The sequence below is a fragment of the Ascidiella aspersa genome, chromosome 3, assembly GCF_963924565.1.
Source record: "Ascidiella aspersa chromosome 3, kaAscAspe10.2, whole genome shotgun sequence".
Lineage (NCBI taxonomy): Eukaryota > Metazoa > Chordata > Ascidiacea > Phlebobranchia > Ascidiidae > Ascidiella > Ascidiella aspersa.
In genome coordinates, this window is record NC_139449.1 from 9949550 (window position 1) to 10093728 (window position 144179).

General features: G+C 36.6%; 4 protein-coding genes and 1 long non-coding RNA gene across 5 annotated transcripts; 2 read left to right on the forward strand and 3 right to left on the reverse strand.

Moving 5' to 3' along the window:
- Positions 1-13813: 13813 nt before the first annotated feature.
- On the forward strand, positions 13814-39248 carry LOC146159128 (uncharacterized). The gene is made up of 21 exons (XM_083384875.1): positions 13814-13959; positions 17094-17174; positions 17375-17450; positions 17561-17623; positions 18278-20481; positions 21119-21215; positions 21388-21419; positions 21553-21626; positions 21737-21831; positions 23112-23228; positions 23769-24966; positions 26995-27145; positions 28046-28152; positions 29003-29112; positions 29613-29705; positions 31434-31511; positions 32506-32595; positions 33726-33853; positions 34831-34900; positions 36298-36458; positions 38928-39248. Exons 1-21 carry the CDS (start codon positions 13861-13863, stop codon positions 38967-38969), a joined length of 5166 nt encoding a protein of 1721 aa, XP_083241001.1. The 5' UTR covers positions 13814-13860; the 3' UTR covers positions 38970-39248.
- Positions 39249-40265: 1017 nt separating this feature from the next.
- LOC146159129 (WASH complex subunit 3-like) lies at positions 40266-43513 on the reverse strand. Its single transcript, XM_083385551.1, has 5 exons — positions 43399-43513; positions 42509-42673; positions 42029-42231; positions 41264-41359; positions 40266-40474 (listed from the first exon to the last, which is right to left on the reverse strand). The coding sequence occupies exons 1-5, from the start codon at positions 43432-43434 to the stop codon at positions 40375-40377; spliced, it is 600 nt and encodes a 199-aa protein (XP_083241677.1). The 5' UTR covers positions 43435-43513; the 3' UTR covers positions 40266-40374.
- Positions 43514-44215: 702 nt separating this feature from the next.
- LOC146159130 (uncharacterized) lies at positions 44216-67848 on the forward strand. Its single transcript, XM_083384390.1, has 18 exons — positions 44216-44434; positions 45212-45305; positions 46043-46140; positions 46214-46323; positions 47105-47344; positions 49563-49879; positions 50431-50589; positions 52104-52200; positions 54115-54324; positions 55371-55529; positions 57063-57372; positions 58083-58259; positions 59314-60117; positions 60773-61001; positions 63512-63790; positions 64847-65206; positions 66535-66626; positions 67327-67848. Exons 1-18 carry the CDS (start codon positions 44358-44360, stop codon positions 67424-67426), a joined length of 3912 nt encoding a protein of 1303 aa, XP_083240516.1. The 5' UTR covers positions 44216-44357; the 3' UTR covers positions 67427-67848.
- An 11765-nt stretch (positions 67849-79613) lies between these two features.
- Positions 79614-89437, reverse strand: LOC146159131 (uncharacterized). Its single transcript, XM_083384876.1, has 6 exons — positions 89227-89437; positions 87497-87732; positions 85220-85449; positions 84553-84646; positions 84139-84244; positions 79614-79813 (listed from the first exon to the last, which is right to left on the reverse strand). The coding sequence occupies exons 1-6, from the start codon at positions 89327-89329 to the stop codon at positions 79614-79616; spliced, it is 969 nt and encodes a 322-aa protein (XP_083241002.1). The 5' UTR covers positions 89330-89437.
- Positions 89438-95174: 5737 nt separating this feature from the next.
- On the reverse strand, positions 95175-96365 carry LOC146159132 (uncharacterized). The gene is made up of 3 exons (XR_014494632.1): positions 96264-96365; positions 95543-95632; positions 95175-95228 (listed from the first exon to the last, which is right to left on the reverse strand). It is a non-coding gene; the product is annotated as an uncharacterized LOC146159132 (long non-coding RNA).
- Positions 96366-144179: the final 47814 nt, after the last annotated feature.

Consider the following 144179-nt stretch of genomic DNA (forward strand, 5'->3'; position numbering starts at 1 on the left):
CTAGAAAAATTGCCTTTGGACGTTTCGCGTTCATTAATTTGCTCGAACACATAGGAAAGACGTCAAATGGTTTTGGGCGTGGATCGCTAGACTTTTGATAAAAATATCGGGCACCGGTATCAAAGTAAAACATCCATTATTATCGAACATCTCTAAATTGAACATATTTTTGCCTCAGCAAAGCCGTGCTAGATTTGGCAACCGAAACAAGTCGAGCGGGAAATGCAGTGAGAGATGACGTCACGACAGCCCGTGCTCCGGGGTCCATGAATAATTCCCGGCGGCTGTTGGGCGACACCAGCAGCGTGTATATGCGGACAGCGTTTTAAATCTAAGCGAAATCACTGAAACTGCTGCACTCTCGACAAAACCAAAACCGGGACTCGCCGAGCTCGGGCTATTTTTCCCGCAGGCGCATTAATATTTCAACCGGCTTCGTGCTTTGCGCCTGACAGCTAGACCCACTATATGGCCTTTTTCGCGTCTACCTTGATTGCTTGTTTAAAACATAGGAAGAATGGCCGCTTGACAGAGGCAGACGGGTGTCGCAGCGGCACGTTTTTGTCAGTCGACTGAACCCTTGTTATTAAACATTTATCAACAGGAGGGTGCTTGTAGCGGCCCAAACAGTGCCTGTGACAGAAACAGGCTTTTCTTCATATTTCGGGACACTGCGAAATGTAACAAATGCTGCCTAACCTTTTCGCAACACTAATCACTGTGTTGCCGAATCTTTAATCAAAAGTTAACACTGAAATCTCTGTTTCCAAAATTAACACTTGAACCTATGGAGTAGTTAATAAAATAATAATACTTTGGTTATTTTTTTGGTAATATTGAGATCTAAGCCTGTTCCGACATTTCTAGTAGGCTATCTATGTTCAAACTATAGTGATGCCCAACCGGGTTGTCGTTTCCAATTCTTAACTGTGCCGAAAGACATATAATTTACTTTATTTAGGTGAACTTTTTACTTTGTTGGTAAGCTACTAAAACAATTATGTTGTTATACGATAAGGGTGGAAAAATCAAGACATTTTTTTGCATTTTACACAGTTCATTGCCACGGGGAAAACCATTGCCCCCCGCAAACTCAATACATTAAATTGCTGCCTGAATCTGTTTAACGATAGGTTGTAAATTGTTTATGTTGTCGCCAAATATATTTTTGTTGCATTTAGCATTGCACATGTTCTATCAGTATTGTTTGCTGTCAATATTTCTTTTATTTAATTAATGATATTTCTTATTTTAGTTTTAACCTGAATTCCTTCTATACCTTATGAGTAGGGCGATTATTTTTTGACCTAAAAATGAGAAATTTTGACCTGAAAATTTGAAACTTTGACAAATTTTGACGTAAAAATATATTTTTTTGACAAAATTTTGTCCTATTAGAAATACATTGATTTAAACAACATATTGTTGTTTGCGGTACTGCATTAGTGTCTTGGCGTCGTCAATACTCTGGCTATTTTTAGAAAAATGTTGTGTCAACAGTTGAAATAGGCCTGCAACGTAAAAATAATTTTAAAAAATTAACAAAAATACATAGATATCGAAATAGGAAATGGGATAATTGCAAATCACAAGCGAAAAAAACAGCAAATACGGTTCGAAACATTTGTCCAAATCAGATATAAACAACTATAATGCAAAAACGAAGTTCTAGATGAGCCTAATGCGATAAAATATTCTGCAAGCTCCCGTTTACCAAATATTTCTCTAATGAAGACATAATACAGTTCAAATGTCGTTAAATTTTCTTGCTAATATTTTAACTAAACGATAGTTTCAAAACGCTGACTAGAGTTTTTTTTTCAATTTTGTAAACGATTTATGTGTATTTTTATCGATTTTGACTTGAGATAGTTTTGATAAATTTTGACCTAACTTGTAAATTTTGACAAAATTTGGACTTTTTTTGATATGTCGAAAAATAATCGCCCTATGAGTCAACTGACTCAATAACCATTTTGTGGTTCTTCGTTGATGCTTCTGTGTTCGCATTTTTATCGACAAATAATCAGTGATCAGTTATCAGACGTTGTCTCATTACAGCAAATCATTGATAAAGTAATACAAATAGTTTAAACGGATTTTTTCTGGTCTTAGTCCAAGCGCTTTCCATCCTGTGAAAAAAATTCGATATGTATAGGCCATTGCGTGGGAAATTCCAATAAAAACGCTGATGCGGTCGTTTTCAAGCTGTTTCCTTTAGCAATGAGTTTGGGATACAGCCTATCCGTCTTAGTGAAGCGATTTGATTTCATATATGCCGATTTTTTTATACATGAATTTTGTGACACGACTTAAAAAAATACGAAAATAAAATATCTAAATATTACAGGCTTTAGATGTAACCAGAATTTTCTACAAAAGTCATAAGATGAAGGTAATTAAATTATAATTACCTTGTAAAATAAATTCTGGTTTTTGTCCCAACTGATTGTGTGTGGTTATTTTATTTCTTTTGCTTGGTTATAACATGTTCATTGTTTACAGAATCGTTAGCCTTACGGTTGCAGCTGAAAGCTGTTATTCACCTAAATGCTAGGATTTCTGGACTTAATCTATCCAGGTGATTTAAGATCGTGGCAAGTCAGGTTCCATAGTGGATCGGTATCTGTGCGACACAAATTAACCCAATATTTCGGCCATACAACGTTGTTTGCGATACAACGTTGTAATTTTCACCGTGCATATTCGTTAGAAAAAGAATCTTATCAACCAAATGAAATCAGTTTCTGAATGTCGAAGTAAGTTTAGGCTTTATAACCCAAAAACAGTAGCTTGGTCGGGACTTCATCCATTTAACTTTACGATTGTATTTGTTATCTGGTGGGATGGTTGTACATTTTGCCCAAAAAATTTCCAGGTTTTAAATTAAACTAGACGAAGCATCGGACTAACCTCCCATAACAATCTATAGCGAAGAGACAACATCCGAAGGTCCTGAATTAAAACAAAGCGAGCACCGAAAATTGGCGCGCTGTTAACGGGTCCCTTTTAACGGTCGAAAATCGTTCTTCTGGTGGCCATAAAAACGCGGACAGGTGCCGTTTTTCCCGCTCCAATTTCGCCGCCAAGCGAAAGCCAAGCGAAAGAAAATCTTTCAGCTTCAATCTAAATCGTGGCCGGCACAGCTCCATCACTCAATTATTAATGTCGATTGGAGTGTTTTGACGACCAATCGGGATTCGTTCAAATAAAGGTGGTCGACAATTGTCCCCATTACAATCACGCGCTCAATCCGGCGGCATTGTGCGCCTATTTAAGCGCCCTTTTGCTTTTCAGGAGGTTAGAGGGGGCGGCGATGAAGAATTTATGAGCACTTTTGTGCGCCGGCGGCTAATTTCGGCCGCGCCGCTCTGGAATTACCGTTCTTTCGCGACGTCCATTCTTTCTTTGAACGGGCCCGAATTATCGTATCACGCGCAAAAAGCGTCAAAGAAAACGGGCACGCGAATGAAAATTACATGGCCACGACAACGCAGCAACCAGCACTTTCATAACGAGATAGATACGGCTTTGATGGCCTGAATAATTAATGCGCGCTCACGAGTCATTTTTTGCTTTTAATCGAGCCCGACCATTTGATATGGCCCCCATCCTTCACCCCCCCTGTAATTGGGTATAGACCCGTGCCGAATCTCGAAAAGCCAAGACCCACTCCCGTTATTATAATTATCACGCGAGGCGATTTCTCCCCGTGTAAGGCGTCACAGCATGTTTGGCGTTGTCGTGGCGATAACCGCTTTTGAAGTAAAAACAGACCATTGGGCAAAGAAGGTGCGACTTGACCAGTGTTGTAATGACTTAAGTTTAGTGCACTTAAGACACTGTTTTCAAATAACTTGACTTGACTTGAGTCATCTGCTGGGTAAAATGACCTGACTTGACTTAAGTCTTTTGGACAAATGACTTGACTTGACTTGGTTTTGGACATAAACGATGCTCTTCCCTCTGTAGAACCCCGACCTTGCACGCTGGTTTCTTCGCCAGCTGGGTATAAAAACATATCCCGCAAGAATTTTTTTTTTTGGTTCTCACGTTTAACGGACCATATATCGAATTCAATTTTTCCTGAATTTTTATGTACTGAAAACAAAACTTGCTTTAGTGATCGCCAAGGAAAGGAGCTGTTCTGTGACGCAATAATACAAGCCAGGGCCAAACGCTACGCAGTTCACAGCGAGCCATGCTCGGCCTACGATTTGGAGTTCTTTGAGAAGCTCTTCTATAGCATTTATATAACATTTAGGTGTCTCATTAGTTTTCCATATTAGGTTTATAAATAACTATTATCTTAAAAATTTATTTTAAAGTTGGTTGAAAGAGCTTTCTAATCAAACTGCATTTAGGTAGTTGTGCGTATAGAAACATCACCACGCCTGCAGTTCATTCTATACTGTAAAATTTGAAAACTTGCTTTAGTGATCGCCAAGTAAATGAGCTGTTCTGTGACGTTATAATACAACCCAGGACCAAACACTATACGCAGTTCACAGAACCATGCTCGGCCTGCGATTCGGAGTTCTTTGAGAAGCTCTTCTATAGTATTTATATAGCATTTAGGTGTCACGCTAGTATCACAACAACGTTGACAGTCGCTAAAACATGTTCCTATACTTCAGTCAAGAAAGATCATTATGCCAAACTTTGCTAGAACTCGTATCATCAAATTACTACTTTTATTCAGTTCATTTAACGGCTTTTGAAAGTTGTGAAGTGAACGCTTTTGCTTGCTATATTTATTCTTGGTTTATGCCACAGACAGGGGAAAATTTTCATGGTTAGAGCTAAGTGTGACAAGGCAGGTGATGAAGTATAATAAACATTTACTTTCGCCAACCCGACACTTGCTATAAAACCTAAAAAATTAAATTCCTGTGAAACAGAGCGTATATACCTCCGCAACAATTTTTGTTTACTTATATTTATTTTTTTGATTACTTCGTTACACAAATGCAGACATATAGTAATCGCAAATTAATCAAAGTGAGTAAATAAGTGAACTCATATACGTTTTTACCGTTGCGTATTTACCAGACGTTTGTCCAGAATCGATTTGTTTGTTGTGCTTTCTCAGATTGCTCAAACAACGGTCGGTTTTTAAGTGTAACAAGGTAAACCTTTTACTACTGTGTAAACTGTAAACAGTTATTTTGGCCAAGGACGTTATAGCTGCCAGCTAAATTTTTAAACAATATAACCTTGGAATCCAATATAAATATATCTCTATTTAAGACAAAATTGCAAACACAAAGTTTATTTTGTTTTTCCTAAAGTTTAGACGATGCCTAATTGTAAAATATTTATTCAATGGGTAAACTTAAATGCGTGGAAATATTTTGAGAAAACTCATTAGTTTTCCATATTAGGTTTATAAATAACTATTATCTTAAAAATTTATTTTAAAGTTGGTTGAAAGAGCTTTCTAATCAAACTGCATTTAGGTAGTTGTGCGTATAGAAACTTCACCGTGCCTGCAGTTCATTCTATACGGTAACATTTGAAAACTTGCTTTAGTGATCGCCAAGGAAATGAGCTGTTCTGTGACGTTATAATACAAGCCAGGGCCAAACGCTACGCAGTTCACAGAGCCATGCTCGGCCTACGATTCGGAGTTCTTTGAGAAGCTCTTCTATAGTATTTATATAACATTTAGGTGTCAAGCTAGTATCACAACAACGTTGACAGTCGCTAAAACATGTTCCTATACTTCAGTCAAGAAAGATCATTATGCCAAACTTTGCTAGAACTCGTATCATCAAATTACTACTTTTATTCAGTACTTTTAACGGCTTTTGAAAGTTGTGAAGTGAACGCTTTTGCTTGCTATATTTATTCTTGGTTTATGCCACACACAGGGGAAAATTTTCATGGTTAGAGCTAGGTGTGACAAGACAGATGATAAAGTATAATATACATTTACTTTCGCCAATCCGACACTTGCTATAAAACCTAAAACATTAAATTCCTGTGAAACAGGGCGTATATAGCTCCGCAACAGTTTTGTTTACTTCGTTACACAAATGCAGACACATAGTAATCACAAATTAATCAAAGTGAGTAAATAAGTGAACTCATATACGTTTTTACCGTTGCGTATTTACCAGACGTTTGTCCAGAATCGATTTGTTTGTTGTGCTTTCTCAGATTGCTCACACAACGGTCGGTTTTTAAGTGTAACAAGGTGAACGTTTTACTACTGTGTAAACTGTAAACAGTTATTTTGGCCAAGGACGTTATAGCTGCCAGCTAAATTTTTAAACTATATAACCTTGGAATCCAATATAAAAATATCTCTATTTAAGACAAAAATGCAAACACAAAGTTTATTTTGTTTTTTGCTGAAGTTTAGACGATGCCTAATTGTAAAATATTCATTCAATGGGTAAACTTATATGCGTGGAAATATTTTGAGAAAACTAATTAGTTTTTCATATTAGGTTTATAAATAACTATTATCTTAAAGTTGTGCTACCTAAAAAAAAAGAAACATCACCATGCATGCAGTTCATTCTACGGTCAAATTTAAATCCGTCAAAAAAGGTTATCCACTTTTGTGTCACAAATGGCGTTTTACCTTAACTTTAGAAGTAAACCGTTTTAGAATGAAAAATCACTTCCTTAGTATCAGTTAACAACAGCATGTTACCGCTAAAAATCGAATTTTGTATTATTTCGTTGGTTTTGTCTAAGGGTTAAAAAATAGCCACTTACTAAAATCTATATAAACACTAGACCCCCATCATCATTATAGTTTTAATAAAATCATAGATAGGAAGACTTAACGAACACTAAAATGTTGTTCTAATTTTGGGAGGTTGTGGTTGACTCTTCCTGAAACCCTAAGAACTGATGTTGCCCAGTTTTACTGCCGAACAACTTCTTATTAGACGGGATCTTATTTTGCCTCATATTATGTTTTATTGCGCTGAGCGGGAATATTTTTGTGCCTTTGCTAATGGATAAAGCGCTATTAGAAAATTACATATAAAAAAAAAGTAGATATATTATAAAAAGTAGAGTCGAACTCCGTTTTATCCCGTGTCTGGCTTTGACTTCTTAGCCCTGTATTTCACCAATCCTCGTATAACCAAAGTAATGTAGATATTATAATCCACAAGTGTGTCCTACAACTCACCCACCCACATAACGTAAGGTTAAATCTTCCACCTTATGCTATTTAACCTTTACGGGTTATAGAGTGCGGCCTTATCGGTTACCAACTTGCTACAAGTTGGAGCTCGTCGGGTTGCCTCAAGTAGCATAGATCCATTTTTGGTAAAGCGCATTTTCGGCTCAGTCTTTGCAATACGGACAAAGCTTGAGTGTCTCTATCGAAAAAATTGAAAAAAAAAAGTTTTTTCTAGCTTTATTGGGATAAAAGAGATTTATTACTGCGCTTCACATGCTTGATTCGGTGGTTTCTATGTTTGAATATAGCTGTGGGATCAATAACACCTCAAATGTTCAACCGTCGAATCACAGAGATACAATTACTTCTTGAGTGGTACCACCAAAGCATATAAACTCAAAGGATAATGTTTGCTCGTTAAGCATAGTCCTGTAAAGCACAATATTAGCAACTTTGACCAGTTGAAATAAACGGACATCTAATCCAGATTTTCGAAAAAAATGAAGCTATACATTTAGGTCGCACAACTTTAGGATTACTATTTATTAATCACCCCTTAGTATTTGCAGACCCATGTTCTATTTAGGTATAACACTATAAAAACAAAGGCCTGTACTCTCACATTAAAACTCATTTAAAATACTAAAAGGATCTTTGGCACAATTGTAGCGACAAATTCGTTTTTCAGGGTCTTTGAACGCAGGAATTTAGAGAAAAAAATGCACAAAAACGTAAAAAAAAACTTTTGAAAGAGAGTCTGTTTTCTAAACTATCATTGAAACTATAGCCAAGAATGAACAGCTGAAGATGTTTATCTTAAGAGAGGGTTAAGGAAGTGTGCTTAAAAGAGGAACGATTGGCTTTAAAGTGGCCGTTAGAACCAGCGTTTGCCACGTTCACCAGTTTATCAGTAAAAACCGCAGGTCTGCTGTCAAAGAAAGCTCCGGGTTTGCAAACGCCAATAAATGCGGCATGTGCCTTGGTTCGCACGCGCCGGCCAAGCGGCGTACGCAAACAGCTTAATCAGAGTTTAATCGCGAGCGCGTGCCAAATTTATCCCAGATTACACGCTAGAACGTTGTTGGCGGAAAAGAGATGACGCGGCCTATAGGGAGCTGTACAGGTTCGCTGTTTGCCAAAGCGCGTCGGGAAATCGTACCGGGAAAGCTGCCACCTGCCCTAGGTTTGTTCTCCAGACGATAAAAAAAATCAACAGAGTGCTCCTCTGTAAGTTGAATACCCGGCCCGCCAAGGCCGTGGCCCTTGCACATAGCGGCGGGCTTGAATATGTAGGCCTAATTACCATTTAACGTTGTAGGCCTTTAAATTTGTTGCTGACAAAGCATGAAAGAACGCAAGCGCATAAACCCAAAAAAGTATTTCCAATTAATGTTTGGAAGGATTGTTAAACACACTGACAAACCCATGATACACATGTCGGCAAACAGTGCCTTGCAATTAAGGATTTTAGCCACCAATTCTGTGTTACTTGTTTTGTATTGTATTTTTACCACGTGACCGTATTGAAAAAGAATAAAGAGATATTCGTAACATTGACAAAATGTCACCTAGTTTTTCATGGGATTCAACATTCTTACTAACTATTTTCATGGGATTCAACATTTCTTTTTTAAAACAAAATGGCAAATGTCTGATCGGCTTTAGGCTATACCCGAGGCACACACGAATGCTTGCCACATTTGGGCGTTGAACCACTTTCCCAAAACGTGTGCTTATATTTATAAAATTTGCTGAATATTTTACACGATTTGTGTATATTGAGTGACAAGCTTGAATTGCCCTTATACGTTGTACTTCTCTGCTGTGTGTTGATTGACAGCCAAAGCTTTACATAAACTTTAGTATTGATTTATTTTTCAAATGCCAGGGCGCAAAATAGGTGTATAAGCCAGCTTGTTTTTGGATTACATGAATCAAGAACCTAAATATCTTTTTTTCGCATTTTAAAAGTTTTTGTAACTTCGAAGTACAAAATTGAAAATAATCGAAGCGCCTTTAAAACCGTTGAATTAGAATGAAGACTCCGCGTGGCAGCACAAAATCTTGCGTTATATAACAGTGCGGCATGTACCAGTTTGAACGGGTGTTTAAAGACAAAATTTCAAAGACAAAAGCACGGGCGATAATCGAGTGTTGTAAAGACTTGACTTACGTGCGCCTTAGTTACTGTTTTTAAATGCCTTGACTTGACTGAAGTCTGCTGGAAAAATATTTTACTTGACTTAAATCATTTATAGACAAATGACTTGGGAGGAAGAGAAGTGTTTTCATGGAGAATTTTTTATAGCTCAAGTTATTTGACAAATGACTTGACTGGGACGGTCATTTCAAAATAACATGTTTACAACACTGCGAAAATCCTTGTCGATCAACGGTAACGTTCCGCTTTTTTTTAAAGTAACTCGACCGTCGCCAAATCAGTGCGGCGCCACGATCCCAACCACACAAACAACAGCAGCAGCAAAAGGCAGAAATGCGAGAACAAATACCTTGCCGCCGTTCGCCTTTTCGATACAGCGATGGGCGGAGAAAAAAGGCGAAAAGAAAGAATTACAGAAGCCACTGCATTGGCGCAAACGCGCTGGCAACGCACGATGGGTATTGTTTGCTAGATTGTTCCCAGCATCCCACCCAAAACGTCGGCGTGTCTGGTTTCGCTGCCACCCAGGCGGGTTACGTCACAAGGTCACAGGCTGTCAAGTGGTCGACGGGAAAGTGAGGCCGCGCCATGCGTGATTTCGGAGCCAATTACCCCCTGGTTCCCCGCTTGGCCCTTTGCTCATATATAGTGGCAGCGGCTAGTGATCGACTCGCGTTACAACGACGATAAAGTTTCCATTCTTATTCGCCATATAGCGTTGTACTTAGCGCGCCTGGGCGGCATCGCTGTGCAAACACCAGGCAGCAAAACGCGCAATTTTTGTATTCTTTGCCCTCGTCGCGGTCACCCAGGCCATCCCCCCTGGTCCCCACTAACCCACAGGACCCCCTGTCGTCGAGTCGAAACACTTTTCAATCTGTGCACCCCGCGCCACGCTCTAACGCACCATTTGAACGCACTTATACCTTATGACGCGCGGGCAAAAGGGTTATGGGAAGAACGGGGAAAGGCGCATTTATTTGTTCAAGCAGACGCGACACACAGTGCGGCACTGTACATTTTGCCTGGCGCAGCACGTAATAATACAAAGGACATTTGATGGGGCCGGGTATTTTTAACTTGCGACCCGGCTGCTGCAAGAACAACGAACACGTTTGAAAATGTCCGATAACATCAGAATGGAGCCGATACACGATGCCAAGTGGTAGAGTATCGGTACTTTGCCGATGCCGATACCAAATTATTCACAGTATTTGTGTCATGTTTTCGACCTGACTGTGAATTTTTTTACTTAAATGATATTTTTAGGAAACCGCATGCAACAACATAAGTTTTTAAGATTTAACATAATTTTCCAGCTAAACACTTTAGAAAACTGTACACGTTTGCAACATTCGTTGCGACCACATAAGTGAAGTCATTTTTTATCGGCAGTATGCTTTCGCCTAAATTATCGGGTATCTGTTTCGGCATAAAGCACGAAGTATCAGACGCCCATACGCCTTCTCGCATAAGCCCTGCTCGACAAAGCCTCTCGGCTTTAGACTTGTCGCGCCGCTGCTGCTTGTAATTCGACCGGGTCGCCAAGCCTCAAGCTTCGGTCGCCGGCCGCGCATTCCGCTATAGATTTTCCTCGCTTCTCCGTATTGACTTAACGTGATACCCTTCGACGACAGATCGCCTGGCTGCCATATGCCCGACGCCTAATCGGCCCGTTTCGCGATTTCGAATTAACAAATTTCCGCCGACCCTTGTTTCAATTCGATTTCGCGACCGCGCCCCTTAAGAGCCTAATTGATAAAATGCGCCGCCTTCGCCGGTTTAATCAAATCGCGATGCGTAGTTTGTTTGTTATTCATATTGCGAACAGATAAGCGGCGGAATTGTAACGGAAACAAGGTGGCAATTATGATTAACTCGGTATTTGTCAACACAAAAATCGACAGGTAATATTGAGTCGCTTGCCGTCGCTGCACTTTAACCAATGATTCGTTTTGAAATCCAAGCGGACAAATCTCCATCTGCGCTGTTTTAAGGGTGAAGATGTTTTTCATTTGTTCTTGTTTCATGTGTTATGAAATCGTGGTCCATGGTTTAGCAACAATGTAGAGCGGACAAAATTTGGGAGGATCATGCAACTTTGCCTAACGTCAAGTTACGTTAGCCCGCTTACTGAAATTCAATAATATTAACCGACACTTTTGGGGTTACAATGTATTTGTTAGATGTTGAAAGGTGTCGTATCATGTCGCATGAAATCTTGATTATATCATTCTGTTATTCTCTAAAAATATGATTTCAAAAGAAATAAAACATATAAGCCTATGCATAAAAGTATGGATTTACCTTGGAAAACATGAAAGGCATGAAGTTTTCCCGTATTGGCATGCAACACGATCAATTCATGCCAACTTGTATAAAAATATATGGGGAAGCTTGAAAATCCCTGGACTCGATGTGTAAAACCGTAAAATTAACAAAATATCAGTTTCGCTTTTTATCAAGATATATATATAGCCTATATATTGTATAAGCCTACTGTAAATTAACATTTAACTAGCCTATACCTGTCGAGATATATTAACTAAGTAGGTTAGTATTTAAAACGTGCTAAAACATTGGTCGCTGATCGGTGCAGGCTATAAAGAGAGCAGTAAGAGGCCTTGTCAAACTTTTGACGTCGCGCCTTTTCAGAAAGATGATTTATGCTAAAACCTATCGAGAGACAAATGAATGGGGCCCGTTAAAGTACCAAGAGGTCAAAACACCAAGTAGTAAAGAAATATCTGCTGCAATATGCGATTCAACAACAAACCACAACAGATAGAATAGGGTTTGTCCTATTTTTCGCGCACAAGACGATCATCTTATGCGCCTCAAGAAAACGAATTCCCCAAACGGCTACTTTACTTAGCCTATATAAAAGTCAATCATATTTTTCCTGCAACAAAAAATTGCAATTTTGGATAATGGCAAGAAAATAAAATCGAAAAAAAGGGCAACGGAAATGGCTGTCAGTCTAACTAAAATCCAAAAAGGACTGAGAGTTCACTTAAAAAGTTCATAACGTTACGGACTTATGGACAGTGGTGGGATTCAGCCGGTTCGCACCGGTTCTATAGAACCGTCCCACGAAATTGTATGAGATCAGCGAGCCGCTTGACAGCATTACTGGTTACTGTCAATGGACTTTTACATCTCTTCTGATTTTGTTGAGATCCAAGTAGCTCACTGCTCACGTGTTTTTCTTCATAATGTGCAACGGACAAGTTCTCACGTACCAGTCATCCATTGTGATTGTTTTAATAATTGTAGTAATTTTATTTTTGTGAATTTTTTATGAAAATTGATTTGTTGTGTTATACAACTAGTCATGAGAAGACGACAGCTGCTTTTTAGTGTGGCTGTTGGTAGTAATGGGACTTAGCCGGTTCGCAGTTTGCAACATTCGCTGGAACCTGGGGTTGCATCCTGTTCTTGCAAGTACTTTAATTATTTTAAAATATGACTTTTTGTCACAGAACCTGTTGAAAAATGGGACTTTGGTGATAGAACCGGCTTACAAAAAATTCAAATCCCACCACTGCTTATGGACTGTTTTTTCCAGGACATAGTTGTTGGCCCGTTTGCTGAAGGGTTTGGGATCAGCAATCGGCTCGCGTGCGACTTTTAGTGGTGAAATATTTCAGCATGGCACTTGCAAATGCGACCCGCCTTTGCTTTTGTAGTGCTGTTGTAAGGCTTCAAATGCGCAAAAGGTAACAATTTGAGTCTTTTTTGTTCTTGTAAAAATTTTTTCTAATTATTAGCGGTTGAAAGGGACGCTTACCATCCCTTGTTATTCTTTTCAGTATATCACTTGTTATATTATATTTCTTGAAATTGAGACAATTTTTAACTTGAATGTTTAAAACTGCTTATCTTTATAGGTAGGCCTATGATATTTTTAACATTGTTTTTATAGTGATCGATGTATTCCAACGAAAATCCTTAACTATGAGTATTTTGCGTTCCTCTTTTTAACGCATGGTAACACTGAATTGCTTTGGCTAATGGTCAGAAGGTGTTTGACAAAAACGGTTGCCGATTGTTCTAGTTTTTATTCATGTCGTTTGTTTCGTAGTGAAAAAAATCAACATAAAAGGCATAAGTTACGTCGCAGCACCAAGCCTCTGTGAAATATTATTCAACCGTGACTTCAGTTTTATTTGATTTTAGGGTTGATATTTTCAAATTACCTAAAAATAAATTAAACCAAATAAAATTTTGACCATTAGACCAAAAGTCGGTTGTAGAACTCTTTTATTGTATGAAATCACCTCCTAAAATAACGCCATCAAATATTTTCGTTATGGTTGAATGGGCGAAAATTCAAGACGATTACGTTGCCTACCGTTAACAACCGCTGAAGTTTAAAATTTGAGCAGATTTGTTTACATATTTCATCGCGTTGCGGTAATGTAATGTCGTTTAGCGAAAACTGATCAACGGGATCTGTTTGGCATTAACGAGGTCTGCTCCGAACACTATTTGCTGCTGTTTTTGCAATCAACGTGGTTATAGAGTAAATATTTTGAAGATTCAAGCAAATATGTCGGAATCATCGTTTGATACCAGCGCCGCTATGACTGCAGCTTCCATGACCAGTGGATTGTCGCTGGGCCAGTGCATTAAACAAAGTGCAGAAGAGGTAAGCTGTATTTTTTTAATATGTTAAAACTATTTGTTGTACTATTATATACTATTTGTTGGCGCTCTTTCACTATTGTACGTGAAAAGTTATGCAAAAAAAAAATAATAATACCGCATACCACAACGCAAATTGTTTTGGTTAGGGTGCGGGTTAGCGTTTGGGTGAGGGTGGGTCAAGTAATATTATGTTTATTATTAATAATAACTTGATCCACCCTCACCCAAACGCTAACCCTCACCCTAACCCAAACAATATGCGTTGTGGTATGCGGTATGTGAAGAAAAAATTTTTTTTATTAATTTTTACGTACAATAGTGAAAGAGCGCCTATTTGTTGACTAGACAGTTTAATTGATATTTAACACCAAAAATTGGGTAATTTAAAAAGTTCACTAAGCATACTTTTTTTTTCTAACTTTGTGTACTTAAGTTTATAATATGTGTGTATAGGGCAGAATGGTGTAACTTTTAAAAGTAAACTGTTTCACCACACTTCTATCATTTTATTTCATCATGGCCCAGTCTGCATTTCAAGCCCTGATATCAGGTGTACCGTACAGCACCAATTTTTGAGGTGTTCAATTATGTTTTTGCCCACCTGAGATTGAAAATCATACCGGGCTTTGCGAAATAGCCATGGAACAATATTGGAGTCAAGAATAAAGTACTAGTGCTATACTAAAACACCCTTCAATTCTAATAAAGAATGCTATTAACTTAGCCAAAGCCCTGCTTGTCAATGTTTTACTCATAAAATGATATTTTTGCACTATTGGTGAAAGAAGTTATTAAAAGAATGAGGTCCATTAACTGGCTAACAAAGTAAATTTTAATGGATTGAATTATATCAATAATGCAAAATTAGCTATTTAAAATCTAATTTAATAAAATACCCTACCGAACCCAAACACTAAACCAAAACGCCAAAATAATGTTGAATCACTAACCCCTATAGAACCTATGGCAAGTGTACCCACTAATTTGGTTTAACACACTAAGCATGCACCCAAAAAAAATACCGTGCTACCTCGAGATCTCTGTGAGATCTGCCATACTTTCCAGATTTATTCACTAATGCTGATTAATGTTTGACTTGGCAAAAAAAAACACAATTTTTTTTTTTAATTTACACATTAGGTCAAAAAGTGTCATAACTATTTCAAGGCCAAAGCATTTAAATACCAAATCGACACAAATCGTTTACATAGTTGACAATAACTGTAGAGAGCTTTTTATTATTGTTATTCAGTTTAAAATTTTAGTATATTTAGTTCTGAATTATATCCATCAACAATTTAACCCTTATTATATCTTCATCAGAGCTAAGCTAGCAGAATTCACTATGCATGCCTGGTTTATCGCATAAGGTTAACTGATTTCTGTTCCACCTGTTGTCAAAATACGAAATACATGGGACTTATGACGTCAAGACAGTAAAGCAGTATATTATTCATAGAACAATTCGTTTTTAAATTAATGTATTCTTAAAAGGCCAACATATTTTGATAAAAAACTATTTTTGGTTGATTGCCATACTATTTACTAATAGGTGTCTGCCTACTCCAGTAGTGCTCTCTAATATGTTAAATGCTTGAGATAGATTTATATAACAATTTGCCGGTATTAGGCCAGTTTACCTATAATATTACCTATATAGTTTACCTATAGTATGCTAATTTTTTATTTTATTTTATTTTTATGCCTGATAGCAATATTTATTTACCTATATAGTATAGACCAGCACTTCTCAACTGGTGCGCCGTGAGCAAACAGAAGAAAAATTAATATGTTTAACATATATATATATTTTACTTTCCCATTAAGCTTAGCTCATTGATTTCACACTACTTCCAACGTAGAAAACGTGATAAGACCTACAAAGTAGCAATATCTTAATTAGATAATCTATAATACCATAGTATCAAGACCACCGACATAATAACGCCCAATTTGCAGTAATCACAACAGAATAAGATCTAAAATAGTCTAGATAAGGCCAAACATGTCAAAATAAGTCCCAATTAATCTCAGTAAGACTTTAATCGACAAAATAATGCTAAGACTGGAGGGAAAGGGTATGGGATGTTTAGGGGCCACTTGTCTGGCATTGGCCGTTTATTGTCGCCATTTGGGCGCCCCTATTTTGGCCCCGCATTTTTTGCCCCTGTTTTGGCTTCAATTGGGGTAGGGTTGAAATTATCAGGGAAGTTAGTGATAGTTATGGGTGGGGTATTGGGTTAGATAAAAGGTTGTATAGGCCTTATTTTTGCCATTTAGGTCCGATTCTGATTTTGTCATTGTTACGACTAGGGTTTTTTTTAAGGTTTGGTTTGGGTGACCGCTAAGTAGTTTTAAGAGACCGAAGTGTTTCATTTAAATACCAAAATATTGCAAGTCCAAAATTTAGGAAACCGCTGGAGAAATTTTGGGGACCGTTTTGGTCCCCCAAACTGATTACGACTATTAGGTTTTAGTCCTATTTATGCCTTATTCCTAACTTATTTTGTTCCGAAGTTGATGTTGTTCCAATTTTGGTCTCAAGGCTGGAGATCCTTTAAAGATTTGCAATTATAAAGCCTATATAATGAAAATTGACACCAATTTAAAACAAATACCGCTACACCTCAAAAATTTCGCGCTCGCTCTGCTTGCAAGGTGTGCCGCCAGGTTTTCATATGTCTCTAGGTGAGCCCAAGTAAAAAAGGTTGAGAAACACTGGTATAGATCGATATTCTGATCTAACAGATATCTCAGATCAGTAATTTTAATTAATATTTTGCTTTAAAAACGAACACATTTGCTATTTTTTGAACTTACAAGTGATTTGTATTTTGATGTTATTTGCATTGCTGACTGAATTAACATATTGTTTAGTGTACAGTGTTCAGCATCATGCAAATTAAATAATGAAATATATACACACAAAAAAATTGTATTCTTTAATAGGTAGATAAACTGAATGGTATTTGCATTGTATTTTAACATAGTTTATAATATTATCAAATTTACCATATCCAATGTATAAAAAAATCGCTATCGCCTATCTGGTATCGGTTGGCATAAGCAAAAAAATTTGGAAGCATTATGGGCCTAGAAGTAATCAGTTAATCTCTAATAAATGCCATGTTTTAGTCACAGGGCAGTCAATGGTATCAGTTGCAACCAACCTTTGAAAAGGAGTGGCATACTCTTCAAGGAGAACCATCTTCACAAGTAAAATGCTGCTTGTTTAACAATTTTTTTGCTAGATTTATTTGTTATAAACAGCCAATTTGTAAGGAACTTGTCCACAACTGCATTGTCTCGTGTATTATCTCAAGATTTAACTGAATATATAAGCCAGAAAAATTATAGAAACTGGTCTTTCAGTGTCGGCATATTTTTTTTCATTGTTTTCCATTTCTTATTTCCAGGTTACCCTTTTAGAACAGATAAGTGAGGTCCCTTTGCAAGATGTTTCTATAGATGCCGATGAATCTCTGACAAATGGTAAAAACAAATCAAAATTTATATATCCTTTAAAATTGCATATGTACTTTTTTAATGTGATTTTTCTGAAATGTTTAAATTGCAAAAATATTGTTTTCTTTATTTTTTAGAATCATTAAATCCTGTGATGAAGCTTCTCCAACACCCATCTGCAGACCACAAGGATACTAGAGGTAGTAAATTTATTGTAGCTAAGTAATAAATTATTTCAACCTTTTAGTTTCTTTTTTTAAACCAGTGCTATTCACGCAGGTATGCTGTATAACTGGATCAAACAACTATGTTTTGACTATAAACCTGAGACGACAAAATCCTAGTCGTAACAAAATCTTTTTTTAGATATAAAACCAAATACCTCTAGCAAATACCCAATTATCATTTGATGAGCAATCTGTTGTATTCTGTTTATAAGAAATGAATTGTTTGGTTTTAACAAAATAAGTTAAAAAGTACTACCTTAAAACTTTCTAGTAGACTAAGAAGGCAAAGAATATTTCATTTATCCCAAAAATACAGTGATTAATATTTTAATAACTGAAATGTTAGTGGGATGCATAACCAAGTTAAATTTTAGTGAAATTACTATTTCAAAGTAATTTTTGATAAAAATTGATTAAGTAAAGTAATCAAAATTTTACATACGGTCATGAAGCATGAAGTTATCTGGCCTGCAACCGCCATGTTTTATCTAGTTAACTGAGCAATTATGAAAAAAAAATTGTTGCCAAAAATATTTATTCTGTATTAATATAGCAATTTAATCCAAGCTTGAGTTTTTTGAATATATTATTTAATGTCTATAAAGATATACTAATTTAAAAATTCAGATCAGAAGCATTCCAATGAGCACCTGTCCAATGTACTGGAGAAAGATGACTCGTTGGCACAGAGAGTTAAAACTTTGCTTGAAGACGAACTGGATGCGACCAACAGCGAGAAAAACAAACCAGACTCACAACTTTATGTGCAAATTCCAAAATCATCAGCCAAGTCCAACACCACCAGCAGCTACCTTGAAAAACAAGCAGAAATTTTCCCAGAAAGAGAATTTCCAGATGTGAATTTAAGCTCACGTGATTTTAACCAGGGCAACCAGTTTTCCCCGCTTGGCAGCTTGTACTTTAAAGAACCCCAGACCCCTTCTTATCAACAACAGGTTCCTGAAATGCTTCGAGAGAGCCTTAATGCTCCCGCGACTGACATCGATAATCTCATCAGCCGTCTGTCCAGGCCCAGTGACCCCTTTGGCAGTTTAAACACGTCGAAAAGCACAGAGTATGGCGATCTGCCCGACGCCGTTGATATTCCGCCGGACATAATAAAGCGACTCAATAACATGAGAATGATCGATCAAGGATTTCCACAGGCTAAAGAGGCCTGGTCCCCAAGCGCAGAGATAAGTGAAAGGGGTGAGAAACCAAACACAGATGCACCCCCGAATTCAAGAATTGGCGCTTTAGTTTCGCAAGAAAACGCAGCCAATAGCGGCACCGCACCGATTTCCGGCGACGTTAAGTACCACCTTGGTTCCAACCCCACGACGCCGCAGCTCCCCATCGAGATTGAGAATCTTCAACAGCTGCAGAGCTACATGGAAAAGAAAACTGGGGTGCCTTCCATTTCACCGCTGGTTGCCGGCATGGAACTGCAGCAAACCGGAAATGTGACGGGGATATCTCCCCTTGTAACTTACAGCACCCCATCTGTAACACTTCCTCAAGGCTTAAATGAGGTCGGGAGATTCGCGACAGCCACGACTTACAGTATTACACCGCCCACGCTGGCAGTTACAAGAGACGAAGCAGGCCCTAATTCTGCTGTCTCGTTGTACGGCCAGCAAACACCACAGGAAGCGGACAACTTCAAGCGAATTGAGCCGGAAGGTATGAGTCCGCCCGTTGTGAGCTCGACGGTCACCCTGCTCACACCAGCTGAAAGAAACCTTCAGGCATCCTCGGGTAAACCAAACTCAACCGCTCGCATTGGCCCCAAAGACGAGCAAGAAGAAGCAGCATGGCTTGCAAACGTGCACAACACCCCACCGCCGCCAAATCCAACAGAAGATATCCACATCGTTGAGGAAGAACAAAGCCTAGCCGATGAGTCGATTCTGGCAAGAATAAAAAACGTGCTTTCCGAATCGATGTCGCGCCAGCACTTGGGTGGAACATCCATGGGCATGCCGTCAACAGATCACGGAAGGTCGGAAGTCAGCTTTGCCAGTAGCATCGACTCGTTGGCAGTTCAGGTTAAGGCTCTCTTGCAGGAAGAGGCTCAACAGGGAAACGAGAACGACGAAGACACCCAACAGGCCAATCTCAGTGAAGTGATTGAGAATTTCGAACAGACCGATCTGTGGCGATACGTCTGTCAGTTTCTTCCCTCTGATGGAAATGGCGATGTCAGTGCAGCGCCTGCGCCTCCATCCGCAAAATCTGACAGCTCTCCGACCCTTAACGAAAGCATTTCGGACGTGACTATGAATAAAATACTGGAAAAGATTCGTGAAGAGTTCAACAAAGAAAAAGAAGCGGCTAAAAGTGCAGAGCCCCTACCAATGCCAAAGCTGTCACAAGACTACAAACCAAAGCAACCTGTGCCTAATCACTCAAAGCGCCCAATGGATTCAACTTTAGCAAATTCAAAGTGGAATCAACCTGTAGAAATTCAAAGCAAGGAGATTTCAAATCTAAATCAACGGGTTGCACCCACTACCCACGAAACAAGGCGTGATGAATATGTTCCACCAAAGGCACAGAAAGAATTCGACAGAACACCAGCACCATTGTACAGAGGGGAGCCACTTCTTGAAAGAAAAAGGCAACAGTCTGAAGAGTTTGTCAAGCCTGCGCCCATTTCTTCTGGGACAAATACTACAGTGGAACAGGAGACCCAATTCAAACAGCCCCTTCCCGTATCATCACCTTTAAAATGGGGCGGCGAAAGTATTCCTGGCATTCCCGACTTTTCGCAGAGTGTATTTTCTCCACGAGAAAGTGACACAGTGTCTTCTTCCACGCCTAGAATGCAGGTAAGTTTTAAGGATTTGTGAAATATTAAGTTACCCGATATTCTATCGTAATCCAGGATAATTCGACAAAGATATGCCATTGTGGGCCATAGAATAGTAAAATTTATTCAGTTTATCCCACATAGTAAAATAAACAAGCGGGTGCCTTAGGAAATCCTTTGAAATTCTTTTATACCCGATTTTTTTCCCGTCTAATCGGGATTATCATATAAGCAATGCAAGGATAGAAAAGTTTAGCCTGCGGTGAGGTTTGAACTCATGACCTTCAAACCGTGACCGTCGCTCTACCGACTGTGCTACACAGGATTAGTGGAAGCTGCTGGTCGAGAAACAACCATAGCATCGTTACCCACTGGATTCTGTTCGTACATACAATCGCAATCGACGGTATCCAACATTATTACATTCTAGTGGTGTATTTAATTTTTAATTGGCAACAGACAAAATTTAATAATTGGCAAAAATGAACGAGTAAAATATAAGATCATTTCAGGAAAAAAACAACACCAAATAATTAAGAACCGCAGTTCTAACAAAAGTGTCATATAAAAAATGTACTTTTGAACACGCCTTTGTATTTCTTTTTGCGTCGTTGAAAGTATTTAGATGTAAAACGTTTTCTTTTATATTTTTAAAGGTTCCTGCGTTTGACCCTGCAATGACACCGGTTGTCAAACCTAACACTGACAGTCAACCACGGGATAAGGACAAAACACCTTCAACATATGGTCGTTGTAAGTGTGATTACTATCTATTATTGGTTGGTTGTTGTTGTTGTTGTTGTTGTTGTTTCGGTTGAGCCAAGATTTTCCAGTATTCCGGGCTAGATTTTGGGGCAGATGTTGGCCAGCCAGTATTGTTGATGCTAGCTTTAATTTTTTTTAATCAGTTTTGTTTTGTTTGCAGTAAATCTTGCCTGGGAACAAGACGCATTGCAGGTTTGTTACAAACTCGTTTTTTCATTTGTAGATTTATATATTTTTTTAATACATTTGCAAGCAAATTCAAACTTTTACAATATTCAAATGCATTCTAATGAATGTTTAATTATCATATTTTAATTTATTATAGGACCAAGATGACATCAGAATCTCTTCATTTCGAACAGAAGATTCAGAGACGGCGTCAAAACATTCCACCAAAAGGTCCGTTGTTCAAAGTACAATAATTTGTTTTCTGTCCTAAGGTGGATTCGGATCATTTCCTTTTTTTATTTTTGACAAATTTGCAACCGAACAAATTTTTCAATGGTTAGATCAAGACCAGCCCCTGAAAATCCACCGGAAAAAACAAAGGCAGAGAAAGAACAAGAAAGTTTGACTCCACGGGATGTGAGAATGTCTTCACAAGGTATTAACTTAACTTATGTCTTATTTTTTAATTAAATAATTTGTTTTTAAAACTTAAACACAACGCAATGTAGAATTTAAACATCGATATACTATTAACAGATAAAATATAGCGATTGGCGTTCTGTGGCAATTATTAGTAAAACTGAAAGGCTGATAAAACTACAAAGAAATATGCTTTGTTTGTTACTAATTATTGTACAGTGTCTATTTTAAATGTTTTGTGATTTTTTTCTTGGAGATTTTCAACCAGCAACTTTGCATCCTTTGAACCAGTCATCAGCTGCTGTTTTGTGGGACAATGCCAGATCGGGATCGAAAAGTGGTCAGTTATATTAATTCTTGTTTTATAGATTAACAGCTATACATTTATGCAACTAAACCAAACTCTTACCTCATTGTTACCTCTTTGTTGTTCGTACATTTTTGGCAAATGCACATTGTATATAGAAATGAAGCTTAGTACCGAAATATCAGACTATGTTTTGATTTGCTCGTTTTTCTTAATACACGATTTTTTAAGATTTTTATGCACACTTCACCCGATCCGTTAGAAATCAGTGCATTTCTAAGCAAAAAGGTCTACGACAATCAGGGCATCCAATGGCAGAAAAGTCTAGACTTTTAGACCTTGAGGTCCTGGCAATGCACTGATTTGGACCTTTAGGTAAACTCCCGGCGAAGATAAATTAAAAATATTCATTAAAAGTTCAGAAAAGATAACAAAAAATATGAGATAAGATTAATAACACTTGACCCACCTAAACCCTAACGCTAACCCGAATCCTAACCCAAATAATGTGCGTTATTTTAATAATTCTTTAAATGCTGGGGAAAAAAGCCCAAACTCGGATGGTTTCTCGTCCATTGCATTTAAGATTATTACGTCACAAAATGAGGTATTGGGGCCTGAAGCGTTATAATTATTAAATTATCGCACATTATTTGGGTTAGGGCGCTGGTTAGCGTTTGGGTTTGGTTGGGTCAAGTATTGTTAAACTTAATCTTCTTATGCACATTTGTTAATGCAAATTAGTGCATTGTCCAAGACCTCAAAGTCTAAAAGTCGGACTTTTTGATCCTTTGAATGCACTGATTGTCGCAGACCTTTTTGCTTAGAACTGCACTGATTTCTGACGCATGGGGTGCACACTTGATAAACTTTCTAAAAAAATGTAAAAAAGAGAAAAATGTAGCTTTTCTTGTGGTTGTTATCAAGCTTCTATATATGTAGTTTATAAATGGCTCTAATCTTCATTACTTTTCGTGTTTCAATTTTAGCTTCAAGTGCATTAAGCGGTCAATATGTTTCGTCGCCTTCTGCCGGTGTTCCAACCAGGAATGTCTACAGAAGCTTAAATTCACGAAATTCAGAATCTCAGAAAAACTCATCTCTTGGTTAGTAGACTTTTTTTTATCGCATTTTATCTTTTGATTCTATAATCGTTTCTTTAAATAATACTACAAAAATGTAACGCACATCATGTAAATATTTTTTAATCTTCGATTTCGACATTAGTGTACTGTTAATTGTGAAAAGGTTTGTTTAAACTAAAGGGTTTAAATTGCTTGGTGCGAAAGTAGTTATTCAATCTTTAAAGCACGAAACGATGTTTTACAGCTAAACGGTCTTATAGTGTTTTAAACGTTATTATCAGCACACCTGCAAAATAAAATGTTTGACGCAATTATCCTTAATATTAGACGCACTTAAAAGTTAGAGTATTTTTGCTCATTTTAGGGTATTTTTAAGTGAAGTCTGATCAAAAATTACTGATTTTAAAATATTCTCTGAGATTTACGAGATTTTTTTTATTGCAATAATATTAACATATTTAGGAATTTTGTAAAATTGAGTCTGCTTTAATTTATTCACCAAGATTTTAATTTTTTGTATTGATATATTAATGAACTTTTATGTAAACACTTTTTTAACAGAAAAGCCTCCCAGTAAGTCAGGCAACAGAACAAGAGAAGAAGTTTCCAGCGAGAGAAAAACTTCCCCGCATCGGCGCCGCAAAGAAAATCGCCGTCTTTCGGGAGAAGTTTCTAGAACAAGCGAAGGGTCTTCGAGAATTCCAAGGCGGGTTCCATCGCGGTCACCTGCAAAAACCGAACGAGCAAGACAAACGTGGCCAGCGCCGAAAGCAACATCTCCTCCAAAGAAGTCAATCCTTGCCGAGCGGGTACCGGTGCGTGATTGGCTCTCGTCGCCGCAGCATAAAAGCCTTAAGAGCAACGAGCGGCGGCTGCCGACTTTTGATGAGCTAATGCGGGAAGAAAAGTCAAGCGCTCCACAACCGATCGAAGATTTTAGGATCCAAGATGAACCCACAAGAGAAATTTCGCAACACGCGAGTAAAAAATCAGCACAACAAAGCTACTTGTCCGACGATCCTGTCAAGCTATCTTCGGACACAGATATCCGTGCTGATCCCGTCAACACAGGCACCAGCAATCTTGGTCCTTCATCCATGATCTTGGAACGAGACGAAAACGACTCCTACCAACGACTGTCCTCGCTCAACCCCGCTTCGATGCGCTATGACTCCTCTTCACGGATGAGGACCCAGGCAAGCGACTTGGACATCCAGCGGCGCATCCTGAATCCGGACATACCGATGGTGGACGACCGGGAGCTGCTTCCCGCTCGTTCGACACCGAGTTCTACACTCCTTAACTCGCTTAACGATTTCCACAAGCTTCCAGAAGACACGCAGAAGCAGGTCCTTCAGAGGCTAGTCACCATGCTCCAGCAAAAAGAGGAGAAAAAAGCTCCAGCTAAAGAAGAAGACCGAAAGACGCGCATCCAGCAGGATCAGCATCAGCGAAAGACACCAAAGCGAACGAGCTTCAGTCCTAAGCGCTCGCTTTACGAAACCTCGCTTACCAGCAACCAGGCGGTATGCGACAGCGATAGCACCGAATACTGCGAGCTGCCCTCCTCACGACAAGCCTCGATGATGACGCAACAGCAGCATCGGCAAGGCGATGACGTCATCAATGACAGTGGCGCCAGCGGCTTCCGCGAAGTGCTCGGCGTGGACGAAAGCAGGGCCGAGCGCATTATGAAGCGCTTGCTGAAGAAGATCGACAAGCAGAAGCGCGAAGACAGTCGCAAGTCGTCGCAAAAGAGGTGGGGTTTATTGAATTATTATATGCAATGTTCTGGTCAAATTACAACAAAAAATATTTGAAGTTACGTTCGCGAGAAACTGCTTGCCTTTGGGTCTTAATGTTTGGAGATTTAGCTAGACGGAGTAGGAATATAAAATGTACTATTGAAGAATTCAATGAAACATATGTACACACATATGAGTGTTAACAACTGATAGTCTTTCTGAAGCTGCTTTTTGACCAACGATTACGGCTTACATGTCATAAGTACACTGAAAGCCATTTGCAGATTCACCGAATCTGTCGATCAATGATGCAAGCAGGGCAGACTAAAAAAACAACTAGCCTGCAGTGAGGTTAGAACTCACGACCTCCGGCCTAGCCGGGACCGTCGCTCTACCAAATGAGCTATGCAGGCTCAGAGAGGGCGAGTCGAGAATAGGGATGTTCAAAGTAGAATCCCAAGGTATTCTAGAATAGTAGGTTTCGAATCTAGAATAACGAATCCAGAATAGCGAATCCTAGTATATTTTTATTAAATTATTTAACCTCGATTTTGTTTGGGGAAGGGATTAATCTTAATCTACCCTATAGGGTAAACTGTAATATGTCAACTGTCCAGGTTGTTGCCAAAACTTATATTTTTGCCAATAGTGAGTACAATGCAACACTGCAGACAGAAGTCTTAAGCAATTCGGTCCTGTTGGTCTAAAGTTGACCTTAAGTAACCCTATAGCGCATTTTGTGGACGGCCAGCACGTTTTACAACTTAACGCATCTAGGGAAATTGCGAACTCCACACCAGACATTACACGTTGATCGCTCGCCCAATAACGCTTGATTGACACTTAATTATTAGACGAACGTTATCGCGAGACGCGGTAATTGGTCGCCCGAAAAAACGCTAACACTGCACTACCAGGTTACATTTAAAGCAAGCACTGTAAATTGGTCGCCGCAGCAACAGGCCAACTTACCACACGCGTTTGTACAATTAGGCGCAACAATCGGCGGTAAAACATTAAATTATATCGGTTCCAATTACCCGAAATAAACGGCAGAATTGGATTCGATATTCTACTTTGAACATCCCTAGTCGAGAAACAACCATACCCCAATGCTTGCTCAATCTGTTAGTACAAGCAACTTCAATTGAAGGGGATCCACAGCATCATATCATTTATTCAATGAAACATATGTACACACATATGAGTGTTAACAACTGAGAACTAGCCCTTCTGAAGCTGCTTTTTTAGCAACGATTATTGAAGTAGGTCCTTTATTATACGTCCACAATAACTATTCACACGGCACTGATTATTATTTTTACTATGTTTGTCCCAAACACGCTGTAACTTTACTGACCTATTGCGGGTCTACGAGCTCCTGATTGGGAACCATTAATCAATGGTTTGCTAAGTTTATCAAGAAAGCTTTCGCTTGTCCTCGCATTTTTTGTTTGACGTCTGACGTTCTAAAAAAACGTATGATATCACCCAGCCCAGTGCGGTACTTTTTTATGTTTTATGTGTCACTACTATTTTATTTTTGCTGATAGTGGCTAAACTTGTTGGTAAGGAACCAACACTTACAAACGTCCTTTTTTTAAACAATTTTACGCTGAAAATAGGTTTTTCAAATCATACATCATGTTTTTTTTTTAATTCTGTTATTTTTTCCTTAAAATGTAACGAATTATTTGTACAGCCCAGAAGAGCCTAAAATAACTCAGGAAATTCTGAACGTGTAGTATTCTTTTTTTTATTTTAACAACATGTTAAAAAAAAAATAAATCAATAAATGTGTAACGTAAAATTGTACACTTTCACCTTATCTCTTTTAAAACTTTGTTAAAATGTATATAAAAATAAATCCCATATGTTTTCTTGCAAGCCAAATAGCGATAGCATTAAAAAATCGGTTTAAATGATCTGTTTCGAAAAATTGACACTGTTAAACTTCCAATACACGCAAAAAAGTTATTTTTTAATTGTTAAATAATACGCCTTTTTTCATTTAAGAAACGTTTTTCTTTGTTTTACTTAAGAATGGTGATGGCAGCTGCATCCAGCACTCCGCAAAAACACAGACCACCACTTATCGTCCCTGAAGCCAGTTCCATTGCGTCGACCGATACCGACGCCACCAAAGTGCAGTACGTTAAAGTAAAGAAACACTCGTCGAACAGAAAGAAGAAGGTTTGTTAGATTTCGCCCCAGACGCTTTAAAAATGGGCCAAGCCGCCAAACCCTTTAACGCAGGGGTTCTTAACCTTTTTTTACCCCCTATTTTTTGCTTTGCGTGGACCACGGTAGGCAATAAATTTTCAAAAATGACGTCAACTTTACTTCGCAATGCAAATAGACTTTCAGAAGTATGCTGATGATTTAAGTAAAATGAAGTCTAAATAATTAAAATAACAATTTGGCCTTCACGGACCCCCTAAAATTATTTCACGGGCCCTAGTTAAGAACCCCTGCTTTAACATGACCACATTTTCATGCCTTTTTACAGCCATATTTTTGTAATACTCATTCTTTAAAAGTTATATGTTAGGTAAGGTGAGTGGCGCTATAAATATGCTATTTTTTGTGCACCAATGATAAACGGGACCGAGTGAGAATAAGTGTAAAAGTAAATAAAAGAAAAGAAAATAAGGTGAGGGTTGGGCTTGGTTTTTCCAATTGGCGAAACGATGGATAGGAATGACTGAACAAGTCGGTAGTCGGGGTCCAGTCCTCAACAACCTGTCTCCGCTAGGAAGGTAGGACCCGGGAAGTTTTGTAAATGTTTGTATTATTTGTCGTAACTCGTAACTTATACCGCTCCCGCAAATAAATGGTTTCCCTAGGAAAAAAGGGCTTGATTCTACTCGAACTCGGTAAGATTGCACAGGGGCTCAACTTACCGTATTCAAACAGAATCTATAAAAAAAGCCTCGTAAAAGCGCTATAAATGTGATACGTCGTAAAAAGCAAGAAAATTTACTGTTTAGGACATGTATATCAGTATGCAGCCTTCGCAAAGTTTAAAGTTTAAAATGAGATGTATGAATTCTCTAGTGTCTAAATAAAACCCTTCTCTATATCATCCGCAAGGTGGCGTACGTCGAAGAAGTATCAAGCAGCGAACCAATCGTGGTGAAAATAAAGAAGAAGCCCCGACCTGTGGTCGAACCACAACGTCGAATTGTACTCCACGACAGGTACCCAACACTTTTGTAAACTTGAATCTAATTTACCACTTATTAGAATAGTTGTTTATATTATTGATCAAATAGCTGTTCGAGTTTTTCCAAAATATACCAGCAATATGCAGAAAATGATTTTTCCAGGTTTGGAAATTCGCATTCCCCTCTTTACGCTGATAAACGTGCATCTCAAATTGATATGTATGTGATAACTTGGTTAAAAATTTCGCGCAGCCCTTTATTCAAAAGAGGTCGGACTGATGGGCGACTTTTATATTGGTTGGCGCTTTGCATGTGGGTCACTGAAAGCATCGAATAGACGTACAATATACATTATAATGTATTTGTAAATTTATATTAAATTTTAGCCAGGGCTGCGGACTCGGGACTCGACGGAATCGGTTTATTTTACTGGAGTCGGACTCGGGACTGGAGTAATACTAACCAAGTTCCGACTCCGACGCGCGTGTGTGCAGTACCAAATTCGAAATCGATGAGTCTTTCAACTATAAATTGTAAATGTCGTATAGCACACGTTGGAATATTTTTTAAACACGTTATGGGGATTGGTAATATTATTCTCCTATATGAGTGGAAAAAATACAGCCAATAGACCGGAGCCGGACACGGGATAAGGGAGGGAGTCGGACTCGGCTTTATTTTTCCGGCCGGAAACAAACCCAAGGTCGGTTTCATGTTGTATTTAACAGACTCCGCGCGATATGGCTTTAAAATTAAAATAAAATAACTTTCTTTCGAAAAAGGATTATATTCTCTTCAAACGGTCGGCCAAAGTCGCTATTAATAAAGATTTGACCTCAATCATGAACGTCGACTTTTTTCAATTTATTTTTTAATTTTGCAGATCCGTCCAAGCAAACTTTGAAAGCGACTCACCACAAGATGTCGCCACAAACTTCCCGTCGCCGACATTTTCAAAACGGCAGCCGCAAAAATCCAAATCCCTGCAAACTCGCTTTGTCGATGGTGAGTAACAGCATATCCCGTTGTGAATTGTAAATCAAAAATTATCTCGAGCTTCGACTCAACACAATATCCCGTGTGTCCCTACAACGTTAAATTGTGTGAGACGTTTGCATAACCCTTACATTCATAGCTTGCATAAGCCGCCAGAAATTTGTAGATTACGTGCAGTTAAATTAGAAAAACATTTTTGTATTAAAAGCCTATTATTTTCCTAAATATTCTTTTCTAAAAGCCTATAAACTTAATTTTATTTTTTGAAACATCTTCGGTTGGGAACTCCATAGAAAAACAGTTAAGCGTTATAGCTTTCACTTTTACGTATATATTATGGCGTTTGTAAGCTTTGTTAATATTTCTGTGTGTATGTTTAATTTGTCTAATTTTAAGTAGATAACGGTAATTCAAATTGGATAACGGTAATTCTAAATTCTAAGTGGATAACGGTAATTCTAATTTTAAGTGGATAACGGTAATTCTAGTGTTTGTAGATGGTGAAAATAAGGAAAACGATTCTCTCAACGATACAATTACCGTTGAAACCTCCGCGAAAAAGCCTGCAAACAAAAAGGCCGTGGAACGAGGTACGTTTTCTCATCATTAAACAATCGTTCCTATCTCAAATTGAACCTAAAGTACAGTGGTTCTCAACTTCTCACCTTTGTTTAAACTGCGGGAGAATAATAAGATTAAAAAACAAATTTTCGACACACTTTTTTCAAAACCAACACCCTGACATTTTCGGTTATCTAGTGGTTTATGTTCATTGTTCATGCAGGAATGGCACTGGCCTATTTATGTTAAAAATAGATTATTTGAAAATACAAGAAACTTCAACGGCACACATGACTGTCTATCCAGGCGAAAATCACTGAACTGAGCAATTAAACTTACTCAACATCCATGTCAACATAATAAAAAGGCAGACGTATTGTTTTAAATTACATTATTACATAGCATTCCAATATAATTAGAACCTAACAGTTGTGCTCACTACACCACAGCACAGCCGGTAAATACGTTACTATGGTTATATAACACAGGTTGTGCGGAGCGAAACTAATTTGGCCCGCTAGAGGCTTAACATTTGAGCCCCCGAAACGAATTCTATGACGCGTAATTTTGTAGCCCGTTAGTGCTTTACTGCAAATCCCCGAAGACTATAAGTGCACTCTTTTTTGTCAATATGTTGACTCGAATTACTAGGAACTCACGTTGATGTAAAATTGATTTTTTTAGCGTTTTTTTTTTTAAGTTTTTCTGAACTACAGATACATGAATTCCAATCATCGATAGTACTGATTAATAATTACCTTGAGAATGTTTGGCCCGTAGTTTAATCCGCATATACATGTTTGGCTCGTCGAATTAAAAGAGGTTACACACCCGTGATCTAAAGCAGTGGTTCTCAACCGCCGGTCCGCGGACCGGTCAACTTTCCTGCCGGTCCGCCAAATATATTACAATTTTATATCTCAATTTCAAAATGTCAAATGTAGAACTTCGCCAGTTACGTAATTCACAACATTGTTACGTAACATAGAGTTAATGGTCTACTTTTGACTTAATCGTACGTCACAATGCTGCAAGTTTTGTGCCTAATTGTTTAGGAGTACAAACTCGTTCAAGTCTTAAACTTTAAGACCAGTTTTATGTGGAAAACTTTAATAGAACCACGTACAACACATATGATATCAAAAAGACAGTAACAAATTGCTCATTCAATTAAAGTTTCCATGGTTTCCATTTTTGCTTTTAAGTTGCATACTTTTGTCGTAATTACATTTTGGTAGATTTTGAGTTTTAAAGGTCCACCGGTCCGCGAAATTTGTTTTAAAATTCTACCGGTCCGTAAGCTAAAAAAGGTTGAGAACCACTGATCTAAAGGATAGTGTGAACTGGGTAGTCTTGCGTGCTTTGCTGACATATTTCTTTTATGAAATATCTATTCTTGATAATGAATCTCAAAGCTAAAAAGAAGGACTAAATCAACTCCATCTCGATAAAAACGCTTCAAAAAATACATTTATCATCATCAGTTAATGTCTGACTAAAATATATCCAAACCTCACTATTAAAGGCGGAACGCAGTTCTTTATCACGATGATGTGGAGAAACTCGCCCTTTTATGGTGTACCTAAATATCATTTGGTAATGTTCTGCCACACTATGTTTAATAATCACTGATGTAGAGTGGTTGTTCACGTTAGCTGTTATGTTCACAAAATCACTATTTTATTTGTATAGGTTAAGTTATAGTTCGTTACTTTATTGCTTTGCTTTAAACTTGAAGTTTTTTTTACATTGTTTAGGTGGCGACGATAAGCAACGATTTTCAAGCTTCTTCGTCGATTTATCGCCGACAAAGAAAAAGTCGAGCGCCGAAGAAAGTAAGAACTCGCTTTCATACGATTCAATATCGCGGATTCGCCAAAAAAATACCGGTCACTTTGCAATACCATGGCCGGTAGCGCGAAATTATGACGTCATAAATTGGCTTTATAAAACAAAACACTTGAGAAAGGCGTCAAAGCGTCTTTATAATTAAACTTTTTTTTGAAAAACTAATTAGTTTTTTTTTTCAAATTATGCAGCAAGAATCAATTAAGTTTTTCCTACCTAGTTTAAGACTGCTATATGCACATAAACGAAAAAGTAGTGCGAACCAGTTAATTGACCAATAATAATCGGCTGTTGGAAAGCCAAGTCAAACCTTAAGTTAGTTTTATCAATTCCTACCAATTTGCTTAGAAAAAACGTAGATAAAGCAACTTGGAATCGCAAATCATGACTATAAAAAAAAGTTTAGTATCGGATCTGTATCGACAAAGTCTCGTTAAGAACGAGTGCCGTTGCTGCCACCCGGTGTCGACTATTTTGATCATTGGTGTCGAACCTATAACGATTTCAATTATGTAATTTTTTTTTCTTGGTCGCCATTCACTCGCAGAGTCAGTTGTCCCTTTCAATCCTACCCATATGCCGTATATAAGGTGCAGCCAACTTATGTTTGATTGCGATTGAAGTATTTTTTAGAGACTCGCGATCGACTGGTTCAGTAAAAAAAGTCTCAAGACCACTTAATAATCATTTTAAGCGCTTATTGCATTCCAAACCAGCGATGGGTTTAATTTTTTACGTTCTAAATTTGTTACGATGGAGGTTAATTTGTTGCGTGAGAGCGCTTTTTTAGGCTTGTCCAAACAACAATTGGTCATTTTAATGTTCCGCTTATGTGCGACAGCTACTGTAATGACGTAACACATATTCGACGCGATCGACGTGTTGGCTATCCCTGAACGTATATCAATGAAATATATATACATTATTTGTTCACTATTACACAAACCGCACGTGCATTTAACATACGTTATGTGTTTTCAGTCCGAGGCCCGGTCCGTAAAAGTCTGGCTTGGTACGAACCTTATCGCTACGAACCGCACTGGATGGACACGCAACAGAATAAACCCGAAGGTGAGGTTGTTTTTGAAGCAGCGAAACTTCTAGGCCTGCGGCAGCCTTAACTAAAGACAAATTGATTACTGCACTCTTATTTAATTTTCATCCTACACTAAAGGTAAATAGATCACTGCAATTTAACACAATTTTCACCCTTTACTTAAGATAAATATATTTGTGCACTCTTACTAAATTTTCACCCTTCACCAACGATAACAAGATTACTAAAGTCTTACTAAATTTTCACCCTTCACTAAAGATAATTGATTACGGTAATCTTAGTAAATTTTCACCCTTTCACTTTAGTTAACTATATGTTTTATCTGAGTAAATTTTCTCGTGTTTTACTGTAATGTTATTATAATTAAATAAACAATATCAATCGTGTACGATGTAGTGAAACATTTTAAATAATCGTACACAAGCAAAAGTAAGGAGAGGCTTTATGAAATGGTACAAATTACAGTCCCAAGTAATCCCAAATATCTGTCCGAACCCAAATGCATTACGAATGATATAGAAACCACTGACCTAAAGCGATTTTTTGGGCCCTTAGGCCACACTAGTTATGTACTCTTTTGCAAAAAAGGCGGTTTCAGAAAATATCAGTTCTAATGTAACCTAAAAGTATTTAAACCCTTGAAGTCATTTGTGGACTTTTTGATTTTTTACCTTTTGAAGGCATAAACACAGCAGAAAAATTAGATAAGATTCTCTTCTTGGCGTAACAGCATTATTTTTAATATATAAAATTGTTTTATATGGTTTACCTTTTGTGGTTCTTTTTTTGATCTTCGATGTTGAAAACAGATCACAACGGACAGTGTTGGAGCAGGCATTGATCCTAAAATACACAATAAAAATAGTAATAATATTGTTTTATCAACTGAATATCGACTCTGCTTTTTGAATGCTACTGGCATAAAAGACTCTATTTAATACATTTCTTACGTCGTCCCTGTTTTTGTAATTACACTGTGGCCTAAAATCCGTAATCCGCGACAACACGTAAACTAAGCTTAGGTTTGGTATGAACTTTTATTTGGCATTTATCAGTGGACTTTCTTGCGTCAGCAAAACAGAAAGTGGTCCGACTTTAGCATTTACTAAGCCCGCTTACTAAAAAATATTGTAATTTCTTGCAGAAAATCGGGGCCTGGTCCGACTCAACTTGCAGGAGGCGCTAGCAAGCAACCTTCCCGACTTCGTTTCAAAATCCCGGGAGAGACAAAGACGCATCGACATCAACGCAGAGGAAAGGAGACTCCAAGAGGTCGGTTACCTGGCTCATATTAATTATTTACTTTATGTTGAACTTTGCGAATATCTCTTTAGTCATTTTCAACATGGTGAGAAGGCGCTTATTCTGAGCATATATAATATATGTTACTTACTTCTGTATAGGCTTTGTTATTCTTACTACGTCTCACTACAACCTCCAACCATTATGCTCCAATTTTTTTGTGTGGGTTAAATTTTGGTTTCCGCCGAAAAACGTCGCCCTTTGTGGGTCTGGAACACTTAACAGCAACAGCAAATAAGCCGGAAAAACAATAAGAAAACTGCTGCCTTTTTTTCTGTGAAGTTTGCCCCAGTAGTATATATATACATAGAAAAAATTCTTTCTCTGTCTTGTTGAAAATGTCTCAAGATTAATTTGAAGTGTGCAAAATATGCTACCTACTTTTGTATTTGATGTAATCTAATCTTTTAGATAGCTGTGGTATAACCATTCTCTTTCTAACGCAGTGGTTCTTAACCTTTGGTAACCTGTCGAACCCCTATGTTATTCTGCAAGCGTTTATCGAACCCCAAATTTTCGCTCAGTATTCGTTTCTTCCTCGCAGCAACTGAAACTGGGCATAATCAAATTATAAACTTGCATTTACATAGATTAAATTAGCCAAACTTTCAATTTATATCGTTAAGTGACACCTTGACACATAAAAGAGATTCGAATTTAGCTTGAAATAACAGCATTTATCAGAGGACGTTCTCGCCGAACCCTTGAAACAGCTTCGAGGTTCGATCGAACCCTGGTTAAGAACCACTGGTCTAACGTTATCTCTTACATTTGTTCATGCCTTTGTGCATTTCTCTTTTTGACCTATAGCAAGTTATTAGTAAACTGTTGTATACAACGGAGAAAAAGGTTGAAGAGTGCTGATATAACCAAAAACCATATTACATAGGTGCGATCCTAATTCGCCCGCGTACACTACGTCATCAAATGTGCTTACGTCATTGCAGGTATGGGCCGAGGAACGTCAACGTGTTTTCGGGTATAAGAAGACGGACCGAAGAAGCAAAAACACAACAGGTGAGTTGGCAGCGTTTCTGAGATTCTGTTTATTTGAATGTATAGTATAACATTTTTGCTTTCTACCATTTTAGTGGTCATTTATGCAAATTAGGAAGTTATTTTTGTGTCTCAAGCACTTGCCTTAACCGAAAAAAATCATTTGGCGGTTGTTTTAAAATGGTGTATTTTGAATCAATTTCGTCAGTTGGCGGCACATCTGCCGTAACGAAGTCACTTTCTACAATTTATCTTTAAAAAAGTTTATGTAGTCACTTCATTGGGCCGCCATTGCTTTCAGAAAAGGTACGAGTCAAAAAACGTATAAAGAAAACCACAGATTAGATCAAACCTGGGCAAACGATGGTTAGCGGGCCGAGTCAGGCCTTTTTAGCATAACCCTTTACTTTTTTATCTTGATTTTAGAATATGTTATTAAGTTTATTAAACTTGTAGTACATCTTGCCTACTCATACTTACACCTATAAATCACGCTTTATGTCATGCATTTTTCATAACCTCTTTTAGGGATGCCGATACTTGTAACCTCATCCCGATACCAGTTCCCGATATTTTCATCCAATACCAAATGACGTCGTTACTATGGCCAAATAAAAACCAACGTGGCGAAACTGAATAAGTGCAAATGTTAATAATTCTCAAGAAATTAGACCGATATTTGCTTTTGCAATAGAAAGCCTGTTTATTTTTTATTTTAAAATAATATTTTCTTAAAATTTGCTTTTATAGGTTAAAAAAATCTAGGTTGAATAGCAAAACACGGCTGTTACGCACAAATTAATTTAGTATAGGATCGGCACCGAACTACCACTTGGCATCGGGTATCGGCTCCGATCCGATATTATCGGACATCCCTAACCTCTCTTTTTCACCCGGGCCTTAAAGTCAGTTTCTGTTTTTCGGCCCGCTTGTCAAAAATAATTCCCTATCTCTGCCATATATCCCAGTGCTCTTCAACCTTTTTTGGTTTGGTGGATCCTTAAAGTTGTTGTGACGAACTCATACAGCCTGTTTAGTTAAAAGGTAAACTGAGGTAAAAAGTCATGAAAAATCAATATACACATCAATGTCATTATGTCAATTAAACCGAGCGAAGCTGCCGAAGTTTTACACACTGTCCGTAAGAGTTCGATTATGGCTGCAGACTGCTTGCAAGTACTATTGCATGTCATAAAACAGCATTCAAACAAACTTAGGGAAATATCAAAGAGACTATTTAACGACTGTTTAGTCTTAAAAAAAAGGTCAAATATAAATGGTTCATTAAAAATTTGTTATGCGCCCTTGTATACCTTTTCGTACTGGTGCACCCCATTCATATTTTGGTGCACCCGTGTACACCTGTCGAAGAGCACTGATATATCCTATCTTAAACCTACATCTTCGTTTTGTCGAAGCGGTGCCGACGAAGAAACGAGTTGAGCTGAGTCGTCGTCAGATCGTCGCTGAAACCCGGGAGAAGTATCACAATCTTCCGGAGGTTCAAAGAAGAAAGAGGGACGAAGAAAGGAAGAAGGAGTACGCGTCCAACAGGATCAAGGCCCAGCTCTACAAGACGGTGATTAAAGCAATTGTTCCTATAGAATTAAACGGGAAACTGTGAGATTGGACGCTAAGTCTATAGAGCAGTGGTTCTTAACGTTTGGCAACCTGTCGAACCCCTATGTTATTCTGCAAGCGTTCGTCGAACCCCAAATTTTCGCTCAGTATTCGTTTCTTCCTCCTATCAGCTCAAACTGGGTATAGTTAAATTATAAACTTGCATTTATATAGGTTAATTGGCTAAACTTTCAATTTATATTGTTAACACCTTGGCGCATAAAAAGACATCTTGGCGCATAAAAGAGATTCGAATTTAGCTTGAAATAACAGCGTTTGGTTCCGTCAGACCCCAAGGGTTCGACCAAACCCTGGTTAAGAACCACTGCTATAAAGATACATAGACATTATGTCGGGTCGTGAATAGGGATGCTCAAAGTAGAATATCGAATCCTTGGATTCGAATCCAGATGGGATTCGAATCCAATTCTGCCGTTTATTTCGGGTAATTGGAACCGATATAATTTAATGTTTTACCGCGGATTGTTGCGCCTAATTGTACAAACGCGTGTGGTAAGTTGGCCTGTCGCTGCGGCGACCAATTTACAGAGCTTGCTTTAAATGTAACCTGGTAGTGCAGTGTCAGCGTTTTTTCGGGCGACCAATTACCGCGTCTCGCGATAACGTTCGTCTAATAATTAAGTGTCAATCAAGCATTATTGGGCGAGCGACTAACGTGTAATGTCTGGTGTGGAGTGCGCAATTTCCCTTAAGCCGATAAGTTGCAAAAGTAACATTACGTTGTAAAACGTTCTGGCCGTCCACAAAATGCGCTATAGGGTTACTTAAGGTCAACTTTAGGCCAATATTCAGCGAGGTTATGCAGTTATGCGCAGTGTAATTGTCAACAATTCGTTAAGTCAATAGTAACTTTGTATTCTTTGCAGTACATCATTTGACTGCATAACAGATCAGGTTAGTCAAAAAATAAGCCCTAATACCCAACAATGCTTGAAAAAACAGGACCGAATTGCTTAAGACTTCTGTGTGCAGTGTTGCATTGTACTCACTATTGGCAAAAATATAAGTTTTGGCAACAACCTGGACAGTTGACATATTACAGTTTACACAACTGCTTCAAATGACAGTTGTTAAGAATGTTAAACATATGGGAGATTTTTTTTATTATGATGTACACATGTTAGAAAATTGTTTGGGCGATTTATTGCTGTGATTGGGGGCCCTGTAGGGTAGATTAGATTTAATCCCTTCCCCAAACAAAACCGAGGTTAAATAATTTAATAAAAATATACTAGGATTCGCTATTCTGGATTCGTTATTCTAGATTCGAAACCTATTATTCTGGAATACCTTGGGATTCTACTTTGAACATCCCTAGTCGTGAAATCACCTTTCAAAATCGATTTCCTCACACCAATACATGTTCGAATGAACTTAATATTGATATACAACAGTTTCAGGCGCCAACTGTATCTATCATAATCAATATGAGACAGGTGGATTTAAAAAAAACGATTTCGTGACCCGCACTAATAGATATATGGTGCAAATTTTAATTTTTTCAGAGGTTTTGGTTTGGTCATAACTATTTTTCAAGTCGTAAATCTCGACATGACAAATGCAAGCACTCGTACTCGGAGAAGTACCATTGTTTTTTTATGTTGTACGAAGCTTGTATTTCAAATGAACTTTCTATAAACAATGTGTCCCTCCCAACTTTATTACATCCTGCGTGTGGCCCACGATGTAATAACATTTTTCAGTTTTTTTTTTATTACTATTTTAATAGGTGCGAACTTGCTGTATTGCGCGATCACGCATATAGTTGGTGTATTGAGCCACCGCAGGCCATGACCCTCATAAGTCAAAACCATATTTTTGCCAATTTTTACTCGTAAAAACAACTCTCTTTTGGTCGCTATGCGTTGCTTATTAGGTTTTTGTCCGTTTTTAAGGTATGCATTCTATGGCACCGTGTTAATTATAAACTCTATAAAAGTGCATGTTTTGTTAACTTGGACTATAAATACAGTTTAGTTTAAGCAATGTGCGATTAACTTTTATGTATCATGCCTCTAGAATCCTTTTGAATCGATTTCTTGCCAATTTAAACCAAATAAAGTAACGACTTTTTCGCACCTCGCGCAAATTAGACTGCATTTCTGAGGCATATTTAGTATTACGCACGAACTTCATCGTGAACAGCAGGGAAACTATTTTTGCTTGGTACAGTCGTGAAGGATTTTAAGTTGTGTAGACCTGTTCCATAACATTAATTTTTAATGAGGATTTGTCTTAAATATTTTGCCAAATACCAGGAACATTGTACCGTGTATATCGAAAGCTTTACCTATTTCAAGTGAAAAAATATTCATGGAGTAAGTTAAGTCCATTTTTTTATAATATTTTGCCTTTGATTTGTTAAAACTAAGTTTTTAAACTGTGTGTGATTCTTTTGTGTTTGCAGAAAATCCAAAACCGTGTGCTCGGAAAGCTGTTCGTGGAATAACAAGCTTTAAAGTGTTGTTTTTGATGTTGCATATTTTTGTAGCTGATTTTTAACGCGTTGCGTTACCACAAGCGTGAAATTTATACGGCGATAGAGTTTATTTTCCGTTAGATGTCTACATCAATAAAGAAACCAGTTAATCTAGGAAAATGTCTTTTTTATAAGTAGCCCTGGTTAAAACGAACTTATAGACAAATCATGGCTGCCATGATGCGTCAGCCCACATACAGTACACTTATCTAACCTACATCATTCTTATATATTCTGCAGGTAAAATACAACTTTTTGTATCAATTCCTTAGCTTTATATTCGGTCATTAAAGTTGTTGTCTGCAAAACCATTTTCTTTCTTGTTTAAGTATGATGTTGGGCAAGCTGACTAAACCAGGAAAGTTTGTCCGCAATGCTGATAGTTGCCCAATTCATAAATTAGGAATTATAACTCACTCGACACCTTAGCGTTTAAAATTAGTTGGCGTGTTCAAGCTGAGCCTATGTGTGCAGATACGAAAAGGGTTTGTTTTGTCATCTTTAAACTTGAAGGTTAGTGAAAGTTTCAAACCAAGTTGTGCGTTAAAACTCAAACTAAGTAGTACGGCATATATAGATGTTTATGTTGGGTTCACGTAGCGTAGAACATGTTCAATAAGGCTTTGTTGAAGTTCAAGTCGACTTTTATTTCCGACTTTGTATGTGAAGAATTATGGAAGTCAATAAATGAACCAAGTGTTACTGTTTAAATTCCTTGACTTGAATGTATAGTATAGAGATATCGACAATTTGCTCATTTTTCGTTAACCAAAATGTTGCACGCTATTAAACAGTATAAACACTTTTAGGCCAACCTGTTGTAATCGTTTCAACGTTATGTGTAAAACCGAATAACGACAGATTGCACAGAGCCATAGAAGGGACCACCATCATAAAAGATCGGAGAACCACTGCTCTTTACCATTTAACCGTTTCCCTCAAGCGACGAAATGCGGAAAATCGAACTAATCCATGAACCAATTTCCTCGGGTTTTGTGTCGGCCGAAGCCGGTTGCTGACCATTTTAGGATATGTAAACTCTCACAAGACACCATTACGTTTTACGGTGACGGATTCTCAATCTTTGCTCGATTTTGTCTGGTATTTCAAAGCGCCAACGTCGTAAAGTGCCTATATTCCAACATAAAAGTGTTAACTTTGTAAAGGTCGAAACAAACTTTCTTGATTCTAGAAATAGAATTAGCAAGCTGCGAGTTCTAGAAACGTGTAAAAAACTTGTAACAAGCTTCCAAAAATATAGCTGATCTCAAAAAAGTAAACCACTCCTATTTTGATAAATCGTTTAACAAAAAGTACTGACACTAATTATTGCACTGAGAATATGAAATCAATGGAAAGCGAAAACACAAGAAAATCAATCGCTGAAATCGTCGCCCGAGGACAAGCTCTGACTTTCATTGTCGGAATCCTCGTTCTCCGCTGGCGCTGCGTCTGGTACAGCCGCGTCAGGTGTGCTAAAGAGAAAACAGATTTAGCGTTCGTAGAGAAATCAATTTTCGTACGTTTTATTAATTTAACATGGGTGTGCGAGTAGAGGTTGGTCATTACAACCGTTCGTCCAATACAGGGTTGCCACATATTAAACACGCTTTTAAAAATTTAAAGACACTTTTGGTAACATTTTTAATAATACTGTATTTCACGCATAAAAGGCATTTTAAGCATTTATACTACTTCACATAAAAAAATATATATAAAAAATATTTAGGGTTTTATTGACAAACTACCTGGTTAAGCTATACAACATAATAAAACAGAATTATGTATATTTCATGACAACCTTACTCAGTAAGTAATACTTAAAAAAAGGCTAAATCTATTATCCTGATATTTCATTTAGAAGGCAAGAAAAGCCCCAGGAAGGATACTGAGAAAAAAGTTGGCGAATCATTAAAATTAAAACTTTAAGTAGTAGAAAACCAGATTCCGTGATTGACTGATTGTTAACAACAAAAACTAGATGGATAAGATGTTTTAAAAAAATTTGAATTGTTTTAGGAAAGAAGATGAAAGTAACTAACAGTTTTGTCTGGGAAAAATTAGTATGTAATATAAATTCATTTAAATTAATAAACGTGTTCATAACATGAAAAACATGTATATACAATATACATGGTTAAAATTGATTTTATAATAACACTTTGTATTTTCATATAAGCTTGCCTAAAGTTTTAACGATTTAATGTTGTTGTTTTTTTACAAGTTGTTACTTGACACATAACAAATAAAAACTTTTCACTTACTCTAGCAGAGATGGATCCAAACCTTCCAAGCGCATTTTATTTTCAATGGCAACTTTTGGAACTCCCACATTTACCATCTTGAGGAACTTTGCGTATCTGATGAATAACAAAAAAATATATGATTAAATCAGATAACTAAAAAATTATTATCATTGAACATACAAGTTTACATAAATGCTACCAGGCTTATATTAATATTGAAAAACAGCTCCTCTGGTAATTGTAATTGTCAACCAACGTTTCAGCAACCTATACCGAATTGCCTTCTTCAGAGTTTGAGGAGCTGTTTTTGATTGTGTAATATATAAGTTTATCTTTCAAAAGGTATAAATTGAGGACTGTTGGGCAAACAGTTTTCAACCAGATCTTTTAACCAGGTCTCTTTTGTAAAATGATTTACATGAAGCACCCAAATAACTCAAGGCAAGAAATAGTGCCTTAGGACACAGGCGACGAACTTTTTAAATTCCAGGGTGTTTTTTTCAACCAGAACAAAATTATTTTTCTGTCATTTCAGTCCAGATTATATATTTGTAGGTGTGAACTAACACTTTGATACTTACCTAACACTGTAATTAAGGAAAGTATTTTTGATAATGAACCTGTCTTATACTGTCTTACTGGCGGCGTTATCTTAAATAATTATAGTTTTCTCTTATGTATTCTGGCCAAATACCAGGGGTGTTCCATACCCTGCGAGAAATCCAAGGCGTTGATAAACGCTCTGCACACCCATGTTTGGCACCTATGCCTAAGGATATTTACCTTGGGTCTTGCTTCACAGTGACAACATTTTCAGCCTGTGGGATGTTAGCCGGTTCTTCCACTACAACTTCCATAGGTGTGGGTTGCACAGAAGCTGCAGTTTGCCCCGTCCCAGATGGGGTTGTGTTTGGGGCTGCTGGGGTTCCTGCTGATGAAGCTTCCTTATTGCCACCAACATTTTCAAGACCAGGAATTGAAGCCAACTGTACAAAAAATGTTTTTTTATTAAAATAGTCAGATGAATACAATTAAAAACCGTAAAGGTCTTATAAATTTTAACCTCTTAAAATAACGAACAATATTTTGTTCAGGTATTATATCTCTAAAAACAGTTTTGTTAAACATCATACATATCACTGGTCTGGAGTAAAACAAATTCAGACAATAAAGTTCCCTAATCCCTCAAAAGTTGTGTATAATATCATGGCACCACAGAATAACATATTTAAAGCTCAAAACTTCGTCCAAACACATATTCACCTTTGCTTCAAGGATGTTCATAGCAATTTCCAGTTTTTGAATTTCAAGTGACTGCTTTGCAAGTTTTTGGTCGGCAACAGCCGAGAAGTTGTTGAGAAAATTCACAGAGTGCATAACATAATGGTTGAAGAACGTGACAGATCTACGTTGGTTAAGTCCAGGGACCTAAAAAATCAAATTGGCCGTATTACAAATTAAGGCGCTGGTGTAGAATCCTATCACAACAGACATTATTTGGGTTCGGGTGCTGGTTAGCATTTGGGTTTGGGTAGGTTGGGCTATATTATTAAATAATAATACTTGACCCACCCCTACCCAAACACTTAACTGACACCACAATCAAAATATTGTGCGTTGCTATAATAATTGTTTCAACGCTTTGGAAGGATTCTAGACCAGCACCCAAATCAGTAGTTTAACTCATTGCTTGACAAAAACATAGTTCAATGGCTACTTCTAAAATCCTACCAAAAAATGTAGGACTTATTTTTTTTGATTTTCAACATGAAAGTATTGTATCATAATTAATTTTAGGTTTAATGTAACACCTGCCATAATAACATTTTTTACAACAGAAAATGATTTTTACACTATTATTGATACCTCACCACTACTTGTTTGGTATATGTTTAATAATGGTTGTGATTACTGAGAGTAGTAATATACTGCAATAGATCAAATTTCATACATATTTTATTTTTTAGGAACGAAAATATACTGTAACAATTGCAAACCAAAATAAGTTGCAGTAAAAAAACATGATCAAGAATTTATTTTATGAAGATGCCGTATATTTTCAATACCTCATTTTATTAAATCATATCCTGCAAAATGTAATGCTATAACTATTTAAAAAATAATTGTTTGAAAAACTGTAAAATTAGGCTTACCTTGCTTAAATCGATGTTTGGACCGCCGATATCCATTTTCCGCCCGCCAGGTGCAATTTAAACAGTCAGCTTTAACATAAAACGCAGCGCTTTCAAAAAAAGGGAGAGAAAGTAAAAGGCTGTTACAAAGGCAGGAAAAAGCACCTAGCGCCAACAACCCACCCACCCCCACACACACATTACCGATCGAAAAATCGGTTGAAACGTAAAAACAACTCGCGAAACATAACAGCGGTCGCGCGGCGGCCTCAGCTTATTGCTTTATTTAATACGGAAAGAAAAAAGGGATATCGTTGGGTGGCGCGGTGCGCTGCGGGTCACGTGACTCGAAAATCGGTCGCCATTGCTGTGCGACTGACTCGCGTCGATTCGCCAAGGCTGGTTTGCTTCGAAGCGGCTACCACGCGCTGGCCCGAAGACAAAGAATGAACATCGGGTAAATACGGAAAGGCGTCGGGCACAACGTGCAGGGGCCCCGGCACGGCACAGGACGACTTTAAAAGTAGGAAAATTCGGTGCCTGCTCTCGCGGTGCGTTGATTGCCTAAATGCGTCGTGAAGCGGCAGCGGCTCTCGCGTAAACTTGGTCGCGATTTCTGTGTGCTGGTGTCTGGATAGTTCGCGCCTGTACAGCAGCTTGAATCAGTTTTTGCGCCAAGCAGAATTTCTCGCGTTGTTTGAGAACCCTGGAGGGTTACTGCAAAGCGACTTGTGTGCCGTAAAGATCGCCGAATTTGTTTTCGGGCCAGCCTGCAGTAATCAGGGAAGTTTAATTTTTACCCTAAGCTAGTCAGGGAACCATATAGCCTACTAAAATGAATATAGTGAAACGCGATTGCTGTAAACCCATTACTGACTGAAATATTAACTATAATCCAAACGGACATTTAACTTTTTGCTGTTAAATTATGCCTTCATTTACAGTAATGTATTTAATTTGGTTTAGGGTTTGTAGTAACAATGAATACAAAAAAACCTGATGATGGTGAAAAAACAGCTTTTCTAAATGGCCTGCAACAGTTTTTGAATGATAAAGGGTAAGGTTTTACTTAATAAAATAATTTTGCCCATATTATAAATGTATAAAATTTATATCTATATTCTGGTAGCAAAAAAAATATACATCATCTAACTTGCTTACAGTTAAATTCATTTATTTAGTTTTGTTGTAACACAGAAATGTAAAATACTAGAATGTTTTTACTTGCAACAAAATAAACCATTAAAATAATGTTTCGCTTATTTCTTAAGCCTGTTGGAATTTTTTAATATTTGTCTTTTTAGTAAAATATAAGTATTTATAATATGAAATTTTTCTCTGTAATATATGCCTTAACTTTTTGGGTTTAACCTACACTTTACTTTTAATTTGTAGAAAAAATTTATTGGACGGCAAATAATTTTAGTTGTAACGATTTACCCTAAATATATTGATTTTCAATGAAATATTGTACATTTTGGACACATGATTAAAAAATTTGGTCTACTATAAGGGGTAAAATATTTCGTAGTGTAAATCTATTAGAGCCAAATAATGCTATGCACTAATCAAATAAAAAACAAACCAGCACAAAACAAATATTTGCGAAAGGATAATGCTTGGCAGATGTTTTGGTTCATTGGAGTAGGGTTTTTGGATTAATGAAGACTACAGAAATAAAATTTTATAGTGGAAAGTGACATTCACCACATCGGTAAAACTCCTACAGTAGTTGTGGGTATAGTGTTGTGTAGTGTGAAAAGAGCAATTTACTTTGTTCTAATGTTTTGTGCCTACTACTAACTTTTAAACTTACAATGTAACAATTTTTTAGAAAAGTTCTTTTTCCGTATCCAAGGCTTGCTGGAAAGGTCATTGATTTGCATGGATTATACAACAGAGTTACATCATCAGGTGGTTCCCAAAAGGTATGATCGCAATATTTTTGGATATGTCTGATTAAAAGAAGGCAACATTTGTGTCCGCGTTTAAAAAATTTAAATGGCATTTTTTATTATGTATAAAACTAGTATACACAACACATGTACATATTTTTTTTAAAGTAAAAGTTAAATCCTTTTGGGATTAGGTTTAAACACACTGTTGTGAAAATTTGTGTTTATAGCATTGTTATGTTAAATTGCCAGAAATTCCTGAAAAGAAGTTATGTCTTATAATAAAAGCCTTTGTCCACTGCTTTTTTTCTATGAACACAAACAACTTAACCTGAGCACAAATAACTTGACCTGCTAAAAAGCAACAAACTAAGTTAGTTAAAAAATAGTGAAAGAAAATAAATTTAAGCACACCATCAGGTTTTATTTTTCAATGAAAAAAAGTTTTAAACAGTTTTTCCTGATACAGTCGCAAGGCTCTTGCAGGGTTGGCACAAAGTCTTAAAATCTTGAAAGTTCTTTAAATTGATTTGCCTTTCGAAAACTATTTGAAATTATCCTATGCGCTGCATAAGTTTTAAGTTTAAAAACTGCCAGTTTTTCAACTTTTTGTTAGTGTGTCGGCCAACCAATTTGTACTTTTTTTTTGTCTGAATTATAATAAAAATATGTGGAGCAATTTAAAAGCTATGAATTGTCTTGTCAGGTATTTAAAATTTCACTTAAAACCATAGAAATGTAATGTACTTTGTTTTTTTTTTTGTTTTAAGGCCACTGACAAGGAACTTTGGGAAGATTTCTTACTGGAACTAAACTTTCCTGTTGTTTCTACGAGCCTTTCATATGGTTTGAGGACCATTTACCACAGGTTGAATATACATGTGGTGTTTGTTGTTGGTAACTCTCTTTGAGGTCTAGAATATAACATACCTTGTTTGCAGATATTTGGAAGAATACGAAAAAGTTCACTACTTTGGTGATGATGAAGTGTCAAAAAAGCAACGAATTGACTATTCTATTCGTCGTTCCAGACATCCAAATTATATTTCAGGTTAGAATTTTTGCGTTTTATATAACCTAATTCAAAATTTGACTAAAAGTCACATGAGAAAGATGAACTGTAGTAAAACAACTCAGACCAATGTCGGCTGTGTTGAGCTGATAAATTTAAATTGATATATTTGTCTTAACTTTTACTGTAGTATGTATTACAATGGAATTGATATTTGTGGCATTTTTGTCAGCTAAATTTATAAAAGATTGCACGGTTGCCAGCTGCTACGAAGTCGTTTTAAAATCTTTTTTTTAATTTTAAATGTATTGAAATTGACTCCCTTATAAAAGTTTTTAAATCATTCTCGTTTTTTTTGTAAATAATTTAAAAGTTTTTTTTATTTGTTTTTGCACTGCACAATGGCAGCCGAAGTTACGTGTGTTTCAAAGTGTGTTGACTATGGCATTTTTGTTTTGCTTCCAAAAATGATTATCTAAACATAAGTTATTTAATTTTAGGTCTTTAAAAAACTATAAAAATATTTGCTTTAAAAAGTCTTAGTTGAATATTACAAACCTGTGGCAACCCTCCATTGACAAACGCTCAAAACATGCCAAAAGTTTTATAAATAGAAATACATTTTATTTGTAACCCTTACTTACAATTGTTGTGTTGTAAAACCTTAAGTTGGTTTGTCCAAACATTTTATAAGATGCGTTTAGTAGTTAATTTGTTATAAGCGGAACATTAGTGTGACAGTCTCCTTAGCCGTTGCAAGTTGCAATAATTTAAATTCAAACATAAATTATCAACAAACACCATGTTTTCCGTGTTTTAGAACATGACCGAGCCAACTACGGTCTCAGTGCAACGAGACTGTCTGAGCCTCGTTTCGCAACAGACACCAGCGATTACGAGAGGATCGCATTCTCCCTGACATCCGGTCTCCCGAATGAGGTTGATTTCGCCATAAATGCTTGCACCCTCCTCTCAGGGGAATCCCGCCATGTCCTGAGGCTTTCAAGGTGCCCCCAACTGCTTGAAGCACTTCTGCTTCACGCTGGGATAGTTTCACAGGGTAAGACCTCTACGTTTTCACAAATTAGATGGCAGATGCTCTTAGTTCTTAAGCAGTGGCTCCCAATCAAGCTTTTCGATACACCCTGGGGTGTCAGTTTTAATGCTCAACATGCCCACTGACCACATATGTTTTGGATTCTTTAGGATTTTAGGTATTATACTGTTTTATGAAGCCTCCTTATTGAATATGTACAAAAAATGGTTATATCTGTTTTTAGCTTGCACTCACACTTACACACTTTCTACTAAACAATGTTATTATAACTTGACAACATTTTTGCTAAAGACCATATTATTATCAGTAGGGCGATTATAATTATTAAATTAGAATTTTGACCCATTAGAAATACATTAATTTAAACAGAGTAGTGTTTTATAAAGTACTGTATTATTGTCTTGGTGTCGTGGATCTCTTAGTCACGATTTTTGAGTTTCACCAATCGGTGGAACAGAAATCTTTTTTTTCTTCTAGTTTATACAAAACTCGCGTTGATATTCAAGGCATTTTAAAAAAGCAGACAAACAACTATAGAAATGACAAAGATAAAAAGATGCTGGCTATTTTAGAAAAGTGTTGAGTAAACTGTTAAAGAGGTAACACACACTGTGCATATTATCAAAATAGGAAATGGTTGAATTGTAAACCCTCACCAATAAAGACAACAAAAACCATTCAATACCATATTGTCCAATTATCAGAAATACCCAACTATGAAGCAAAAACAAAGCTTGAGCTCAACCTTAATACAATAATCTGGGCATGTGTGCTTATTTCTGACAACATGTGTATACCATATATTGCTCTAATGAAGATATAATACCATTAAATTGTTGTTGGGTGTTGTTTAAAACTAAACTTTAGTCAATTTTTTTAACTGAATGACAATTTCAAAAAGCTTGCTACAGTTTTGTTACATTTGTAAACAATATTTGTCCATTTTAGAGAATTGAATTTGGTCATTTTTGACAATTTCGACCTAAATTTTGACATAAGGGACTTTTTTGCCTAGTCAAAAAATAATCGCCCTAATTATTTATCAGTTTTAAAGAAATAACTCTGTAGCCAATGTTGCCTGTTTACCAGCATGCATTTAATGTACAAATAGGTTACTTTTCAAAAAGCTCACTGTAAAAACCACTGGAATAAAGTGCAATTACTAAAATAAATATCACTACATGTTTTACCGCCAATATCTGTTATTAGAATATTGTTTATTATAACGTTTCGTAAACAGTGCAAATGCGCTGTAATCCGGTAACCTTTACTAAAAGGACCATAAATAATATAGTTTGGGAACCACTGTTCTAAGCCTGTTGTGTCACTGTCCGTCACAAGACTTTTTTGCAACAATTTAGATGAACAAATCTTATTGCACAGTAATGTTGTTTTCTTCCACAATTATTATAATGGCTTCTCTTGTGTGTTTTCTTGTCTCTACCTTGTCTGGTGCAATGTTTTTTTTCTATTTATCATAAACTACACTTTGCAATAAACAAACCTGAATTAATAACACTTATTTTCGACAATTAAGTCATTTATTGCTCTTTTCCTTCAACACAATTGAAGTGTTAAGAAAATAAGGCGCTGTAGCTATGCAGTGAAGTTATTTTGTGATCAGTGTGGAATTCTTCACTTTGCTTTTATTGCCATTTTTTCTATTAAAATAACCGATTAGGTTTAAGAATAGCGGAGCTACAACTAGAGATTGACTGTTATCACTTTTTTGGACCAATGTTAATACCCGTTTTTTTATAATTTTGTCAACCGATACCTGATACCAATTACCGATTTTTTTTATATGCATTGGAAATGCTAAAAACTTAAAATAATTGAAAATAAAATCCAAATAACGCTTTAGTTTATACATCTTTATAAATTATTGAAGTATTATATTGCATGTTAACTTGGTGTAATGCTAAAACCTAAATTTTTTTGATCAAAAAATGGGTATGTTGTTTGTTATACAAGAAAAATGATATAATATTTTCATACTAAAATATCCGCCAAAGTATCGGCCTACATTTACCGATACCGATATATCAGTAGAAGCCAAATATCGGCCGATATATCGGTCTATCTCTATTTACAACCTGTGCTGTGTATTGTAAAACTACCAACTTTTATAAAAATATTTATTTTGGTTTAGGCATTTTATATTTAAACAAACAACATATATAAGCCTCGTCAAATTAGTTTTGCCACTTCTCTCACGCAGACATAAACTCCTATGCAAGCATTGCCGATTCATGGCAAGAGAAGAGCGGCCACAGCTTTCAACGCTTTTGGCAAGACACGATCGAGGCCAAAGACGTGCTGAGGGAAATGCTGTTCGACTGCTGGAAGCCAAACCAAAAAACTGACGAACAGCTGAAGACTACATCCACTTTAGATGTCCCCACAAGTTCAAACAGTCTGGATGTTGTCTTTTCCAAGCTGAAGCCAGATGATTGCTCGCACAAGGACTGGTCTTTCCTTTTTCAATCTAAGCGCAGTCTTGGTGTGCAGGATTATGAAGGCCAGCGAATTCTTCAGGTATAATGTGTGTGTTTGGTTGTTCGATGAATAACATTTAAAGCTGATTTAATTAAACAAAATCCACAACAAACAGTATTTATTTAAAATAATAAAGCATTAAGTTGCAAAACTATTAAACCGGAAAATTGTTTAGGTTTGATCAAAATTATGATTTTACCTCTGCCGATTTCACCGCTACAAATACAGCTTTTCGTAGTAGACTTAAAAAGAAAGATTGGAATGTTAATTTTTTTATTTTCTGGCTTTCATTTAACAGAAAACTTGCAGTAAAAAAAATTATACCCCATATATTGCTTAATTGTTTATTATGAAATTAAAAAAATATAAACTTTCTTTAAACAATTATTGCTATGGTTGTAAATTATGACCAGCATAAGAAATTGCTAAAGTCTTATTAAACTAAATGAATGTTGTTTAACCCCTTAAATGGATTTCAGTTGTCACATCAAATCCACAACTTACCGCTAAAAACATTTGAGCATATTTGTATTAAGCTAATTTTTCGGTTTTACCAATTTGTTTCATGTTTTATTTTGTAAAATTTTCAGATTGCCCTCGTGCTGCTAAACCTATCGTTTGAATCCTTCAATGTGTCGCTGTTGGCCAAGAACAGGCCGTTGATCAGATTTGTGTTTCTCTGCATTTACTCCAGCTACTCTTCACTGCGTCAGACCGGCCTGGACATCTTGGGAAATCTTTCATCTAATGTAAGTGCTAATAAACTCCACTCCATTTCTAACCACTCAAGCAGTGTGGTATTTTATATATATTTGCATAACATGTTTGAAAATTTAATGTGTACTAAATTTTGCTTTACTCCTGCCTAATGGCAAATCAAACCTTAAAAAGCTATGCTGCTAAACTTTTTTCATCTTGCATATTTTGTGCTTTTTGTATCCTTTCTCTCTTTTTAGCGTGATGTTATTGTAACACACCTGTTTTTATTGTAGTACTATAACTAACCTTTGGCCCTATTGTACCATTATAATATTTGCCTTCGAATATCGTTGGTAAACCACAAGTTTATTTGTTATGTAGAAATGCAAACTTGACCTGTTATAGCACTCACAGTTGCCAACTTGATTTAATTTGTGTTCCAAAACAATATTTAAATTTCTTTAATTATTATTAGAATCAGGCTACACGCATTGTCAATTTTCTCCCATTTATTATTTATATCTTAATGATGTGATAAGCAGTCTTACTTTATTTATCCAGGTAATGTTACTTTTATAACTCATGGCCAACGATTTTATCATTATGCACTTTATATATTAGTATCACTGTGATAATTTGTGATTTATGTAACTACTAAATATCTTGTATTCAGTTAGTCTCACTGAAATTCATCAGTTAACTCAGGGTTTCCCAAACTGTGGTCCGCGGACCATTGGTGGTAGTCCGTGGCAATATGACAAGAAAGCTTTTGCTATCCAGTATCGCAAATCTTACTTGTTGCGCGAATATTAGTGGGTAAAAAGTTTGTTCTGAGGCATAGATAAAAAACGAAGTGAAGTTAAAGGATAATTTAATTGTGTAATTATACTGCCATTGAATTAATTGTTAAGTACAATAACTCAACTTTAATTGTATTGCGGTCCGCGACAAAAACAGATTTGCAAATAGTGGTCCGTGGTCCAAAAAAGTTTGGAAACCCTGAGTTAACTCACAAACCTTTTGGTCTTCCAATATAATATAAATTTCCATTAAGAATATAGCATGGAAATCTAAAAACTAATTTTGAGAAAGGCCAAATTGAAACCCGTTTTAAAGCAAACGAGTTCAATTAAAAATGCTGTGATGTGTTCTCCTTTAGTGTATTTAGATTCCATTTCAATTTTACTGTCGTTTTACCCTATATAGCATATTGTTCAAGTCTTGAACTACAGTCGTTTATTTATGACATCATTAATTTTATGCCGACTGTAGTCCATGCGTTCAAATAATTTTTAAGGGGCAAGGCATTATATTTATATACATTATATCTATAAAGCTAAGAAATTCATTTTTAAAATTGTTAAAAAACATTTGATCTTTAAAAATAAAATTTATTTACATTAAAAATATAAATATATAGCACTAAAATTTAATTAATTTTAGAAACAATGCCAATGCCTTATTTCCTGATAGAAAATTTAAAATAACAATTAATTTTATTTTTTTTTAGTTACAGATTAAAAACCTAATATAAAGCAATTTTAAGACATTGTTTTATTTACAGATGACTATTGAGTCCTTGGGAATAAACCTCATGGAACGAACGTACCTAACAGCCGAAAGGTGCATCAAGTCACCGGACAAGTTTAATCAAATCAGAGGTAAGTTCTGGTTACAAAACTATATAGCAACATATTTACAACACCCAGCCACACAAATCTGACCAAAAAAGCAGGCTTAAAAATTTTCTACTAAAAGGTTAATTTTTAAATAACAAAAATGCCTTTCTTTATGTAACTTCCATTTTTGTTATCACAATAAAAATTACATTGTATAAAATGATATATATATAAATCCCCATTTAATTTTTAAATAAAAAATGCTATTCTTTATGTAACTTCCAGAACTGTGCGATCACAATAAAATAAACTGTATTGTAATTGTAATTTGAGCACCATACCCACAATTAGTTCACATTGTCTGTCTGTCTGCTGGTTGCACTTTCTCCTTTGTCATGACATGGGAGATTCCCAGGGGAAGCCCCACTGTTGCTTATTTAGTCTTTGTACAATGATCAAGCACATTAAGGAAGTCTTGTATAGTGGGGGCGAAACAAAAAACTCCTGTTTTTTAGAGTATACCAAAAATGATTAAGAGATTTGCAATAGTGGGTAGCTTTATTTGCATGCTGTCCGACAAATGTCTGCACTTTTGGGCATTTCTAAATATTGGGTACAGTTAACATTTTGGTTGTAAATGTTTTATTTTACAACTTTGATCTCCATTTATCCCTGGATCCCACAAGATCACTGCTTTGTAAGGATTATTAAATGTAATATGTTGAGTACCCCAATTATTGCTTTACCTAAATTTTTAAATAGTGCTCAAATGAGTTTTTTTAAGCTACATACGACTAGAGAAGTGTCTAATTTGTTTTCTTTAAGCTACATATGACCAGAAAACTGTCCAATTTTGTTTTTTATGTTCTGTTGTATTGAAAGAGATTAGTGTTTATCTAGGTGTAAATAAGACATGCCCAAATAAGTGTTCATTCGACTACTGTTACGTGCCTAATTAGCAACCGGTGATAATTTTGTAGTGCTAATTAAGCACATAACATCATACTAATATATATACATTGCAAGAAATGGTTTTATCAAAAAAGGAACAATAAAAGTACAATAACCGCCCGACATACTTGGCAAATAGATTTTCATTGAACCTTGTTTTCCTGGTCCTTTCATTGTAGATTTATTTGTTCTAGTTTTATAGAGTATGACAGTTAAGTAAATTCCCATCACTCCACTGACATCATAAAGGAAACCTTGTTATGCGGCTAAAATGCACGACCTTTACGTTTTCAGACTGAAAGAAAGTCAACACCAAAAAAGGTCTTTAGTGGGGCCATTTGAACACCAGTGCACACTGCACATGGTAAAAAATAAAGAAACCAATGCTGCTATTTATTGAGTAAAGCCTATCGCTAACTCGTCAAAATAGACTCCATCTTTCCCATTTTAAGTCTTTAAGAATAAAACATTAATCTAAAACAGGGGTGAGAAATTAATTTTAACGGATGGTCTCATAAGAAACTTAAAATGTTATGGCGGGCAAATTTAAGTCAAATTTAAAATTGAATATATGCGACATATTTGTTTTTAAATGCAAACTTTAATGTAGACTTAAAGGGGGACATGACGCATTAAGCGCAGGTAAAACTTGTACATTGCTTGATATTTTGGCATTAAAGGTTAAAATAAGCTTAAAAATGTTAAAATAAGCCCAAAAAATATATAAATATTAGGCTAAGTTTGTTAAACCTTTTGTTTGAGAAATGCCACATGCAGAGGATTCTATTTGTCTGCAAATATGCCAAAAAATCGTGTGCAACATACAAGAAAGTCAGAACAGAGAGATTCGCTTGAGGCGCGAAAACAATTTCTATTTCAGTTTTTAAAACATCCTAAATATAGAGTTTGTGGGGCCATTATGTTGCCCGGGTCCAATCTACAATAACCATAATTATGTCTGTCGTCTTGAAATTTGATTTAAATATGTTCTGTTGCCATTTCCAGGGTATGAAGTGTTGGGAAATCTATGTAAAAGCTCGGGAAACAAAGAGAGTCTCCTGGTTTCCCTAAATGACAACATGTTCAAGTCTTCAGTGCTGGTCTTAACCATAGGGGACATTGAGCTGGCTCTGGCAGCCATCGAGGCCCTGTATTCACTCTCAAAGCTCGGAGAAGAAACATGCACCAGGATTGCAATTGTTCCAGGCAGCATAGGTGATCCACTCAAATTTAATTTATTATTTTTTTGGAAAAATATAAAGTATAAGTTGTGTAACTATGTTTAAGCATTGTAGTGGCAAACTCAGCCAATATGTAAAGAATTTGGTCTGATTTTTTTAGGTTATTTATCAAGGAAAAACTATTTCATACAACTTATTTACCCATTTTAACACCAATGTTTGCATATTGATATAAAAGGCGCTTGTGATTTTAATATTTATATAAAAGGTTTTTTTGGCAACTTTCCGCACATTGGAATGACAAATCCCTAAATATTATCTTTCTATTTGAACAACTTATTTACTGTACCTATTTCAACACCAATGTTTGCCGAGTATATAAAATGCCCTGTTTTTTTTAACATTTGTCTGAGCTGTTTTATCGGCAACTTTCCACACTTGCTACAGCAAATCCCTAAATATTATCTACTATTTAAACAACCTATTTACCTATTTCACACCAATGTTTGCCTAGTGATAAAAAAATGGCTTAAAATTTTAAATTAAGTAGATGCAGCACACATGACATCAAATTAATAAAATAGTGCATTTAGTCTTCACACATTTATGTCAATTACTTATTTAAAGTTCAAAAAAATGTGCTGAAAAGCCATTTTTCGTACAAAACAGCCTAACAGATGTTGTTGAAATGTGACATTTGTACCATGACTACTCACTTTTTTACTGCAAAACAGGTTTATTTATGGCTATTCAATTACAAAGCAATGTAAAAAAAGAAAAAAAAAATTTCAGGGGGAAGATAATTTATTTTTTTCAAAAATTTTAGCCCAAATCTGAATTTTCAAATTGACGTAGCGCGGTTAATACTGAACCAAACGTGCTCAGATTTGGTTTGTGGGGTTTTTAGACGCAACCTAAGGGGGTCCCCACTAAAATTTGACCAAAAAGTGTTTTTTTTTTGAACAACCCTAAAATTTACGTTATACAAGGCTTAGATATTTGTAGAACTTCTCTGAAAGGTTTTATTGCCCACTTTCCAAACTTGGAACAGCAAATCCCTAAATATTCTCCTCTTTACAGATATTCTGGTGTGTCTGATCACTTTCAATGTGCGAACGCTGGGCTCTGGCCAGCTGTCGGCGATTCGCATTGCACGACGAATTGCTCCTGCACAGCCACAACCCCCAACACTTCAGCAAGCCCCTCCGCCACCCCAATCAGTGCATCAACAGTATCACGGTGAGAATTTTTTTAACTTGTCCTTTTAAAAACAAGCATCAAAATATCAAGACGTTGCCAAGCCTTTATTTCAGGTGCGCCGAATCATAAAAAGGCACGAGAAAAATCAGAAAAAGGCAAACATAATGCTTAGATCAGCGGTTCTCAACCTTTTATGTTTTGTGGCCCCCTTAGAAAGGCTTTTAATCCTCGTGGCCCCCATCGATTATAAAAAAATTAGCTAGAACTTGTGGTGGCATCATTCTTTCTTCGAGAATGCTTTTATCACAGTGATTTATAAGTTTTGAGGGTCCGAATTACACATTTAACATCACCAGTGAGCATTGCAGATTTTCGACATTTATTAACACGAAACCTTGTTTAAGCTTTCTGTAAAAACGTATTTTCAATAGTAAACATGTGAAAGTATGTGCAGTTCAACTATTCTTTTTCCTCTTAAACTGGCTTTAGTTTAACAAAATTAATTTTGCAACAAAATTTATCAATGGAACAACAACAAATCTATCTCTACGAGCCAATCTGGTAATATTGTTATTTGACGTTTTGTGAAAAAAATGTTCAACTGGCTTGCATTAGTTTTGCTATCATTCTAACTTGCCGTTTACAAACTATTTAAAATGCTGGTTAAACGTTCCAAAGAAATACGGAGTAAACTGGAAAAACACAAATGTTGGTTGTAAGTGACGTAACAATGTTTGGCTATTAGGCGACAGACAGAGAATTGCAAGCTTGAGGTCAACTGTTGCAAAACTTCTCACGAACAGCAGGTAGTCACATGTAAGAAAAAAAAAGTAGATTTAAAATTACAAGTTTAAGTTCAACTGAAAAAATTGAAAATAGAGACACGGATTTGCAATACCACGACATTGCTACAAACTTATGCTCATGGCCCCTCAATTACAGCTCCGTGGACCCCAGGTTGAGAAACCCTGGCTTAGATAAACCAGGGTCGGTTTAACACAACTGGAAATGGCTGTGTTGTTTGTTATCTTTTCTATTTCTTCGTAAAGATCTTTGGAAAACCAATAACAAAAGATTGCTTTATATTTGTTGAAACCTAGTCGGTGATTCTCTCTTTGTTAACCAATTGGGGTTGACTTAAAGTAAATTATTATAAGTGGTTTATGAACAATCTTAGCTTTTTTGTGCATTCTTACTGCTTTTTTTTCAAAGTATGTGTAGGGTTTTAAATGTTAATTTATAATGTATTCTGTGTGAACAAGCCTACCTAGTTTTTTTTGTTCAATGCAACAAAATGAGAAAAACTAAGTTTTCCATTTATACCTCTGTAAATTCTTATATGGAACACATAAAAAATATATACACTTCTTCCTGCTTTGTTTAAAAAAATATATAGGTTTTTAAATTTTATATCAAACTATACTTTTTACATTTTATAAATGCACATACCATGTGCAAGCAAACCCACTTTAAAGCATATAGGCAACTTTTCCAATGCAATAATAATAAGCAAAACAAAGTTTTAAATTTATACCCTTGTAAATTCTTATATATGTTTCCATAATTCCACAGTTCAACGCCCAGGATTTTCCCAACAAGTACGACCACCCCACGCCGTTCAGCAAAACCCAGCCATGCCCCCTATGCTGCCCACTGTCCCACCTGCTCGGACAACATACCCCACCCCAAACTCAACCCCCCAAGTGGCAACTCCACAGTCCCAGCCGAAACCGACCCCCAAAAAAGACAGTAGGCCGGTCGGAGCTGGACCCACCTACACCCATTCGGAAACCAATTCCACCCCGCCTGTATACCACTACATACCTGCTCCACCGCCAGATATTGTTCTCGACAAAAGCCCAGAGTCTTTTGCTCAACTTTGGTGAGTATGCATTGTTAATATTTTGTTTCTCAGCTGTTTTTTTACGTTATATTCAGATTTGTAACATTTCCTGCTAAGTGGGTGTTTGTTCCCACTTTATAATGTCAAAAGATGAATTCTTTGTTTTTTAACCCCCCATAGAGACATCCTTGTGGTGAGAGCACTGTATAAATTAGAATAACAACATTTTTAGAATAAAGTCTTTTCAAGAATAATACCAAAGTTGAACTAATACGATTAGTCAGGATAAAGCCAAATTAGAAATAATAGCTAAACAAGTCAGAATAAGATCTAAATAACCTTTTTTACCTTGCCCCAAACCCAACTGCATAACTAACTTCTCTATTAATTTTAATGCTAACCAAAATTTTCACCACAACCTTTAACCCCAGACAAATGCAAACAGTCCATTGCTAACTAGGACAACCAAACAATTATACCGAAACGGAAAAAAATTGTTTATTTATTTTGACATTCTAATTATATTAAAATAATACGTTGAGAGTACCAATTTTGGATCTTAAAATCCTACAAGTTTTCTTTAAAAAGTCTTTGAATGTGATTTTTTTTCAAAAAATTGTGTGGCAACCCTGACGCATGGAAAATATATTTTCTTCAGGAACCCAAAGCCTTAAGTCTCATAGGCGCCTCGTTGTTTTTGCTCTGCTAAATCTATTTGATTGCAGCAATAACAACCTACTGTTCTTCAGGGTCTGGGCAACATACGAGCAATGCGGCAACGAAGACGGTAGCGTTCCTCGGGTTCAACTCTTTGCCGACTACGCCTCGGCTGCCGGCCAGTATGGCATGTGCAGCAAAAATCAAGTGCTGCCAGCCGCCGATTTCGGCAGGTGTCTCCAAAGGGTCTTTTCCAACACTGCTTCCAGGTACGTAGCGTAACCTTGCTTTGCCACCATGAAGTTTGGATAGTTTTGCCGAAAGGTATTCGAGTTTTCGTGGCACGATCACAGAATGCTGCAGGCAGCTGTCCAATTGTTGTCCTTACTTGGTCCCCTCTGAGCCTATCCAGGTAGTCGACAACTGCCCGGGAATTTGTCTAGGTCTTGAGTTCAAATCTCATCACAGGCTTGCTTTTCTAGCATTAATGTCCTGAATGCACTTAATAACAGTTAGTTACTAATTCAATAAAAGATGTTATGAGCAAAATATCTACAAAACGATGTTGAAAATAAATAAAGAGATATTTGAAACATTCACAAAATGTTACTTGTTGCACTATGGCTTTGGGCCAAAGCCTTTGGCATTCGTTCTACGTCTATAATACGATCTTTTAAAATGTAGCCTAGTGTTGTATTTGCGGACCATTTCAAATTTCTTCCTTAGAAAAATGAATACCTCTTCATAAATTGTACCGGTGTACAGCGCTTTGTATTGTTGTGAACAAACACAAAAAGGTGCTTTATTGAAAATTTGCTGCCCTAAGTTTACTGTCGTTTGAACTGACATGTTCAGTTTGTTGTAAATTTCGTAAGGAGTTCAAGAAATGTTGTGCAATTCATTTAACCCTTCCCAATATCCCTGATCCATTATTTCTAGTGTGAAAGTTGGCTGAGGCTTATCTGCCACCACCACAGTTCTATTGCAATTTTGGCAATTATGATTATCAAATACAGGGTTTTCCAAGTTACAATATATATTTTTGACAATATAGAATTATAACGCTTTAAGTAACCAAACTATTATTCTTACAATAAAATAATAACACAACATTGTTAACGTGGTCCTAAATATTTCTGTATGATTTATGCTGTATTAATTTCTTTTTTACCATGGTCATTACATAATTTCAGTTTCAATTATATCTTGAACCTCGTAATGACGCAATTCTTGTCTTATCAAACCAAATATATTGTGTGTTGGAATAGAATGTAATATAAAGGACACCAGCTGAATCACTGACTCAGTTGTTTATTTTGTCAGGCTGTTCAACGACTGCAACGGCCAGCCCATGTACCACATCACCGGCATCCGAAAACGCCAAACCCCACTGCCAGTGCCAGGACACCATCCCCTCAACGCAGACCTGGCAAAAAGCGCTGCTGCTGCTGTTCAGTCCCCCAAGGTTCCCACAGAAATTGTCACCCAACCCCAAGTTTCCGCCGGCGCCGAGGCCCTAGCTCCCGCAAACGCCGCTGTTCAAATTCCAGCGGACACGGCTACCCCAGCTGTCGCTCGAGTTTCGCCGGAAATTGCGGGCGACAGCACCGCAGCGAACTCCGTCGCCGGACAAACTAAAAAGCCCGCCTCCGCTGAGATAGCGGTCGCATCCCGCGCCGTGGAATTCAGTTCCAAGCAGCACAATCCTTCCGCCACTGATCTCAATCATAGGACGTCAACTTTGCAGGCGAACGGTCTGCCGAACAGTTGCAGCCCGAAATCGTTACTAAACGGCGACTTAGAACCAACGTCCGGCTTTCCCGCCGAACAGATTAAGCAGAAAGCTGTTGCTTCGCCCGCTACGAAACCTAGCCAAAGCGCTGAAGAAAATCACCTCCCAAACGGCGATTTGTCAAATGACGTCGACTGTGATACGAGCGCCGATCGACTGAAGCCTCCTCTACACTGTGAAGACTCGATAAACGGCAAGAAAATCACCGTTCCATCGACAACTGCAACGGTAGCTTGCGCCGAAAGCGACGGTCCCACTCGAAACTTAAAAGGCGAGGTGATGTGCAATGGAGTCGCTGAAGAAGAACCACCGCCATTAAGCAAAGTTGACATGATGTAAGTTGTTGATAGTTACTGTGTAAAAACAGTAACAGTAACAGTTACTGTGTTTGCGAATGTTTTAGCCGTAAAAGTATTCGTCACCCGACAATACGCGATAATTAGGAAAACAGACCTACAAATTCTCAAAACAACTTGATACATTATTTTTGGCCATTTTGATATTGAGTAACTGCAAAGTTATTTCACTAAAGAAGCATTGTTTTTCTCCTTTAAAGCTTTTGTAGGTTTATTTTTTTAGAATCACCCCTTTTGTTTTAACCACTAATGGTTGCACCTTAGCCTAACAAATTCGAATCCACGTGTTTTTTTGAGCATGTTGCAATATAATTGTATATTTCAACCAAAATTATCTAATTTTTTCTAACAAACTTGGAGAATATCAAACCCTTAGAATCGTTCACCAGGTAACACATAATATGACGTACAAAGCGACTATGCCTGTATTAAAAAAACTTTTACCATAGTATTAGTCCGCTGACAAATTTCTGTGCATTTAAATGTACCCAGCTTTAAGACCTGCGGCGGTTCTCCAAAACCCGCTTTGCAACAAGACGCTCAAAAAATTAACCTTACAAAATCACAACCCGGGCATAGCCAACCGCAAGCAAATGACATCCAAGTATCACGACATGATCCATTCACTTTGCAGCATGACAAACGACCTAGAAGTGGGCCACAGTCCGTCGTCCGAAGTGGCTTTGGTGAACGGATCTATGCCACCATCACCCGAAGACTGTCCGACGTCTAACGAGCAAGGCAAAGCGCAGCAGCACAAACTGAACAATGGAGTCCATCATGCGGATTCCAAGCCTGATTGGTCACCCCATAAGGTCGCCGGCAAAACGCCTGATCCAGCGGCCGATGACACCACTGGCAAGGTTAGTAGTTTTTGAACTTTCGATTGTGCCAGTGTTCCTGAACCTTGTTTCGTGCTGACCCAAATACTGAAGCATAAGGTAAACAGCGAAGCGTTGGCGACCCCGTTCTTCTAACTAAACATTTTGTGAGCGAACAAAACGTAAAACACACGCTTAAATAAACTGGATTATAATTATAATGATAACCGTATTTCTTTTCAAAATTTAAAGATATTTTCCTCAGAACCAATCCAATATATCTAACCATATAAAACTGATGCAATCCAACGTGTATAAACTAATACAGTCGGTGACTCAACGAAATCAAACGTCAACCCGAATAGGCTGAGAAGCACTGGTTTATGTGAATCGAAAAACGGTATTCTAGCTTATAGGCCAATTATACATAAACTGTGTAAAGCGGAACACTACTTTGCCTCAACAGATTATTAGGCGGGTCATGAAATTCTTTGTATTTTTTGGCAATTTCTTAGTGTGCATGCACGCTATACATTAGAAAACCTATGATATTGTTATATTTACTGTTGGCTTGCCGTCTACTAGTGGCGTTTGTCAAGTTATGATATTATTGTTTTGTACAAACTGTATTCTGCGATAATTCTTTGATTTTTGTGGTGTGCCAGTAGTAAAACCCAAGTTTTAGAATCCCCAGTATTCTGACAACCAATACAACTGATATTATATCGATTTTCCTATTGTCGCTAACTCAAACAAAAAAAGCATTTGCAAACCATAGGAACCCATAAAAAGAATTATTTTCAACACCACGGATTTATTCCGTGAACCCAAAGGTGTGGTTCAACTTTTCACCCAACAAAATAATTGCCTTGAAATATATACAAAAAATCGACTCCTACCCTCAGCCAACTAATAACGTGGTAAGATATCGATGTACTGTTAGTTTCTAACTAAAAATAAAGTTCGTAAACGGTTCTAATATTTCCTTATAAATTCATCCCCGTTTAAGTTTTTTGTTTAAAGAAGGTTGAACCAAGTTTAAACACAGTAACATCTTTAGATACCACAGATTTGTTGTTTCGCTTAATTAGATAGTCACCTGATGCTAATAAACAGTCTTAACATGCGAAACTAGTTAGCGGTTATATGTAAATTTGGACAATAATAGGAAGACACTGCTTCACCCTAGGTACTACCTCGTAAACCAGACTTGGACAACTAGATAATTCTAGTTTTCTAATTCGTTGAATTAGAGCAAAATGCGGCTAATTCTACTTCTAATATAATTTGTGAATTGCTTGTTTGCTCTAATTCTAGTTCTAATCTAATTTGAATTTTACCAAAAATGCTACTTTGTCCAACGGCATTTTTAGTCTCTCAGTTCAAACACAGATTTTCAATTAAAATTTTCTGGTTGGAACGACTTGTATGTAATTTTTACAGGCTAAAAAGCATAAAAATGCATATAAATTGGCACACACATATTTACCATTCACGTTCTTATAAGAATAAATAGTGATTAAATTAAATTGGTTGTAAAAACTAAATGTGATTCTAGTTCAAATTCTAGTTGAAATTTGATTTTTTAGGAATTCGGTAATTCTAATTCTAATCTAATTTGAAAAAAACTCAAAGCGATCTAATTCTAATTCTGATCTAATTTGGAAAAACTAAAATGCTCTAATTCTAATTCTAATTTAATTTTAAAAAGCTAAAATAAATCTAGTTGTCCAAGTCTGTCCTATACGTTGTTTCCATTTACACTTTGCAAGCCGTGCGGGAGGTCGCAAAATCAAAATACTAACAAACATTTTAACGCTCTTTTTAACAAGGGTGGTTTGAAGTTTGTATTAGCAGTCTAAGAGAGATACAAAGCTCAAACAAAAGTGACTTAAAACTTTGAAACGTTCTCTTAAACGCCTTTTGTTTCACTTTGTACGTGTAAACTATAAAACAAACCTGAAACAAACTTGCGATGACTTTTACCGGATGCACGGTATTAATAATTTAGTTGTTGCTGTCAAAAGCACAATGCAGTAATAACAATGTGATGCGTTAACGGTAAATCGTGCGACAAAGAACAATTGAATATGGCTACCGAGTGTTTGTCCCTGTTTAAGGTTAGTGGTGTGTAATGGTTGGGACTGGAAATTAAGTTAGGGTTAAAATCATAGGGAAAGTTAGGTTGTGGATGGGTTGAGGTAAACGGTTGTATCTAGGCCTTGTGGCCATTCAGGTCATATTCTGACGTGTTGATTGTATTATTCTTATTTAGACGTTATAACGACATTTCGGATTTAGTCCTATTTTGATTTGATTCCGAACTGTGCTGTATTCCGACTGGACTATGATTTATATGTTGCTTTAGTTGGGTGTTTCAAAACGTGCTGTAGGAAAGCAATTTTTAATCTTGTTTGTTTTGTGTTGACAATAGCAGTTGTACTGTTTTGTTTTCACAAGGATATTTAAAACACGTCGGTTGATCAAATTTTGTATCCTCAGAAAATTAGTCATTTTTTCCAAATTTATAAACCTTTAAATATGAACAACAGACCCAGGCCATCACATCGCCCCAAACCGCCCCGATCGCCCCCACACAACTCGACCGCTACTACAAGGTGCAGCAAAACGAAGAGGAGCCAAAAAGTTCCGAAATTCCCGCTACCGCCCCCGTTCCCGGTGTTTCCCCGGTTGTTGGTAGCACCAACGGCTACCCGGTCGCCCCCAGTTCAACTGCGAACCCTACTGCCCCTGCATTTCTTCCCTCTCCAACGATGCCTACTGCAACTGCTACTCCTGCTGCTAACAACGCCCATCAAGTTGTGGTGCGGGTACGTTTTGTTTTGCTAGTCCTATGTGTCAGGCTCTTTTTGGAAATCCCGATTTATCGCAATTCCAGGTAAATAGACAACTGTGACCTTCGCATGGGCGGGGGGTGCTAGGCAATTCTTCACCGACATAAGCTACACTTTTTGTCTGTTTTGATTACGTAAATTAAAAAACAAAAGTTGTCCAGTTTTGCTATGTTTGTATCTCTGTTTTAAGCAAGTCAAGTCGGTCCAAGGCGCTGAGATGCATACTATACGTCATGGTGCGCTGATTGATTCGTAAACTTGGTAAACACCTTGTAGTAAATTGGGCTATAAATGCCGTTATTTCGAATCTCAGTTTTGTGCCTAATGTGTCACATATTTTAAATTGGAAATTTCTGTCAAATTATCCAAAAAATGCTATTTTTTGCGCTGTTCGTGCATTTAAACTGGTTATGAGCTGCCTGTTTGCATTTGTAGCCATACAAGTTCGCTAAAAACAGCTTATCTATTTACCAGTGTCAGAGTAAGAAAAGCAAACATTTGCATCCGCAGGTTGTACTTACGCATCCGCCTTAGTTATTGTATTTGTTAGGGTCAAAAAATGCGCCTTCTGTGCAACCCATGGATTACATAGGATTGTCCAAACAAGATGGATTAACGTAAAACTAAATCCGATTAAAATAGTTAATTTTTTTCAAGTTTTATTTTGTAGATGAAGACCGTCGTATTTTCAACGGCTAGTTTATTAGTAATGTCGAAACAAATTGGTTTAAATCCGATATCCCGTATTTTTTTTAATAGTTAACTAAAATTTTCATTCTAGTCGACAAGCGATTTAGCTCAGCAATTTATGAGTATACGTACGGAAAATGATCAAGACCGTTGATGTTTTTTTTTGATACTTTTGCTTATCAACTTTTGTCCAAAATATCTAACCAAAATACGAAACTCTGATATTCGAAACGCCACCATTAAACAAAAAACAGTGTATTCAAAATCACAATGCCCTCCCAATAATAGTAATTAATAACCTCTTTCAAGATAAAAAATGTTTAAAAAATATTCTTCTTTCAGGCTGGCACAAAGCGACCAGCGAACACACCCGTCGTTGAGCAACCACCCATAAAGCAGCCCCGCATCCCACCTGCCGCCCCTAGGCCCCACCAGCCCCAAGTTCACCCCGTACCCCCACCCTCTTCACACTCACTTCAGACAACCACCTCAGGTCACGTAGTATCCGCACCCAATCATAACCCCGCGATGGGGCACACCGCCCCAGCCCCTCAAGGCCCCTCGTCGGGTGCGCCTCACCCTGGGTCTGCTGGGACGGCTCCGGGGGGCAGAAAACCTCCTCCTATCGACCTGATGGCCCCCAATGCGTCGATGATGGTGCTAATACGGAACACCGGCAAACAGCCGTTTGAAGACTTTTCCGTGAGTAGATTTTTGATGATTTGTCTTGCGCTTCCTGGAATGTAGTTGATACTGTTGAAATATGATTCGTGTTATAATTAATAGGGTTGTGTTATTTCGAATTTCAGCCGATACCTCATGTAGTAGTGACCAGGCTGGCAGAATCTTGCCAGCCTTCTGGTGACAAGCATTTTTTGCGAAAATTCTTCGGTTTTTGGTCGCGCCCCTAAACTTAAATGATGTGTTCGCCCAAGGAATGTATGAACCTTGCCATGTTTTGGCGATAAACAAGGCTATTAGTAAGTAAATTAGACGACAAAACGTAGCGCCGAAGGCGCAAAAATTTTTGTGACATTAAGTCATTAACAAATACATGCACGGAAAAAATATTCTTTGGTTAAATTTCTAATTTATATTGCTCGAAATAATGATATTTATAATAACATTTAATAGAAATTGTCACAGTCATAGTGCAACATGCCACATAGTATGCATATTACCTTTGGGATAGATTTGTTGAAAACAAAGACACATAAACCTAGCAAAACCAGACTAAAGTACGCGCGAAGCACGAAAATGTTTTGCATTTGCGTAATTAAACAACAAAAATATACTTTAGCCCTTAGGTGGAGAAGCATAGCCTGGTACATTCTTAATATGCTGATGCGAATGTTATACCTGTACAATTAACAGGAATTGGGAAATCTACTCAATATACAGAAAATCAACTCAATATAGAAGTACTTGCCAATTCAAAGTAAAACTGCCAACACGTAACAATTGTATGATCAAAAGTGTGTACTTTTTAAAATAATAAACAGTCTATATGCCTTACACTGGCTGTTTCTCACTAAACAACGTGCTTCACACTACTGTCACCTTTTTCAAAATGACACAACCAAATGAATTTCTGCCAATTGTAGTGTGTTATGTTATTACATATTTCCGCTGTTCAAAAATAGATGTGATTAAATATGTGTGGAAACAACCACAAGGTATTTTGTAAATTGGATGTTTGAAAAAAACTTTCTTAAAAAATGTTTTGAAAAACAAAGAAAAAAAATATTTTTTTTTTCAATTTTTTTTTTTTACACTAATTTCTTCGGTTTTCTGGCTGATTCTTCGGCCGACATAGTCGCCAAGTCCCAAGCATTCTGCCATACTGGTAGTGACTTGGACGTCCAATGTAAGGGTCAAATCGACTTTAACCAGATTACAAGTTGTTTTGTGGTTTTTAGTCATGGTTTGCTGTTGCTAGGAGATGACGGGTTCAGTTTTAGGCGAAAAGTTTGAAACGTTCCTCATTTCTGTTTGTGTTTTGCACCGTTTTTTGTATTTTTGCTTTACAGGACGAAAAGGAAGACCCTATCAGCAAAAGTCTGCGACTAACTTCCACTCTCATTCTCACGAACGTGGCCAGGCATTGCGATTACGGCAGAAGGTGGGCAATATCTGTCTTTTTATCTCGTTTTTAAATCGCTTGCATTTTTTAGTAATATCCTAATTCCTACCTTCTAAAAAAATAACGGTTTGGAGCCGGTAATCGATTTAAAATTCCTGTTTTCTCTAGTGATAAATATGTGACTGAAATTTAATTACTTTAAACCTTCAAAGAATGTATTTTAAACTCAGCAACTTTGTTTCAGAAATAATGGCGAATGTGGCTTTATAAACATTGATTAAAAAAAACTGTTTAAAAGTATGTGCGAAATTGTTGCAAAACCTGCACTAAAATCAGTCGTAGAATAAATATCAAACTCAATAAAAATTAGGTACGCTTAGATATTCGTTCTACTTCTAACATAAACCCTACAAACATATTCTCTCTAAAAACAGTACAAAATCGAATGAATTTTTTTATTACCTTATGCTGCCAATTTTTTTCCTGCAATACTGATGCCTGAAATTTAAAATTATATAATTTAAACTCTGTATTTTAGGAATACTGTGGCTTTATAAATATTTAATAAAAAATGCTATTTAATAAAATTGCCAAATTGTCGCAAAACTAAACAAAACCAGCCACACTTCTAAATATACCCTCCTACCATTGTGCTAAAAAAAAATCGAATGAACTTCCCAAAAAGCTGCCATATTCTTTCCCGCAACAGAGTTGGCTAATTTTTCTTCTCCCTGTTTAGTCTTCTCCAGCGCCACGAGAACTGGTTCGCCCAGTTGGCGATGAGCGGTCTCGACTGCTCGCCCAATCTCGCCAAGCTCCTCGCCGACTTGGACAGATAGCGGCCGCCCTAACACGCCGCCCGCTGCCGTCGGGTGGCGCACGAGAGATGGAACGTACTAGCGAGTGGCGTGGTAACGAAGCAGCAGCCGTAGTTGTTATCCCCGACCGAACCTGAAGCCTCCAAGCGACTTTTGACTCTAGAAATCGTTCCTGATTTTTTTTTAGTTTTAGGAGCGTTTTGTTTTGCCGCCTGTTCTTGTCCGAAGATGCGATGCCGCGTTGAGAGTGGTCTACATGGAGAAATGGACTTTGGCGGAGTTCCTGCCGTATTTCAAACTGCGTGTCGCGTGGATAGCGTCGCGTGTCGCTGTGGCGAAAGAGCGCTACAGCGACGTCGCTCCCAACTTTAAACCTCGCAATACTCCCCCCTCTAAAACCATGATTTCCCGTGCAAAAGCACTAAAAAAGAAATCCTGTGAAAAAGCAATAATCTGCCATTCACCAACCCCGTTCGAATTGACTTTGGTTTTCACGGTGAGACTTTCGCCTCTCACGCGTCATCATCTTTCACGGATTTTCACGCGTGAAAATTCGCCATGACTCCTCCGTTGGCGAACGTTTAACAAACACAAGATTTATAGACGCCCGACCTTCGTCGCGACGGATTTACTGTGTTTTTTATATTCTATCATTTTTCGACGTCACCGCTATGACGTCACTTACGCGCGCGTTCACAACATTGTTTTTTTTGCAGTATTGTGTGCAAAAACATTTTGTCCTCCGTGGCAGACACTGGGAGGTCACTACTTTAATCTTCGTTATTTTCGACTTTTTTGCAGCGCGTTACACTAGAACAATTTTAACCTTGCCCCATTTGAGCTAAAATGGGAGTTTCTTTGTTGTTTTCCGATAAAGAGTAACTTTCATTTACCGATTGCGGGGTCTGGTATTTTCAATTTAGGTTTAACCAAGTACCCTGGTCAATTTACCGGCATAAGCTGAACTATGTGTTCAGTCCGCTTAAATTTGTATCGCTTTCATGGTTGTGCATAATGTGCAATTTCAAAACTTTTGGCCGAAATCTTTCTTAAAAGTTGAGAATTTTTAGCTATGTAAATTCGCCAATCCGCAACCGAAAATTAATTGTAGGTAAAATTTGCCTTATTTGTATTAAAATGTAGAAATTGGTATTAAATAAGAACTAAAGTCGGCGTAATTGATTGTAAAATTTAACTAAATCGAACATCATTAATACATAAATTTAACAGAAATAAGTTGTTTGATATTCCAAGTCTGCAAAACAACTAAAAATAACTCAACTTACGTTCCTCTTTTTTCTCTAATCTGACAAACAGTGTGGCGTTTGGCCATTTATCAACTTTTTCAAAAACACCATAAAAATCCGTTTTTTGCTGGGCCTCCTTTTTAGTTACGTGGCCGCCATGTTGAATCGCGAAATGTTTGTGCCGAAAGAAAAGTAACAGGCCACGAAATTAAACCAAGGCTCCGCTAAGAAACCGTATATTTTCACTTATTTTATGGGATCTAAAATTTTTACTTATAGTTCAATGAAATCGAAAATACGCGGTTAGCAATCGTTGAGTAGGTTTTCGACTCCCATAACGGATAATTATTTATTTTCAAATAAACTAAATCGATGAACATGATCAGTTCTGCAGCACGTAAAATATAGGACTAACGATCATAAAAAGTGAGTTTTGTAAAAATGAAACCCATCACGCCATTCGGGTTGCTCTTTACAAAACTGGCCTTAAATCGGCGCCCAACTACTTTCCCCTTGTTTCAAAGGTCAAACATGAGCTTGTGGCTTTAATAAACTTATTTCCAATGCTCGCTGAAAATGGTATACCACCGTCTGCAAACAATCATATGAGGCGTTGGTCCTTAATGCAGTAAACTCTTGCAAAACCAAAAACAAACGAAGCTATATTTATTCTTCCGCGCTAGAGTTGTCCGATACCTCGTTTTTTAGTCCGATTCCCGACATTTTGAACACAGATACCGTGTTCCGATACCAAAATACATCCCTACTACTAGCCAAAATGGATAAAATTTGCACGTTATCAGGCCAAACTTGCGGTAAAACACAAAATCGTTATCTTCAAATGTCACGTCACTTTTTCTTGTGAAATTTACCAACCCGTGGTAAATTGGATTTATAAGTTTCTCAGCGGACAGGTACCGATACCAACCAAGTATCGGACGGGTACAGTTGATCCGATACTATCGGACAGCCTTATCTCGCACTGTTGTGGACACGCGTTTATGCCTGTCTTCGCTCGTTCAATATTTTTCCTTGTCGTTTGCGGCGTTGCCAGGGTACGAGCGCCCCCGTGTTGTGCGCGGGCGCAAGGCAACGCCGCTGATCTGTCTGTTCGTCTGTTATTCTCTTGATGGAGTCATTATTACTTTAACACGATTGCTATTGTTTCTACTTTGATGCGCGACACGGAAAGCGAAAACAAAACTTGTTGCGTATCAATAAAAAAGCTATTATTATTATTGATAGTAAACCGGCGTGTTTTTGACTGAAGACTGGCCAGCAGTGTTGTAAACAATGACTCAAGTCCCAGTCAAGTCATTTGTGAAATAACGTAAGTCGTCAAGTCTTTTAGAAAAATAGCAAGTCCAGTCATTTATAGAGCAAGTCAAACCACTAATACAGTACAATAATAAAACAATAAATCATTAAAATACGTCAATTCGTCCGATTAGAGGCAATCATTAACTGCAAAAAACAACTTTTAGCAATCTAACCGTTTTATGTGCTTGAGATAAAAAATGTTAGAAGAAAGCAATTATTTTCAACCCAAATTATTTAACTTTAGTCCAAGTGAAGCCCTTTATCTAAAAATATTTAGGTCTAGATTTTATCAAAACGACTTCAGTCAAGTAAAATAATTTGAAAACAATGACTAGAGTCAAGATATGTCTTTGACTCAAGTTATAATAGCATTGCTGACCAGTCAACGTTTTTCTTGTTTAGTGTTGCGATAAAAGAAAACAGCCCCAAATTGGTTTGTTCTACAGTAGCCTTGCAACTAAAATTACTTGTCCACAAATGACCTGACGACACCGATAGCTTATAGCCTACGTCTTATGAATATAGGATCATAATAAGAAAACACAGGTTTAGTTTATTTAGGTGTAAATGGAACAATTTGTACAACGAATTCCATTGGGAACATTATCTAAAAGCAAAAATTGTTGAAACAAGCGTTCGCATATTATTTGTACTTGTTTACTACCTGTACACTCCTGGAGTCGTAAAAAGTATTCTTGTGGTTAAAAATAATAACTTCTAATGAATGATTAACAACGATGCCTCAGCAATAAAACTTAAATTGGAATACGTCGAGATTAAACGCAGTTCAGAAAAATACCAATAGGCTATAGGAATAATAACTTTGAACGCGACTCGTTTGACTTTCCAATATGTCTTCGTCCGTTTAAAGAATTTGTCAGTATAAACAAGTGGTGCGTGTCACGGCAGTTTTCTGTCATCTAAAGTCAACAGATTTAGAAACTTCGACAACGTGATAGCTTTTATTTGAATACTCTTACATTAGGAATGTAAATTCGCTTCCATATAGCTATTTATTGTGCAACATCTATAGCAGAACAAAGGTGTAAATGAGGAAGAAACAGGATGATACTTATTTCTTTCAATGTGTAAGATGTGGCTCTTCGTGGTTCACAAAGTAATTCCACCTATAGGCCTACTCCCCTAATAATTTTAATCGTAGCAATCCTTAGACAAAATAGTGCCCAAACTAAGACAGCTTAGTAAGACACACCCATTCGTCGCTCTGAAAACAGCTGTTACTAAACTGTCGGCAGCCAATTGTCCCTATTTTAAGTTTTATTTAGGTTTAAATTCGCTGAGTTTATGACATATTCCGCCAGTTTTTGCTATTATTAAGACGTTTTAGGTATAGGTACTTCTGTTTTAGATTGTAGAAGCCATTTTGTCATATTGTGTTTACACAGAGAATTTTTGTTTTTAATCGATGTGTCGTAACGGAAAATTTTCAGTAAAAATCTATGGCCTAAATTCTTTGCAACCACATTGTAATGTTTACGTTACTCCTTGCAGCCAATGTGCAAACGATAAGCGGAAAGTTTTCGGTAAAATTCCGTTACGTAGATTTCTTGCAACCACATAATATTGCGAATTTGCAAAAAAATTCAAATTGCTGACACCAATTTTTATGCGTCAAGGTATTTACATCCGTTTTTTTTTGTATATGTTTCAAAACACCGCGGTCTGAACATTAGTCGGTTTCCCCGGTTGTGCGATTTTCAAACTGTTGACATTTTAACTGGAGGCAGAGGCTGTTTCGCAATCGCATTTTGACGTAAAATTTGTATGTTTCGCGTCAGAAATAAGTGTGAAAAAGGTTTAGACCACGCCTTGTTATCACGTGATATTTTGTTATGTATTATAAGAATTAATGACGTAAATCTTTCTTTATCGCAGAAATTTTCTTAACTGATTCTCGTCTATAAATAGCGTGTTCAATCAATAAAGAGAGATAGAGGCTTTTATAGCTTCTACTCAGACAGCAAACTTGAGTGCTTTTGTGACTGAAACAGTATCAACCAGTATCAACCAGTATCACCCAGTACTGCCTAGTGCAGAGGAGGCTTTTACAGCTTTGACTGAAGACAGCAAAAATTGACTGTTCATGTATCTGAACTAAAGGAAAGAATTGGACCTGAATGGCCTCACGAAGACAGGCCATCTCAAATCTTGTAGGAGTGTGGTCGATTCATCTTGGCAATTATATAAATGAAGACTCATTTATCAGACCCATCCCCACAAGATACTACTGCGTTTTGAAGTTTATTATTATGTCGTTCGAGCCATGTGTAAAAAATCAAAAACAGAAAAGTGACGAACAACATATTGTTGTATTGAAACCGTTATGACGGCTGCGAGAATGGTTTTCCGCTTGTTAATTTCTTATGCGCACCTAGTCTAGTAAAAATATATTCTCTTTTTTAAGTAATTGGTGGTGACAAACCAATCACTTGCTATTGTAAATCAATTTTTTTGAGTTGGTATTAGCCTAATCTGAACATATTTTTTTCAAATATTTTTAATTTTCTTCGATCGCATACGAACTTGTTGAGTTAGACAAAAAAGAGAAAGTTCCACTAAACTGGGTTGTGCAATTTCTAACGGCACACATAGGTCTACCAACGGTGTTTTTTCAATCGCAATTTTGATAAGCTTGTGTAAAACTGTTTCCTTATAGCTACACAAGCTATATTACATTGGTAGCCTTATATCACGCGATTGTAGCCTAACAATGGTAATAGAACGTTTACTTTTTATGACAAGTAGGCTACTTGGCTTGAAATTAAAGATTTGACTTAAACTTCATTTATTTTAAAAATGAGTTTACTGCGGCTGGGTCGATTCAAAATAACATGTTTACACACTGCTTTTTTTCAAGGAAGTAGGGGAGGTGCGGGACCCATAGAACGAATTTGTTTTTTCCGTAATATCTTTCGAATTACAACTCAAAAACACTCGCGGTTATTTTCTTTGGAAAGCTTACAGCTATTGGTACCTACATGGAAAAAATAATGGAAATCTGACATATCCTTCTAAGTTGTTGTTTTTTCAATATAAAAAACCTAACTTTTTGTTCCATCGATCCCACCCCACAGGACCTATGGAACATCCTATGGGACCTATGGAACAGAGCAAGATTGCCTCTCAAAAAAACTGCGCTAAGTATTGCTGAAGTGCATAACTATATATACTCAGTTAATGGTGTAGAAACAATAGCACAAGAAAATGTATTTTTAGAAATAAAATAAAAACACATGGAAACAAACACAATATGCTGAAATGATATTTTTTATTTTTGGTAGAATTCGCAACCCAGGTTTGTTATATCCATTGTTTTTATTTTTAGGAGAACATATCTGCAAATATAATAATAGTCAATTGTGCGATTTCGTCGGGTCCCGAGTCCGGCCCTGACTCTACAACATGTATTCCACCAAATTACGTAACTAAATACCGCGGATATTCAGCAATCCACTCATAGGGATGTCATATAATTCATCCACTCACAATAAATAGTTCGAAAATATCCACAATATGCTATTCCGCTGTTACACACTGCAATTGACGGCAATATCTGTTTTTGGTACTGCTCATGCGCACGTCGGACTCGGGACTCTGGTAGTTTTACGTGGTCTTACTCGAGGCCCGAGTCCGAGTCCGCAGCCCTGGTCCTCAGTGAACAACCCCTTATTAGATGTTCTTGTCTTAAAAGTTGGCATTCTAATAACCTTAAAATCTAAAAATATGATCACAAAATGATCGAGAAACCAATGGAACAGACTGTTCCAAAGGTCTTCTAATCGCCATTTTCAATAAAAACACTCTAGCCAGCACTCGGAACCAAATTAATCAAACTAACTTTCAACATGTACCTAGATAACACCTCTCTCCACAAAAAAATATTCACTGATTTACAATCACCTATTAAAGACTATCAAAACACCTTACCAATGCCAAGCTAAAAAGTACATTTTTTACCTAGAAAAGTAAAGAATTGGAATAAATCAACCATTTCCAAAAGCACTCAATACAACTTTTGGGACAAAGTTCTGTACACAAAAACTCATTCCACAACCAAAATTTTATTTAGTTCGGCCAACAGGGGGCGCAATATCCCAGTTTTCCATTGGTCCCCATGTTCCATGTGTCCCGCACTTCCCCTACACACATTTGCTTTGAATATCGGCAATTTTTTATCGCGAATTTTGAACTTGTTCCTCAACAAATAAAAAAATAGAGACAGCTAAATCACGAAAAAAAGAAGCTTGCTAAATGGTATGCTTCTTTTTTTTACTAAATGGTATGCTGTATTATGCTAATTCTGCAAACGTGTAGCCGAACATACCCCAGAATCTACAATCTCTAGATGCCTGACTTACAAACATACCGTATTAAACTAGAGGAATGTCTCGTTTTTGTGAATAAGTAGTCACGGTATCACATGCAGAAACCCACAAACAGACATAAAGCCAAGCTTGTGAAAAATCAAGAAGCATATGTATTCGTCTGACAACGTATATTATTTAGCTATTATATATTTATTTTGGTCAAACCTTTTAGAGCAACTTTTTAGCGCTCGTACCCTTTGAGAGTTCTTGAAATTTTCTTGTACCCCCTGTCTACAATGACCGACGGAAGTAAATAAAATTGTAATATTAGGAATTACACTCAGTGTATTTAGATCTTACGTGTTTACATGAATTAACTACAGTCTTGTCAGTTCAACAATATTTACACCACACAACCCATCAGTCAATTTACTAATGACTTTTTGTTGTTACTTTTCGTAAATTACGCATTTTTCACAAATATGCCTAAAATGCATTATTCACACTGCATGTCGTACACCCTGCTTTGGTGCTTCGTACCACCAAGGGGTACACGTACCCCTGGTTTAGAACCCCTGATATATGAGAGGGTATATCAGATTATAATATATGTATGTATTGAATTCTTGGAATATGTGGCCCTATATTTCTTTATTTTCTTGGCTCGCCACAATCCGAAAAGTGGGAGAACTGCACTAGACCAGGGAATATTTTTTTCACCAAGGGCCTGATAACTTTCAGTCTTTACGATGGCGGACCAGGTATAAATTTTTATTGCCAACTTTATTAACTTGTAGCGTATATCGTAAACAAACTATTTTACAAAAACTGTATTAAACTATATATATATGTTTAAATATTGTCTCGAATATGTTTCAAGTTTAGTCTCGAATTGCACCCGACAACATGTCAACTGTATTTTATCTTAACCAAGGATTTATGCCGCGAAACCTCGGAATAAACAAAGCTGGCCGTGTTTATGCGAATCCTGCACATTACCAATGGTAAAAACAAATTCCACAAGAAATAGTGTTTCAAGTCGCTACTCAAATTCGCTAGTAAATACTTAATGACTTAATGAGCGTCCAAGTCGGTTTTGTCCATACCAACTCGTGTGACGTAAAGTAATTTAAACCGCAATGTATCGCGTGTCCACCATTTTGTATTCGATTACGCCTAGCACCACTTCACATGCTAATGATACGCGTGGCTCACGAGGCATTGTAAAGCAATATCAATGTTATTACATGAAAAAGCGGTTTAATATAGCAACTCGTTTTCGTTCGTGAACTACCAATCTTTTTAGGTAATTGTGTGAACCCCTAGCTGTAACTTGGAAAAGCATATTCTCAGAGCTTGATCAAAAAGTTTCGAACCAAAACTCTTCCTTACTGCTACTCGAATTAACAAGCAAGACAGTAAAAAGTTGCCGCTTAATTTTGTTTTAACCGGAGTCTTTTCTGTTTTACAATTCCGCCTCTTTATTACAACTACCCGAAAATAAGGTAATATGCAACAGTGATGAAGAGCCCAGAGCATAATGGATTGTTTCATTTTGTTCAGCCACGCAAAAACAGGTTGATTTCGCAAATTATCGCGCGTATTGCAGGTGTAACTTATTTACATAGCAGCTACAACTATAAATTAGTCCAGGGATGTCAAACCTGCGGCCCGCCTGATATTTACGTGCGGCCCACCAATTATTCTCACTTTCAGTAGCTTTCATTAAAAACAATTGTTTCAACTATCATCAAAACGTGTAGCACGCGCAGTATTTGATGTAGGGCTAATCTTATGTTTTTTTGAAATATAATCGAGCCTAATGTCGCATTTCAACATCCATCGAACACTTTGTGCACCCATCATTGCTAAGCAAGATGTGATTTTCTAAATGTATGGTTTTGTGGACCGTTTTAAGGAAATATATCAGCCCAAACATGTAAAAACTAATTTTTTCGCGCTTTGCCATAATAAACAAAAATAAATAAGGTCGAGATTACTTGCAGTTTGGCGCATGAGTTCACTCTCGAAGAGCTGGTGTTCATAAGTTAAGTTGTTCTATGACGTCACCATATGACGTAACTTATGACGCCACCCCTTTAATTGGAGAGGTTTCGCGGCCGATCGAAATTTTTAAAGTGGCAATGCGGCACATTCTGCTAAAAGGTTGGACATCCCTGCATTAGTCTTTTATCATTTCAAAAACCTATTTAACCTGGACAACGCCGGTTATTTCTTATAGTAATTATTAACGCAAGTCAAGTAATTGGCATAGAAATACAAATATTAAAATTGGGAAAATTTTATAAGCAATAACTCATCTGAAAAATATCAAAAACCAAAAATATATAGCAAGCTATTTGTTTTGCGCAAACGTTTAGATTAATAACCCAAATTTTATAAAAAAAAATGTTACATGAAAACACGTATTTTCAACCCAAGTGATTCGACTGAAAGACTTAAGTCCAAGTCAAATCATTTTAGGATAACCACTTGAGTAGCGTTATTTTAAAACATTGAATCAAGTGCACATAAGTCAAGTCTTTGACTCAAGTCATACCAACATTAGAAATTAGTAAGGGTTGCAGACAAGTTTTGCTTTTTCATTAAGCATCTTTGGTTAAAATTACCGTGTATATCATTGCACGTTTTTTCACAAAAACGTGACTGTCGGTATTTTCTGCTTCTTAACATGCCAACAGAGGCTATGCAGGAAAAAATAAGAGGGTCATTGCTGAGATCATTAAGTTAGCTAAAACGCTCTTCAAACTATACGCCGCCATTTTGAAAGTCACAGACCGTTCGTCAAGGCAGTGGCAGTACGATTTGTACGTCAGTCGGGTGTAGCGTTTCGATTCATTGCCACAAGGCGAATCAGCTATTTTCTACGTCACCAAAAGTAATTCCCATGCGTTTATTTCGCGAGAATTTGGTGGAGATGCCGTCAGGCCAACTATGTCGACATTTTCTTTTCTTTCCGTATATAGTTGAAGGGCTTTTGCCAATTTCTGTACAGTCGAAAATTAAAAAAAAGAACACTTGATACCAGGAAGAACTGAATTGATAAACCTACCAAATTTTTAGGGCATAAAATTCCTTGACATTTTTATGGTCACTTATGAAATAATTGATTACCTTTTCAATAAAAGCTCACGTTGCCAAAAAATCTCTTTTATAAGGCCAAAACAATTTGCGAGAGCTATATTTAATAATCATTCGTATGTAGAAAACTGTTAGTATGATTGCATGTAAAAATAATTTGGAAAAACATTTCACAACGCTAAAAAGTCAAAACTGCGTTGACAGGCACAAACACAATGTTTAATACGCGAAACAATGCATGTTTGTGGGCAGTAAATTTCCAATTCCATATTGATCGAATATATTAATCACTTGCAAATCAGGTTCACTGTTTCGAACAAATCTATATAGAATTCATAAAAAATATTTCGAATACCTCTTGTTTATTAAATTCTAACCGTTGGAGAAGAATTAAATTATTGCAGTTTTCTATTGGAGAAAAACTAAACGTATCGCAAATAACAAAGTTCATATACAGAAGTAGATAACATTGCGTAAGTGTAAACGTTTCTAAAATAACAGTCATATTTAGTTAAAAGCAGCAATGAATAGGGGTACGCAGCCTATGCAATGACGTAATTGGCAGACAAGTGGGGCACGCTTTCGAAGCATTCCTGCTTTTTATCGTACTGCCTTGCAGAAAAGTTCCATCTGTATGCGCATATCGGCTTACAAAAGCGAACAATACACTGCGACAAGAAGGGTCACACCAAGTGCATCAGCCATTTTCGTCAACAAGAAGAAATAGGTACATAAAGGCAGAAATGCCGCGAAGGCATTGCTGTACAATAGAGCAACAGTGCCCAGAGCCAAAATTAGCCGTTGGTAAGTAGATCATTTGCCTCTAGTAGAAACGCATTTTGACGCCCCAATTGATCACCCAATAATGGGTAAACCTTTTATTTTTTATTAGGACTGAAGTGTTTAAGTACGACCAAAATTGATAAGGTCATTTTTTCCTAATAATGTTATCATATATTTCAGAACACCGTAGATAAATTATAACATAGAGCCAGCCCGTTATAAAACAAAGTTAGCCTTTAGAAAAATGAATTTCGTGTTGGACGTTGTTTTGTTTATGCAAATGAGCATGGTTTGAATGGGATCCCTCGTTATATTTTTATAACGTTAAAAATAACAATTTTGGTAGAAAAATTTGATACACTCTATAGTACAAATTTGAAATTACTAACCCTTTAAAATCATGAAGATACCAACGAAAATCAATTTTCGAGTCAAACTTGTTGCAATAAAAAAGTAAAAATGTAGCAGTTAAAAATACACACACGATACGAAAAAACAACAACACGCGAAATGAAGCAATTGCGTCAACGCAAAATGCATATAAGGCAGTTAATAAAACACTACATTATTAAATTAATTCCATCATAAAACAGAACACTTTCATGGTAGAAAGGAAGAAACGTAACATAGTTTCGCAACCGGATTTTCTTGATATGAACCTTTTTACAAAACAAGTCTTGATCGAACGTTTACAAAACAACATGTTTTAAAGAAAATTATTGGTCAAACAAAGAATTTACATGATTTTAAGTGCAGGGGTTGCCAACCAGAGGCTCTCGAATTGCATGCCCCTCTACCCCCAGTTTATGCCGCTTTAAGTTCACGTTTTATTTGTCTTTTTAGGTTCGTCACAAATTACAACTTTATACAATATAAGGGAAAATTTAAAGTCGGCAACCTTACTCGATTCATCTAGCCGATTTCCACACGGGTTCCACGACTTTTTGCATAAACCACGAATAAGGGCCGTTTTCATTACGAAAAACATCTGTTAAAAAACGTGGTGATGATCGTATTTGTTTTCACGTGTATTGTGATGTATTCTTAACATGAAACGTTTAGACAACAAAATAAGTCTTATTGCCTTTGAATTGGTCAAACGATTGCACGGCGACACATTATTTTTAATCAGCCAGCCTGATCAGGATTGTAAACAAGTAAGGACAGGCTAGAAAAACAACTATACCTGTCGGTGAGGTTCTAACTGACGACATCCGGTCATACAGGGCGCGTCGCTCGACCAACTGAGCTATGCAGACTAAGAAGAGACCAAGTCGAGAAACAACCATAGCATTGCCCTACGCATCCTGTCGAACATACTACATCAATCGAAGAAGATGTACAAACCGTATTGCAGTAGGACTCCAGAAGGGCTTGAGCACAGTATACAGATTGTGTATGTTTCAGTTGCACCCATATAAGCGCTTTTTAGGCGCAATTTATCTGACTTTCCGGCATGCGGTCCACGGACCCGCAAAACCCCGAAACGGATTGAAACTCCTTGCCGCCGTAAACGGGGGCTACGTGACCCCACCAGTGGGGCGGGGGTGAGCTCACCTCCTCATGCTGGGGTTCGGGAAAGTCCCCTTCCGCTGCGAACGCGACGCTGGAGGGCGGCACAATGTAACCTGTGACGTCACATATACAATAAAGACTTTTAAATGTTTTTTTACTTGACGGGCGTTAAACTAGCAAGGTTAACTCGCAAATTGCGCTCCCTTAATATATTAGCCCAAATAGTTCTCAAACTATTAAACCTGTTGGAAACATTCCTCTAATGCAGTGGTTCTCAACCGCCGGTCCGCGTCAACTTTTCTGCCGGTCCGCCAAATATATTACAATTTTAAATCTCAACTACAAAATGCAAGATGATGAAGGCTTGTCCATCAAATTTAGAACCTCGCCAGATTCGTAATTTGCAACAATGTGACGTAACAAAGAGTTAATGGTTTACTTTGGACTTTATCTTACGTCACAATGCAAGTGTTGTGCCCAACTGTTTAAAAGTAGGCTACAGATCGTTTAAGTCTTAAATTTTAGGACGAGTTGTATGTGAAAAACTTTAATAGAACCACGTATAACACGTATGATAACAAAGAGACAGCAGCAAATTGCTCATTAAATTTAAGCTTCCATTTTTTACTTTTAAGTTGCATACTTACTAAACCTAACTCTAAACAAGGCCTAAACCACCAGAAAAAGATTTAAATAACAACTTACTTAAGCCTAAACCTCGAGCTTTATCACCTACTCCAATACCTCAATTTTTAAACGAATTTAATCCTATAACGCCAACCACTAACCCCAACCAGGCCAACAGTTCGGTTCCTGAACCACGGCGCGAAACGTCGATACTAAAACGGCATATACCTGCCCACTATGCACCCGCTTTCATATATCATTTGGGCTTCACATATCCTGATAGATTAATGATGTGTTACGTAGGTACGTGTGTATGGGTAGTATTCCGTATGGTTTGGGCCTTGTTCTGTCCTAAATACTGTAAGGTAATTGGTTGCTGTTGTTGGTCTAAACTCTCAAAAATGTTGCATTAACCTTTTGCTAATTTCGCTGTAGATATTGCTCCTTTATGATTCGCATCGTGTGTTGTAAAAGCTTCAATTGCAACGTACATGCTTAGCTTATTACGAAATTCTTTCTAATTGCAGGCAGTAAATGTTTGAAAAAATTAGCTGATTCAAAGGACTTGGTTATTAAAAAAATCCTATGTTAAGCGGTTTAGTTCAGATTTAGTTTCTGGAGCCGACTGCTTTTTTCCATAGAAAGTTTCTCACGTGTTGCAAAAAACATTAAACGATGGCCGTAGAAAGATGACCTTGTGCTTTCCAAATTAGCATCAATTGACCCTAATAAAGTGGTTTGCGTATATTAAAATATGCCGCTCTACTGTAATCTCACGTCATTGAAACGCGTTATATTGGCAGAATAGGCAAGCCCTGCCTTCCGTTTCTTCCCACGTTCGCGCAACTGTTACCAATCCTCAGCGGAAGCAAGTGAAGTCCAATTGAGCGCGAAAGAACACGAGGCGGTCGGTTGCGCCCCATTGCAAGCCTAAGAGCGCGTCGGTTTTGTTTGACAAACTGCGCGCAGCTAGGAATGCTATAAACCCGAGCCCCCGTCCCTATGGGAAAGTCCTCGGGAAAACGGCGCGAGCGAGGAACTCCATTTTTGGAATTTTCGAAAAAAAACTTGACGATGACGTACGACACTACTGTAAAAATTCACCTTGGTGCTCGAGCTGAAACAATGTTGGATATGGTCACATTAACAACAAATTGAAATCGATCCGTAAAACCTAACAAAAGATTGCTTGTTATCATAAAGTCGGTAAAAAACACTTTCTCGGCAAATTTTCATTATAACGCTTTTGATTCTATAGTCTTGTAGTTCACAGGTTGTTATTAAATTTCCTTGCTTTTCAACTCAATTTCTTGATCAAAAGCGCTTGCGTTTTTCTGAAACTTTGTTCTGAAACGCTACACACAGCGAGGAATGCCATAACCCGAGCCCTTCCCTATGGGATAGTCCTCGAGAAAACGCCGCGTGTGAGGAACTCCATTTTCGGAATTTTCGAAAAAACTCTACGACACTATTGCGAGAATTTGCCAGTCTATTGAAATAAGGCATAGAGTCAACTTGGTACTCTAGCTGAAACAATGTTAGATATGCTTACATTACCAACCAAATTAAATCGACCGTAAAAACTTAGATTGCTTATCGTCATAAAGTCGGTAAAAATGTATCAGTTTCTCGTAAAATTTTCCAACAGTCGTCGATTGACCTGTTTGATTTAATGTAAAGCCTAATCGTAATTTACAGGTTTTCATTAATTGGAATTTTCAAAACACTCGCGCCAAAACCTCAAATAAGTTTTTAAATTTGCTAACACCGCCTAAAAGTGTTTTTCGCAAACTGCTTGGCTGAAAAATTCAATGTTTTGCAAAAATTAAGTTTGATAGTTTTTAATTTTTATGGCGATTAGATTGAAATAACAGTGTTAATCGAAAATTTAAAGTATTAAAAGCATATGCTTTTCCTTTTTTGACATGCATCAATGCGTGTCTTCCAAAACGACTACTTACATGGGTTCGGCTTGTCTGCAACAACACAGTGTCTATTTCGTCATAACACAGTATTGTGCTTACTAAATTAAAATCCTACGATAGAATTTTGGCTGTGACAGGCGGCTAAATTTTTGTCAACTGTTCTGCAAAAGTTTTCCAATCGCGCTTGTTAACCTTTTGATGTCGGGAACCAGCCGAACAAAATTTACGTCACGCAGTTATACCGAAAAAGCTACACAGCACAAAAAGTTATCACAAACAAGTAAAGGCAAAATAAACATATATATATGACAAAATTAGGATTAGGATTACAATCAAGCCGTCTCGGGCAGTATACGATTGTCGCGATCGGTTATGAATGATAATATCGTAATATAAAACTACTTTCCCCTCATTTAATTCATAGCAAATTTTTTGTATCACTGGAAAGGTATTTTCCTTCGCAACCCGAATTTATCAGTTATATTTATGGATCAAGAATTTTTTAATAAATTTGTTGCAAATAATATTATTGAATAATAATTTTTTTTATTTGGGTACACTATGCACGCATCTATAATGTAGCTTGATAATGAATTGCAAAGCCAAAAAGGTCGAGTAGATCGACATCATCCTAATTCAGACGTTTCAATACGAGCTTGTATCATCTTCAGCTAATACACATTAATGTATCGAAACGTCTTAATCAAGATGATGCCAATCTACTCGGCCTTTTTGGCTTTGCAATTCATTAGCAATCTACATTAATATCGGATATTAATATTTTTTTTATAATATTTATCATGTTTTATAATTATTTAAAAAAATAGACCGTTGTTAATATCGTGGTATGAGTTTTTCCTAAAATTTTTGTGATATATATATCACTTTTTTGTGATAACTTTTTGTGTTGTGTACAGCTTCAGGTCGCAGGTACGGCGGTGCTCGCTGGTCGGACGCGGAAACTCGCGATTCGACTAATTCTCAAAGTCACGCCTCACCTACAGTGGAAGGCCCGCGCGCCGCTGGCCACTTGGCAATCCGCAAATCAATAAGGCAACCCTACACGCGCTGGGGCGACACTTGATCCGGCCCCCCATTGTCCCTGGACCCTCCTCCGGGGGCTAATGTCACACGCGTTTCCGTGCGCGTTCGGCTCGTACCCCTAAGCGCACCCCGATTTATCCCCCAATGCCAAAGCCCCCTCTTTCGGTTTAGTTTTTGACGTTTTGTACCGTCCGGTGTTAAACGTTTGCGAGGTAACCGGAAAGTACTGAGTTGAATGCTAGTTTTAAGTGAAATTCAACAATAATGAAAACCAAAGAGTAAAACTAAATCGGGCGAGGGACTAGACAAACTTGCGCTTATTTAAATGTATCAAGTGCTACACAAAGAACCGTTTTTTCAATTTAGTTGAACATTTTGAAGACAATCCAAACCCATAATAACACCCACAATATTTTTAACCAATAAATAAAGAGTGTTGTAAACAAGCCATTTTGAAATGACTTAAGTCCCAGTAAAGTCATTTTGAATAAATAACAAGTCAAGTCCTTGTCATAAAAATGAAACGTTAAACTATTAAAGTTAGTAACGTAGTCCAACTATGAGCAATAACTTAAATAAAAACACAAAACGCAATATCAAGCAAGCAAAGTGTTTGATAAACACAGTTTAAGATAATCAACTCAATTTAATAATGCAAAATACTTAATGAAACCATTTCATTTTAACCCGTCATTGTTAAAAAGACTCAAGTCAAGTCATTTAAAAACAGTGACCTAAGTCAATTCGTTGACACACTATATTTTGAGTTCAAGCGGTAAATTATGACACCATTTTGGCACACTTGCATACGAAAACCGATAAATGACGTAAAGCTTTTATACCTTTGTATTTATCGGTGAACGACTGGCGCTTAAAGGCTTCAATTGGTTCCAGTCTTCGACTTTGGACCAATGCGTTCCTTTGTGGATAGTTGGCCACTTTCGGGTTCTAAACGGAAATTAGTTTTTCTCATAATGAAAAGACGACTCTGAATTGATCCAAACAAAGTAGCAAAGAGAAATATACGTCGACGGAGCTTGGTTTTATTAAGTAAAGGCTTAAAGCCGATAACTGTCCAGAATATATATAATATATGACAAAGCAAAACTTATTCGTTTAGATTTCGTCCCATTATTTTAAACCAGGCATTTTGAAATGAATCAACCTAACGTTTTTATTAAATTTATTGATATACATGATTTTGATTTTTTCCTTTTTACCTATATTGGCCGTATATAAATTTCACAATATCTTACGTCAACATATGCTATTTGTTCCAGGGGTGACGTCATCGTGCCGTAAGTCTCGAGTGGCGACGACTTGGCCTCGCTATAGCGAACTGGAAAGGATCTGCAAAAAAAAAACATGTACTACAAAGCAATACTAAAAAAATAAAATTTTAACGTTATAAATATCACATTTAATGCTAAAGAAGATTGATAAACCAGAATATTTATTTTATGCGCAATCTTATTTTACCAATTTTCCAACGTTGTTGCTGCCGAGTTAATCAAGTTCTGTGTAATTAAGATATTCAAAAATCACTCTAAAAAACAATTGACATTTTCACGTTGCATTTAAACAAAAATATGTGCTAGACACATTAAACATGGCTTGTCTATATTTAAAAAAAGCGATATCATCTTTGCTAAAATCCACTCGACCAATTAAATTTATAATTAAATATTAAGTAAACATTCAAAGGTAACTAAGGTTCTCAACAGTATTGCGAACTTCGAGTTAATAAGTTAAATATGACATTTAAAAAAATTTAGTTCACTAAATTTGCTCGTTCGCCCATGGCAATGGCTAATGACATCAATTGACATTGGATCGTACAGCCGTTCCTTTAGTCTTAAACATCGCCTGTCAGTATGGGCACTAAATATCAACTATGGGACATTATTAAATCAAGGCCAATACCTGTGGCCTCCGGGCGGCAATATGGAGGCGCGCTGCCGGCCGAAGTCGGGCGACGGAAAAAACGGGCACTCAGTGAGCGATTGGCGGGAATGTGGGTGCTGAGTTGCCGCAGAACAGGAGCCGATGTCCGGGATGCCGCCGGTCGCTTCGAGTAGCTGTTCGAGTTGATGTATGTAGTCGATGGCGCTTTGAAGGGTGTCCACCTTGCTCGGCTTTCTGTTGGGCGGAACCTGCTAGGAGAAACTAGTTGTTGTGACTGTGAGATTGTAATAGGACCAACGAACTCTATAGGACTACAGCCGTAAGACCGAGATAAGAACAACATCAACGTCGGGAATAAAACACAGTTTAGAATAAGACGACAAAAAGAACTACTACCTCTAATAACGTCTAAATTAGAATAAGTGCTAAATCCGTCGGAATAAGACCTAAATGGTCGGAATCAGTCCTATATAACCTTTTACTTAACCACAAACCCCACCCCTAAGTACATCACTAACTCCCCCAATAATTTTATCCCTAACCTATTTCTAACATTATCACCCAATAACTTCAAACAGGGACAAAAATCAAGTGTAGAAACAACGGCGCCCTAACGGCGTCTGTCAAAGTAGGGCGTCCAAACGTCGACTGCAAAACGGCCGATAACCGACCGACGGCCTCCGATCGTCCCATAACCTCTACCTGCACTACAATTTCAGGCGTTATTTTAACCATTTACGCTTCGGATAAATTTGAACTTGTAATAAATTTAAATTCGACTGATTTAGGTTTTAATCGGGTAATTTAGATCTTATTCTATCGTGCATATTAGTGCGTATTTGGCTTTATTATGTCATTCGACTTAGTACTATAAGATTATAGATTTTTCTGCTTTAGAATTTGTTGCCTTGTAGATCTTATTGTGTGTTCCCGAACTCAATCCACTATTATTGTTTTACATGGATCACCTTGACTGGCGTTTATGGTGCACAATGTAGTCTTGTAATCAAATATCAGGTTAATGTGTTCATTTGAGTGCATGTGAATTCCTGCTTTAACATAAATTTACTGGCCTTCATTATTTAGTCAAAATGAGTCAATTTAGGTTGACTTGAATATATTTAAACATGAGACATTCATCAGACAATAGACTCGACTTGTCCTAAAACATTGCTCAAAATGAATTAAGTTGACTTAATAATCTAATTTAGAAGATTGATCTTAAGGTTTTAAACAATGTAGAAAACTTATTTCACTCAAGTCATGCAAATCATGACTTTGATTTGAGTTTTTTAAGACCCGTTTGTATAATATGACTTATTTTAACTTTACTGGTCTACATTTCTTTGTATAATTGATATACGTTTGAGGATGTCTATGCCATGATAATTATTCTTCTGGAAGTATGAGTTGACCAGTTTCAATAGTTTAACGTTTACGTTTTGCTTAAATCTTTTTTTCATTTTACACTTTTGAATTGGACTGAAGAGTATAATGGTAAGAGGTTGTAGTAAGACATAGCCTAGTAAAGATATAAAAGCCCATACAGAAGTAGGCAGCTTTTTGAACGTTTTAAATATCTTTTTATACATTTTCAACATCTTGAAAATAAATAAATGTTGAAAATGGGGAAACAACGTTTAGAATGCGACCTACTTCTGTCCAGGCTTTGTAATTCTTACCACTTGGACTAAAGTTACTTAAAAAAAATGATGTTGCGACACTGTGGTTGTTGTACATTTGTGGTTGTTGTACATCTTGCAATTTGTTGAATTGTTTCTGTACTTTAGTTTTACTGTTCGTGATCCGACAGTCGACACATAGGAGGAGAATTTGTCTATTTTTACCTAATAAGGCACCGTCCTGTTAAACTTTTTTACTTTAATATACAGTTTCTCTTTCCAAGGGTCAATTTAAATTATACGTTATTTAAAGAGTATCGATTGTTGTAGCACTCCCAAAATGCTTCAACGGAAGTTGTAGCTCGTACACATTTATTGTGATTCGGCGTTAATTAAAAACTAGACTTTCATTAAGTTACCATTTTCAAGTCACTCGACTTGACATTTATTGTGAGGCATTAATGATTTTACTTTTCTAATGACATGTTTAACATTTCATTTTAAAGTCATTGGTCTAAAACTTGACTTGCTATTACTAAAAATGACTTAACGTATAAAAAATATGTTTTGCAAATAAAAATCTGCTTTGAAAACTGTTTTACAAAAAGTCAAGGATTCACATTCTTTTTATGACAAATATTTGCAATGACGCGAAATTCGCGACGTTTCTCACCGTGGGTAGGATTCGCCGTAAGCGAGCAAACCCCGAGTTAAGGTTCCTCACCCTCAGGCGTTCCCGGGCGTTGGCCTCGCGACGCTTGGAGACCCCTTCTTGGGGAAAAGCCTCCTCACAATCAATACCCCCCGCTGTGGCTGTGTGGGGGTGGCCATTGTGCTGTTCATGTGAGTCAAAAATAGCCCCCTGTTGCCGCGGGTAGGACGACGCAAGTCTGTGCTGTACAGAAGTATCTGAATGGATAAATAAAGTGATAACCACATTATGGCATAGAACAGCGAAAAAAGACAAGAGTTGTTACAAAAGAGTGAAAAATGATCTACATTGGCATTTATATTTCTTAAATAACTGTAATTGAGAAGAAACAATAAACGTATATTATTGGCCTCATATACATTTTACAATACCAATAATTACAGTTAAAAAACGCTTTTTATTGCATATAACCTATTAAAGAACTTATTTTTCTATCCATTTTTCTCCCAAAATTTAAAAGTTCCTCCTTAGGGGAGCCAAGTGGCTCATCTTGAGAACCACTGGTATAGAAGATTTTGCTTTTGGAATATGGACAACTTTATACGAATTTGCTAATCGAAGAAAATTAAATAATTTCTATATTATCTGCCGTGCATATGGTATGGTACCTTACACATGGTACTACCTCCACACCGCAAACAACATCAGACCACATATAGTTATGCCCGATAATATTGGATCGGAGCCGATACCCGATTCTAAGTGATAATATCGCAACTCGTCCAACACTTAGTTTTAAGTAATGACGACTTTTGGTATCGGTCGATCAAAAGACCATATATTTTGTCCTAAATATTGCGATAAAATAGCAAAGTATATCGAAAAAAACGTAACAATGAATGTAGCCTAAATATAATACATTGCTACTATATTAAAGTAGTATTTACTATCTTATATTATTAGTCCCCACAGCGGTATATTCGTAGACAAATGGACATGCAGGCAAGCATGCCAAACTTAAACGCGCAATATTTATTATTAGATAAGTGATAATTAAATAGTACGATATTTGCCTAATTCCTTTCCGAAATAATGCTATGGGTTTGTTAAAAGTGTGCAGCAAAAAGCACCACTGGTTTAAAGTTTGCAAGTTAAAGTATATCGGAAAAAACGTAACAATGAATGTATAGCCTACATATAATATATGGCTACTATTAAAGTAGTATTTACTGTCTTACATGTTGTATAGTTACAAATATAAGTCCCAACAGCGGTAAATATACTATGGTTACAAACGTTTATCAATAGATTCTTTCATTTATTGCATCATCTATTTTGTATTATAAATATAGACATGCATGCCGTCTCTTCATTGCAATATATAAAATAAGTACTAGGTTATTCGGCATCCAAGGCATTGAATAGTTATTTTTCGCTCGAAAATCTGTTTTTTGAATAAATTTAATTTTGTGAAACTCAAAAATGATACGAATAAGTGTTGTTTTAAATTTTTCATTACCACGCAACTTAACCCTGCGATTAATATTTATACCGATATATTTATCACGGATTCCACAATATCAAACACTTTCCATTTTATTTGGTTTATTGCTTTTTTGTTTCTACCTGTAAAGGAATAAACATTTGGAAAATTGTAAAGCAACAACGTGACTACAGTTTGTCTAATGGGTTTACAAAGCAACATGAGTTGGGTTGACTTTTATATTTTATTATTTCCTCTATTTACTTACCACCAACTGCTTGCTCTCTGAGACGGAATTGACGACGGAATTGCCGCCGCGAAACCGTTTCAGAAGTCGATAAAATATTGGCGTGGTTCGATTCTTCTTGCATTTTATTGGATCCCTCGCCGGTTTACAACATAAAGTTGTCAAATGATAGCATTACAAGGAATAAACAATCTCACATTTTTTGCATTACCTTTAACCCAGCTCTCGATTTACTAAGTGTCATCCCTAGTTGGTTACTGTACCACAAAAAAACATAACGATAACCACTGATTAGCCTGAAAAGGTATTTTTCCCTTATAATTTGTTCACTTTCGCACCCAACTGAACATTTACCCCAAAAGCGTTTGCATTCTTTTTGAACGGTTCTAAAGTCGGCCATTTGATATCATGACAACCCTAAACTGAAATTTCTTACGGTAAAAATAGGTTTGGTCGCCAAAAAATTAAGGTTATGGTTTTGTTGAGTGTATAGCGCAAGCTAGCGGTCAAACTTAAAGTGTCGCTTTGGTGATTCGTTTAATGCAGTGCCTTCCCAATTTTATGCCGCGCCATTTACTGGTGTGTCTCGAGAGATCCTCAATTGTGTCGCTAAAAGTTTTCTATTCTTCCAAAAACAATCTTCGTAATACAAATAGACACGCAGGCAAGCATGCAAAACTTAACTGCACATTATCTATTGTTAGATAAGTGATAATTAAATATTTGCCTAATTTTATTCCGAAATAATGCATTAGATTTGTTGAAATTGTGCAGCAAAAGGAACCACTGGTTTAAAGTTTGCAGGTTGAAATAGGTATTTTTTTAAAACTTGAAACAAAACGTTTCGAAAGGTGTGCACAATACAGCAAATGATAGAAAATGTCGACTAAAGTTTAGTCTGTATATTGGCAACTAAAGTTTAGTCTCGTGCAAATCCAATAAAATTCGGATGCTATACTACAATCATTTAAATTTACCTATTGAGGCTTGTTAGCAATAGGGTTAATGTTGAGCAAAGATTAAAACTTTCAATGTGGAGCCGTAAGTATGGGCCACGCGAAAAGACATTTGAAATCACAAAGTGAAATTTAAAGTTATCAGCATACGAAATCTGCCCTACAAAACTGCTAATGAAGCTGACCCACAATTAACAAATAAAATATTTTTTTTCTAGTTTTTAATTGGTAAGTAACTAATTAGAAATTTTTAATGATAATAAAAGTACAACAAATAGCATAACAAAGCGTGTGTTTTGCGATTGCGGTAAACGAATTGAATGTAAGGTTTAGGGCTTTTTTCGGCCGCGCCCCCCTTTGGTAATTTTCTCATGCCTTGCGCCCCCCTATGAAAATATTTCGACATTTTGCAATTAAATATCACTGAGAAAACTGGAAAATAGTGAAGGGTGTCGTTGGTCGCTCGAAGCGCGAAAAATTTTGAGTTTTATTTGGTCGAATTGGCTAAACTGCAACCGAAGAGGCGTTTCGCATTGGGCACTCAACAAATTGTGCGAGCTCGACACATTGATTTTATCGAGCTGATTTTGACAAACGTGTTGCGAGGGCATTTATTCCACAGTTGTAAGAGTTATGATGTCGAGCGCAAAAATGTCAAGCGCAAATATTAAACATTGCGTTATCGTGTTTCAAAAGATGTAACGACACACAATACAACGGCAATATCGCAAAAACAATATAGTTTCGCGCAAAAAAGTTCGACTCCCCCTGTTGCTATAGTCTGTTATCATATAAAATATGGATAAAAATAGTCCGAAAGGGATAAAAATAGTCCGAATCGTTTATCTATAAGTTAATTTAATAGGGCGGTGATACCGTTGATTTTCTAAAAGGGTATTAGAAGATTCGCGCCCAGCGCGAAAATTGTTGCACTTTTAATGTTAAAGTTGGCAAAAACAGAGTGTGTATGTAGGAATTATGCCTAACCCAAACGAAACCATTAGAATCACGCAAAAAGTTAAAGTATTGAAGTCGAGCTCGCCCCCCCTAGGGGGGCGCGCTCCCGGTTAAGAACCGCTGGTTTAGGGTATGAAGGTTGTGCATTTTGTAATTATGACGATTGGGGTTTTACAAACAAGAATAGACCATGCCATAACAAACCTATTGCACGAAATATTACGATTCAGGGTAGTTGTACAAATAGTAACGTCGGGATTCCATTTGAATCCCACTAGGTGTCGTTAACAATCTATACTGAGACGACAAGGCGCAGCTTATAGTCTGTCACATTTAGGATACTGGGTTCAAGAAACCCTACTATAGGGTATCAAAGTAGTCGATACCATAACTTCTTCCCGTGCCAAAGTTTTGTATTTAATTCCTTCAAAGCGTTTTTAAACATACTGTAATACATTATGAATTATATATGCGCATTACAGTATTTAAAAATCCGTCGGTGATCTGACTTTTGCTTGGTTTTCTTCACACCAAGCTATATAACTATATGTGAATGTTATCCTCCACGCTCCACTACAGTATAAAGTTATAATATCACAAGTAATTGTTTGTTATCGTGTTGCCGCGATTGTTTTATATTGTGAATAAACAATGGCAATTTGCTAACACATTTCGTATTTTTTGACAATTGGCTGAGTAACGAATTAAGTATTAGCTAGGCTAGGGCTTGCGTGCCATATTTTATAAGGTGGCGTGTTGGACACCCCTGGTGCCGCGTAATATATATATATATATTTTTTTAAGTCGTATTACATGTTATTTTTCATGCACCAATTTTAGAATTCTAGCAATACTAATTAATCTCAATAGCTTGTCATTTTGTAGGAAGTAACTAGTTTTCAGCCCTTGTTATTCTCCGACCTAACCCAATGTAAAGAACACACAAAGAATGCGACAGTGTGGATTATAAATAACTTGCTCCGTCTGTTGATTTTCCATTCAATCTCACAGTGACGAATATCTTCACTTGTAAGTTAACTAGCCTGCACAAAGGACACCAACGAACCTTTTGTTTACAACAAAACTGGCGAGATTTTGTTTTGTGTAATTGAACCGGGCCAAAACAGTTGCTGGTTCAAAAAGCAGCCACGATTATTCCAACCACTTATTGATTCTTGGCTAAGATTCCTTTTTAAAAGACCTTTGTTGATTTAAAGCTTTCGGGGCAGTCGTAGTCCTTCAGGGACACGAAAAGCGATTGCAGTAATTTTTAAATCAAACTTTTGCTGTTATTTTTCGTTCACAAAATACCTCTTGTTTTATCCAGTGTTGTAAACAAGTCACTTTGAAATGTTTCAGTCAAGTCATTTGTAAAAATAACTTATGTCCCAGTCCAGTCATGTTTAACAAATATCAAGTTAAGTCATTAGGTGCCTACGTCAAGAAGTCACAGTCCAACTCATTGCTATAACAAGTCAAATCATTGTTATGCAAAATAAATGTTATACTTATAAGTTCGTAACACGTTATAGTCTGAGAAATGTTCGCATAGCAAACATCAAAAAACGAGGCAAATAGAAAATTAAGTTTTTTATGTTTGAAATTCGATAAAATTAATTCAATGTTGGTGAAATGCATTTAATTCAAGCAGTTTCAAGACATTTAAAGTAAAATCAAGACATTTGAAAACACTGACTTAATTACCCGTTGCGGACCACTGTCAAAAAAACTTGGGGAAAACGCCCTCTTAAACGAAATGAGCCGAAAACAGGATGGTTTTACACCGCTAAGTTAAAGTAAGTTTTACATCGCTTAGAAGTAAACTGAGGTTAAATCACCTGTGGTGCATCCGTGGGCTGTAATAAGCATGTACTGTTTGCAGTTCAGAAATCGTGGGGACCTTAACGACTTGACTTAAGCGCGCAAAAAATGAATTCATTGTATATTTAAAACCCTGGTTTACATTTTACAACGAGAAAATAGGAGTAAATGAACAAGGCTTTTTGAAGAACGGGTTTGCTTATATATAGATGCTAGAAGTAGCTCTTTCTTTGCACCTTTTAAATTTATGTTTTTATACACCGACATCCTTTTCGCCACGCTTGGAAGCGTGTTACTAAACTTAAAACCGATATTATGATATGTCAGTCGTTGTTAGCCGAAAAACAGCAGCGACTCAGTTTAACAAAGAGTACGTGCGCTTTGAAGGCAACCTGTGATGCGAGGTTTGCTGTACTATGACAAAGGTGTTTTACGTTGCACAATATACACTGAATAGCGACACCACAAATTCTATAGAGGCACCCACCTCTCTCCAAATGTATTAATCTTTATTCTATGGACAGCCAGGAGAAAACATGCACAAAGAAGTGGCGCTACAAAGAAAGCTACAGTCAATTCAAGAGTAAAAAAAAACACCCAGGTTGTATGTTTTATATATGTTTTGTGTTGGTCTACCAGGCTAAATATCAATTACCTCCACTGCACAATGCATATACATCTTTAATAAACAACAACGAAAACAAAGAAAATTGTACATTTAACTAGCATAACATAGGTATGTAGGTACAAATAAAGTATGTTGTAATAATAAAACATCCGTTTAGTAGAAGAATATGACTTCGGTAACAACGAATAAACTGTTATATACATTTTGTAATTAATGTTGGTTTATCTTTTCAACCACTCGATTCGTTTAAAAGTGTTTCACGATTTAATAGTTGAAGTATAGGTAAAGTTGATGATTTAATATCTAACATAATAAACAGGTATACATAATTTACAAGCAAAATTATCTAACAACCCTTATAAAAACAAATGGCTGTTTTTTGGTTGGCCAATTGGTTACTTATTGCCTGTAACGATAATATGTGTTTTTTACTACACCTTATTTGTTAAACTCGTCTGGGTGGAACATCTAAAACATAACACTAATATTTACCTTTTCCTAGTGAGTAATCAATAAAAGAGTCCTAGGGTGTCGTCACACATCATTTCATTGTACATATTAATTTTAAACCGACGGATTATCGTAGTAAAATATATTGTTTATGATGTGGCTTGCTGCAACAAATGACGTAGTAAAGCAGTCGCATCCAACGGTTGGTCGGCTAACTCTTCAACCTCCTCCCCTGCAGCCTGACGTACTCTTCGCTCACCCATCTTGATAAGTTCATTGATCCTCTCTTTGCTCTTGTAGTCTTTGGCCGAACGGTAGCAGTCGAGGGCCTCGTGGCAGAAGCCCGAGGCTGATTCCATGTCACCATCCCTCGCATAGGTTGCCGCCATGTTGTTCAGCAGAGTGCCGTAAATCGTGTAGTGCTTTTTCTGGTCGCCTAGGCTCTCTTTCATTTCAGCAATCGCAGCTTTGATATGACTAATTCTCCTTACGTTATTGGGATCACACAGCTCAAGATCGTGGGTGACCGACGCAAACTTCAAGCTCCGATAACGAGGCTCTAAACCCTCCACTTCCCGAAGACTCCTAACCATCTCCTCCATCTTAGGGACGAACAAGTTGCCGAGGAACCTCTGCCCTATGTTGCTTTTTTCTCCCACTCGGGTTATGGACGACTGCATCCCGTCCAGGCAGTCCTCGATCCACGAAACCTTGGGATACGGCTCGATCTGTTGCTCGAGGATAAGCGTGTAACTGATGTCGAAGAGAACCAGCGCTACCAGTGTGTTGCCTTCTTTAACTTGTTGCTTCGCCAGCGCAAGCATGTCGGTAGGCAGGGGGGAGATTTTTTCTCTAATTATCTGGTGGAGTTCATTCTTGTTTCTGTTGTACTCTCTGTTTCTGGATGTTGCGACCAGAACAACACACATCCTTAGTTGGTGACTGGCGTTTTTTAAGCTCCCATCTAACTTCCACCGCTTTTCCAACAAGGCCAAAGCACCAGCGTGGTTACCATTTTTTGTAAGGACTTTGACTTGGTCTGCAAGAGATCACAAAATTGATAGGTTGTTTATTTGGTTAAAACCGTAAAACAGAAGGTATAGGTGAATGAAGTATGTTTTGGATTAAAATGTTCTCATAATTTCATTGGCTCTTACCTGACCATAAAAGGACTAATTCCAGGTTGTTCAGACGAGAGCCAGTCTTGAGATCTGAAACAAACTTTTATATTAAAATAACAATACCTTGATTTTATTTAAAAAGCCAATGCTTATATAAAATTTAGAAAGTTTTGAATTCAGTAGGACGAGAAACGAATAAAAAATAAAGTCTCATAAAAGTGTAGTAAGGGTTGGGTGTAAAAGAGGTTTTATGTCACAAAGGCAACAAAACGACTCTGGTAGGTAACAAATGAACGAAAACTATAAAGTTAGTTTTATATCAAAATAATAACAACATTTCTTTAAAAAAATTCACTATAAAGATAATGTAAACTAAAACCTTTGGAATGCAAGGCTATACTTACCCAATAATTTGAGTCGGTGAATGCAGTTCAATGGGTCGACAGGATTGCTGCTTATTCCACCACTGCTGCTGCAGCTGGCTTGGGATGAATCTAAAATGCACAATAACTACACTAAGGAGGTTACACCGCCTGGCTGAGTGCTCGGGCTCGTCCATACCGGTAAAAAACATACCATACCGGTATGTGTTTTTATTACTTGCAAGTCTGATTAATGGTTCTCGTCTGAGAACCAGTTAAACAAGTTGAGACTCGCACGAAAGAATTGAATGAACATACTTGAAGTCCTTTGAAAAGTTACTATCCTTAAAAATGAGAAATCAGCTTGAATTAAATTAATGAATAAACAATAACGTCTTCTAACTCGTCGAGTGTTTTACACGCATATTACTAATTGGAAGACACCCAATTCCTACTATTAGGTACAAAAGTTACCCTAAACTTTGCTTATTTTCCTTAAATCAGGGAATACAAGCTTTAGTTGAAGGTTTAAGTTAAAAAATATTTTTTCCGCAGGTCACGGGCATGGTCATGACTTTCACTTAATCTAGACACCTGTCTTACATCACTAGCATAGTTCGCTTGTTGACCAACCAATTTTTAATATTTATTTCAGAAAATGTCTTTTACAATGTTTATTAAATTAAATATTGGTTCACTGCACATTTTGTTTAACAATTGTAATAATTTAACTCTTTGCACCAAATGCAATTCCATATAGCACCTGTCATTTTGTCCAAACGCCCTTGATCCGTACTTGTTTTACTGAACGTACAGAACTACTGCGACCAACGAAGCCTACCGACTTAAGCCTTGGCTCTATAGCAAGAAAAACGCCGTTCAACAAACGCAGCCCTTGAAACGTCGCAGTAGTTCCCATTATTATAGTTCAAAGAAAAAAGCGGCCTCTCAGTTAGTTCCTGTTTTTAGATTGTTGAAGTTTAGAACAAAAATTACTGTTGTAGTGTTAAGTTCGATCTGGTGCTGTTTCCTTCGTTTTTCAGTTTAGTACTTTTCGCATAATAAATCAGCCATAAGTATATTCAATTAGGTCATATAGAACAAAAGCGATGTCTCATACATTTTGTGGTATTTCATAATATTTATGACGAGATTGGTCAGTTGTCTGAAGCTAATATTTGCAGAAACATTTGGGTTAACTTCCCATCAATCAACCAACACTAATGTAAAGATACTCTTTATTATTGTTTAGCATAATGCAGATTTCATCTGTTGTGTGAGTATAATAGGCCTTCCCAATATTGTGCTTTTAGTATAACCCCAGGATTTTATGTTAACGTAACAAGCCAAAAATGGATCGAAACGAAGAAGATATCCAAACTCAAAACTTGCTGATCGATTGTAATTTGTAAGTACTTTTTTTTCGTTTTTGTTGACCTACAGTACTTCATAACACTTGATGTATTTGTTTTACAGGGAAGCACTTAATAAATTTGTACGAAATGAAGGTAAGCCATGCAGGTGCCCTAGTGTGAGCCGGATGGGTTTGAAATATGCGGCTTGGCCTTCAAATGCATAGAACATTTGATTGTGATTATATTTTTAACGTATAGATTTTGCATTTGCTTTGCGCGAATACCATAAAAAATTAAACAAATACCTTATTTCTTGAGGGTATATAAGTGATTTATAACGCATAATCCCCCAAAAAGGAACTTCATGTTTTTATTAGCCAAAATTAGAGAAACTATACCTTTTAAGATATAAGTTATTATTTGTACTTTAAAGTTGTGCATAAATATTTCTTTGCATACTGTTTTGATAAGTAAGGTAAAATTTGATGGAAAACCCGATTTTATTTTTGCAGTGGATTTGGGGCAGGTTATGAAAGGTTTAGAAGACATCAAAAGAAAAATCGACACAGCAGGTAAGTTGACAAGCAATAAATTATGTTCCGTATATAGTTTGATTTTCTTGTTTAGCAAACTATCAAAGTTTTGCGGTAACTGATTATTAAACTACAATTTTTAGGCGAAAAACATGATGCAGCAGCAGAGTTGAAGGCCCTTTTAGAGCAATCACGTAAGTAGAAGGAATTGTTTGAGTTGAGCGTTTGCATAACCTTTAGAATAAATCTTTAGATAATTATAGTCTCCGCCGAATAATGAGAACAATAAGCTAAACTATTTTTTTATTTAGACAATGTTTCCGACTTGTAATCTTACACTTTCTATATTTTAAATAGTCTTTCATCGTTAAATCAATATATGTTTGTTAAAAATCTTTATCTTATAGCCTACATATATATGTTTTTGAACAGAGGCTTTGGTGGCGAGCGTAAAAGACTTGACAGGTAAGTACTTGTTCAAAAAAATGTGTAACATGGTTTCAACTTTCGTCATATATGTACATGTATACCCATCCTAATATCACATAGTGCAGGGGTCGGCAACCTTTCGTACACAGAGTGCCAGTTTCTTAATAATGTCAAAATATTAACAACTCGCGTGCCAAACATTTTTCTATGTTTGATTTCGCACTGGCAATCAAGGCTGCGGAGTCGGTTAAAACAACCCGAGTCCGACTCCGGCCAAATATCAGATTTCATTGCGTCCCGAGTCCGATTCAGCCTCTGTATTTCACCAATTTACATTGCTAAATTAAGGTGGGGGGTGCGGGGTATTTCCCCGGAAAAATTTTTGCGGCCACGCCCTCTAGATTGGCTTAACACTTCGCTACACGCATTTTTTCTTTTTTTAAGAAACTGAGTACTCGGATTTCTCGAAAAGAACAATATATTCTTTTGTTCTATTGTTCTCTTAAACAATAGAAAACAATAGAAAATTTAAGAAACTTTTAGTACTTGGCTTGAGCCAAGTTTCTTATAAAAAAAATGCGTGTACAACACTGCTTTATGATTTCCGTCGCATAATATTTAACGTTGTGAAAGCAATATATCACTTTTCATGAAAAGGGTACTCCCCCTTGCCCCCCTTAGCAAAGGGCAGGAGGGGCGCTTGCTCCCTCCCCCCCCCCACGCACCCCCCTCTCCGGCGTCCCTGTGCCTTGTCAGTTTCGAAATTTGGTACTGCGCATGCCGCACACGTCGTACTCGGGTTGTTTAAACTGGTCTTACTCGACTCCCGAGTCCGATTCAGCATCCCTGCTGCGATCTGACATCTAATTTCCGTATCTTTTTTGAAATATACTTCGATAATATTAAGCCGATACCTAGAAGTGTTAACTATCAGTTTCGTTTTTGTTGGTTTCTCAGTCGCACAAAAACACACGTGCTTACTTTTAATGTAGAACAGTGGTTCTTAACCTTAAAGTTTAGGATTTAAACAAGTTGTAGCCTACTTTTAAATAGTTGGGCACAACACTTGCAGCATTGTGACGTAAGATGAAGTCCAAAGTAGACCGTTAACTCTATGTTACATCACAATGCTGCAAATTACGGAACTGGCTATGTTTTAAATTTAATGGACAAGCCGCCTTCAACATCTTGCTTTTTGCAATTGAGATATAAGGTTGTAATGTATTTGGCGGACCGGCAGGAAAGTTGACGCGGACCGGCGGTTGAGAACAACTGATTTAGAATGCCCAGCTTTAACATAGTAAACGTTATACGCCAAATTTGGGGCATTGTGACGTAAGATAAAATGTTGGTAAACAACAAGTACGCCCACAAAAAATAATATAAATATAATACAACACAGTTAAGACACTTATTTGTGACATGAACTGGCAAAGGGTGCAACCATTTAGTTAGCGCTAGTGTTAGTGATGTATTAGTAATGTTAATGATGTGGTGATGATGTAATGGTTGTACTTTCTTAAGGTGATATAACGTCACGCGTGCCAGGGGTTGCCGACCCCTGACATAGTGAAACCGCCAAAGATGGCCGTATTTAATTTGCGTAGCTGTCAATTTACCATTATTACCAGTTAATATATTTTGTATTCATATAGTTAATAAAGTTATATTCGATTTATGTTGTCTATTTAACAGTACAAAGTTTTATCTAAATACTTTGTTAAAGATAACAAGTGAACGTCTAAATTAGATTAACATTTGCAATGTACAGCTATCACCTATTGTTTTTAAATTTCAGGAAAGAAGAAAGAATTCAAGCCCAAAAGCAGATTGCGGCAATCAATCTTGCTTGAAGGTAATTTTTCTTTAAATAAACATCTCCGTGTTATAGATTTATAATTCATGGGGTGGGGTGAATATATCAATAACATGCACCAACCTTGGGCGGCAAAAAATTTTTGAGTTATGACGTCACAAAGTTACGTGGTAACCTTAAAAAACATGCGGTTCTCAAATGTTCTCAAATCGAACCAAAATAAAAAAGACTGCGAAATCGTGTTGGAGCGAAGCGCTAACAATTAATTTAATTAATATCAAATTACAAAGTTTTAATTTTAGAAGGAGACTTGACGCATCGCAGGATACTCGATATTACAGCTTTTACAAATATGTGCTAGTAAACAAGTTGTTAGGGCAATTGACCCAACAGGCTGTATATCTGTAGAGTAAACACGCTACAGGTCGCTCTACAAGGCCAAAAAACATGCATTGCTTTTTCGTTTAATGGTTTAAATGAGAGACGTGTTACTTATGATACGATGGTCATATTGCTATAACGTTAAAATAAATTGCTTAACCTAGATAAACTGAACGACATTGTATTTTAAAAAGAGTAACCTATAAGGAAACATGGAAAAAGTTTCGATGGTATATTTATATATTAAAGACGAAAAGAGGATTTATATAGATTAAGTTAGCCTAAAGTTCATTTCAGTGAGTGTTATAATATACACACGGCGCTTTTGTGCTAAAAGGTTCCCTGCAAAATACTCTAAAACTTATTAGAAAGACTAGCAGTATTACCTCAATTAGGCGAAAAACATAGTTTAGTGTGCGATGGCCTTGTGCCACAGCGATTGAAAATCACAGAATGGAGGTGCGATAAATAAACATGGTATTAGCCTGCATGTCAAGCATGGCAACGACATATTTCTCGAGGTGTGGCTTTAACATTACCGAGTGAGTTTTTTATGATTGTAGAAACCAGCGAGGAACTGCTCAAAAACGGCGAGTACGACCAGGCCTATGGAATACTCGCTAGCACACAAGAGTTGAGCGAAAGCGGAAGGGATCTTTGGTTTCTCTTCCAATACTGGGGCAATCTTATGGTGGCTGGAGGAAGAGATGCAGAAGCTAAACAGGTCCATGAAAAGATCATGGCGACTGTACGAGACGAACTGAAAAGCGACCACGACGAGGCATTTGATTTGGCTAGATCTCTGCAGAAAGATGACAAGTATTTCGATTCAGCGCTTATGTGTTTGATTTCCGACGACTTGCTTAGCTCGCCCCTAAACCTCATAACGGCCGCCGACAAGCATAACAGCCTCTCTCTGCTGGGCGCCTTAACCGAAAAGTTAATGTTAAAAAAGCATTTTAAAGGTTTCGTCGAAACTGTGCTGGTGCCGAGAGGCAGAGACATGTTATGCGAAATTCTTAAAACTCAGTCGGGTGGCGGCTTGGCCTCAAAGCTATCCCACGTTAAAACCCGCTCCCTATATGTATTTGAGGCCTTGCTGTTGAACGCCAACTCTTATAAAGCCCACATTGAAATTGGAAGGATTGCACTTGATTTTCTCGAAGGCCATTACGGCGAGAACGTGTTTAAGCAAAAGATCTATGGTGTGATTTCTCACAATATCGGTTCTTCATACATGTACCTGTCCATGAATCGCGAGGCAGCCGCCATGTTTCACCAGGCCGTTAAGTGTTTTAACGGCGCTGTAGATATGGATGACGATAACGAAAAAAGCGAGCACACCCGAAAAGCCGAGGAAATGATTCGAATCCATAATCTTGACTTACTTTTGGAGTAATGGTTTACTTAATTTTATAGCTGTGTAAATACCCTAAGGCTCCTGATATGACCGTAAATTTCCAAGAACCGTTTCAATGTAAAAATTGTTAATATATGTATGAGTTTTTTCCCGTTTTACCCATTAATGGTTTTAGTGTGTCCTTTATCAAATACCAATTACGTTTGTTTAATGGTAAAAATAACGGCCCAAATAGACATAAAAAGCGACATGCTTTATTGTTTAAGCGTTTCGGCCAATGCTCGTGCTATCATCAGTGAGCAATTGACGAAACGTTTAAACAATGAAGCATGTCGCTTTTTATGTCTATTTGGGCCGTTATTTTCACCATTAAAGTTATGAAAAGATCCGTATATAGTGTTCCAAATAATGTTTGTGTTTTTTAAATTATGCTTCTAAGTCAGACCTCGTTAATCCGGACAACTTATTTCAAATGTAATCTATAGTTTTAGTTGGGTGTCCACTTTGGAAAAGCAAAGAAATATAAAACAAACCTGGCAAATGCACAAGCGAGTTCATCCCAAAATATTTCCGTTACCTTGGAATTCGGTTCTTCGTGCCCGGTTTAACGAGGTCTCTATTTATTGCCTAAGATTAGACTCTATTGGTTTCCTAGTGAAAACGTCCATGAATATAAAATAGAATGGTGTATGTAGAAACCTACTTCAAGGTTCTTGGCGTGTTTGTTTTATTTTAGAATCGATTATATTTGATATAACTGTACAGTATAGCTACACTTTTTCGATGACCATTTACAGAAATCTATAGTGTTTATATACCGCTTATAAACAGATAAAAATTTGAAAATGTTGGAATCGTTTTTTGCTTTCATGAAACAGACAATCAGATTTGGACAATGTTTCTTGTGAAACACAAGGACAAATATCGGGGCGTGAAGGAAACCGGCCAATCAGAATCGAGCAATTCGGCTGACAGGCGTTCCTGTCGCTGAAGTAGACCAATAAAAAAGCAGACAATGGCCCTTTGTTTAATGCCGCTTCCGAAAGTATTTGACTTAGTCACAATGTCCTTGGGGACAGTCATTGTTTTTGTTTTATTTTTAACCCAATATACAGTCGGGCATTCCTATAAGACTTCTATAATTGTGGACAATATTTGGAGGTTTTTAATAGCGGTATCAACAACACGCGGCCATTTTCTTTAACATGCTGGGATTGGTCAATTAAGTATTGGCGTAATTCGTATTGTGGGAGGCATTCCAGAGCCACGCCAGTAAGTATATTTGTGAAAACCATGGCCTACATGTTTTGTCGCATAATGGCGGCTAATTTTCTACTCTTCGGCAACACTTTCATTGCCCTGTAAACAACGGATTATTTCTTGCCGACTTGAAAAAATACTTCGGCATCAAATCTTTGTTAAACTTTACGTTTCTCGGCAAAATTCAAGGAATAATATTGACGTAAACTCTAAACCTGAATTTGGAACAAACAATAAGACAAAAAAATCAACAATACCTAGAGCAGAAAAATCAATGATACTACAGTATTACCACCAACGACATAATAAAGCTAAACACACAGTAATATGTACAATAGAACAATAACTGCATCTTCTTAACAAGACACAAATCTGTCGGAATAAGTCATAAATTATGGCCTATATGACCAAAATCACGGCTGAAACTGTGGGGATAAGGTATGGGGCTATGGGGGCCATGGCATTGGCCGCTTTGGTGTTGAATTTTGGGCGCCCTGGTTTGAAGCCGCTGTTTTGGCATCTGATTTTCTGGCCATGTTAGGGGTTATTGGTGGCCGGTGGGTAATGGGTGGGGTTAGAAAATGGGTTAGAGTTGAAATTATTAGTGGAGTTAGTGATGTACCTAGGGGTGAGGTTTGGGGTTAGGTCAAATGTTTTGTAGGCCTGATTCTGGTCATTTACGTCTTATTCCGACGGGTTTATGACTTAATCCGATTTTACGACTGTTTTATATTAGTCCTATTTTGGCCTTATTCCGTACTGTGTGTTAGTTTTATTTGCGAACTGTGTGATGTTGACGTTGTTCTTATTTCGATATTATGGCTGAAGTCCTCTAATTTTAACCCGAAACAAACACCAAAGAATAACTAACAATCACTATTATTTGACGTAGTAAGATAGTAATTAGGGATTGCGGTAGACTGTGGCCGCGGGCCACATTATCATGTATCACCGCAAACTCTCTGCGGGCCGCTCCAAATCCTATCGCGGGACGGATCCGACCCGCGGGCCGTATGTTGCCCCGCCCTGCTCAAAATTGTTCTTTGTGCTTTGACCCCTTTGGAATTTAGGTTATATTTAGTCAAAACAATCTTGCACATTTGATGAAGATCCAAGTTGTGCACAGGCATGGGACAACAGGACAGGTCCTCTATCAAACTATATTCTTTTACAACTTTAAAATTTAGGCTAAGTGCAATTTGTTTTAGTTTTCCTGTTTTGCCAGCATTGTTAGCTAAGCTTACAGTTTTTTTAATATGCCAGTGCAAAGAGTGCATGTTTTTTGCTTATTGAAGACACACACAACATGATTCGAATCCATGATCTTGACTTACATTCGGAGTAATGTTTACTTAATTTCATAGCACTGTGTACCACTATGGATCCTAAAATGACCGTAAACTTACAAGTTTCAATGTGAAAATTATTAATGTATGATGAATTCAAATTAAACCGTACAATTAAATCAGTGTTTCCAACCTTTTTCACACTAGTGCCCCCTTGGGCTCAATATTATTTCATATCGCCCCCTAATCTTGCGTTGCAGTAAAGCATTATATTAATCGTAGTCTAACATCATATGGTCTTCACTTTTGTATAGTTAAGGCTGTCTAACATACATTTAGATTTCCTGCTATAGTTTTTATTACATTGGCAAAAAATTAAAAAATATTAAAATATATATGTCTAATATTTTTGAAAACGTTTTCCGTTTGTTCGCGACTATACCTTTATCACATTTTCGGTATAAAATGAAGAAAAATCAGTACTTACAGAAGAATGAAACTCGCGGGCCGTTTTACGGGTTACTAAACTGAAGTTACCGAACAGCAATCCTAAATGTCGACCAAAACAGCCTCCCCCTTAATTAGCATCTAACTTTTCGAACAAAGGAATCGCGCGCTCGGAATAAACGCGCCGCGCGTCAGTTGATGTCACTCGGCACAAAATAAATATTTTCAACGCGAGAAGCGCTCGGGACTTTGGGTTTGCAACAATTGGATCGCTGTTGCTCTTTATGGCTGTTGCTCTGGCTACGACACAACAAACCCACGTCAGCATTTGTTGATGGAGGGGCAAATATATTGTAGGACTATCCAGGCGAAATATTGGGTTCCTCTTTGTCACAGTAAAGTTCCGTTCTTCTGTGCTTGGCTGCGATACAAAAACATAGCCAACCATTATCTCAACTCAATAACGTCTGGCTGATTTAAGGTAACACATAAACCTCAACCCATTCAAGGGCGTCAACTGGATAGGTTTGGGGTGAGTTTGACTGTAGCACAGAAACATTACAATATTTAACCAAACAGACGAAACCCGTTTACAATAACAAATTCCAAGTTGAAAGAGCAACTGAAATACTCGGCTAAAATGGCTTGTAATAACAGCCATTTTGCAACTTTTAAATACAATTGGCATATATAGCCTACTGTACTATAGATTAAGATGGAATAATATTAGCTGTTGAATCAATCCAATTCGCAAAACTGCTAACTGCTGACGCTTCTCATTAGGTTTTAACAATTTAAATCAATAATTAAATTGCGACTAAAATACTTCATATTATAAATTTTTGTTTTCGCAAATTGCGTTTATATAGAGATGACGTCACAAAGCTACATCTAAACGTGACGTCATATTTTTTAGGGTGTGATGAGACGCAGGACGCCCTTGAACTAGGTTAACACATTCAAGAAACGGATCGTAATTCATTTTTCTTTACATTACGTTGTTATAATCGGCAACCAATGCAGTTTTTGTGAGGGGAATGGCCTCGTGGCCCGCCCTGGCTTATATACGTTTGCTGCGTTCCAACGCGTAACACAAAGCTCTGTAACAAAACACCTGATCCGATTCGCACCGCAGCAACCTTGATTTACATGAAGCAGTATTGGATTTCAGCATGTGACTGAAACGAACACTCGTAGAAGCTACATTGGCGAGAGTCGACCTTTTGTGAATAAAGCACGCTTTTGTATTTGCTAAACAACCTAGTGTGAATTCGTCAAGCTAATCGCCCTTCATCCAATGGCATCACAAATTAGTACAGGGGCAACATTTGGCAAGTCACGGGCCATTTTTAAGCTTTAAAATGCCTCGGCGGGCCGTAATGCATTAAACGGAATATTTTGTTGTAAAAACATATGTTTGCAGGTTTTTTACAATAACAAACTTTAATCAAGGGGGATCTAGAATTGTTTGGCGATCGAAAATGGCTCTAATTACATTTAAGAAAGGCATTCGCGCAAAATTGCATTTGTTTGGTGTAAAATTTGTCACGGCGTCGTCCATGATCACAGTGAAAATATGACGTGAATATACTTAAAAAAACGCGATAAACGAAATCGTTAATCTAGTTTGTGCTGTGATTTGAATGGGGACGTTAGACTTCCAATGTTATGTCCAGTTTTGACCGCCGACCTTAGTTTGAAGTGGTATGGGTACGGAAATAATGTAAATTTTTACTATAAATTATAACTTTTTATCGGCGTAAAGGTTTGAAAACGACGATCTTCTCATAAAGCATAGTCGGCCTGAGGACGATTTTGCTTTGCCAGATGTTGACATGTGAGGCAGTGCCTCACCTGCCTCCCCTGACTGCACGTCCCTGCTCACAATAGTGCTTTATCACAAACCATGGCTACAATTCCTAAATTTATTTTATATCGGCTTCGATTGTTGAAATTTCCTGTTGTTGCGAACAAAATATCCTGGGAAATTGGAATCTATTTCTTTGCTTGAATAGGGTTTGAGGCCTTTGTGCTCTTGTGGTTCCTGGACCTTCTAAAAGGAACTAATCATTACCAGGTCGCTGTGTATTTAAACGCAATTACGTATTTACAGTAGAGCTCAATTCAAACACAAACAGATGCAAATAGGTCTTATTTTATAACAACAATATCAACATAATATTATATTACCCTGTTTAAACTATTTGGGCTGTTTTTATATCGAATTGTTTTATCGCACCAACGTCAACCTTGGAATATGGATTGTGTGTATCTTTTGTGACATTAACCAGATCCCAGCTAACAATTTGACGTCGCAGCGACGTAGATTTTTGGTTTAAGTTTGGTCGATAAGACGTTGCAACCAACGTTATTTCTACGTAAAAGCGTCGACACTTTACGACCTAGATGCGAACTACGTTATTTATGCGTTTATCATAAACGTTATTTTTACGTAGAAGTGTCTACTCCAGATGACGTAGATTAGACGTTGCAAATTACGATGTTCAGCGACGTTATTTATACGTTTATCCTGAACGATATTTTCACGTAAAAGCGTCGACACCAAACGATGTAGATGCGACGTTGTGCAACTACGTTATTTAGACGTTCATCATGAACGTTATTTTCACGTAAAAGCGTCGACACTTTACGACCTAGATGCGACGTTGTGCAACTACGTTATTTATACGTTTATCATGAACGTTGTTTTTACGTAGAAGTGTCCATTCCAGACGACGTAGATTAGACGTTGCAAATTACGATGTTCAGCGACGTTATTTATAAGTTTATCACAGACGTTATTTTTACGTAAAAATGTGTGATTCCGGACAAAGTTCACGACGTTGGAAACTACGTTGTAAAACAAGGTTATTGAAAGCGTTCACATTGTTATGTTTGCGTAATAGTTTGGACTCCATGCCCTACAAATTACGTTGGAAATGAAGTTACAAATTACGTTCGCAACTACGGTATAATGCGCAAAAAAGAAACATAATAACGATGTTTTTGAATTTTTAAAACACTTATACTTGTTGTGACATATCTGACTGTAATTATTTACACTTGCAAATTCTTACTAAATCTTCTAAACAATTACCATCCAGGAAAATATAGAAATAATATAGTATTGAAGTAAAACAAACACGGCAGTATAAAAATGTTGACAATAAAGAACTGTAAAAAAGACAAGAAAACTGAGAAAATTGGTCTGTGGACCTGCAAAACACACAAATTTTATAGTGTTACTTAAATTGCTCTATTACACTAACACAGTCTAAAAGACAAAATTGAAAAAGTTTTGCATTTCACAGACTATGTGTAAAACAATGCACATTAAAACAGGAAAGTAACGTTAACAACAACAACAACGTATTGAAAAAATAAGAACAATAAAAATCCAGCGGTGTAAAACGAAAATCCAGCAGTTTAATCCGAATCTGAATGCATGTGTGATACATCGAGAGAGCTGTGGGCAAATAATATAAAAATTAGGGAATAGGGAAGTGACTGCTAGGGCTATAGGGTCGAACAGGGGAATATATACCTTATAAAAATGGCTCATGTGTTTGTCAAGCTAAGGAAAACCCCATCCAACTTTCATCTGTTTAAGCTGCATTAACTGGGAAATGTGATTAATAACTACAAACATAACTTTTAACTTCATTTACCTTATGTAACCAATTCGAAATGAGAAAAGCCAAAAAACTAATTGCAATGATGCACGTGCTTCTACATGGTTCAATAAATGCCCAATTGGTTGCCTTAAACAAAAAATTTAAAACAACCTGACAGTTATTTCATATTTTTGATTTTTTTAGTATGTCAGCAAAGTGTTTTATGAATGTGATTAATTGTTCTCACTATTGGTAATATTATGATCCAGACGTTTGGAATCCTAACACAATTCAACCATAGTTTCAAAATTTAGATGTGCCATTTACCAATTTAGCCAAGCACAGAAATTTTATATCACTGTTAATGTATTTTCTTGTGCAACCTGAATTTGTTCGGTAAAATGTAGTATCAAGAATTTTTATCTCTATTTTTGCCAATAATAACATTTAATAATGAATATTAGTATTTTTTACATTTTTTAAACTTTGTTTTTATATTAAAAAAATATAGACCATTCTTAGTACTAGTCTATGGTATAATTTTTTCCCAATAATTCTGTCATATTATGTTTATTTTGCCTTTACTTATTGTGTGATGGCGTTTTGTGCTGTGTAGCGCTTCTGGTCCACAGAATGCAGACTGGTCAGAAATATATAAAATTAAAATTCTGGTGACATTGTATAACTATCACTGGTAGGTTTTGAAAAAAATTGCTGCCCAAATAAAGAAATTTAAACGCAGCCAGGATACATTTTAAAGTCTTTGTTGTTAGCATCTAGGGCAATTGCAAGCATAAAACAAAACAGTATGAGTCAAATAAATATAATAATTAACAAAAATCTTGAAAATATTAATCACTAATTTACCTGTAAATATTGATGAGCAGCCAAGTTCATGAGGAATATCTTTAACGTGTACCCTTCTTTAAATCCCACCTTGAACTTTTAATCAAGCCTTTAGTCGAGATCTTCAGTAATCAATTTTCAAGTGTTCATTTGGGGTTTTATGCACACCCAAGGTATTTACGCTGGCATGATACAAAGATCAAGATTTGCATTAAAATTGTCTAAAAAGTTTGGGTGTTCACTCGCCGTAGAATGCAATTGGGCGCTGGTTTAGAATCCTACCACAATGATTAAATCAACGCAGAATATTTGGGTTAGGGTGCGAGTTAGCGTTTGGGTGAGGGTGGGCCAAGTATTATTATATCTATTATTTAATACTTGACCCACCCTAATCCAAAATGCTAACCCGCACCCTAACCCAAATATTGTGCACTGTGGTAGGATTCTAGACCAGCGCCTGCAATTGCCCACAGAGGTAATAGAGCTTGTTTTTCTATGTTAGATGAAAATTAGTGGAGGCTTTAAAGTCATTTATTCAGTAAATCAATTTTTTTCCTACTTAAAATAAAAGTTATAAATAAAACTACAAATACAGCTTAGACTATTTAACCTGAAAATATATTTGATAACAAAGCCTAATCGGCGCTGGTCTAGAATCCTACCACAATGAAACACCATTTGGGTTAGGGTACAGGTTAGCGTTTGGGTTAAGGTAAGTCAAGTATTATTATTAAACAAAGAATATAATAATACTTGACCCACCCACACCCAAACGCTAACCCGCACCCTAACTCAAATTTTGTGCGTTGATTTTAGAACTGTGGTAGGATTCTAGACCAGCGCCGCCTAATCTTTTTATGTAACCCTAATCTTCATGGTTTAAGGAAAACAACCTAAATATCTAACAAGCACTCTAGCGCTGAGCTGCCAAAACTTATTTTGAATTCCAATGTCCTGACAGCAAATGTTCAAACTGGACTGTGATGTCATCCGCATATTGGCCAATCACGAGTTTACGCGCCGTTCGAAAACCGCGAAAAAAAGCAGCAGGGAGCGACATTCTTGTCTATTCAGGAAACTGCGTCTATAGCGGTCGCTGCGCTAAGTACTTTTTTATGCGATTTGTTTCATGTAAAGACAATGTTACCCTTACTAAAATGCTATCTTAAATTAAGTCACATCTCTATTTTATGTAAGCATAACTAAGTATACTTCTTTACATTTTCTAAAATAGTTAATCAAAACACATTACAGAAAAAAACAAATATTTTGTAAATAGGCTACATAATCCCGACGCATTCCTTAAAAGAAAGCATTTCTATTTAACGAAAATTAAAACTTGGAAAGTTAGTTTTGACGTCGGTAAACAACGTTTTTTATACGACACGTATGACATTTTGATTCGATTGTACTTCAGCTCAGTCGAAAAAACTGTGTATGACACGCAAATTCGTCTAAAATCAGTTACCTTCAACGTAAGTAGGCTAATTGATGTTGTTTCTACCTCACGTTTAACGTTTCAATAGGGTTCCTTTGACGTTTGTATCAACGCTAAACAATATTAATGAAATGTTTTAATTTATGTATAAAATAGTCTAAAACAAGTTGACCTCGATGACCTTGTTGTATACGTCACGTTTAACGTTTTAATCCGGTTGCATTGTGGTTTGCCGTAACCTTCGAAATGACTACGATCATTTAAGATGATGCAAATTTGGTCGCGATTTAGTTTTTCGTAATGTCAAGAAATAAAGTTATTGGAACTTTTGAAAATAGCATTTAAAATGGTTTCAAATAAGTTATCTTCAGCGACAGTTATCATTGCTCTTTGCATATACGCCACGTATGATGTTTTGAATTGGTTATATTGAAGATTGTAATAAAGTTGAAAAATAACGTTATATTAACGTTAAAAATGACGTATAAAATAGTCTAATTCTAAACACAACTAAGATTCGATGTCAGTATTTACCGTAGTTTTTACGTCACGTGAAGTTCTAATTAGATTGCTTTGTTGTTAGTTACAAACCAAAAAATAACGTTGTTAAAAAGCTTAAAATCATGTCCAAAATGCTGTCAAAGAAGTTAGCTTTGACCTTAGAATTCAACATCATTTATACCTCACGCGTGACGTTGTCAGTTAGTTGAATCTTAGTTTGTCGCAACGTTAAGAAATAACGTTATTAAAACGTTTAAAATTACATCCAAAACGGTCTTAAATAAGTTAGCTTTGACGTCAGAAATCACCGTTGATTGTACGTCACGTATGATTTCCTAAATTGGGTCCATTGTGGTTTCTCACGACAACGTATGAAATGAAATCAAGCTTACTTTGACGTGAGTAATTAACGTTGCATGTACGTCACCTGTGACGTTCTAAATTGGTTACATTAAGGTTTGTAATAAGGTTAAGAAATGACGTTATTAAAACGTTAGAAATGATGTATAAAATAGTCATAAAAAAATTATCCTTGTTACAAAAGGTAATGTTGTTGTTACGTCACGTTTCACGTTTTAATTATATAACATTGTAGTTAGTCAAAACGGTAAAATGACGTTATTATAACGCTTAAAATGGCGTCCTGGTCTCCAAGAAATTAGCTTTGATGTCAAAATTTAATGTTGATTGTACGTCACGTATCACGTTGTAAATTAGTAACATCAATGGTGGTCACAAAGTTTAAAAATAATGTTAGCAAAATGTTCGCTCTGACGTACAAAATAGCCTAAAACAAGTTATTAGCCTCGAAGTAATTAATTAACCTTGTTCGTACGTCACATTTGACGTTATAATCAGGTTACTTTGTGGTGCGCCACAATTTTTTTAGAAATACCATTAAATTGTAAAAACGTTTAAACGACGTCAAAAGTGGCTGAAAAGACGTTAGTTTTGACGTCAGTAAACAACGTTTTTTGTACGTGATTTATGACGTTTTAAAATAAGTTGCATTTGGTTTGTTTCAACGTTACGAAAGAACGTTAAACAAACGTTTGAAGTTACGTTAAAATTTGTCCATAACAAGTTAATTGTGACGTCAGAAATTGACGTGAATTCTACGTCACGTATGACGTTCTAAGCTGGTTGCGTTATAGTTTTACGGAACGTTAAATATACAGCGTTAATTAAACGTGTAAAAGACGTCTAAACCGGTCTAAAAATGTTAGATTTTACGTCAGTAATAAACGTTATTTGCATGTCACCTATGACGTTGTAAATTTGTTTCATTGTGGTTCGTCTCAACGTTAAAAAATAACGTTCAACAAACGTTCGAAGTGACGTCCAAAATGATGTAAAACATGTTAAGATCGACGTCTGTAATCAACGTTGTTTGTACGTTACAAATGACGTTGAAATTTGGTCGCATTGCGGTTTTTCTTAACGTTAATTTTGACGTTAATGCTACGTTTTACATTACGTTTTGATAACACGGCCTCGACGTATTTTCTTAACGTTCGTTTGGACACATTCCCACAACGTTTACTTAGTTTAAAAAAAAAATCCGAACGTCGAAAATACGTTGTGTGTTAGCTGGGATGCTACCGTCACAATGACGCTTCGGGTGTCATAAGGAGCATTGTGCAAACGCTTCTAGAAAATAGCACATCGCTCGTATTCGCAAAAGCTTCAGGAAAAGAATTGTTTTTGTGTTTGTTTGAAGTTTTATTCTTTTACGCCTGATATATCAAAGTAGGACTCTTGCCTTTAATTTGAAAGCCACATATTTGAGCCTGCAAATTTAACACATGGGATTTGCCGGTAATCGTATTCTGTTGAGAGAATTAAGTATCGACAAAATCGACAAAACTGTAAGAAAAACGTTTTATGGCTTCCCCTTTAAGAAAATACCCGGCAACATATAAACATTGACGTTTCCTTTCTCCAAGAAAAAGATAAAACGACGAAAGAGAATTGATTTCATTGAAGTGAATTTCCGCTGTTTGGGATTTTCCAAAAAAAACATTGGCAAAATAAAACCGTTGGTTTGGGATTTTTGCGTCGCTTACTTTTAAGCTTTTCTTCTTCCACATGAGAAACCCTGCGTGACAATCAAAAGGCGTCGGGGATTTTTATGTGAAAAAGAAAGTTTTGGTCGACCACGTGATTAAGAGCGGGCTTTGATTCGTTCGAAGGAGCGTCATTTAGGAAAAAACAATGTTAAACAGTGAACAACTGGCCCATTTTAATAACTTTCCTTTTTATGTTAATGTTAAACGCTTTCAAAAATTTTTCCCTATATTTTTATTTTTTTAACCAAAGTTATTGAACAAAACGTAGGCACATTATGGAAGGATCTGTAATGTAGCTTAATAATAAATGTCAAACCAAATAGTCAATCGACATCACCTTGACAAAGACGCTATGATACGCACTTGTAATTCGTTGCGTTATGAGTTTATGTTAATTGCCACTTGAACTAAGCTGAGGTTACCCTGATTTCCCTAATTGATATACCCTGGAAACTTTATCACATTTTCGGTATTAAATGAAGAAAAATCAGTACTTACAGAAGAATTAAACTCGCGGGCCGTTTTACACTGAAGTTACCGAATAGCAATCATAAATGTCGACCAAAACAGCCTCCCCCTTAATTAGCATCTAACTTTTCGAACAAAGGAATCGCGCGCTCGGAATAAACGCGCCGCGCGTCAGTTGATGTCACTCGGCACAAAATAAATATTTTCAACGCGAGAAGCGCTCGGGACTTTGGGTTTGCAACAATTGGATCGCTGTTGCTCTTTATGGCTGTTGCTCTGGCTACGACAACAAACCCACGTCAGCATTTGTTGATGGAGGGGCAAATATATTGTAGGACTATCCAGGCGAAATATTGGGTTCCTCTTTGTCACAGTAAAGTTCCGTTCTTCTGTGCTTGGCTGCGATACAAAAACATAGCCAACCATTATCTCAACTCAATAACGTCTGGCTGATTTAAGGTAACACATAAACCTCAACCCATTCAATGGCGTCAACTGGATAGGTTTGGGGTGAGTTTGACTGTAGCACAGAAACATTACAATATTTAACCAAACAGACGAAACCCGTTTACAATAACAAATTCCAAGTTGAAAGAGGAACTGAAATACTCGGCTAAAATGGCTTGTAATAACAGCCATTTTGCAACTTTTAAATACAATTGGCATATATAGCCTACTGTATAGATCAGTGTTTCCCAACCTTTTTCACACTAGTGCCCCCTTGGGCTCAATATTATTTCATATCGCCCCCTAATCTTGCGTTACAGTAAAGTATTATATTAATCGTATAGTCTAACATCATATGGTCTTCACTTTCGTATAGTTAAGGCTGTCTAACATACATTTAGATTTCCTGCTATAGTTTTTATTACATTGGCAAAAAATTAAAAAATATTAAAAAATATATGTCTAATATTTTTGAAAACGTTTTCCGTTTGTTCGAGACACACTTGGCAGCCTTCCACGTCCCAACGGTAAAGAAGCGCTGATCTAGTCCAAAGACAGCATTAAAACGTAAACAAACTGGACGTAGAAACATAATTGTCGCGAAGCGCGAAAATTTTTCACCCGTACCAAGTTAAAATAGTAAAAAAGTATTTAAAATGGACTCGTGTCTATTGTCAAAGAGGCGGCGGGTCGAGGGCCGTAGGTTGGCGACCCCTGCTTTAAATATACAAACATTTTGCCGCGAACAAAATGGTGAAACGTAACAGCAACCAACAGCTTTACATAAGAAAGCCAATTATTACGTGACAATGGTCGGGAAACTACTCACTTTGCAGTACGGAAGTTGCCATTTAAGGTTAAAAGTTACCTACGTCCTACAGTGGTGTTTGTTAGTATTTTTATGTGAAATTTTATAAAATTTTGATATAAGTACTTTTATGTAACGCCCCCTTATGTGCGTTCAGCGCCCCCCAAATTATGAAAAGACTCAAAACGCCCCCTTGTAACTCGCCAACGCCCACAAGGGGGCGGTACCGCCCACGTGGGGAACCTCTGAATTAAATGATAATCATTGTCAAACAAATTCTAATTCCCAAGTGGTGTTGCATTTTTTTGAAAAGTGACCTAAATTAGGGGCGTTTTTCCAACTACCTTGTTGGTTTTAGTGTGTCCGTTATCAAATGTAACTTTATCGCCACCTAACCAGTGACGTGCGGTGAGTTTGCTAGATGGTGAGGCACAAAATTCTTCGAGTCACGTTTTGTTTAACAACCACAAAAACGGTATCGTACTAATAAAAATTTAAAAAAACTCAAAAACCATTCAGAGAGCAAAAACAAAATGATTAAAATGTAGTAAAACTATACATTAGGCCTAATATAGCAAACGTTTTCATCGTTTTTGACGTAACAGTGCATGACAATTGAAGGTGTGGCATGCCTGTGATCGACTGTTGTGGTAGGCTACTTCTCATAAAAGCTAAAAAATAAATTATTATTAAGAGTACAATATTTATAAATTTTCGAGTGGCCATGGCCCCCCTGTCTACGCCTATGACAGCCACACAATCACTATTTTTTATCAATCTCTCTGAAAGTTGCGTGTTATTTTTTTTTGTCCAGTCGTCTGATGCAAAACTTTTAAATTTGCAACAGGTCTGCCTTTATTTATGACTTCAACTTTAGAGCTTTGACACTACAAGAAGTCAATGTACAGTTGTACACGTACTATGCGGGCACAAGTTGGTGAGTTTTGATGTTACATATTACAAAAAAGAGAAAAAATGTCTTTTGCGAGATCAACCCAGATTTTATCGGTTAATTGAAAATGTTAGAAGCCTTAACGTATGGTTCTTAATCACCATTACGATCTATTACAACTCCATTGTAAGTTTTCTGAAGCCTCATGTTATAGTCGATGATTTTAAACTGTATAAAAGTAATGTTGCTTGCATAGAGTCATATCTTCGATTGATTGCTAAATGTTTTGGCTAAAAATAACGTAATGTCACTTTAAACCAACAAAAAATGATTTTACCACGGATAGAATAACCAACATTCACACAACGTTTGCCCTAAGCTTGTTGTTATCGTGTTGTTATGTCACGACAGGATACCTTGTCCGCGCGACGCTGAGTTACGTTAAGGTCTCCTTGCAGAAAGCCATATAGTCTTCTTCTGGCAACCTGTTTTGTTTAAAAACTTCTACCTGATTCATACTGCTTTCATATTTTTGTGTTTTTCGGTTATCGTCATTCATTGTACCGCACCATTTTCGGGTTGTAAGATTTATGCCATTTCCTAGCTCAGCGGTTTCTTTCTTTGCCTTTCCACCGTTTGTATGTCATTCAATTTCCTTGTTTGCTTGAGTGTTAATTATGTCACTACTTTTGCATGCATATTTATATTTATAGTTTTAGACTAGAGGTGGGCAAATGTATTCAATGGAAGAGCCATTTGCAGAAAATACAAGTACCAGAGAGCCTTAAAATTTTTTCAATACAAAAACGGAATATAATGCAAGGTCAACGGCAATAATCAACACAATAATAATAACAGTAATAGCAAAATAACACGCACAATATTATTAATATCAGTCTTTTGTTAACACATTTTTCGGATTCTATGTCTATTGTTACGTCATAAACGAGATGCTGGTCTAAATAAAGAAAATAAAAAGAGAGAAACGTTTATAAATGGCAATTTTAGTAACCTTCACGTCTTTTTTTTAATTTTACGATTCAACTAGAAGGCCCACAAAAAACATGCCGGTGAGCCGCAGTTTGCCCGCCCCTGTTTTAGACCTTGCTGACTGATTGTTGTTTGAAGCGATGCGCTTCTCACGCTATGTTATATGGATTTGACTTATTTTATTAATTTTATTATTCATTTGATATGTAAGTCTATTTTACTTTACTGACAGGAACTGCCAGTGTAGACGAAATATACATTCCTTTTGAAAATGTCTGCTTTTGTGTGACACTCTGGTTTTCAAACTTTTATTAGTTTTTAAGTTAGTAATAATGAACGTGTTTTCTTAAACACGGACGCGGTCGCAGCTTGTGCACCGCAAGTAAAATACAAACATTTATCGCTGAGTTTTACCCAACCTTTTTCGCAAATTAACCTCCCTCCCTTTTTGAAGTCATACTCCAAGATATTTTTCAGTTATATTTTTCGTTGTTTATTTTGATCAGGCACTGTGGCGTCCAAGATGTCTGATTATCACCAACTAGCGGCTTTATTTGCGAACTTTCTAACATGACGTTCATCTAAGACATGAAGTTTTAGGTATTTCGATCGAATAAATTCGATTGTATGACGTATGTGTTCAACAAAAACAAAAAAATCACTATACGTAAAGTTATGCATTTGTTGTATTTTGCTAGATATTTACGATCTAAAACTCAGATCAGGATAGAACAAGTGAGGTTGTAAAAAAAACTTGGCTCTTATTGCGATATCGATACCCGAAATTTTGGGTAAAACTACAACCGATCGGATAACATACGACCATATTACTGCAGTCAAACAATAACAAAAATATTAAATTGTAAGCTCTGATAAGCCTATTTGTCTACGAATATTACAAAATTTATCTGCATCACAACACTGGGAAGTTATGAAGGATAAATAAGGAATATTTATTTAAGTAATTTAGTGAAAGTTTTTGAAAGATTATCATTTGATCAAAAAAAAAAATAATCGAAAATCGAAAAACATAGGCCTAATCGAAATCTATAGACTTGTGCCCAAACTTGGGTATCAATTCCTTATTCCAAGAGCAAAGATATAATAGCCTACAGGTTAAAGATTAGATTTAAGCTATATTTCCCTAAACGAATTTATGATGTATGCCTCCCCCTATTTTTATAAAGCTCATCAATAACAGATTAAATAAAACGCATAACCAACGGAAAGCAAAATAGCATGTTCAATGACGTCACAAATGACATAAAAAGTATTATATGGGTAATTTACCGGGCTTATATGCGAAAAAAATTATTAATTCATATAGTGTAGGCCTACCTTCAGTCAACAATTATTTTTATATGGCGATTAAAACTGCTGCGGTAGATGGGACAACGTGTCCCCATCTAAGAAGCTGTTTTTTGAATCTTTTTTTTAGGGTTTTGTGGTAAGAGTACCTATCCAATGATTTATATTTTACCCGTTTAGCAGTGGTTCTTTAGAAGTTTATGGGAAAAAGTCAAGGGCGTCATTTGACGACAACTTGAAAAATGATAAAATAAATTGATAGGATTTACTGAGATTAACTGTTAGTTACATTATAACCACTTTATTTGGTGTTAACGTACTAAAGATATTAACTAGGGCTACTCGAAAAGAAAAATGTTTCTAACCCTGGGAATAATACTGAAAAAACAAAACTGAATACTAAAAGAACAAGGTGGAAATAAAAATGGCACAAGTTTTCACCCTTTTTAGGAGGAGCTATCTTTTTGACAACGATTTCTTATCAACATGTTTGTAAGAAAATTGCCAATGCAGTAAACACACTACTGAATAAAAACACCCCAATTTGAATGTAAACAAATTAATATTTAAAAGTCGGCACAAACGCATAGGCAAACCGACAAGATTTGGCCAGTGTCATGTGTGATGAGACCTATTTTCACAGGCAGAATACTGAATAAAATTTAGTGAAGTGAAATCTGGGCGCACCCCTGATGCCCAAGAGACATATTCTTTTATGTGACTTTCTTCGCACTTATTCTGTTAATTTTAAAATTTAATTTTCGTTTATTACAATGATTTAAGTTACATATCACAAAGCGTATCACGGAATAAACAAAAACTCTGGCTTGACAACTAAAGCAAGAAAGCATATATAAAGAAAGCAACAGCGACACAGACGACATCAAAATTGTTTTCACAGTATTACAGCTCTCTAAATCGGTATAAATGTTTGTCAATTTTATTGACAAAAACATTAAAAATATGAAGAAATTGGAATCTATTTAAACCCAATACAACTAAAATCCAGAAATGCTGCCATATAAAAGAGACAAAAAAGGATTTGGAAATGGACATGTTTTATGTTTTATTGCAGGACACCGTATTTTTTATTCTGATAAAGACAAAAAATGATAATCCAATTTATTCCATGATACTTTGGTATTTAAAGGAGAGAAACAGAGCGAATACAAACAATGTTATTTCATTCGCCAAAGAGCTCCAACGATGCTAGGAATTAAGGTGTTGAAATTTAAAGGCAGTCAATGCATTTTAAATAAGATATTAAGGGCGTATAATAAAAAACCATCAATTAAATATAAGACGACATTATGTTATAGAACGATTATTACGGTGTTAACAAATTACATTTTGGTCGGCTTGAGAACGGTTACAGAAGCAATTCCAGGTTGTGGATTCGAATCATTTCTTCCGCCTTTCGGATATCATTCGTTTTTTCGTCTTCGTCATCCATATCAACGGCAACTTTGAAACACTCAATGGCCTGGTGAAACATGACGGCTGCCTCGCGATTTAGGGACAAGTGTAGAAAAGAAGAACCGAGGTTATGTGAAATGATCCCGTAATACTTCTGCTTAAGCGCATTCTCGCCGTAATGGCCTTCGAGGAAGTTAAGTGCAATCCTTCCCATTTCGATGTGGGCTTTGCGACAGTTGGCGTTCAACAGAAGGACCTCGAATGCATGCAGGGAGCGGGTTTTAACGTGGGATAGCTTCAAGGCCAAACCGCCACCCGGCTGAGTCTTAAGAATTTCGCATAACATGTCCCTGCCTCTAGGTACCAGCACAGCTTCGACGAAACCTTTCAATGGCTTTTTGGAAATCAAAGTTTCGGCTAGGTTACCAAGGTTAGAGAGACAGATAAACTTATCGCTGGCCGTCTCAACTGTCAGCGGAACCCTAAGCAAGTCATCGGCAATTAAAAACATCAAAGTAGAATCAAAATACTTTTTATCTTCCTGTATCGACTTGGCAAGATCATAAGCCTCGTCGTGGTCGCTTTTCAGTTCGTCTCGAACAGTTGCCATGATCTTTTTATGGACCTGTTTAGCTTCCGCATCTCTTCCTCCAGCCACCATAAGATTGCCCCAGTATTGGAAGAGAAACCAAAGGTCCCTTCCGCTTTCGCTCAACTCTTGTGTGCTAGCGAGGATTCCGTAGGCCTGGTCGTACTCGCCCTTTTTAAGTAGTTCCTCACTGGTTTCTGCAAACGCAAAGCGGTTAAAGATGCCTTTGCAATTGTGGAAAATGGATCAAAAATGATTAATGAAGCTCGATAATATCGGGTGGGAGCCGACATGCACCCGATGCCAAACCGTGGACTCGTCCGATACTAGGGTATCGGCGTTGATCCAATACCAAATTATTATAGGAAATTCAGCCACGGTTTGTAATGTAGCGATTCTAACTTGAAAGGTGATTTTATCAAAACATAACAAGTTAACAACTGGAGATAACTCAACGTCAAAGCTAGGACAAATTGTGGAGAAATACCGAGAAAAAAAAGTCTTTGCATTATTCAATTTCATCTTTTTGCCTATTGGAGCATGGTATTGGCGTCAATTAGTATCGAATTGGATCGCGATACTTTTGTCCCAAATACCGGATATCGAAGTAAAATATCAAGTATCGGACATCCCTATTAAACGCTAGAAGGAAACGGTATTGTTGGCCTCTGAAGTAGTTTTGATAACTTTTGTACGCAATACTGTGAATGTTTATTTCGATAAAAATGGCAATTCTTGAAACCCGAATCACAAAATTGTAGCATTTTCTGTTTATTTGAAAATTTTAGCCCTTTAAAGATAAATGTGTTTGTATTTTACTTAATACAGAAACACAATTATGTTACAGTTAGATCGCTTTACTTGACTTTTAAACAAAAACCGACTTTTACCCAGAGTAAGTTAAAAGACATTTTTTCTGATTCTTTTTCTACCACCAACGTTTTCGATGTCATTTATTCCATCGATAACAACTTATTATAAATACTGGTAAAATCGATAGTATTACTTTCACAAGTATAGTGCACAACGATTCCGCCGTATTATTTTACAAATAAAATTACCTTCGAGTAAAATTGATTGCCTCAATCTGCTTTTGGGCTTGAACTCCTTTCTCTTTTCTGAATTTGCAAAATAGTTCATTTTTCTACCCAATAAAACTATTTCAACCAAATAAAATCAACGAACAATTAAAGTCATTTATTTTCTGAAGTTACTAGCCAGTGAACTAACTACTTATAACAACAATAATTAAATTGCATCTTTTTGAATTTTTGTTGTAGAATCAATTGACTATAAACATAAACAAACAGTGTTCGTAAAGTATGTAAAAACGAACTCAGCTAAATGCAAAATGATTAATAGGTGTATTGCCCATAAAAAAACAAATTAAACACTGCGCATCTAATTCTAATATACCTGTCGCGCCTGGGAGACTGGCCAACAATTCCTCTGTCAAAAACAAAATAGTTACGTTGAAGACCAGTTTCCAAAGTTGCAGATGTGTTATAAACAGAGCGAATATTTTTCAACAAAATCAAATCTCACACGGTTTAAAATCCCCCCCTGAGGGTAAATTTCCTAGTTTTAGGGGGTAAATTAGCTATCAATCAAAATAACCATTTCTTGCTGACGGGATATAGAAATCGTGCCAGCTGTAGGTATAGCCTACTTTCCTAGTTCAGATTAACTTTTTATTCGGACCTAGCCCAGTAGCCTATTGATTCTTTATCGTTTTAGTGTTGATAACGTCATGCTTCGATAATTGTAATTTTTTTGTTTATTGGCAACATCCTTATCTCTTAGTTACTTTATTGTTACGTCATTTGCTGTTTGAATTCATCAGGTTCTTAGGCAGTCAAAGCATAAATTTAGGTAGCTAGTCTGCGAGCAGACATTTTAAGCCCCATTTAATAACCCCACTGATTACCCACCAATAACCAAAATTTATCTGGTGATCTTATTTTATTTTATCTGGTGCTAAAACAGCGGCGCATAACGGCGCCATTCAAACTAGGGCGTCAAAAATTCGACACCAACATTGCCGATGCCATACCTATGGCCTCCGATCGTCCCATACAGCCTCCCTATAGTTCAGGCGTAATTTTGGCTATTTTGGCTTTATTCCGATGAAGTTAGGTGTTATTCCTACAGATTTATGTCTTATTCAGACGATTAAGTTATTCTGTCGTGGGTATTAGGCCGACTGCGTATTTGACTTTATTATGTCGTTGGTGTTAATACTATGGTATTTCTGATTTTTTTGCTTTAGGTGTTGTTGCCTTTTACGTCTTATTGTGTGTTCTCAAATTAGATTTAGAATTTACAATCAAAATTTCAACATGGATTTTGCCAAGAAACGTAAAGTTGACAAGGAGTGTCGCGAATTAAACGATTGAATTCCCAAGTACGTTTTTACTCGAGTCGGCAAAAAGTGCATTTGCACTGCAGTGCAATGAAAGTGTTGCAGTGTTTAAATTGAAAGAGTACAACATTAACCGCCATTATGCGAACAAAACATGCAGCCTATGGCATTAATATATAGATTCAGGAATCCGGCCCGCCAAGTACTTCATTTTTCCATATCAGGCACGCCTACTGGAGAAGTTGCCCACCCCTGTTTTAGTTGGACACCTGTGAGTTACATCAAGCGATGCGTGCAATTGGCACAACTAGTTTTGCGGGAAAAGCATCAAAACCTGTTCAAATTTAGTTGTGGTTTAACTGTTATATTTATTCGTAGAAGTTGATGGGTAGTTACCACGTTCTTTGTAAGCTGTATAATTGGATGTACGTCCTTTTTAATACAACACGTTGAGATTTTTTTATCGAACGTCAACCAATCGCACAAATGCAAATGTAACTAGTACTTCGTACTTACCCGATTTCTCCAAAAGGGCCCTTAACTCAGCTGCCGATTCTTCATTTTCGCCTTCGTCAAAAAGCAATCACAGTAACGATTACCAACAGATTCAATACTTCTATTTAGTTTAGATTGCCTTCATATAAAATATAGTTAAACTAAGATAACTAAACAACATTGGAAGACGCTATAGCCCGGCATCTGGATATCGAACTTCTTCGCAGTAAGATACACGATATTTTTTGCATTTTCAACTCGTAACTGAAAAACCTAATACCATATAAATAAAACCTTATAAAATAGGATTGACGTCCTGCGCTAAAGAATTACGTTAGAAAGCAATATATTAGGGAAAATAGGGGTAATAATGTTATAGGAAATTCAAGTTTTCCTTGCTAACCCTGACACCACCCTGACACCACCCGTACTCAAATAGTAACTCTTTCCTAACCAACAAGTTATGCAATGTTCTATATAGCATATACGCTGGGCGAAAAATCTGAACAGAAATAAAGGTACAAAATTTTAGTTAAATAAATATTTATGGGAAGCGTCTCAAACTTAATGTAAATCACGGATTGGTGTATGCGTCATATGTTTCACGGTACGGTATGTTAAAACCGACAGAACTTTTGAACTCGCCCTACTGTCTCTTTAGTAGAGCCGTTTTGGAAGTTCTTTTTAAATTGCGCTTACCTTTTGGGTCAATTTTTCTTTTGATGTCTTCCAGACCTTTTAACACCTCCCCTAAATCCACTGTGAATACATTTGTAAGTCAGAGATACTATACTTCGATGGCATACACGTAATATTAGATTAATAAATAATTTTACATCAATAACACCCAGGTATTGGGTTCTAGCCTAATAATCATATAATACCAATTTACCTTTTGGTGTACTTGACAATTGATACACTTCTAAAAATTGTTTTTAAATGTTCGCTAAAATTTGGTACTAAAAGTAGTACAGAAATCCCTCAGGGTTTAGTTTATTTTAGCGAAAAAGTGAGGCAACACTAATCCTCCCTGAGATTTGTTATTGTTCATAGGGCCACAAATAGAGGACAGGCTAGCTAGGTATTACACGAATATATGCCCTTTATTGGATCACACATTTGTGTTCCATTAGCGAAAAAGGGAAAAGCTTATCTAAATCAGAATGAGTTTCTCAGTTACCTAGGATTTATCGTAGTATCTAATTGTTTTAAATGCAAAAGTCGACAATTACACCAGAGCGTAAATACAGTTTAATATAGCAACCTGACTTACCTTTATTGTGTACAACATGGTGTAACTCTCTCCTGGAAACAAATACGACAATTGGTAAAGAGATAAAATCACAGGAATTAAGCCGACAACACAAAAGTACCGTACTTACACGTTACAGTCGATCATCAAATTTTCAGTTTGGATGTCTACCTTTCGATCCATTTTTGCTTTAAAACTCTCAACCAAAATGCCGGAAAAATTAACTGGTGAAATGAAGTAAAGGGGCTTCTCTATGCTCTTTTGGTGAAACGAAGCAATTCACGACTTTTGGTTACAGTTTAATTATTAGGTGATTTGTGAGGGCGTAAATAAACCGACCTATTACCTGACATTTGTATGAATAATACAAATAATAATTTAAAAATTTTACTCATAACGTTTTTAGCGATTTTTTGCAGCAACATACACAAAACAAAACTTATTACCAGTCACGCATAGGCTGCTCTAAAACAATCAAACAGAAGTTAAATGGCCAGGACAATTTGCTTTACCTCGATCAGCTGTACTTTAAATACAGCAAACTATCACGAGCAGTTTGTTGACCAATCGTGACTATAGTGTTTGCCTTGGTGGTTCAGCAGTAGCTAATGAACAACAGCCTACAGCTTTACAGTAAGTTTCTCTTTCGCGAAAACATTAAGGACCTAGAAAATAACAACTAAATATGACAGGTAAATGTCGTTCGGAGTAATTCAAATAAGTTTAGTTAAAAAAGAATCAGTTTTATTCCTTAGATTACCTTCGAATGTTGTAACTATGGACGGTATTGAAAGTGAATTATGATTTTTAAAACTGTTACCGAAATTTCCTACTGTGAACCGAATTTACGCCAAGTTTTAAAGTTATGTTTGGCGAGTTATTCAAGCAATACTTAAAAAATGTTTTACCTGCGAATTTGACTACTATTGATCCAAGTTCCCAAACATTTACACGGATTAGCCGTCGCTTAACTGATTTTGTTACTGTGTTTTGCAGACACATCCCAAGCTAGTTGCAGCAGCAATAGCAGTGGAAGTAAAAGCAACAATGCCGTCGATCCATCCAACTGTATTCAACGACTAAGTTTGATTGGTAAGTAGTGCTTAAATAATTTAGGTCTTCAGTCGTTGATATATAAGTAAATTGCGATATTAGTTTGATGATGGATATAAGGGAAGACAATGGTGGTCTATTAGTCATAATGAAGTCTTTCTGACAACAACGTCAGCCACCATACTTCAAACAATTAGTTCAATTTTTTTATTTTTACACATAAAAAGTCCTGTTTGCGTAACTTGGTCAAAAGTTGTTAGGTGCGTTTAATCGCAACATTCGCAATAATCTAGAGCTTTGAACCGAAGGTTTGTTTGTACTAGGTTTTCTACCAACCTTTTTTGACCAATTCTGACTTGAATGTACAGCAGCAAGGCTCACAATTAGCATTTTGAAGTTGATCTTAGTGCTGACCTAAGATAAACTTCAAAACGCTAATTGTAAATCGACTTAGGCAGTTTGCGCCTTTGAGCCAAATTTATTGGGATAGGTATACCTGTTGGAATGGGTAGCTGTTTCACTACAAATAAAAACCTTCATTTTTTAACTCCTTTGGAAATTAACTTGATTAGCTGTACAGTAATCCGTGAATATGTGAGCTAAGAATACTAATTTATGGTAAATTATAAAGAATTGATGTTATTTGCACCAAACCAAATCTTCCTTGTAACAAAAGTAGCTAATGTAATGTTTTTTTGTAATTTTTCCTTTTTAGGACTGGATTTTTCGCTTAATTGCACAGATTTTTCGCTTAATTGCACAAGTCAGTTTGCACAATTTTTTTGAAATGTTTCAGATCTTAACACTGGCTCTCAGCTAGACAAACTTGAATTGGTTCTTTTTTGGTCAGGTAAGAGCATCAGCGAAATATTATGTTGTGATTTAAACCCAATAGTTACGTCACTGACTTTTTAATGATTTAGAAACTGTAAATAAACTCACATTTCTATGCCTCGATCCTTAACAGACAAAATCAGAGCCCTTATGAAAACTGACAACTACTCTGGCGCTTTGGCCATCATGGAAAAGAGAGAGAAGCTAGATCAGAGCATTAAAACGACAAGTCACAAGCTTAGGATGTGCGTTGTTCTGGCCGCAACATCCAGAAACAGGGAGTACACCAGGAACAAGGATGAACTTTACCAGATAATTAGAGACAAAATCTCCCCCCTGCCTACTGACATCCTTGTGCTGGCGGCCCAGCAAGTTAAGGAAGGTAACACCCTGGTAGCGCTGGTTCTCTTCGACATCTGTTACACGCTTATCCTCGAGCAACAGATCGAGCCGTATCCCAAGGTTTCGTGGATCGAGGACTGTCTGGACGGGATGCAGTCGTCTATAACCCGAGTGGGAGAAGAAAGCAACACAGGCAAGAGATTCCTTGGCAACTTGTTCGTCCCCAAGATGGAGGAGATGGCTCGGAGCCTTCGAGAAGTGGAGGGTTTAGAGCCTCGTTATCGGAGCTTGAAGTTTGCGTCGGTGACCCACGATCTTGAGCTGTGTGATCCCGATAACCAACGGAGTATCGGGCATATCAAGGCTGCCATCGAGTATATGAAGGAGAGCCTGGGCGACCAGACAAAGCACTACACGATTTACGGCACTCTGCTGAACAACATGGCGGCAACCTATGAGAAGGATGGTGACATGGAATCAGCCTTGGGCTTCTACCTCGAGGCCCTTGACTCCTACCGTTCTGCCAAAGATTACAAAAGCGAAGAATCGATCAAGGATTTCATTAAGAAAGGTGAGAGAAAAGTACGTCAGGCTGCAGGGGAGGAAGTTGACATCTTACCCAATCTACCGTTGCAAACGACTGCTAACAGGCTTCACAGTCTGTTGCAGCAAGCCACGTCATAAATCGGAGTTTTGAAGACGGCCATGGATTCCCAATGATTGTTGTGAAAAAAGATCAAGCCTGTTTATGTTTATGTAACCTTTTCTCACTCTTTTTCAAGCTTTAGTGTGTTCGTTATAACTTTGTAAGAACCTTATAAAAGTTGCTCAAATAAAAGCGCGAACGTCGATTCGAATTTTGCATTGCGGTATTTTTTGCAGACCTATAAAAAGCATGATAGGTATAACCTTGAAGTTCGAACCTTATATCAAACAGTGTAGGCTTCATCTCTCTGGGAAATGTATTTAGGGCTACCCAACAGTGTCTTTTTTGCATCCGAAAATAATTTAAGAGCGTTTTTTTGCCTTTTAGCTGTTTCTTATATCGTTTTAAATATTTCTTCTTCACATTGTCTCCTTTAAGACCCTGTCTTTTATTCTTCCCGTTGTTTGCGATTTTAGATCTTTGTGTGTATATAATTCAAATTTTTATCTTTCGTGTTCATTTACCGATAAATGTGTGTAAATCGAGTATCCTGTTTATTATTTTTTTAAAGGTCTTGGCAGCAACAATGTAAAGCGGCCTTTGGAGGAAATAAGTTAGGCTGATTTTTTACATTAATAGCATTTCTTTAATCCATTGATTTTGTGCATTTTACTTATAAACACTTTCGTTCCCAGTGTTAGGCCATAGATAAGCTGTCCGTATGACATTGAAGCTGTTGGCCGGATATCCTTCGCGTATACCACTTTATAGGGCACGAGTGTAATTCGGTCAGAGTCGAAGATCCTAGGTGAATAATAGTTTAACAAAATATACATATCTTAAAAACATTATAAAATAAACGCGTCGCATCAAAGTGAATCAAGAGCCACATGGCAACCCTTTCACTAAAGTGGTACACTGATCACAGGTTGAGGATCACTTATTTAATAGGTTGTATTTGCCTCAACTTGCGTGTTGCATATTCATTGTAACCAATACAAGCCGCATTAGTCTAAAAGTAAGTCATTTGCTTGTATGATCTAGATGGTTTTGTATTTTGTCGCCCACATCTACGAAAATGCTGTTCCCGAAAACCGTTTACATGGAAAATCGACTGACATTCACAATCGCAGCTTTATGAATCCAACGCAATTACCTTACTGAAAGATTATAAAACTGTTTTTTATATAATTCATTAACTTGTATTTTTTTTCGTACCTGGCAGAAAACAACACGAATGTCGTTGAACACCATTTGGGTGGCCTTTTTGTGTCTCTCTTTAAATGGTACTTTATTACCGTACTTTACTGGGATACTTCGTTTATTTATTTTTTGCAAAACAACATTAGCCCGTCGAGTAAACACTAAATTTGTTCCCGTAAAGAGGTTTAATGATCCATGCTATTTTTCCGTTGCATGTTTGTTTTACAGGGGTATCAAACACTCGTAATAAAGTCTCGTGCAAACGGTATTACAATAGCACGTTTTATATGGTCCATGTTTGCGAGGAATTTCGCTAGGTTGGAATTTTTTTTGAGAGCCATTACTGTTTATAGCATTTACGCGTTAAGCAAATAATTTATCGATCCACATTAAGTTTACATAAACTAAATTCTGTAGAGTGCACAAAATACGAAAAAACAAGGTTTCCTTATACAAATCATACTATGAAGCAAAATATAAATCCCGCTCTGCAAATAATAAACATTGTTCGGATTTTTCTGTATAGTAATCAAAGTCAGTCATTTTATAACATGTAAAGAGAACTGTATTTCGCCTAAAAGGCATGATAAGTCTCTAGAAATTTACACCCCAATGCAATCATAAAAATTAGTTTGTATAACAATCAATAAAAAATACAAAACACAAGAACTAAAAGCAAATCAGTGGTAAGCAAAACAGTTTGATATTTCGGTAGTTAAAGTTACCCAATAATAGTGTTGCAAGTCATCGTCCCCTTAACTGGACCCATGCAAGATCAATACAACGTTTTACGGGGCTTAGTTACGTGTGTGTGACGTTTATCAATACTAACAGCACTTGAGGTAAGTAAGCTAAAAATAAGTTCGTTACGTACAATTTGCGGGCTGCTGATCTAAACTATAAACAAGCGTTAAATATATATATAGATCATTCTGGTTTGTACTTTATATGAAGAGCCGTAGCCAATGCTCAAAGCGTAGCCAACGATTCATCGCAACAAATATGTCGTTTTTCGTGGGAAAACCAAACCTGGAAAGCAAAGCAGCAGACAATCGTGCTTTACATAGAAAAAACACTCCTTCCATTGCTACCGAGTTAGTCATTTAGTCAGTTCCTCACTAAAACAACCTGCTGCTAATATTCTCTAGTCCTATGTAACACCATTGGTTTCCAAAGATGTTTTCTTTTTTTATGTTTTGAAAAAGATGTTAGTTTCAAAGACCGCTATAGTTTTTTAACACTGTCTTTAATCACTATTTTTGTAAAATTACGCCTTGATTTATAAATGTACAAGAGAACTTGAAATACAGTATTGTAAAAGTATAATCTTTAAGTTGAAAAAGTGTTTCCTTCTACCAAAAATCAAACATTCTTAATTGATGAAATAAGCTATTGTTGCCAGGCATAATATATATATTATGTAGGCTAGCCTTTTTTACACAAGATAGGAGTAAACAAAAAAACAATAACGGTTGCGATTTTAGACAAACGTCCCCTAATGTTGCCACTATAGTGTTGTAATAATAATTAGGTATGTTTCGTAAGCATCTATCATCTATCCAGAAAAACTACCAGATTTCGAAAACGTTAAACCTATAACATCAATTCCACTCTGGAAAATGCTCGCGGGGCACAACTAATCAGACAGCATGTTGCACCCGTGAGTTTGTAATTAGATCACGCTTCTATAGTGTAATCAAACTAGTCATTTTTTCTGTATTTCAAGGTGTGTAGTGTTTCGGTCACATATGTGATGATGTATTATAGCTGAAAAACAATGAACAAAGTAAAATGTACGTTTTACAAACAAAGTACTGTGTATCACAACGAATGGTCGAAAGTTAAGCTATACTCTAGTGACTCTAGTCAGTGAGAAGATCTGTAGGCAGAATAAAAAGAATTGGTTTCAGAAATAATACCAAACATACATGATAATACAAATTTATATGAACGTCAGCCACGATGACTGAGCTATACCTAATAGTTCAGAAAAAAACAAAGTGGAAAAGTAGTGAGAAGACATTAACTTAAAATAACAGTAATGGTCGTCGTGTTTGACTAACTAAAAAACTGTAATAGTCGAAATCGTTTTATTTAAGTTACATATGTTTTCAGCCAGGGAGTCGAACTGAAACCCAACCGGAACGTTATGAACTGGTTTTGGTCCAAATTTTTCCGAACCGTAGCCGAACCTGAACCGCTTTATGTAGGGTTTTAAGGATCCGAACCGGAACTGAACCCAATATTTTGTAAGAACCCGAACCTTAACCGAACCCGAACCTGACAAACAAGCGTTTCACTCCAGCATGACGTCACAACTTCCATTTAACAGAAAAGATTTTAGGAAAAAAATTTTATACTCATTAAATAAAACGTTGATTTTTTTTGATTTTTTGAGCTGCTTGTTTGCGTCGCGTATAACTCTACATTTATTGACCCACAATTTAATCTCATATTTCATCTGAACCGCAACTTTATAAACCGGTTTTGAAAATAAATTTAGTCGAACCGGAACTGAACCGGAACTTAAAATTCCTCCGAACCGAAACCAGAAATGAACCGGATTCCGAAGAAATCCTTGAACCCGAACCGAACCTGAACCGGAAAAGTTGAACGGTTTGACTCCCTGTTTTCAGCATTGCCATATGATTTAAAGCCGCGTTTCTTAACCCATGGGTCGCAATCCAAATTTGGTTGGCAGTTTAATTTGCTTGGTTCGGCAACTGTAGAAGTTTTATATTAGTCATTAGATTTATTGAGATTGGTTCTTAGATTTCTTCCAAATTTGAGAAAACTGTGGGAGAAATAAGAAAGCATGGCCGATATTAATTAAACTGAATTTATTTATGCTATTTTTATGCTTTTTCGCTTACAAAACGTTTAATGAAGATACTTTGGGTCGCCAAACTTCGCTGTGATACTTACACATAGTATCTGGGTCGCCACGAAAAAGGTTTAAAAAAAAGTCCGAAAAACATATTTAGAGCAATAAATAAATATGTCTACGTCACGTATTGCTTTTTTAGTTTCACAAATTAAACATTATTTTGTGCTTCAGGTTAAAACCAAAAAGCAAGTATCCAATTGCAATTTTGCATTTTGCTCTTCAAAATGGTGTGACTTTTTAGGTGCTAATTTGACTTTTTTCTGTCTGCACCCGAGCTTGTACCGTTCGGAGGTACTGTGTTCTCGTTAATTGACCGGTCACTGAAGTTCACGAACAAGTTTCTGCAGAACATTCCAAGGACGAAGGCTTCGGATATTTTTTCCTCAGATATCGCCTGATGCCATTTACGGCCAGCATCGCCGATTGACTGCAACACAATACATACTCCAGATATTCGTGTATTATCCTGAGTGAATTTTCTTATTTGACAATTTAAATAGTGTAAGTGTAGGATTCAAAATTAATAGTTCGCTGGTTACTGCGCTGCTTAGTATGGCGTCCTAATGCACGTGACCGGTGTCCACTGAGGTGTGACCAACACATAAAGCGTTTATAGTATGATACAAATACAAGAAAAAAGTTTAACAGACATTGGCACAAACTGCTAGCTTGTACAAAGTTGCTCTAAAGTAACAAAGTAAGTTAGAAATGTAACGTAGACTGGTAAGACTTTTCGAAATCGTTACCAGTAATACCACGCAGTTGAATTCATTATCTTTACATGTAAGACCCACGTCTTACCTCTGATAAAATTTTACGCCGTGGCTAAAACTTGGTTCAGAAACCGGATATCTTACTTTTGGCTGTAGTTAATGACGTCATTAAAGCAGTAGAATTTCGTTCGCCCGAGAAGGTCCATCTTTCGTTTGTTTCTCCTCCAATCGTTGGTCATCGCAAAATATTTCACGTAGTCGCCGTACAGCAAAGTGTGCCAAAAAGTCTTGGGCAAAAAAAAACAGTTTATAGTAGACGGGAATTGTGCTTAGCTACGATACGTTTAATAAAGTCTTAGGCTATTTAAACTCTCAAATCCTGGGTTTCTAAGCATTATTTAACGCGGACCGCACTATAACAATTTGGTTCGCGTGGACCACAAAGGGCATGCAACTTTTAGAAATGACGTCATAAAACAAGTGGACTTAAGAAACCACTATACTCTTTTATTCATGAAAAAGCTATCCTATTTTTCAAACCACACACTAAATTTTTTTTAGGCCTTCATGGTCCCCCTAAAACTAGTTCACATATCTCCAAGAACCCGTGCTCTAATCTAATCGATATGATTTTCCAAAACGTTTATTTTTCAGGTAAAATTATTATAACATACATATCCTTCCTAATAAACGTAAAATGTACAATTATCACAAGGATCAGTGACTTTATTGACGTAGAGACTAACCGAATTGCTTTAATTACTATGCAGGTCAGTGTTTCTCACCTGGGGTGCCGCGGCGCCCTGGTGGGCCATTTCTAATGCTCAAGGATGCAGATAGGTATTTGAAAATTTAAAAAAATATAATTTTCGCTCAACTGGCAAGCTTCTTGATACAACTATTTGCGTACGACTAGAGACCATTATATAAAATGACATTTTCATATATATGTTTTAAGTTAACATAAAAATGACATTTTCCTATATATGTTTTAAGTTAACTGTGTTGTTCCAGTTCCATTTATAGTGACATTTCAGTAAAATACTCGAAAAAAAAATTCCAGTCCAGGGTTCCGAAAATCTATTTATGATTTTTGAGCGGTGCCGTAAGCCATAAAAGGTGAGAATCACGGATCTAGGCTAATAGAATCAATAACATTTAATTTCGACCGTATCAGTATTACTGTGCAAATTTGCCATCTTTAAACTTGAAGAACAAGATGCCTTTGCATTTAGACTAAATATATTTTGTAAACTTTATTGGCTTGGTCCTTTCAAAAGGTTTTACAACTTTTTGTGTTGGCTGGTACCGATTGTTTAGGTGCTGGTTCGTTTGGCGCCCCTTCGGCCTTCAAGAAGGAAAAATAGGAAGAAGGAACTTGAATGTCGTCGGAGTGCCTAAACTTGTGGGAAGAAGTTTCATTGAAGAAGGTTTTCAGCCCTTTTTCCAACCTTTTCATAATTGACCTTAAAAGAGCGAATTATTGTTGTGCCACGCAGTCGACATATGGATAAGATCAAACTGAGTATTTTTTAGCAAGTAGTCAAGTGTTTGGTTGTTACCACTATTAGAGACATATATTTTATTTCGATATTAAGTTAATTGAGATTTGGGACAAAGTCAGTTACCAGTGTCTTATATGGAAATTGCCTTTTCTATAAATCAACTAAAACCAATACAGTTCTTGATTATTTTAGGTAATAAATAGAACGACGTTTTTAGGCTTTTCCGAAATCACGTTTTTTATCCGGGAGGAAACTTTTCTGGTCGTACCGGTTGATGAGATGTGGAACGTGGCCAACCATATCAGTCATTTTCATGTTGAGCTCATGCTTAAAAAGGTAGGCGGAGTAACGCAACGAATCGAAGAAGATGCCATCGGAGCTGTTAAAATGTTTTTTTTAATAAAGGAATAGTCTACACGATCATCAACTGCGTAAAGGCCACCCTTTAACGTTTAATTTGAGTAGAAATTATTGATCAACTGAAGCAAGCAATGGGCCGGCATATATGAATGTCCCAAAATAATTTAAATGCATTCTGAGTTCATTAAGGTATCTAGTAATTACCATTGATTAGCTTGATTTTTTTTATAAATCAACAGGCAGCCGATTATTAAACAGTTAATAAGTAATAGCAGCTCATTTTTGTTAACAAGTAATAGCAACCGACAATTAATGTCAGAATGAAACGTGAATTGATTATCCTCGATTTAAGAAAAGTAATAAATTATTTATTTTTAAAAGAAAAGAAACAAGGTTTATTATACCGTAAATCACATTAGCTTAACTTTTTAGCATACCCAGTGCGCTTCATAATAGTGAAGTTTTCTTTTAAAATAATTACACATCACCAAATTTAAGGTCCGTTTACTTTCTTGTGACTCAACGCCAATGCTAAATAATTTTACCAGGGTCATATAACTTTACATGCCTATTCTGAAATATACTGAAACATTGATTTTAAGCAATCTTCAGATTGATCGCCAAGTAGGTTATGTGCAATAAATAGTTTTTAGTCTTACTCGGCCTTTTCTTTTGTGTGCTCGAAAAAACCTTTGTCTTCTATTTTTCCAAGTCCAGGAATTCGTCCTACAAAATACGTCTTGTAGCCTTTCTCCGGTGTGTAGAAATCACTGAAACTGGCCTGCGTGCGTAAGGAATCATTACCACCAATGGAACAGTTTTTCAGGCGCGTGTAACCCTTTTTTGTGTAATTATGACGTTCGTTTCGCAATTATGTTATCTATTAAAAGTCTTAAATATGAACATTGTGGAATAAATTATTGAATTGATGGATATTAGAATTAGTTATGGGGCATGTAGTAGGAAAATTAATTGTTTACTTCTGAAAAGTAACGAATTTATTATGGGAAAAGTTTTGCTAATCACCTAAGTTTAAGTTAGATTGTTGGTCACTATCCTCATATCTGTGAGATTGCTTTTTGATTAAAGTATTTGGGTGAGCATTTGTTTCAAAATATTATTTTACGGATTTCACACATCGGTCAGAATTTAGCACTCCCCAAATAACACCTAAGAATGTACCTTGGGTTATACGCAGTTCGGTTAGGGCGAATCTGATCGATGTGAAACAGTAGTTAAAATAAGTCTCGAGGCCATGTCCCAAACTGTGTTTCATGCTCAATTGGGCTTTATGACGTTTGGAGGTCATTCATTAAATTTCTATGCGTCCGGGAAGAAGTTTATTCTACTTTCATCCATAAATTGAAATGCGTATAACCCGTTAGCTAATCTTTTAGGTGTTTTTCCCCTCTCCATAGAAATTGCTGGCATAAAGGCATATAAATACTAAAAAATATATTGATTTAGGCCGTTTTGGAATTTCCAAAAAGAATTGGAAAAAATGTTCCTGCTAGAAAGAATTGATTTAAAGCGTATTATACGTGTGGAGGGATAACTTACCGGAGCACCTAACATAATGTCGTCGTTAAAGTAGAGAAACACTTCGCTCAATCCTGGAATATTGTGCAGGTGAGTCTCGATCGCTGGGGAACTGAAGGTTGGAAGGTGAGATTGGTACTCGAAAATGTCCTTATGGAAAACCTGATGGAAATCAACAACGATCAAATTGTAAAATTCATAACAAGAATATGCCTTCCAAATTGTGACTCTTGTTTCTTTTTCTAAGACAAGTGGGTGTCGTATTTTCTGCAAAATTTCAGTAAAAATACTACATGATTTAAGTATTTCTCAAGCTTTGCTTTATTGTTTTTTTCCTAATAATAACTCTCGCTTTTTGACGAAATCAAATACCGAATAGAAAAATAAAATGAAGTCCTAGGATAACAAACTATCCTCCAGACAAGTTTCGTTTATAAATTAAAATTAGTTCACGTGTATTTTTAAGCATTTCTTCTCATTTTAATGAGAAACAAATAAAACAGAACATTTAGCAAAATTGCCTAAAATGACTATGAAAAAGTTTGATACAGTGGTTTCACACCCCATAACGATTTTAGAACATAACAAATCGGCCTTAATCAATGGTTAGGCAATATATGAACTCCCTATTTTATCAGTTTCATAATAGTTTGCATTCAAATATTGAATAATTGCTTGCGTGCATATTTGAATATAAAAAGGGTATTTTTTTTTCATTTAAGAATCTCTGGAGGCCCAACATTATTGGTCTTGTGATCCCATTCTGTGAGTGTATGACAGACCTGCACAGCATCCGCCCCAAGTCGTAATTACATTTTATCGTTAACTACCCCTACTTTAAATAAGTACTGACTTGCATGTTCATTGCGTGATCAAACATCTGCTTTATTTATTGGCGAACATTACCAAGCGCATTCGTTAATCATGCGTATAATAATTTAGTGATAGGCCAAACTCAGATGCGGGAAAACAAAAAAACAAAGTAGATTAAGCAAACCATTATTATTAAATGTGTAATGCTTTTTTATCACTGGGTTTACAACCAAGACTGTATTCCAACTAATTTGTCCTCACTGGAATACATGTTTGTCTTTAGAATAGTAATCATGGTTGCAAAATGATTTAAAATTAAGTATCTCACCACATTAACTCTCGGGTTTCTGGTGTTCAACCAGCAGGGAATCTGTCCATTTGTGACCACATAAAAGTTGCGAACCCAAGGGGCGTAAAGTTCGATCGACCTCATGGAGTATCTGTAGAAACAATATGTTTGGAAATTAAAGACGTGCTTGGTTTCGCGCAAGGCTAAACGTTTGCGTAAATCGTTTTGGAGAAGTAGAAGGTTGAAAAAAGTTAGAATTGAGAATGAATCACGCCTTTGGTAAATCCTACCAGTTGATATATTTACCACGTGGAAGAAGAATTAGGGTAAATATCTACCCCAGACCTTAGCAATAATAATTTTTTTTTCAGTATATCCACACGTTTTGATAACAGCGACAAACAAGATTTTGTTTATAAAAAGGTAATCTTAATTATCAATATCTATAATAACAGTATATTTGTTCCTGATTTATTTAGGTATAGGGGTGTTATTTTGCTCCTTACCCACCTCATTATCCCGTTATCGTAATATCGTTGATCTCTTTTGTCGACGACATTGCCACTAAGTTTGCCTATTTCTAGTTTAAGTATTTCGCTGAACTCTGGATCAGAACCGTTGACCTAATAAAAAACATCAAAGTTAGGCTTATAGACCAGTGCTTTTAAATTATTTGTCAAATGACCATATTTGAAACACGTCAAGATATTCTTAAGAATCGAAATCGGGATACTTTAAACTTTACACTTGATATTCATAATTGTAGTGACTAGGTTATGTAATGTTATTCGTTGAACTGTTTTTACTGCTCCTCTCATTACTGAACTATAGTTGTTGGTAAAATACCTATGCCCGATAATTACTTCGTATTTTGTTCCAAAAAGAGTTCCCATATTTTGTGCGAACGTCTTGATCATGTAATAAAAAGGCGTCATTTTTAGAAGTCCAAATAAGCAACACTGATAATAGTAAAACTTGCAAACTTGATGTTTTCTTGGTTGCACGCCAAAATTTGCTATAGCGCCTTAACAAGGTCTTATTTCTTTGCACCAACACGTGTAAGTGGAAGGAAAGGTTGCGAATTATTGTGCAAATGAATTTGAATTAGTGGAACTTGCGATACCAGGCTAGGCGAAATACATATTCCGTTAAAAAATGTCTAATCAACTTCGAGTTTTATTTATAATATACGCGTTAGCGAAATAGTGATTGACAAGCAGAAATGTTTGCTGCCAATGGTTTTGGATTCAATAAATATATACGCCCTTTTATAAATTATATATATTTGTTGTACAAACTGACGTTTAAGTTTATACTCTGGCACTATTTGATTGGCTTGTACTTAACCGTTTTGGCCAGGTTTTCGATTGTTGAAATAGGTAACTTCTTATGAGAATTAGCGCTGAGTGAGATTACAAACGTAGCTCAAACCCACAATTTAAGTTTTTATATCGGACCTATTTCCTCTTAACTCTTTTATTAGCTTTTTTCAATAAGCTAGTATATAGGCCTTTTTATACCACGGAATTTAACTTGCGAGGGGTTTACCCTAACGTGGCCTGGTTACAGGGACACAGAATTCTGGGTGTCGAAATTATCAGATTGGAGCCGATACCCGGATCCGGCCCGCGACGGGATTTTGAGCGGCCCGCAGACAGTTTCCCGTTTTACATAATAATGTGGCCCGCGGCAACAGTCTGCCGCAATCCCCCACTACTTGCTTACTACGTCAAATAATAGTGATTGTCAGTTATTCTTTAGGTCTTTGTTTTGGGTTAAAATTATAGGACTCTAGCCATAATATCGAAATAAGAATAACATTAACGTCGGAATAACACAAAGTTCGAAATAAGACCAAAATAGGACTAATACCGGAATAAGTCATAAACCCGTCGGAATAAGACCCAAATGGCCACAATTAGGCCTATAAAACATTTTAACTAACCCTAAACCCCACCCGTAAGTAAATCACAAACTCCCCTAATAATTTCAACCCTAACTCCACCCATTACACACCAATAACCCCAAAGAGGGCTAGAAAATCAGGTGCCAAAACAGCGGCGCCATAACGGCGCCCTTTAAGGTAAGGCGCCAAAAATTCAACACCAAAACGGACAATGCCATTATTCCTATGGCCTCCGGTCGTCCCATACCTCTCTCCCTACAGTTTCAGGCGTTGTTTTGGGTATTTAGGCCTTGTTCCAAAGAATTTAGGACTTATTCCGACAAATTTATGTCTTATTTAGACGATGCAGTTCTTATTCTGTCGTAGATATTACTGCGTGCTTGGCTTTATCATGGCAGTACAATTAATTTATCGATTAGGAATCCGGCCCGCCAAGTACTTTTATTTTTCCATGTCAGGCCCGCCGACTGGAGAAATTGCCCGCCCCTGGTATAACCTGAAGAAAAAAAATGTTTTTCAATTTGTCCATTAATTTTGCTTGTTTAGGCATCGTAATAACACTATTAGGAAATGAATTTTCTGTCCAAAATCAGTATCGGAATCAAATATCGGTAACAAGAATTTGACATCCGTTCTTAGAATACTCAATTTAAGTTTAACCACCGTAAAGACGTTAAATATAAATATGCATCGTCACTTAAGAGCAATTGTATTACAGAAAAAAGTCCCGTGGTTTGGTTTTGACCGTAAGTTATGTACATGTAATCCGTTCTGCAAAACAGGCAAAGGCTGTGGGTAAACGTAATTCACTCCTGGTTCGCGAAAAACGACATCCAATTTTAAGGCCTTCGAGAGAAAATGACGCTAAATAAACACAGACAAGGTAAATTATACCCAAAGAAGACAGCGCCGCAATAGAGCAAACAAACCGCTGAACAAATATGGTTGCCACTTCGCGGTGTTTTTACGATTACTATCCCTGTTTATCGGGTACTTACTGTTATAAGTGTTCAAGTTTGCACAAAATTGTTTAACTTAATTTTAGGGTTAAAGCTTTAATTAATTTTAGGGTTAAAATATCAACAAATAGCAAGGCACTATAAGGAGCTTAACGCCAGAGAAAAAAAGCAGTTTGTTGTCAGATGGAAGTAATAAAATTTTGGTTTCAATAGCACAAATAAAAGCAGTTTTTGGTTTGGTGTTTTCGTGAAAAAAAATACGAAATCATTGCAAAAAAGTCGAGACACAATTAATGTCTTTTAGGTTTTTGAGGTGGGAATTAGGCTGCTACCTTCGTTTTGCAAAACTTCTTTACAAATTAGTTTTACCAAAGTGGTAACGACCAACATTTAGTGAATCGTTTCTCCAATAGGTATATAAATGTCGTTTCATTTTTTCATGATTGGTTATTGTGAACTGCACGCCGTGCACGGCTTTGACTCTAATCGAAATAACGGGCTCTTATACTTATATGCTGGATTAGGCGTACAAAATCCAAATTAAAAAGTTTTTCGTAAAAATAGCGATTTAAAGTAATCCAATGCAGGTCGAAGTTTAAGACCTTTTAGCGCGAGGTAGGGTATTTACTTTTGTAAACAAGCCACTTTAAAATGAGTTTTGCTACTAAAACTAATAAACATGGCATAGGGAAACTAATTTCGTCAACAAACCAAGGCTTGGTGAAATGAAGCGTGTTGTCAAACACTTATTCATTAAAAGCAGTCAAGACATGTGCTAAATTATTAGCTATCTGTCCAAGGGCGGTTATCTGTCCACAAAGTCAAGTCACGCCGAGTTGCCTCAATGCTTTGAATACACAAAACATGTTTAAACAGTTGCTTAAAGTCCTTACAGCACTGATACCCAAGTAATTAAGAATAACTCACCCATGTATAAACCACATCAATCGGGATGTGGCTCACTTTTTTCCCCACAAGCAAAGACGACTTTGTTAGAACACCCTGCAATTTTTTTTATAAAAATAACTAATATATAAAATAAATTGGTTTGATAAATAACTAATATATAAAATAAATTGGTTTGTTTTCATAATATATTAATTCAAAACATAAAAATGCCCCAGCAAATTTGAATGTTCCCAAATATTTCCAAGTGAATTTCGGTTTAATTGTTTGTCTAAAATGTGTCATTTAAAATAGTTTTTTTAGCGTAACCTAGTCATATACCGATTAAAATTGACTTAACTCTTTTATTTGGCATTCAATACATAAAGGTGAATTTCAAAGAAAAATTACAAAATCTTCTGTTGAGTTTTGCTTTACCCGTTTTTGATATTCATTGACTTACGAAAAAGCAGCGCTAAATATACTGTGTGTACTTTGTACCATATAAGTGATCAAATACCTTCCAGTGTAAAACTACTCCAAGAAGCGCGAAAGTCCCAAAGATAGCCAACCCTCGTTTTGCAGTTAACCTGATGGTCATCTTGATAAATCAGCAAAACCAAACAAAAAACATTTCGGCTAATGTACTATATTAACTATAACGTATTGCAAAAAGTTGCCTAGAAAATATTCAATGTAATACCATATAGCATCAACCATCAATATTAAATAAAGCCCAGAAAATAAAAAGCAACACAATTGGTTAAAACAATGCTATATGTAATTCAATATGTAAAAAAGAAGACATCTCTTCGCACTAATGGACGTTAATGACAACAATGACTTCGAATGGTAGCAAAACAGTATAGACTTTCTTGTCTCAGTCAAAATCAGTCACTATAGGTTCTAGTTTATAAAAGAGAAATATATTTCGCCAATCACGGCATCATCAGTCTCTTATTCAAATAGAATGATATTCTCTTATTCAACATTCTATTTGAATAAGAGACTGATGATGCCGTGATTGGCGAAATACATTTCTCTTTTATAAACTGCTAGAACCTATAGTGACTAATATTGATTGAGACAATTAAGAAAGTCTATACTGTTTTGGTTAAAACAATTGCAGTTTTTCCTAGATCAAATTGGCGCATACAATTATTTTGCCTGATTGAATTATCACACATGTTAATCAACTTACCGTTAAAATTTCTCCATTTAATTCAGCATAATTCCTTGGGTTTCCACTTAATGGAGAAGCAAATTTCAATACAATGTAAACCGCAGGGGTACAAACTGATGAAAAATGACATGGTACGTTTTGCTAACTGAAGCTCAATGAAAAGCGTTGAAAAATCAGTCCTGTAGTGTGGGCCTTTAAAGGTGGTATCGTTCACTTGGCCGGACTACGATAATAATATTAGGGTGTTTCCAACAAAACAAAGGAACGTCAATTAACTATGTTGTTTTTAAATCGTTTGCGTGTTACCACTGTTTTTTCATGTATTACAAAAATATTTCATGCGAGCATCGCAATACGGGTGAACTGTACTTTCTATAAAATAATAAAGACCCTATCGGACAATTGTCTGCTGCGCTGTTACGTTTAAACATGAATTCGAAATTAAGCCAATTTATACTTAGTACATATGAAGCCTATAGTCACGAGATACTTTAATAAAAGCCTTACATTGCGTGTTCCCCGAACATAATCAAGGTAAACAGACAAACAGAGTTTAGTTTGATTTTAAACGAACCATAAAACGGTAAACAACAAATGTTCTCCGTTCTCATTTGCTACATTTTTCACTCTTGCGTGTGCAGAATGACGCGACGCATCGCACGCACACTCACTTAATTAGGCGCTGTACTTTGCGCGCCTTCCACGTTGAAATGCAGCCGCATCCTGGGCCTTTGGGTCAATTAGTACCTATGTATTAGCTCGTATGTTTCGGTGCATAGTGCTGTCGAAGTCACTTTTACACTACGACGCCATTTGGTAGCCTATGTTTTATTTTTGCAACGTTTAGTTGTGTATAACGGATTACTTGCTAAATCACAATTTTAGTCTTACAGAAAACTTGCACCGTTTTTGTACTGTTAACTGTATACTGCGTTAAAATTTTACGTCGCTTTTGTCAGCCCACATCGCAATCATTAAAAGAAACCAATGCCAAGTATTTTGCAAGATTTTTACACGTTATTTATCGAAATGTAACAGCTTTCGAAATTCTTGAGTTTGACCATTGCGTTTTTAAAACTACTTAAAGCAATGACAATAACTGACACAATTTTAACTGTTGGCAATGTATATCTCTCACCCATTAAGCACAGTGCTCTGTAGTCTATTAAACATCCATTGAGAGATAAAGATCAGAATATGGTTAATCAGTGAGTTGCAGGACAGTTATAAGTTAACCATTAAGCTAGTGTTTGGCATGCGGTAAGCCGCTGCCAAAGTATGGATATCTTAACAACTTTTAATCAGCCGCAAGTAATTTAATATAAACGAGCAAAGTCGATTTTTATACAGCAAAATTATACGTTTTAAATATAACTATATATACTTTGGTAGCCAAGCGGCTCATAAACTCTAATAAAGTCATATTATATTAAATTTAAAAAGTGTTCCCCAACGTGGGCGGCGTTAAAACAGTTACAGGGGATGTTGTAAAATGTAAGTCATTTTTTATTATTTTTTTTTTTTGGGGGGGCGCCAAACCGACATTGGGGGGCGTTCATAAAATGTTATGCTATCACTAATTATATCTCTTACATATCGGGCTAGCCAACTAGAAAGAGACCAAGTGCGCGATTTTCTCCTTGACGTACTTTGTTAACTGTCAAGAGTCACACATACGACTTAGGCAAGTATAGTACTGTGCAGTAACAACTATACATAAAAATCCGTATATAGCTAGCGACCTATGGTTATATCCAAGCCTGTAGCTCTGCAAAACATCACTTAATGAACGAGGTAAATTGCTTACGGCATCTGATTTATATACAAGGGTCAAGACGATAAAATAACGCGCAATGTAAAGTACAAGACGCACGAGAAACTGCGCATAGATTTTATCGACATTGGTTGCATTGATCTCATTGGGCTGTGATAACCCAATACACTGCGGGTGTCAATTTGTTACACCTACTTTTTATGTTGTAATTGCACTAAAACGGGACAAATTAGTCACTAAAATGCGAAGATTTGTTTGCATTTGAGCAAATAATGTCAAACTATAATATAATGGTTTAAAAAACTACCAATGCGGCCCATGATCTTTAATAAACTTTTTTTGTTATATAATTTTTACATTTCAACAATTTCAAAAAAAAATACATTAACGTTTAGTTAAAACTCTACGACTAAAGTAGACAATGCTACGTTCTTAGCGTTTATTTGCCTCTAATGGTTTCCCTAGTTTTTTTAATAACCTATTATTGTGAACCGGATCTGCTCCCAAAACGCTTAATCTCAATCGTAATGCGTGAACAACACAAAGTCACCGGCATCGATTTGTCAAATTGAAAGTGCAATAGCAATATTTTTCCTATGGCGGCCAGTTGTTTAGCAAGCCTGTTAATTTTGGGATTTTCAAGGTACTATTTTTTTTACAAAATTGATTCATTAGGGCGGAGAAAACTAACGAAGCATATTGAAGCGATACTACACAGATATCGAACGAGAATCGTGCAGTTACGTGGTATCTGTTTTCGGCCTAAATTCCAGTGCCAAACTAAAAACACGACAAACAGATTTTTAAAAAATCTTCAAAAATAAAGACGAGCCTCACACCTTTTTGCTTTTAATCCATTGTGTGCCGCTTTCTTTATTTGTTTTCTTTTGGTCTACATTATTGCGTCTCTATTTAGTTTATCGAGCGAGATGCAGTGGTTTGCTTTTTGACCAAACACAAGAAAATAGCAGTAGAGAGAATTCTTGCATACCGATTTTTCTCTCGTTGGAGGTTACCTTTCAGGTAGAATTTTTTTTATCGTTTGTAGGTACAGAAAAACGCGTGTTGGTGACACAAGGTAACGATGGCCTACAGATTGGGGATGTTATACACCAGGATTTTTCCGGGCATGGCCACTTAGTGTCCCTATGGCAATTTTTGACACTTTGTGTCCCTATGGCAATTTTTACAACAGTTAAGTTGTGCGGAAAAATATAATGGGCCGTTGTTCAACAAAAGGAGGCAGAGTATAAAGAACAGTAGCACAGTATTGGCCCCGCTAAATGTGGTTATCCAACCTGTCAAAAGCCTATCGGACATTTGACTTTTGAAAAGTGGTAACTTTAGGATAGAAGCCGTCATTTTTAAAGTGTCTGCAGTGCGCACAAAAAATACACGCAAAAAAGTTAAAGCGTGAAGGAAACGG

Excerpts from the sequence above, each read along its gene's own strand:
- LOC146159128 (XM_083384875.1), top strand. The coding sequence starts at position 13,861 with ATGTCGGAATCATCGTTTGATACCAGCGCCGCTATGACTGCAGCTTCC. Across the intron at positions 23,229-23,768 it reads TCAGAAAAACTCATCTCTTG|AAAAGCCTCCCAGTAAGTCA; the intron begins GTTAGTAGACTT and ends CTTTTTTAACAG. Across the intron at positions 28,153-29,002 it reads CGAATTGTACTCCACGACAG|ATCCGTCCAAGCAAACTTTG; the intron begins GTACCCAACACT and ends TTAATTTTGCAG.
- LOC146159129 (XM_083385551.1), bottom strand. The coding sequence starts at position 43,434 with ATGGATATCGGCGGTCCAAACATCGATTTAAGCAAG. Across the intron at positions 42,232-42,508 it reads TGAACATCCTTGAAGCAAAG|TTGGCTTCAATTCCTGGTCT; the intron begins GTGAATATGTGT and ends TTTTTTGTACAG. Across the intron at positions 40,475-41,263 it reads TTGGATCCATCTCTGCTAGA|CACACCTGACGCGGCTGTAC; the intron begins GTAAGTGAAAAG and ends TTTTCTCTTTAG.
- LOC146159130 (XM_083384390.1), top strand. The coding sequence starts at position 44,358 with ATGAATACAAAAAAACCTGATGATGGTGAAAAAACAGCTTTTCTAAAT. Across the intron at positions 46,324-47,104 it reads ACATCCAAATTATATTTCAG|AACATGACCGAGCCAACTAC; the intron begins GTTAGAATTTTT and ends TCCGTGTTTTAG. Across the intron at positions 47,345-49,562 it reads CGCTGGGATAGTTTCACAGG|ACATAAACTCCTATGCAAGC; the intron begins GTAAGACCTCTA and ends TCTCTCACGCAG.
- LOC146159131 (XM_083384876.1), bottom strand. The coding sequence starts at position 89,329 with ATGCAAGAAGAATCGAACCACGCCAATATTTTATCGACTTCTGAAACG. Across the intron at positions 85,450-87,496 it reads TACGGCGAATCCTACCCACG|GTTCCGCCCAACAGAAAGCC; the intron begins GTGAGAAACGTC and ends TTCTCCTAGCAG. Across the intron at positions 79,814-84,138 it reads GTTCACCGATAAATACAAAG|GTTACATTGTGCCGCCCTCC; the intron begins GTATAAAAGCTT and ends GTGACGTCACAG.